General features: G+C 37.4%; 3 protein-coding genes across 5 annotated transcripts in view; all 3 read right to left on the reverse strand.

Moving 5' to 3' along the window:
- Nucleotides 1-40,817: 40,817 nt before the first annotated feature.
- On the reverse strand, nucleotides 40,818-42,071 carry Pgk2 (phosphoglycerate kinase 2). Its single transcript, XM_041656663.1, has one exon. The coding sequence runs from the start codon at nucleotides 42,069-42,071 to the stop codon at nucleotides 40,818-40,820; it is 1,254 nt and encodes a 417-aa protein (XP_041512597.1).
- A 12,004-nt stretch (nucleotides 42,072-54,075) lies between these two features.
- LOC121450883 (cysteine-rich secretory protein 1-like) lies at nucleotides 54,076-99,794 on the reverse strand. Of its 2 annotated transcripts, none has more exons than XM_041656240.1 (8): nucleotides 99,621-99,794; nucleotides 66,919-66,992; nucleotides 63,853-63,963; nucleotides 62,655-62,745; nucleotides 60,907-61,052; nucleotides 59,254-59,348; nucleotides 56,164-56,252; nucleotides 54,076-54,834 (listed from the first exon to the last, which is right to left on the reverse strand). In XM_041656240.1, exons 2-8 carry the CDS (start codon nucleotides 66,988-66,990, stop codon nucleotides 54,707-54,709), a joined length of 732 nt encoding a protein of 243 aa, XP_041512174.1. In that variant the 5' UTR covers nucleotides 66,991-66,992; nucleotides 99,621-99,794; the 3' UTR covers nucleotides 54,076-54,706. The 2 variants fall into 2 exon arrangements, with proteins under 2 accessions (XP_041512174.1, XP_041512173.1); XM_041656239.1 differs by having other exon boundaries at nucleotides 63,769-63,963.
- A 27,238-nt stretch (nucleotides 99,795-127,032) lies between these two features.
- LOC121450862 (cysteine-rich secretory protein 1-like) overlaps nucleotides 127,033-144,179 on the reverse strand; it is a 19,360-nt gene continuing 2,213 nt past the window's right edge. The window contains exons 1-8 of one of the 2 annotated variants that reach the window (XM_041656210.1): nucleotides 142,976-143,005; nucleotides 139,988-140,058; nucleotides 136,852-136,968; nucleotides 135,598-135,688; nucleotides 133,579-133,724; nucleotides 131,912-132,006; nucleotides 128,832-128,920; nucleotides 127,033-127,504 (exon numbers count right to left, since the gene is read on the reverse strand). In XM_041656210.1, coding sequence (XP_041512144.1) covers nucleotides 127,377-127,504; nucleotides 128,832-128,920; nucleotides 131,912-132,006; nucleotides 133,579-133,724; nucleotides 135,598-135,688; nucleotides 136,852-136,968; nucleotides 139,988-140,056 — 735 coding nt within the window. In that variant the 5' untranslated portion in view covers nucleotides 140,057-140,058; nucleotides 142,976-143,005 and the 3' untranslated portion in view covers nucleotides 127,033-127,376. Of the gene's footprint in view, nucleotides 127,505-128,831; nucleotides 128,921-131,911; nucleotides 132,007-133,578; nucleotides 133,725-135,597; nucleotides 135,689-136,851; nucleotides 136,969-139,987; nucleotides 140,059-142,975; nucleotides 143,006-144,179 lie in introns of those variants that run through there. The other variant, XM_041656209.1, reaches the window with a different exon arrangement.

Genomic DNA, 144,179 nt, shown 5'->3' on the forward strand with positions numbered 1-144,179 from the left:
TCAATTGAATCAGACGAGGTGTCTTGGGATTTCTCATGCTTGGAGGAAACACCCAGTTAACAGAAAACAAAAAAAGGACTTGTGGAAGAAAGCTTTTATTTTATATACATTTTCAAATCAGTGTGAATCATCAAAGAATATCAGGAACTGACGCAGTGTCCATGGAGGGTGCTACTTACTGATTTGCTTTCACTGGCTTTCTCAGCATGATTTCATATAGATTTCCAGACCACCATGTTAGGAATGAACTCATCCACAATGGGCTGAGCCTTCGTCAATTAATCAATAATTAAGAAAATGATGTAGAGAAATATTCTTTGGAGGCATTTTCTCAGTTGATGTTCCCTCTTTTCAGATAATAAGAGCTTGTGTGTCATGTAGACATAATACTAGCCAGAACTGGCAAACATAATTTAGTCTGTCTGTCTGTCCCTCTGTATCTCTCTCTTCTTGACATTCTTTACCTGGATCAGACTGGGGAAGTCTGATACCAGATGGTTCATGATAAAATATTTAAAATACAATACAATTTGGGAAAAAGTTTTCAGGCGATAATTACTCCTATTCCAAATTTTTCAGCAACAATTATTCCAATTCTAAGTTTATAATAAAATTTAAGGTGTCACTACTTAGAAATTCCTTTACAATATACACGTGACCATGAGAGTAGGTTTTATGACTAAAAGTCCTAGAATCTAATATGGTCTCTAACATATATTATAAATATATTATATAATATATTATTATAATATAGTATATATTATAGTAGGCAGGCTATCAAATCATGTGATATCTCCCTAAAGAAGGCTTCTACTAACTTTGAGCTAAAGATACAGATCTGTGGAGGGATAGTTTGTGATAAATGTTCTGGAGAATTTGGATGAGGTCTGACTCTTTAGCAAAAGATGGATGAAGTCTGCTTTCACAGATAGCAAAAAAGTCTCCAGGACTTAATAGTATCCATTCTCAGCCCTCTGCATGGGAAATAGGTAATTCCTCCCCAAATGTTGAACATTATTGTTCCCTAATGCTCTGTGGGCACATAAAACTTTCTGCCTCTCACAGAAAGTGAACTAAACAAGGTCCCTTTTAAGGCCTTGTTTGAGCTCTTGCCTCTGTTTCCTTCAATGATGGACTGCAGCTTGTATACTGAAAAAAAAATTATTACATCTCCTCCAAACTTGGAGTTTGTCAGTGTTTTTTCCAAACACTAAAAGGAAAAATAAAACAGAAATCCATACTTAGGAACCTGAGATGTTGCAGTTATTAACATGACAGTTTTGTTTATGGGGAATGTTGTGGAAGGACGTGAGAAACTTGGGTTGGCAAAGGCAATGAGTTCTTAGAACTTAATGGGACTGTCCTTTGGGTTCTTGGAAGATAACAATGCTGAGAATAATTTTATTAAGGACGCATGGCCTGTGAGGATTCAGAAAGAATTTTATAAGAAAGATTCGATCACAGAAGTTTGTTGATATTTTAAATCAAAAACTTAATTCTTGTAAGCAGAATTTGCTTTTTGTTTTCAGCTGCCCAGACAAAAATAGTCACAAAGAAACTCTGTTAATTCCATCATTCCTTGGCCAATGACACAAGTGTATTTTTCACTATCTCTTACATCTTTAACTAACATTTTTTTTTTTTTATCAATCTGTTTCTTGTCACGGGGTTGTGGTTTCTGTTATAGGTTCTGAGTGTCTTTCTCTTTCACAGCTATATGGCATCTCCTTGATATCACCTCCCACCCCATCTATCTTTCTTTCTTTCTATCTATTTGTTTGGTTTTCCCACCTATTCTATTCTGCCCTGCCATAAACCATTGCAGGTACTTAATAACCAATGCTACTAAACCAGCGTTTATTTAACCAACGTTAAGAAAACATATTCATAGCATGCAGAGGGGAATCACACATCAATTTGGACTACTGGGGCTCAAATTTAGGCTATGATTAACAAGATGCCAGCACCACTGAAGTGAAACTTTCCTGAGACAATTGATGTTGTTATCGTGGCCTGAAAAATCAGTGTGATTAATAACAGATCAGTATTAACAAGGTGAAATCTCCTAAGTATTTCTTCAGGACCATCACATAGAAGGTATGGTGAGGCAGCAGACCTTGACAAATATTGTATAAGGGTCTGCATGTGGTGCTGGTCTTGAAAACATGAAGTGTGTCATGTAGACCAATTAAGCCTTGAAGCTATGGACCAGTATTGGAGCTTCCCTGGGGAAAGGATGGAAGAGCCTGTCTGATGATGATGCTTCAGTTGTGCAGTGTCAGGGGCCTGATAGAAGAACAGCAACTCATGGAATATAACTCAGCGGTTATCATAAACACACTGGGTGAACTTTGGAGAGACAGAGCCCTCAAGACTATGTGTTCTGAGGACCTCATACTATTATTAAGCATAGCCATTGTAGTCTCCACCTTCCTTATAATCTATGAAATTCTATGAGTTTTCATATATTATCTAAAGGGGTTTCTAGTTTTCACTGACCAGTGTTATTGGTACTTCCAATAATAGTGATTGACTTTTTCCAAGCTTTGTTGCTGGAGGTGATTGATGATTCAACCGCCACTCTTAGAAATTATTGAGAGAGGCAGGCTATTAGAAAGTTAGATTAAGATACTTTTGTTAATGGTTTTGGTATAGAAATTTAAGAGGGACAATTTAAAGTACAGAAAGGCACACATTTGATGGTTGATCAAGGTTGAAGGAGATCAGGAAACAAGAAAAATGGCAGCCTGGCTACTGCTGGCTTATGTACCTTTCTTCCTAAAGACGGGATGATGATCAAAGGTGATGATTAATTTTTTGTACCCACTTTTGACTTCAGTTTTTTTTTCTATATGGCTTAATTAAAAAGTTGATAATGAGTGGAGCCTTAAAGTAGAAATGACTGTTTTTTTAATACAAACGTGTAGATTTGCTATCCTTTTAAGATCTTTTTATATTACTTTTGAGAGGAATGATAAAATGATATATCCTTTCATTGCCATGTGCAGCCTGCCAGTAAAAGAACTAGCTTAGGAAAACACCTTTCTTGCTTACACCGTTAACAAGCGTCTTATGCATGACTGTATGCGGAACTTTGGAAATAATTGTATTTCATGTATAATTTATAATATAGTAAATTATGTAAGAGTATTGGGAAACATGCTGTTTATTACTGTTTTCATTGCAATAACACACTTGAAAAATAGACTGTACATACACTGTAAATTTTATACTGCTTCAAAGATTCTGCTGGGTTATATAAGGTATAAACAAAAAATAGAAAGAGATGGTGAGATATCTTGGCATGATAAAGTTCTCTCTCTCCCTCTGTCTCTCTCTATCTCTGTGTGTGTGTGTTTGTGTGTGTCTTTCTGTGTGTAGTGTGTGTGTTTTCTTCTTTTATTATGGCCCCAGAGAATTATGTTCTGCTCATAAAAATCAGTTGTGTCATCAGTCACTAACTCGGCGCCACTGCTTCAGTCTCTGACCTGAATAAAGATGGTCTTCTAGCAGCAGAACAGGATTCAAGATTAAAGGTCTTATGTAGAGAAGCTGTTGCTTTGGTAGCTGTATATACGTTATATGCTTTTTCTGTTCTTCTTGTTTTGTTTTTTAACATATTCATTGATTCTTTCAGAATTTCACAATATATACCCCAGTCCATGCATAACCATCCTTGACGCTTGAAGCATCTGCCCCAAAAGAAAACTAAAACTAAAAATATTAATAAAAATAATCACAAAACACTTCACTCCTTGGTCTTTCCAAACTCTCCATCACTTCTTCACTCATCTTACTAAGTTAATGTTTTTCACATAGCAAACCCTTCTATGCAAACAGCCTTACATGCAATTATTCATGGTAGTGAGTTGTTGTTTTTGTCCAGGCCTTTGCTTTTTAATACACCATCAATCCTGGAGCCTCACAGAAACTCCTCTTGGGTATGTTGTTATTCCTCCAAGTCTTGGGCATGCTGTACCTCTGATTTCACTTGTTTCAGTACTTTCAATGATCCAGCCAGTCATAGAAGAGGTGGATGTTGTGGTGAGCCAACTCAAAGCTCTGGATGTGTAAGTGGGTAGTAGCTGATTTAGTAAGTCAGGGCTTCTACTGTCACTGCCCCCCCTTGGGTGAGGGGCAGAGCCAGCTCTCCCAATGTAGCAGCAAGCAAGATATCCATGGGTCAGCAAAGGGCAAATCTAGTTCATCAATATCACCACTGGCAAACAGAAACCTTTTTTTTTCTAAGTTTACTTATGAACCTAGCTTTTATACAAGATATTCCAAATCACACAGAAATTCTTTCTGCCGCATATATATGTGTGTGTGTGTGTGTGTGTGTGTGTGTGTATGTGTGTGTTACATGATGACTACAAAAGGATTAAAGAGTTCAAGAAGTTCAAAGAAGCTGATTCCCTTGAGTTTGATATTTGAAACAGAGGACAAAAGCATATCACTGTGATATTTAGATTAGAAATTATGTAGTTCAGTTGTTCCACTGAAGAGTCAAGTCACAAGGACAAAGTCTGAATCTGGCCCCAGAATTGCATCAGCTTCAGGGGCAAGGCACAAGATCTTGCAGCAAGAGGAAGAGGTGGAGGGTAGTAGCAATAGTAGCGATCCTTAATGGTAAAGATTGGAGTCTGATAATAACATAAAAGAAAGAAGTGAAAAATGCAGAGAATATACATATGCAGATGTGACTCTGTCGAAGGGATATTTTACGACAGGATTCTTAAAGTAGATAAATGCTTTCACCAAGTTTGCAGAACAGAAAATTAACACTCCCAAATCAGAAACTTTTTATAAACAGTAGGCCAATAATCAGGAATACAATCCTATTCACTACAGCCATAAAAAATACCTGTGAATCGACCTAACTGATTACATGAAGTCTGTATAAGGAGAACCTTCACACCCCAAAAATGAAATGAGAGAAATCACTAAAAGGCAGAAATGCTTCTCAAGTTCATGGAAGGTAAATTTTTATTTTTTTTTATATACGGATGGTTTTTCTACCGAATGCAATTCATTGCTTCAATACAAAATACCATAGATAATCTTCAGGTATGTAGCATAATCAGTCTCAAAATTACATGGAATCATAAAAGACAAAGGAGAGCCAAAGGGCACTGCAGAATATCAATGCTACAAGAGTATCATAGTACCTCATTTGAAGGAATACTACAGTAGCATAGCATGGTGCTGTTACAACATAGACTTATATATCAATGGAATAGAAATAAACCAGGACATAAGTCTACATAACTACAGCCACCAGATTTTTTTAACAAAATCACCAAAACTATGTGATCTTTTGGAACCTTCATCTCATACCTACATGATCTGGAAAACTCCATTTCGGACTCTCTCTCCAATCCTGCCCGCTCAGAGTCCCTGAACAAAGCAAAGGCCCAAAAAGTTCAGTTCTGCCCTATTGGTAGCTGTTGCCGTTTCTTCCTTTGAAGTTGCCAGCTATCCAAGTTCCTGCCTAAACCACTCAGCTTTTCTTTATTTATTATTAATTTTTATTTGAATTTATACTTTTTTATTAATTCTATGTATTTTTTACATTATATATCTTGATTCCATTTATTTCCTGGTTCCTTCACATCTACCCTTCAAACCCCTAATAAAACAAAATTCAAGAGATAATAATACTTTCCTCAATAATGTTCCACCCAAATTCTTAGACAATAGCAAAATCATAAGTGACAGGCTTAGGAAACTCACCTTCCCATTGTTAGACAGGGGATTCTAAGAGATTCCTTAAACAACGTAGTCTGTCGTCATCATGCTTTGTTGCCAGCCAGAACTTGAATTAAGACCTTCTTGTTGCAGACACTACAGCCTTTGTGCATTGGACTTGGGGAACTTGAATTGACCTGGTAGCTCACTCTCTGAGGACTACCTCTCATAGTGTGTAAGGTTGTTATGCAAGCTGCCAGAGAACAAAAGAAATCAATAATACCTCTAAGCTATTGCAAACCCTTCCAAATTCCAGCAAAGTTTAGTATAACAAAATATCCCCAAGTGCCAGGAATAGCCAACAGTTATCTTGTTGGACTAAAGGCCCTTCCAATAGGAGGAAATTCATGCACTATAATGTAAAAGATTAATCACCCATGGATTTGGTCACTGACCCTTGAAGATAACCTACTCCTGTCACTTGCCCAAACCAGGACCAGTTCTAACTGGATTTTCAGCACCTCATTTTTACAGTTAGTCCTAGTTCTCACTGTTCAACTAAGAAGCCTCTTTCTTGCAGGAGATGAAGAGCATTATAGAAACCCACAACTGGTCAAATTTCAACCTCATTTGTTGCATCTATAACACACTCACTATACCTAAAATTAATAAAGCATCATCGAGAAGGGGGTCAAAAAAGTGTTAAAGCCAGAAGACTAGGAAATCTGCTTTGACATAATGTATTCTGTATATCATTGATGAGCTATATAGCAATGAAACACCAACAATCAAGTCACTACAACAAGATGTGCACAGCGACAACACCAGCTGGCATGCATATGTGGAGGTCAAAAATCTCATCATGATCAACCTCTAGACAATGAGCTACAGACAATTATTGTTTGCTTAAAAAGGGGAATCAGTTTCTTCAGGAATGAACCTTTTGTTATGTTCTCCAAGCCTTGACACAGATAAAATATTTAAATAACATGTCATCATTTAACCTTTGAGATGGAGAAACAATGGTGGGATTGGATGAGCAAGAGGGAAGAATTGAAATGACATAAATGCATTCCTCATGTATGAAATGGTAAAATATTTTAAATTACAAAATTTTATTTATGTCAAATTATAAAACTAGTATTGACAAAATTAGTCCTTGATTTCTTCCTCATCCAATTTATTATTTATAAATAATTTACATAATTTCCATATACTTCCATAACTTCTAAAACATTGTTCCTGATTTCTAGTTTTAGTAAACTGTGAGTATAAAAATTACTGGATATAGTTTCAGTATTTTGAAATTGTTGTAATCTGAGTGTTAGCTTATCATGTGATCTATTCTTAGGGATTTTCCACATGCTGGAGAAAAGCATGTGAGCTTTGGACTTGTTACAATATTTTATATATTCTATTGAGTCTGTTTGACCTACATCATAAATTAGCTCTAGTGTTTGTTGAGTTTCTTTATGGACAATATATTCATTGCTGAAAGCGGAGTGCCAAAGTCCCCAAGCAATACTTCTCGGAAGCTGACTACTGTTGGGTTACATATTTGGAAGCTTTTGTCATATGTACTTATAATTTTTATGATTTTATCCACTTGCTGTTAATCCTTATATAATGACCTTTGATTTTTATTGATTTTATCTAAAGTTCATCTTATCTGCTATTTACATGGTTACTTTTGCTTTCTTCTAGCTTTATTGAAATGATATATTTTAATGCATCTGTGTGTTTGTTTCTGTGTCCTCAGAGATTTTTTTTGCAAGCAACATATACCTGAGCATTGTTAATTTTTTGTCTATTCATTTACTACATCTTCTATATGAAAATGAAATCAATTTATTTGCGTTCAAAGTCATCAAGTATAAATAAGGTCTCATAGAAGTCATGCTTAAACTTGTATTTTTTTTTTGTTATGAAGTGGCCCTTTTTTCTCCCTTACAGCTCTCGTGTAGTTAGATTCTTAGCATGGTAGGGCATTTTGATTTCTTGCTTATTATGTTTGTTTTGTCGATTACTGCTGTTTTCTTAGAAATAGGTTACCAAGTAAAGATCTCAGTGCCATGTGGGGGATAACCCCCATTTTTTGGTTATATAGTTTAGAGATGATAGAAACTTACTATGGAAACAAAGATAATGGAAACAAAAAGAAAATGCTGATAAAAAAAACCCTATGGTTTCAGTCCTTTTTCTCTGACATTAGTTTCTTTTAAAATTGTTCCACTTCACATCTTCCTATTTATCTCCTACTGAAATGTATCAATGAACCTGCTATTAATTTTAATGGTTTTATTTTAATATTTATACTAGAGAGGAAAACAGTTTATTCCTCACATTTCCAATACTGAAGCATCCTGGATTTGTGTAGACTTACTCTTCAGACTAAATTTTACATTTCCCATGTTTTCCACTATGCATTTTATACTTACATTTGTTCAAAATAAAGAATCATCTTTCGCATTTTTTTTTTGTAGAACAGCCGTGGTAAAATCTGCCTTAAACATATTTTTTGATAGTGTATTTATCTTTTCTTCATTTCTAAAATATAGCATTGTCAAGTACAGAATTCCTGGCTGACAGTTTCTTTCTTACTAGACTAAAAAACAAAACAAAACAAAACAAAAAAAAAAAAACAAATTGCACACATCTCTCTTTACTGATGAGTGCACCGTGAAATGCAGTGGAACACTATTGAGAATCTCCAATCTGACTTTCAGTTTTGAGACCCTGAATGCACAACCTGTGAGGTTCTGGATTGAGTTAAATATGAAGAGTGAATTTGACTTTCCTGTACTTGGATATTATTACTTTATCTAAAGTAAGAGTGAATGGTGTCTTTTTCCACATCAGAGCACTGGAGGAGGAAGGTCATAATGACCAGGTTAACACAGAACTAGAGGCTTAGTTTATGAGCAGTGACATAGTGGGAGGGCCTAGACTCTCTCTGATTCTGGATTTCTCTGTGTTGAGTGTCATAGAATTCCAGGTTTATGACCTGGGCTTAGAGAGGATCTCTTTATGCTGTATTTCTTCACGTTGAGAAAGGAGTTTTTATGGCATTTCTTTTATTTCTTTGAGATTCTTTTCCTATTATGCAATAAACCAGATACTGAGATCTCTCAGCTGATGGATTTTTTGTGAGGACAGTTTTATGGCTGATTTACCACTGTAACTGATCTGTCTTTGGAGAGACTTGGCTGGAAGACATTTTTGTGCCTTTTGATGATTTTTACAGGCATGTGCTATCATCTCCTGTTCATTTTTGTTTCCTCTTAAGACAACCCATATCCTTCAAGGATATACTCCAAATAAATTTTTAAAATGACTTTATTGCTTTATTTTTATGATGGCATTATTGCTCTCAAAATGGCAAAGAAATTGGAAAGATTATTTATCTCCAGTTTGTTGAGATGTAGTGTCACCAGTTTTAACGCTTGAGATTGAATAAAACTGCTTTGTGTCATGAGACAAATTTGTTCATTATTTCAAAAGGATCTGATTCAATCAACTCAATTGTTTTGCATTCACAACTAATCAGATCACTTTAGCTAAGTCAATCTTTTATTATATAGAACCATTGTTTTTGCCTCTTAAAAAGACATGTCTTTCTTCAACTGTTTCAGGTACAATGTTGCGTACTATTCTAATTTTTTCAGCAAACCTCTGCCTTTACTATGATGAATATAACAACTGTGATAAGCAAGCGACACTTATTGGATCCTCACATTCTTCAGTTATACAATTCTACAAGGCTACCTGTCTATGTGAAACTGAAATAAGATAATCTTCTACTATTTACTACTGTGCTGTGAAGACAATAGTTTTTTTCAGGGTCATTGAATTCACATTAATGTACTACAAGAACTTTACTAAATTTCATTTGCTTTTTTTATCGTGATCAAGAGCCTAATGTTTAATTATAATTTGTTGACATCATTGTATATTCTTCAAGACCATGCTCTCCTTTTCCCATTCCATCCTATAGTAACACAGTGTTAAATGATTGTGTTGTTTCTCTGTCTGTTTTGTTTGTTTACTTTTTATGTTTTTGGTTTTTTGAGACATAATTTTTCTGAGCAACAGCTGTAGCTGTCTTGGAGTTAAATCTGGAGATCAGGCTGGCCTCAAACTCATAGAGATCCAACTACCTCTCTCTCCCAAGTATTGGGATTATAGTGTTAGCTCATGGGGCTGTCACCAACAATGGCCCTCCCTTCTTATTTTAATGAAAAGGCAAGTCAAATATTAGCCCCAAATTTAATAATCTGATGTTGGTGTGTGGGTCAATATAATCTAACTAATATATTAATTGAATTATTTGTCTATAACATATAAAGTAAGGTTATTTTTTTAAATTAACTTCTAACTCTCTTGTTTCCTTGCTTTACTTTTCAATTTCTTTTCTCTTTCAAATCAAGTATTAAAAATATTCACCAACCAAACAAGAGTCAGACCTCAACTCAATGTGTAGGTATTACTCAACTAACAATGGTTTATATGCCTCACTACCTCATTCCTTTCTCTGCATGCATGTCTGTGATGAGAGGAAGTTGAGAGCCAGTTTGTCTTTGGGTACCTTGCCCTTCACTTCCACTTCAACAGCATCCCTCTATTTCCTCACCTCACCCTGAGCATCCCATTGTCAGATTTTTGTGTTTTTTTATATCATAACTGAAGGAATAGAAAATCATGCTGTCAAATTATTTAAAATATCATTTTATGTGGACCTATTCTATTACTTCACTAGGAAAAAAAACTGTATCCTATAAATTGTTTTGTTTGCTAACATTTTTAAACAAGGAAAACAGAAATTGAAACACAATAGATGATGGTGTTGTGGTATGTTCTTCATGTATTAACTTATTTATAACCCCAAAACCTTGCTGGTTTCAAGTGGGATGCAAAAGTTTATGAGTCAAATATCAAAGAAACATTACAAGTATTTATAGTTTTTGCTGGAATATTTTTTCTTTCAAAAATTTACTTCTTCCTAAAATGTTTCTAAGCAAAGTTTTTCAATTATTTTTCATGAGTTTTCCATGTTATTTTTCACACACTTTTCCAGTAGAAGTCATAAAAAACCTTGTTTTGCATCAGAGATGGAAATTTATTGTGATCCCAAATGTGCTTTATTGGCCAAATATTTCCAAAAACTGTGAGACAGATGGTAGGGCACTTTTCTACACACTTCCAGGATCGCACTTTATGCTCTGCTTTTGTGAACTCAGAAATACTCTAACTACAGTGTTTACACTGGTCAATGCTATGCTGTATTTCAGAAAAAGATTCCAGCATCTAACACTTGTGTGTATTCATGAATATAAGCAAGGGTATTAAGAAAAACAATGGAATTTAGGCTAAGCAACAAAGTAAGACATTCGTTTGGTCACAGCAAAGAAAGAAAAAGGGGGAGGTGGGAAGACAGAAGACAGAAAGTATGGAAAAAATCCAAAACATACCGTGTGTCACATTCTTGATTTACAGCAGTTCAGTAGTACAATGTCCTCAAAGTTTACGTGGAGACAAAAACAATGAGAACTTTAAAATGTCTGGACTGAATACTGCTTCAGAGTGAAGTTAATTAATTCTATAATTTCATATCATTTTCAACAGAGAAGAACACTACTACATCACTGCAAAGGGATCATTTCTATATCTCATATAACTCTGAAATAATTCATCCTAACCACTATTATAATCAGGATGTACCACACCTGCAAATCTTAAATGAGTCTTTGGTGTTTGCTTATCTTTATGGGAGCATGGAAAACTACAGGGGAGGGTGTGGACTTATAGAAGTACCTGCTGTTCAGGTTTACTTAAACAAAAAGTTCAGGATTCCGAACCACTTATACCACAACAATTTTTCAGGCACGTTCACACACAAGACCACAAGATGGCAAGCTACATATGCTAAGTAGCATATATAGCTCTCTAAGCTTTTACTTACTCTAAGTGCTCTCTGATGGCATTCTTTGGTCATTCTTTTATCCAAAAGCCTCCAAGGTGTATATGGTGTGTGTGTGTGTGTGTGTGTGTGTGTGTGTGTGTGTATTCTTTATTTTTTATAATGTTTTGCAAATATAAAATTTTCTTTAAATAGATAAAATGAATTTATTAAAAAACGAGAAATTATTTAGTAAAAAAATATTTCAAGGCAGTTTGTGTATTCTACAAATAAACAAAGCCCAACAATGTGTGAAAAGGGTTTGGAAGTTATTGTAGGACCCAACCATGAAAAGTTCAATACTGAGTCTCTATAGTTTACCCTAAGGCAATACCTGGTTCCAAGAAAGACCAGAAACTGAGACTACCCAGGCACCACCCAGGAACAGACCATCCAAAAGAAATTTCTAATGTCCCAATCATTGCAGTTAGGATCATCTGCCAGTACATACCCACTGCCTTTCACCAGGATACCCCTGGACAAATGTCAGTCAAACAGTGGTTCTGAAACTTACAAATCTCTTACCCTCAACTTTGCTACTATAAAAACCCAACCCTGCTGGGCGGTGGTGACAGACACCCTTTAATCCCAGCACTTGGGAGGCAGAGGCAGACGGATCTCTGTGAGTTCAAGACCAGCCTGGTCTACAAGAGCTAGTTCCAGGACAGGCTCCAAAACCACAGAGAAACTCTGTCTCGAAAAACCAAATAAATAAATAAATAAAATAAAATAAAAACCCAACCCTAACTGAGCTCAGAGTCTTTGACCACTCCAATACACTGGACTCAGGGAAAGTCCAAGTTTGCAGACTTGTGTAAGAATAAAGGCTCTTTGCTTTTACATATGGAACTCAGTTTTCCAGTTGGATTGGGGGAAACTCTTTAATCTGGCAACAATTTGGGGTCTCTCCAGGATCCCCCAAGCCTACCAGGACCACTGTCTTGTAGACCTTTGAGTCTGCCGGTAAGTTTTCTGTTTTTCATGATTGAGCTTTGTTTTGCATCTTTCTGTTTGTCTCTCCTTCTGTATATGGGTGCAGAACATGTGGGAGCCTGTAGTTGGTCTATGTGGACATGTGGAAAGATCACATGCTAAGTACCTGGGGAGATGTCCCCAGGGTCATTCTGTATTTGGGTCCTAGGACCCTTTTGTATCAGGGTGGATCTCTCTGGTTTCTGTAGATAAATGTGCAGGGCGTTTCCAGCATCTTAGTAGATAGACGGTTGGTTAATACCAACAAAACAATTTGAGACTGTCATCTTCAGTTAAGTTTTGCCTTCACAGCCTTGTTCTGTAGGCTATTTTGTTTTTGCTTTGTTATGTCCTCTTTCTGAGTTGTGAGACTGAAGTGATGGGACAGACTCAAAGTGCAGCTTCTTTGACTTTGATATTGGATCACTTACAGAACTTTAAGAGATAAGGCCATAAGCATAGAGGTATATTTCCTAAAAAGGATGAGACAAACAACCTCTATAGGTCTTAAACATTTCATGGAAAGGAGATAACCTTGGCCTGTAGTTCAGGGGCAAGGTGGGAAGGTTTGCCATACAATCACAAGGCTGCAGGGCAGCACTCTTGTATGGGTGGGTGACTGGGCTATATGGCCTTGTTACAATTAGTAAGGCTGCCAGCCACAGTTGTAAGGGGCAGATAGGACCCAATAAGATTTCTAACACTGAACAGAGAATTACTATGGCTAGAAAAGCTAGCAATCTTTTTTTCCCCATGCTGTATGCCACCAGCCCACTCCCAAGCTGCTAGGTGGGTTCCCTTGGCCTGCCTTGGGGGTTGCAGAACTTTGAACCTCTGAAGGTTGAAACCTGCTAATCCTAGACTATGAAACATGTTAAAGAGCAGTCACCTTGATATGTCAAATGCTTTTAGACAGATCTGGAAGGAATAGTTGAGCAAAAACAAGACAGCGTTTGGCCAGCAGGCAATCCCAAATCCTCTCCTAGTCCTTGGAGAACATCAAGCTTAGAAGTAGTTTTTGCCATTATCTGTTGAGTGTGAGAGGCCCAAAGATTTTTTTTTTTTTTTTTTTTTTTGCTGTGAAGGGAAGAAGCTATTACCTGGCTTGACAGATAAACTGATGGATTCCCTGAGAAAGAAGGCCTTTTTTTTTGCTTTTGTGTGGGTGCTTTGTAAACCAGAGGAAGCCTGGAAACATAGGTCTTTGTCTTCTAAGAGAACACACACAGGATGCTGCAGAGGCTGGCTTGTCTCTATATTTGAAGCTCTGTATTTTTTAAAATGCCATTATTTCAGGTCTGTAGATACACTTGAGAACAAAAATCATTGTCTGGTATTTTAAACTGAACATATGAGCTATTTTTTTTATACTGTGAACCTGAGTAGATCTTAGGGATTTTTTTTCTAAGATAGATTTTATTTTTTTTTATTAAAAATTTCCACCTCTTCCCCTCCTCCGATTTCCCTCCTACTCCCCCCACTCCCTCTCTTTCTCTAGTCCTAAGAGCAGTCAGGGTTCCCTGCCCTGTGGGAAGTCCAAGGTCCTCCCCCTCTCCATCCAGGTCTAGGAAGGTGAGCATCCAAACAGACTAGGCTCCCATAAGGCTAGTCCATGCAGTAGAATCAAAACTCCATGCCATTGTCCTTGCCTTCTCAGTCAGCCCTCATTGTCAGCCACATTCAGAGAATCTGGTTTGATCACGTGTTCCATCAGTCCCAGTCCAGCTGGCTTTGGTGAGCTCCCATTAGATCAGTCCCGCCTTCTCAGTGAGTAGACGCACCCCTCATGGTCCTGACTTCCTTGCTCATGTTCTCCCTCCTTCTGCTCCTCATTTGGACCTTGGGAGCTCAGTCCAGCGCTCCAATGTGGGTCTCTGTCTCCATCCATCGCCAGATGAAGGTTCTGTGGTGATATGCAAGATATTCATCAATGTGGCTGTAGGATAAGGCCAATTCAGACACCCTCTCCTCTGCTGCCCAAGGAACAAGCTGGGGACATCTCCTTGAACACCTGGGCACCCTTCTAGAGTCAAGTCTCTTGACAACCATAAAATGGCTCCCTTAATTATCTACCTCCCTACTCCCATATCCAGCCTTCCTCCATCCCAACCATCCCATTCCCCCAAGCTCTCCCCATCTTCCCTTACCCCCATCCCACCTCCACCTCTGTGCTCCCAACTTTTGCCCAGCAATCTTGTCTACTTCCAATATCCAGCAGGATAACTATAAGTTTTTCTTTGGGTTCACCTTCTTATTTATCTTCTCTAGGATCACGAATTATAGGCTCAATGTCCTTTATTTATGGCTAGAATCCACTTATGAGTACGTACTTTTTTTTAACTTTTTTTTATTGAGAAAAGGAAAAAAAAAAACAAATTTCCTCCTCCTCCCAGCCTCCCATTTCCCTCCCCCTCCTCCCAACCTTCTCCCCCTCCTTCCACCCTTCTCCCCCTCCCCCCACTCCTCTCCCCCTCCCTCTCCAGCCCAAAGAGCAGTCAGGGTTCCCTGCCCTGTGGTAAGTCCTAGGTCCTCCCCCCTCCGTCCATTTCTAGGAAGGTGAACATCCAAACTGGCTAGGCTCCCACAAAGCCAGCACATTAAGTAGGTTCAAAACCCCGTGCCATTGTCCTTGGGTTCTCATCAGCCCTCATTGTTCGCCATGCTCAGAGAGTCCAGTTTTATCCCATGCTTTTTCAGTCACAGTCCAGCTGGCCTTGGTGAGCTCCCAATAGATCAGCACCACTGTCTCAGTGGGTGGGTGCTCCCCTCGTGGTCCCGACTTCTTTGCTCATGTTCTCCCTCCTTCGGCTCCTCATTGGGACCTTGGGAGCTCAGTCCAGTGCTCCAGTGTGGGTCTTTGTCTCTGTCTCCATCCATCACCAGATGAAGGTTCTATGATGATATGCAAGATATTCGTCAGTATTGCTCTAGGATAGGGTCATTTCAGGTTCCCTATCCTCAGCTGCCCAAGGAACTAACTGGGACCTCGGCTTGGGCATCTGGGAGCCACTCGAGGTTCAAGTCTCTTGCCAACCCTAAGGTGGCTCCCTTAACTAAGAATTGTGCTTCCGTGCTCCCCTATCCAAAAAGCTGTTGTAATCTGGAAGCATATACATACATAACATTTAAATTTACAACACAAAAACACAGTTACACATATTGTGGCCACATTATTTTAACGGAGAAACAGAACAGACTTGGAATTGTGTCAGCTTACTAGGCAAGACAGAGAGGAAGGATGGGGGAAAAAGCAGATTTATTGTCAATAGGAAAAGCGCCGGACCAGGGGAAACAGCTGGAGAAAGGCCCAGAAGCTGATGGTTAAATGTGCTCCAGGAAATGGCACTGCATCTATTACTCTGCAAAGCACCACTTTGGGGCCAAGTGCCACTCTGCAAACTGGCCACACCGCATTTGGGCTTTAAAAACCCGTGGCCCTGCATCTTTGTTGAGACTTTGTTGCTTTTATGGACATAGTGCGGCACATAGCTTCAGGCATGGCAGGTGCACAGTGGCAGAGTGCCCGGAGGCCACAAAGGGGTGGAAGTCCAGATGGGACAAAGAGCTGGAGCACCAATGAACGCATAGAAAGAAATGGAAGTAGAGGCGGAACCAAGTGTGTGGTAGCCAATGAAAAGAGAGAAAACAGCGAAAGAGGAGGGACAAGAGCACCATACTTGGGGGGAAAAAATGCAGGCTTGGAGTGTAATTTGCCTTAAGTTAGATAGTTACAATTTAAAAAGTGTTAAGTGCCCTCTTAAGGCATTTGAAATTGGCTAGGAAATGTAAGAAACTCACTCTAAAAGCATGCCTGACACAGGCCTGTCACAATGCGTCCACTGGAGAGGCGGCACCGAGTCAGTGGAAATCTATGTCTCATCTATATGGGGTATATGAGAAATTGGGAAGGAACGTCTTCTGGCACCCAAATCCCATCTCAGCAGAGAACCCTGTCTCTGCCGCTGCAGAACAGACCTTTTGCATGGCCGGGACTTCAAAAAAACCTGAAAAAAAAATGAATGGGTCACCCCAAAACCTACCTGCATGCAGTTAAAAATGGAAGCTCAGCAAGTGAAGCCGGACTTGCTTGGCAGAGTGCATGTGCAAGAAGGCCCGTTTTCCAGGGTGGCTTCGGACCAGCAGGAAAAAAGGCCCCTCGGTGGGACACTCCATATGTTAAGAATAAGAGCAGCTTCGCCAGTGCAAGAAATCTAGTTAGGTCAAATCAAACCAACTCAAAATGCCCATCATTTTATTAAGTAAGACACTCTCGAGTGGACCCGAAAACCATGTGTTCCTCCTCTAGGAGGCCCCTTAAATACCCTGTGGGACTGATCCTGACCTCTTACCCCCTCCCCCCCCCCCCCCCCCCCCCCAGGAAGGGGTCAGGACCTTGCAAGCTGGGATTTGGAGTCCAGAGCAAAGCAACTTCTAGACCAGGGCCTGGGGCTAGGCTCCCAACATAACAAATAGAAATTTTAAATTTTTTTAAAGAACAGTTAAGACTATGAGACATTTTTGGACTTAAAATGAAAAGCTAAAATTAAGGTCAAAGCTATAAGCACAAAATGCTAACCAGTAACTGGATGTTCTTTTTTGTATGAGGCTGCTTGTTTGTTCCCAGGTGATCAGACCACAAAATAACCACCGAGAAACTATATTATATACAATAATGTTTGGGCAATATCTTAAGCATATTTCTGGCTAACTCATATTTTAAATTAACCCATCTCCATTAATCTGTGAATAGCCACATGGCTGTGGCTTTCCAGGTAAAATTCTGGCATCTGTCTCTGGCGGAGCTACATGCCTGCTCACTACTTCACCTTCTTTCTCCCAGCATTCATTTTAGTTTTTCCTGTCTACCTAAGTTCTGCCAAAGCAGTTTCTTTATTAACCAATGGTATTCACAACATACAGAGGGGAATCCCACATCAGTTTACATCAGTTGTCTTTTGTGATAGAGGACTCGGAACAGTGTCCAAATCTATGAGCCTCAAGCCTTTGAGATTTGTACACAGTAGCCTAGGACCACTTACTTGCATGTCAGATATTTAAACTGAAATTCATAATATTTTTTTAAAAGTTCAGTTATAAAATAACAATGGAAAAAATTTATAATGGGGTGATCACCGCATGAAAAACTATGTTAAAAGTTTAAAATATTAAAAATATTAACTAATAGTTTTCAAAATGTATTTCCTTGCTCAAGGTCTATTCAGGCTTAAAAATGAATGTTTAGCTTCCTTGTCTTTTGGTAACTTTGTTGGGTTTAAGCTATTTGAATAAACTGATTTATACATTTTTTGTATTAATACTGAGAGATACTTCAATTGAGAAATTGTTGTCTTCTAAAGCTCATACTTTACAGATAAAACTTCAACGTCCTTTTCCCAAGGTCAAGAATTAAGTTAAAGCTCCCAGTCCTTAAGGTTGCTTGAAAAACCCTTTTGTTCTCTAAAAGGAATGCTACCCTTCTTATCTAAGGCAAAAGGAACTTTGGCTCTTCCCTAACAAATGTCTTTAGTGCTTTAGAACTTGTCAAAGGCACTGTTATCCCTTGGCATCCTCCTGTTCCCATTTTGCCCTGGGACCTTTCCCCTGCCTTCCCAGAAGATAGCATTAACATCTGGATACAAACTTGTTCTTTTTTTACCCTTGGGATGACTAATTCAGGTTTTTTTATTAGTTTTAATTCAAAATCATTGTTTTTAAGGCTCAACCTGACACAATATAAAGTTTCAGTCGTATAAAAGCTGCTAAATATTATAGACTGTTAGAAACACATGTTAGTCAGTCATTCTTAAAGTATTGATATAGTTAATTACAGAGATAAGCCTTATTTAGTTCCCTATATATGTTTTCAAAGTCAAAGAGTTACTTAAAACAAGTAACTTGAAACAAAGTTTGCCTAATCAGATGTACCAAGGCAGCCCTCATATTTCAGAGATATGCAAAATATGACATTTAAAATAATGATTTAAAAGCTTATTATATTAGACAGAGACTCATAGATACTAGCAGTGACCCAAGGTCTCAAAAAATGATTAAGGGACACCATGATGTCTCCACTTAGATTATGATGTTGCTGACCACTGGGCCAGATTCCCCAATATGACACCTACTGCCAGGACCTGTTCCAAACTGTGGTCAAACTGCAAGACATTGGAGAACTGATTGCATCACTTTTGCCTAGACAAAATAAGGTCAGTCTTCTTCATGTCCTTCTTCCACAGGAAAAAAAAAATACCTTATGGGCCTGGCTAAGGCTATAAGACTGCTGTTCTGATTCTTCTGCCTTCAATGCCATGGAGACCTGGGTATGGCTAACTGTATATGGACTCCAGTCCCTGTCATTTTAATAGATTCAGAAGCTGTTGGTCTGGACTCAGGTATAATTTATTTATTTTGGGGGATCTCTGATACTATTAATTGTTAGCATAGCTATAACTTTGTCAACTTAGCAGCAACAGGTATCCAGATCCAGATCCTTCCACAAAACTATAACCAGTTTGTTAGCTGATTATATATATATATATATATATATATATATATATATATATGTCAAGCCTTGCCTATTCTAAAGCTACTAGGTCTCTTAATGTAAAAAATAATTTTAAAATGTTTTTAAACATCTAAATTTCTGAGGATATAAATGTTTATAAGCTAAGAGGGTCTAAATAAATGATTTAGATGTAAATACAGATTAAGATATTAAAAAATGTTTCTGATTTACTTCCCCTTCCATGGTATAGTTCTGATAAGCTGATAGAGCAATGACTACTTATTGTTTGAGTTATTTATTTTGATTGCCATCTATGTAAAGATGTTAAGGTGTTTCTCATCAGGACAAAGACATCTCTGTTCAATCCAAACCTGGCTCTATGAACAGCAGAAAAACATACATACTTCTAACCAAAATCTGTATTTTTAGCTAGGACTCAAAGGTATGAGTCTATTTCTGCAGTTTTCCAGATACTTGTTATCTGTTTTTTTCTACTATATGGATTTCAATAGGAGCCTAAAAATTTTAAATTATTATTTCCATTTAAGTACATAACTTCTGTTTCTCATTTAATCTTCTGACAATGGGTTCCCTCTTGGCTGGAAGACATATATAAGCATCAGTTGCTAACTACAACCTGCTCTAAATGACTGTGAGTCCTAGATTTTCTGAAAGCTAATGTAGACCATTCCAGTTGATGTGAATGTTCCCTGTCTCTTTGACAAAGTCTGTGAACCAGATGATTCAGATGAGTGTCCCATTGCCTGAATTCCCTCTCTACCTTTGGCTAGCCTTTCAGCCTTCTTGGGACCTGACAACAATGCCCCAATGTCAGCTCTAAGTAGTTACAAAAAAGAATTCATGATGTGGGAGTCTTCTGTTTTGTGTTGATTTCATTGGTTAAATAAAGAAACTGCTTGGCCTTTAATAGGACAGAAAATTAGGTAGGCAGAGTAGACAGAACAGAATGCTAGGAGAAAGAAGCCGAGTCAGGCAGTCGCCATGATTCTCCCACTCCAGACAGATGCAGGTTAAGATCTTTCCTGGTAAACCAGCTCGTGCTGTTACACAAAATATTAGAAATGGGTTAGATCAATATGTAAGTGCTAGCCAATAAGGGGCTGGAACTAATGGGCCAGGCAGTGTTTAAAAGAATACAGTTTCCATGTAATTATTTTGGGTGTAAAGCTAGCCGAGTGGCAGGATGCAGCTTCGCTGCTCCTTCAACAAATTCATTGTCTCATGCTCCTTGCCCAGAACAGGTTGAAAGGCAGAAACAAGGAACAATTCCCTGGCATGAAGAACAAAATGATTACCTATAGTGCCCATTAAAATACCATAAAAATCAGCCCGGAGTTGTCAATCAATGTATTTATTAACTAAAATGGTCCTGTAATTAAAAAGACACTTTGGTTCTTTATGCACAAACACAGAATCAAAGATGAAATTCAGGATTATAATTACAATTTGATTGTACCTAAAGATAAGAACCCACAGGGCGTGATAGCAAAGCATATCCACTGGCCTACAGAACATCTAGCCCTAACCCTAGCCATAGACAAATGGCAGTTAATCAGGAGTCCTGATATTTAGAAATTCCTCACCCCCAACTTTGCTGCTACAAAAACTCAAACATAACTGAGCTCGGGGCTCTCGGACTACTCCAATACATCAGACACACAGACAGTCCAAATTTGCAAACTTAGGTAAGAATAGAGGCTCTTAGTTTTAATATACAGGACTCAGTCGCTAGTTGGTTTTGACGGGACTCTGTGATCTGGGCATAACAGTTATTTTGATTCTGAAGTCAATTGCGTTTGCATTCCAAGCTTGGGATTTTACATCTGAGAGTCACTCTTCCACAGTAGCATTTGATTTCTTCCAATGTACTTGGAGTATTAAAGGCAACATATTATTTCTAGTATATAAAAGATTGGAGATGGGGTTTATCTTCATATTACTGTGAAGACAGTGACCTTTGATTTTAAACAACTTTCTTTCCACTACTATCTTAAACCAAAATCATCCACTTTGGAAGTTTGTATGCCTTGATGTAATATACCAGCAGAGGGCTCTGTTGCATTTCTTAAGAGGGTGTTTAACAAAGCAGAAACCTGAACTTTTGTTCCCAGGCTTAATTTTGTTTTCATTTCTTCTTAACCCTTTATAGATAGGACTAATATGGGTCTTTTCCATCTGGGAAACACATTGACCTACCAACTTACTGCCTGTGGTTTTGAAAGAATAACTGAAACCTTTGCCTGCTCCCTTTGAAGCTTCCCCTTCAGTTTCCTAACCCACTAATCTAGTTTTTTACTAGCATACCAAGTCCATTGGTCAGAAACTTTCTCTGGTGCTTGTTTCAATGTAATGTATGTGGTTATGTTGTCTTAGCAGAGCTCACAGTCTAGCTCAGTGCAATCCCAGGTTGAACTAGGTCACTCTGTCCTCCTTACACCTCAAATTATTAGTGCTTATGTCTCTTACATTAATTGTGGTGTGTATGTGTTCATGTGTGTGTTTTTCAGTGGTTTGTATATATGTATGTATGTTGTACATATGTGTGCATATGTGAGAGTGCATGCATTTGTGCATGTATGTGTATATGTGTATGTATGTGTATTTGTGTGTGTTGCCATGTGATTCCTTCCTGTTTTCATTCCTTGACTGTATCTAAGTCATAGAATATTTTAATGGATTCCATTTTAAGTTTATTTGTAATGTTTTTTGTTATGCCCTGAAGAAGGATGTTTAAAAGAAATGCCAGACTAGCTCAGAATTGAGAAATGCTCAGATCCCCAAAACCAACAATGAGACCGAGACCCATATGTAAAAGCAAACAGCCTTAATTGCATGCAAGTTTGCAAACTCAGTCTTTCTGTGTGTCCAATGTATTGGAATAAATGGAGAGCCCAGAGATCAGTTAGAGTTGAGTTCTTTTGTTGTTGGGGATGGGGAGAGGGTTTGAGATAGGGATTATCTGAAGCTTAAGAGTCTGTTATAGACCAAGTTGGCCTTGAACTCACAGAGATCTGCCTTCTTCTGCCTCCCAAATTCTGGAATTAAAGGCCTGTGCCTCCACATTCTTATAGGAGTATAAGTGGGGGTGAGGAATTTCTAAGGCTCCGTACCCCTGATTGGCTGACATTTGTCTAGGGGTGTCCTGTGAATGTGCATTGGCATGTAATCCTATCTACAATGCTTGGAACATTAGAAATTTCCTTTGGATGGTCTGTTCTTGGGTGGCGTCTGCATAATCTCAGTTTGTAATTTCTCCTGCAACCAGGTATCACCTCAGGGTAAACTAATGAGACTCAGGCCTTTATTAAACTTATCATGATTTGGTCCTACACTGGCAGATGATAATGGTTGGAAGTCGAGAACTTCCTTTGCGTGGCCACTTCCTATTAAACTTCTCATGGCTGTGTTCTAAGTTTTTTAGTAGGTATCCTCTTATAATTTTCTTAATTCTCCTTTTACATAATGTGCTGCATTGTTTTGTATAAACTTTACAGAAGCTAAAGTCATCTGAGAGAAGGGAACTTCAATTATAAAAATGTCTCCATAAGATCAGGCTGTAGACAAGTCTGCAGGATGTTTTCTCAATTTGTTAACTGATGGATAATGCTTCCCCTAAATTGATGATCCTGGGTACTAAAAAGGAACAGGCTAAGCAAGTCAGAGGAGCCAAGCCAGTAAGCAGCACAACTCTATGCCTCTGCATCATCCCTACCTTGGTGTTCCTACCATATTAGAGTTCCTGTCCTGACTTCCTTCGATGACAAACAGTGATAAGATAGTAAGAGACTAACAAACCCTTCCCTCCTCAAGTTACTTTGGATATAGTGTTTCATCAGATTCATCACTGCAATAGTAATGCTAAATAGTATATATACATGTCCAAGTGTGTGTGTGTGTGTGTGTTATATGTGTATGTGTGTGTTATATATGTGTGTGTGTGTTTATATATGTGTGTGTGTGTGTGTGTGTGTGTGTGTGTGTGTGTGTGTGTATGCATTCATGCAGGGGATTCCTGCTGTTAGAGGCTGACTCTACCATTTCTGCTTTTACTATTGATTTCGATATGGGTTAAATAATTTGCTTCATCTGAAGGAAAAAAAAAGAAGACTGCATTCCTCTTGTAAAAATTTTTTTTCAACCGACAAGCCTCTCTGCCAATGTAATAATCGAAATCAAACAAGATCACACCAAATTAGAAAAGGTCCAGGTTTAATGGACAACCAGCTATCTATCACAGGTGGCCCCTGAGAAAACATGGAGATGGGGAAAGGAGATCCAAAAACAATCGCCGTAGAGGGGAAAAAAAGAAACTGTGTGTTTACTCTCCTGGGGGGGGCAGTTTAAATAGCCTGTGGGGAGTGGTCTTGACCCTCTCTAGGGAGGGGGGTTACCATTTGGTGGGCTTTCTTGGAGGTAAAGTCTGCACTGCAGCCACTTCCAGGGGAGGGGGCTAGGAACTTTTCGCCAAACATTTTGTTTTCTTCCTCTTCTTCTTCTTCTTCTTCTTCTTCTTCTTCTTCTTCTTCTTCTTCTTCTTCTTCTTCTTCTCATTATTATTATTATTTATTATTATTATTATTACAAATTTTCACCTCCTCCCCTCCTCATTCTATATAATTGGGTTATTTAGAATTTTAATGTCTAGCTTCTTGAGTTCTTTATATATTTATATATTTTGGAGATCAGACCTTTGTCTGATGTGGGGTTGGTGAAGATCTTCTCCCATTCAGTAGGTTGCATTTTTGTCTTAATGACTGTGTCCTTTGCTTTACAGAAGCTTTTCAGTTTCAGGAGGTCCCATTTATTCATTGTTGCTCTTATTGTCTGTGATATTGGGTTATATGTAGCAAGTGGTCTCCTGTGCCCATATGTTGTAGAGTACTTCCCACTTTCTCTTCTATCAGGTTTAGTGTAGTCAAATTAATATTGAGGTCTTCAATCCATTTGGACTTGAGTTTTGTGCATGGTGATATATATGGATCTATTTTCATTTTTATACAGGTTGACATCCAGTTCTTCCAGCACCATTTGTTGAAGATGCTTTCTTTCTTCCATTGTATACTTTTAGCTTCTTTGTCCACTATCAGGTGTTCATAGGTTTGTGGATTAATATCTGGGTCTTCAGTTCTATTCCATTTGTCAACGTCCCTGTTTTTATGCCAATACAAAGCTGTTTTCATTACTGTAGCTCTGTAATAGAGTTTGATGTCAGAGATGGTAATGCCCCCAGAAGTTCCTTTACTGTATAGGATTGTTTTGGCTATCCTGAGTTTTTAGTATTTCCGTATAAAGTTGATTATTGTCCTCTCAAGGTCTGTGAAAAATTTTGTTGGGATTGTATTGAATCTATAAATTGCCTTTGGTAGAATTGTCATCTTACTATGTTGATCCCAAGAGTGTGGGAGATCCTTCCATTTTCTGGTATCTTCTTTGTTTATTTCTTCAAAGACTTAAAGTTCTAGCCAAATAGATCTTTCACTTCATTGGTAAGTGTTGCACCAAGACACTTTATGTTATTTGTGGCTATCGTGAAAGGTGATGTTTCTCTGATTTCCCTCTCTGCTTCCTTATCCTTTGTGTATAGGAGGGACACTGATTTTTTTTAAGTTGATCTTATATCGTGCCACATCACTGAAGGTATTTATCAGCTATAGGCATTCTCTGGTAGAGTTTTTGGGATCACTTATGTACACTATCATATCATCTGCACATAACAAAAATTTGACTTCTTTCTTTCCAATTTGAATCCCCTTGATCTCTTTATGTTGTCTATTGCTATTGCTAGAACTTCAGGCACTATATTGAAGAGATATGGTGAGAGCAAGCAGCCTTGTCTTGTTCCTTATTTTAGTGGAATGGCTTTCAGTTTCTCTCCACTTAATTTGATGTTAGCTGTCGGTTTTCTGTATATTGCTTTTGTTATATTTAGATATGATCCTTATATTCCTAATCTCTCCAAGATCTTTATCATAAAGGGGTATTGAATTTTGTCAAATACTTTTTCGGCATCTAATGAAAGATTATATGGTTTTTTTTCTTTCAATTTATTTATGTGATGGATTACATTGATAGATTTTTGTATGTTGAACCAGTCCTGCATTTCTGGGATGAAGCTTACTTGATCATAATAGATGATTTTTTTGATGTGTTCTTCGTTTCGGTTTGCCTGTATTTTATTGAGAATTTTTGCATTGATGTTCATGAGTGAGATTGGTTTGTAATTCTCTTTCTTGGTTGAGTCTTTGTGTAGTTTTGGTATCAGGATAACTGTAGCTTCATAAAGAGAATGTGGCAATAACTCTTCTGTTTCTATTATGTGGAACACATTAAGGAGTATAGGTATTAGCTCTTCTTGGAAGTTCTGGTAGAATTCTGCATTAAAACCCATCTGGTCCTGGGCCTTTATGGTTGAGAGGTTTTTTTTTTTAAATATTTATTTATTTATTATGCATACAATATTCTGTCCAGACCTCATTACAGATGGTTGTCAGCCACCATGTGGTTGCTAGGAATTGAACTCAGGACCTTTGGAAGAGCAGGCAATGCTCTTAACCGCTGAGCCATCTCTCCAGCCCCCTGGTTGAGAGGTTTTTGACAACAGCTTCTATTTCCTTGCGACTTATCGGTCTATTTAAATTGTTCATCTGGTCTTTATTTAATTTTGGTATATGGTATTTATCTAAAAACATGTCCATTTCTTTTACGTTTTCCGATTTTGTGGCATACAGGCTTTTGTAGTAAGACCTAACAATTCTCTCAATTTCCTCTGTGTCTGTTGTTATGTCTCCCTTTGCATTTCTGATCTTGTTAATTTGAGTGCACTCTCTCCACCTTTTGATTAGTTTGGAGAGTGGTTTGTCAATATTGTTGATTTTCTCAATGAACCAGCTCTTTGTTTCACTGATTCTTTGGATTGTTTTCTGTCTTTCTATTTTGTTGATTAGCCCTCATTTGGATTATTTCCAGTCTTCTACCCCTCCTGGGTGAGTCTGCTTCTTTTTTTTTTCTAGATCTTTCAGCTGTGCTGTTAAGTCTCTAATGTGAGCTTTCTCTGTTTTCTGTATGTGGACACTTATGAACTTTCCTCTTAGAATTGCTTTCATAGTGTCCCATAGGTTTGGGTATGCTTTATCTTCATTTTCGTTTAATTGAAGAAACACTGTAATTTTTTTCTTATTTATTCCTTGACCCGGGGATGGTTCAGTATTTGCCTGTTCACTTTCCATGAATTTGTAGGCTTTTGGGGGTGGAATTGTTATTAAATTCTAACTTTACTCCATGGTGATCCAATAAGACACAGTTGGTTATTCCAAATTTTTTGTATCTGTGGAGGTTTACTTTGTTACCAAGTATGTGATCAATTTTTGAAAAGGTTCCATGAGATGCTAAGAGGAAGGTATATTCTTTCCTGTTTGGGTAGAATGTTCTATAGATGTCTGTTAAATCCATTTGTTCCATTACATGTTAATTCTCTTGTTTCTGTGTTAAGATTCTTTCTGGTTGACCTGTTACCTGTTCATTGGTGAGAGAGGAGTGTTGAAATCTCCTACTATTAGTGTGTGGGGTTTTATGTGTGATTTAAGTTCTAGTAATGTTTCTTTTACATATGTGGGTGTTTTTCTATTAGGGGCATAGATATTCAGGATTGAGAATTCATCTTGATGGATTGTTCCTGTTATGAGTATAAAGTGTCCATCTCTTTTGATTTATTTTAGCTTGAAATCAATTTTTTTAGATATTAGGGTAGCCACACCCACATGTAGAGCATGTGTCCTCTTTCTGTCCAGTTGCTGGATTTGGTTTCTTTTCTCTGGTCAAGTAGAGGATTCTGATTTGTGAGTTTAACCCTAAATAAATAACCATCTATTTCTCAATTCTGAGCTAGTCTGGGATTTCTTTTAAGCGTCCTTTTTCAGAAAGAGCATGAAGGAGGCTTTTTCTCAGTTGATGTTCTCTCTTTTCAGACAATTCTAGTTTGTGCGACAAGGTGGTATAAGACTAGACTGCACAGGAGGCTACTGACATATACTAGGCTGTCTGTCTGTCTCTCTTTCTCCACCTCTCTTCTTGACATGTTTGACTGGGATTAGACTGGACAAATCTGATACCAGGTGGTCCACTGTCAACATATTTAAAACACAGTACAATCTGGAAAAAGTTCCGGGTAATAATAATCTCATGTTTTCAGGAAACAATTATTCCAATTCTATTTTCACAATAAAGATAAGGTGTGACTACTTAGAAACTCCTTTTAAAATTACATGTAACTGTGAGGGTGGGTTTTACAGCTAAAGGTCCTAGAATCTAGTATGATCTCTAACCAATAGCATGGAGTTAGGCAAGCTATAAAATACAAATGATACCTCCCCTACAGATGGGTTCTATTAACTTGATGCTAAAAATAAAGACCTAGGGAGGGATAGTTTGTTATAAATGTTTGGGAGAATTTGGATAGGTCTTCCTCTATAGCAAAAGGGGGATAAAGTCTCTTTCTATAGAAAAAGAAGTTACCAGGTCTTAATATTATTCATTCCCACTCTCATGGGTGAGAAATTGGTAATTCCTCCCTTGAAAAGAGGCACCTAAATGTTTGGCATTCTTGTTCTCTAATGCTCTGTGGGCACAAGGACTTGTGAATCTCTAACAGAAACTGAAACACAAAATGTGCTGCCTTTTCTGGCCCTGTTTGAGTCCCATCCTTGGTTTCCCTCAATGATGCACTATAGCATATACGATGAAAATAATTACACCTACTCCAAAGTTGGAGTTCGTCAGTGTGTTTTTTTTTTAACTCCAAAAAGCAAAATAAGACAGAAATTCATACCTAAAATGCGGGGTGTTGCTGTGATGTACATAAATATGTTGGTTTGGGGGAGGACTGTGGAAGAACATAAAGAATTTGAGCTGCCAAAGCCATTGAGTCCTTAAAATTTAATGGGGCTATCCTTTAGGATCTTGGAAGATAAGAATGCTGAAAAACTGTTATTAGGGATCCCTGACTTGTGAGGTTTCAGAAAGAAATTTCTAAAAGGCGCTATGGCAGATGTTTGTTGATATTTTAAACTAAAAACTTGTAGTTTCTGGTCTACTGGGGCTGAAGATTTAGCTCTGATTAAGAAGATGCCAGCACCACTGAAGTGAAACTGCCCTGAGACAATTGATATAATTATCAGGGGCTGAATGATGAGTGTGATTAATAAAAGGTCAGTATCAACAAGGTGAAATCTCCTAAGTATTTTTTAAGAGCATCACATAGAAGCAGAGCTTGACAAATAATGTATAAATGTCTGCTTGTAGTGCTGGTTTTGAAAGCATGAAGGAGGTCATGGAAAGCAGTTAAGCCTTGAAGCTGTGTGTCAGAGCTGGAGTTTCCCTGAAGGACAGAAGAGCCCATTGGCTGTCAATCTTGCTTCAGTTCTGTGGTGTTGGGGCCATGCTACAGGAATGCAAGCAACTTTGAAACTCCTGGAATTTAAGTCAGTGCTCAGCATAAACGCACCGAGTGAGCCTTGGAGAGGCAGAGCCCTGAAGACTACATGTCCTGAGCACTTCATGTTATTATTAAGTATAGCCCTTGAGGTCTGTACCTTCCTCATAATCTATGAGTTGCATGAATACTCTAAGGGGGTTTCTAGCCACTCACTGGACAGTGCCACCGGTACTTACAATAACAGTGATCACCTGTCTCCAATCACTGTTGTTGGAGCTGATTCATGATTCAACCACCTCTCTTAGAAAAAGTTTGGTTATGCAGATTATTAATAAAGTTAGGTTAAGTTGTTTTTGTTAATGACTTTGATATAGAAGTTTTGGGGAAACAATTTAAAGTATAGAAAGGCATAATTTTGATAGTTGAGCAAGGGACTCATTGAGATCAGTGAACAAGAACAATGGCAGCCTGGCTATTTTTGGCTGATGCACCTCTCTTGCTAAAGACAGGTTGGTGATCAAAGGTGATCATCAATTCTTTGTACCCATTTTTTACCTCAGCTTTTTTATATAACTTAATAAAAGGTTGCTCATGAGTGGGTTTGCACCCTGAGGAGTTAAATAGAAATGGCTTTGTTAATATAGACTTGTGAGTTTTTAAGATTTCTTGGGATGAATAATAAAATGATATATCTTTTCATTGTAAACACAAAGTGCAGCCTGCCAGTAAAAGAACTCTGTTTATCCATAACAAGTTTCTTAGACATGAATATATGTGTATCTTAGGGTTTAATTTGTATTTCACCTGCAATTTGTAAAATATAAAATATATAAGTGTATTCGGTATGGTGCTGCTTATTACTTGTATCTATTATAATTATTTACTTAAAAATAGAATGTAAACATGTTGCAATTTTTATACTGCTTGAAAGACTCTGCTACGTTATACAAGCTTTAAGAGAAATGTTAAGAGGTAGATCCTGAGAGACACAGTCATGTTAAAGATGTGTGTATGTGTATGTGTTTTCCCCTTTTGATGGCTCCAGAGAATTAAATTTTGCTCCCTCTGAGAAAAAAATCTATGATATGTTCAGTCATCAACTTGGTGCCTCCTCTTCAGTCCGTGTCCTGATGAAAGATGGCCTTCCAGAAGGAGGATAGGACCCAAGATTAAAGGTGTCATTCAGATAAGCTGAATGTTTAGTATCTTTATGTATGTTATATGTTTTTTCTGTTTTTTTTTGTTGTTGTTTAAAACATATTTTTTAATTCCTCTTTGGGAATTTTATATCATGCACTCCAGTCCCATTCATTTCCCAGTTCATCCACATCCATCCGTTACCTTTGCAATGATCTACTCTAAAAGAAAATAAAAAATAAAAATATTAATAAAAGTCACAAACGCTCCACTCCTCTGTCTTTTCCACCTCTCCATCACTTCTTCACTCATCTGAAGCACAAGAAAAAGTATTTAAAACAACCTTTATCAATGTTAAAGGTTTTTAAAGAGGAAATGAATGAATCCCTTTTAAAAAATCCATCATAACCCCAACAGTGGAATATTTTGTGGTGGTTTTATAGGAATATTCCCCATAGGCTCAGATGTTTGAATGCTTGGTCATTAGGAAGTGGTGCTACTTGTCAGAGAATAGGAGATGTGGCCTTGTCGGAAGAAAGGAGTCACTGGGTGTGGGCTTTGGGGTTTCAAATGCACAAGCCAGGCTCAATATCTCCCTTTTTTCCTGCTGTCTTCAGATCCAGAAGTAGAACTCTTAGCTACCACGTCGGTCTGCATGCTGCCATTCTACTCCTATGTGGATAATGGACTAAACCTCTGAAACTGTAATCAAGCCCATTACATGTTTTCCTTTATAGGAGCGACATTGGTCATGGCGCCCCTTCACAGGAGTAGAACACTGTCTCAGACAGAAGTAGGATACACCAGGGAATGGGATAATGCTGAGGCAGGCCTGACCTTGTTGCTTGTTAACAGCCCATGGCCTTTGGTACTTTGGGTTTGGAAAACTGTGTTTAAAAGGCCATACTGACGACCATGGAAAGCAGTTGTTCTGAGTGCAACATTGGCTCAAGACATTCGAGATAGAGAAGTGTTAATAAGTGGCCTAGTGAACTTTATGTGGTATTTTGGTAAAAAAAAAATGTCACCATTTTTGCCTTTGTCCAAAAAATGTACTTGAGGCAAAATAGAAGAGTATTGGGTTAATGGCATGGTAGAGAAGATTGCACGGCATCCACGTACTGGCTGTGTCTTGTGCCTATTAATGGTTTCCCTTATGCCTATCTATAATGAAAGGAGTAAGTTGAACAAGGAAAAAAGTATAAAATGTGCAGACTGAGGTCAAAAAGGATCACCATGGTGTGTAATGGAGTCATGTCCAATTCTCAAAGATATAGAAAGTTTAAAGAAAATCCTGGTGCAATTTGAAAAAAAGGAAGTGCTGATCTCACCCAGCTAAACTTTGAGCTTCTAAAAGGAATTAACGAAAAACTTAAATAGTAAAGGAAATTTTCCTCAGTAGAGTGCTGATGCAGATGTAATTGAGCAATGCTGCCAAGTTCCAGCCCTAGAAAACAGAACTTGGCTTTTTCAGCCATATAGCCCTGTCTTTTGAGTCAAAAATGGTAGGAAGGAGTTTATGGAATCTTCCTCCATATATAAGGAAATCAACTGAGGTCAGGTGTGTGTCAATGGAGTACTTGCTTGGAAGGCTGGTGCATTGCCACCTACAGATTATAAAATATCTGTGTAAATTGTCTGACTATATAAAACTTACAGAATAAGTTAAATTCAACCTTCATTTAAATGGAAATACTACTTACTTTCACTGGATATTTGGATGTTCTCAATTGGCTTTTCAAGAATGTGTTACCTAATAGATTATAAATGTACTGAAATGCTAAGATGTTTACCTTACTGAGAGCGTTCTCTTGGTTCTAAGAACTGGACTTTTATTTTCTGTTGGATGAAGACAATATAGGACAAAGGTCAGAAAGCTATTTAAACATTCTGCCTGTTTCCAGATTTATTAAAATCTAGTGTGCATCAATCTCATTCAAGAAACGCTGACAACATTTTTCACACAAATAATCTCAAATTTTATTCTTGGTTTTGTTGCAAAGATTTCTTTTTTACTTTATTTGTGATTTTTTCATATAAATGACATCAAAGTTTTGTTCAGTTTCTTTTTATATTTATTAATATATAAAGGTAAAATGTAATGGACAATTGCCAATCACCATACACTTTATAATTAACTGTAAACAAACCGTTGTATTCTATGCCAGAGGTTCTTTGCAAGAGGAAATAGATATTGTAGGGGATTCTGCATAAAAACAAACACTATATTGTTTCCCTACACTATTCCAAGTATTGGAGAAGTAGGAGCTCTCAACAAGCTGAACAAAATCACACAGACTATCTAGTGCTGTCTAGTATAGAGTTTTAGAATCTAGAGACTGATTTCTGTACCAATGTGTATAAGATGGCTATTTGGCACTGACTGAAGGAAAACAGAACCAGAAGAGAAACATAATTATACACTTATTAAAGATTGAAAATGTCCTTAATAAGAATGAAGTAGACTGTCTTAGTTTCTCCAGTGAGGGTCATGAAGGGTTAAAAGTTGTTACGCTGTGTATCAATTCCGAAAAGAAAACTGCTGTCATCAAAATTACAAAAACAGTGTCTAGAAAAAGCCATTTGTAAAGATTAAAGTAAATGTATCACTTTATATTGATATTTTGTGACCAAAATAGAATGACATATATTTAGCTAGATTATTAATAAAGGTGATAATGTCTGAGAAATAATCCCTTAATTTTTGCAGAGAAAAGGTGTATAAAATATTTATTGCTTAATTATATATATAAATGATAATTTTTCAAAACAAAGATAAAAACAAGCAAAAATCTCTAGGTTGAAATACTATGTTACACATATAAGCATAAAATCTGTAATAGTAAGCGAAGGGGACATTTACAGTGGTGTATTGTTTTACAATGAGTTAAAAACAAAGATTTTAGAATTTTAATTAAAAATTTATGATTCTAGCAAGCTATTATCTCATGTCTAACTTCATGTAAATATCAGAAATCTTAAATACTTAAAAATTGATCAAACAGGAAAGTGAAGTTGCAGGGACAAAAGAGAAACTTCAAGATAACAGAACGAAGTGGAATTGACCCTCATTGTGCTGTCTGAAAGGAGGAAATTATCAAAGTGTCCCTAAATGGTACTTGACAATTGTGCTGTTAGAAATGAAGAAATTATCAAGGTGTTCCCAAATGGTGCTTGACACAAATGGTGCTCTGATTACTTACAAATATAATATTGAGACTCAGTGCCATATACTCACAAACTAGTATGCAGACACGGAAAATGAAATCTCTGAAAGGTCTACATAATGCTCATATTATAAATTCAAAGGCTTACAGAACATCAATGGATAAAAGAAAACCAAAGTAAGAAGTGTAATTTTTGCTTCCTATCTAAAGGTTTGAAATTAGGACATAATAAGAAGATAAAAAAGTATATAATTTATAAGCCCTTTTTTTTTCGCAAGAAGCAAAACTATTTTCTTGATCTAAAATGCATATAAGTTTCTTCCCTTTGAAATTCCAGTTTTAACTGTAACTTAGGTTTCTTTGAGGGGAGAAAAGGTCTCGTCACATAATTTGCTGCTGTGTTTCACTAAGATGCTCACATTTCTAATGCTGAAATCCCTAGTATTGCATGGAATCCCTTAATTGTAACAACACAATTACTGATCATGAAGTTCAGATAATGAAAGCTGGAAGTATGGATTGCAATACAGTTTACTTTCCGTATTTACTCTTACTTACTTCTCATGGGAGCTATAGGACTAGCTTCGGTAAGCTGAACTATTTCACGTGAAACTAGAGTGAAGTCCCATAAGCCCAAATGATATAGACTGGCCAGCCGGAAGATGAAGAAAAGAAGCCAAAGAGTATGAAAGCACTAACACCTGAAAAATCCTTTTTTTTTTTTCCTTTTTGGTTTTTCAAGACAGGGTTTCTCTGTGTCGATTTTGGAGCCTGTCCTGCAACTTGTTGGAGAGACAGCTCAGTCATTAAATCTATGCTCACAACCCAAATTCTTAATACACCACATCCATTTTTTCTCCCCTCCCCCAATTCCTTTAATAAAAGCAGGCCTCTCAGGGATATCAAGCAAACATGGCAAATCATGTTACAATAAGACTAGGCATATGTACTTATCTTAAGGCTGGACAAGGCAACAAAGTCAGGGGAAAAGGATCCCAAAAGCAGGCAAAAGAGTCAGAGACTGCCCCGCTTCCACTGTTATGAGTCCCACAAAAAGACCAAACTACACAATTGTAACGTATGTGTAGAGGGTGTAGATCCATCCTGTGCAAGCTCTCTGGTTCTCTCTGTTAAGTCTCTGTGAGCCCCCATGAGCCCAGGTTATTTGATTCTGTGAGTTTTCTTGAAGTGTCCTTGACCCCTCTGGCTACTGCCATACTTCCTCTCTGTCTTCTGAAGGGTTTCTCTGAATTCTTGACTGTTATTTGACCGTGGGTCTCTGCATCTGCTTCCATCAGTTGCTGGATGAGGCTTCTCTGATGATGATGATTATGTGAGACTCCAGTCTACAAGCATAGCAGAGTATCATTAAGGATCATATCATGGACTGTCTTGGTTCTGTCCTAGGTGCCTAGAACAACCAGCCTATGGTTGCTGACCCTCCAGGCAGTGTCAGGAATGGACGCTCTCTGGTAGCAAGGGTCTCAAGGTGGACCAGTCATTGGTTGGTTATTCCCACAAGTTCTGTGCTACCTACCTTTACCCAGCACATCTCGCAGGAATAAGAAAATGTAGGTCCAAGATTTTGTGACTGGATTGCTGTCTCAATCTCTCCACTAGAAGCCTTGAATAGTTACAGAAGATGTCCAGTTTGGACTATATGTCTCCAATTGCTGGGAGCTTCTTGATAGCCTCACCTTCATAATTTCCTGGGAGTTCCCACTGGTTTCTACCCCAGCAAGTGCCCTCTATTTCCACTCATCTCTCCTAGTACTCTCTCCTTCTCATCCCCCAACCTGTTCCCTCTCATTTCTATCCCCACCTCCCCCAAGTTCACCTTTGAAGCCTACTCTATTTTCCCTTCCCAGAAAGATCCATATATTATGCCTTGAACCCTCCTTGTTATTAAGGCTCTTTGGGTCTGTTGATTGTAGCATGGTTATCCATTACTTTAGTGATTATATCCACTTATAAGTGAGTATATACCATGTGTGTCTTTCTGGGTCTGTGTTACCTCACTCAGACATCTGTTATTAAATATAGAATCAGTTAGTTGTGATGGGGTAAGAACCTCCTTAGAAAGGCAGACCCCATTGTCCCATTGGTTAATGATAATGTTGTCGGAGAGGAAGTGTGGGCACTGGGAAGACACATCCACAGTACCCAAATGGTCAGATTCCCTGATCTCAGAATGTACTCTCTCTGTAATAAGTACCTAACTTCTGATTTACTAAGCTCATGTGCCTAAGAAAATATTTCATGTGCATGGGTGCTTTGCCGGCATCTATGTCCGTGTAATGTGCCCATAGTTGTTGTCCATGGAGGCCAGATAGGGTGTCAGATCTCCTGGGACTGGAGTACAGGTGATTGTGAACTGCCATGTGGGTGTTGGGAAATGACCCTTGAAGTATACAATAGCAGTCAGTGCTCTTAACTACTGAGCTAGCTTTCCATCTCCAAGCACGTTCATTTTAGGTTACTGGGATCAGAAGATTAATGTTTAGAGATGCTAAAGAATACACAACCCCTTTCTTCTCTTCTGTAAAATGTGAGTCTCAATGTTGCATTTATTGGCTAACTAACTTACTATTGCTAGTCTGAGTTTTCATGCAATTTCAATTTAAAATAGGGATAAGTGGAATATTTAATATAGGAAAGATCAAATAAATCTAATGTGTGATTTAGTAGTAAATTTTCCTATGGCTAGTTACAAATACTGACAGTTACAAATATGTGAAACCTGGTAATTTAGATGATGAACAAATATTTATTTTAAATATTTTTATGAAAAACAATTGGCTAAAGAGAATCAATGTAGTTTCTTAGTGTGAAAATTTTTCAGATGCATTTTTATGAAATGATAAGTAGCCTAAATTATAGAAGGTAATTTTTTTTCATGTTCCAAATGAGAACAGCAATAAAAACAGGAATAGCTGGAGGATGACTATATATCTTCAATTACTGGCAGGGACAAATATTAAAATTTTGTTCTTCTGCTCTTATAATTTGATTGGAGCTCAGTGCAGCCATCAAATCTCAGGCTTTATTGACATAAAAATTTGATTTATGGTCACTCTGTTCTATTCTGGGTAACAGTCATTTCAGTGGAAGGAGGATAAGTTCAGTGGAGAAAGCCATGAACCTGAAGTTGTTTGCTGGTTCAATTTGACTGTGATTAGAGTTTTATTTGGGCACTGAAGGCAATGAAGTCACCATTTAAATAGGTATCAGATTTGTTCATCAATTCCAACAAATTCTTATTTTGGGAGAGGCCACTGAGTATCTTCTCCAGGGCTTATAGTCTCATTAGATACTTGGGTGATGAACCTTGTCTCACATTTATCTAAAAGGACCAAGGCTGGTCTAGGTTTTAAAAACAAACTTCAGTGGACAGAATCCTTTTATTTTTGTCACCATATATACATGTTCTCTAGGCATCCTGATAAGTCATGTTCTTTTTTTTTTAAATGAAAAATAAAAAAAAAATTCCGCCTCCTCCCAGCCTCTCACTTTCCTCCCCTTCCTCCCACACCACTCCCCACTCCCCCCACTCCTTTCCCCATCTCTCTCCAGTCCTAAGAGCAGTCAGGGTTTCCTGCACTGTGGAAAGTCCAAGGTCCTCCCCCATCCATCTAGGTCTAGGAAGGTGAGCATCCAAACTGGCTAGGCTCCCACAAAGCCAGAACATGAAGTAGGATCAAACCCCAGTGCCGCTGTCTTTGGCTTCTCATCAGTCCTCATTGTTCAGAGAGTCCGGTTTTATCCCATACTTTTTCAGTTCCAGTCCAGCTGGCCTTGGTGAGCTCCCAATAGATCAGTCCCTCTGTCTCAGTGGGTGAGTGCACCCCTCATGGTCCCGACTTCCTTGCTCATGTTCTCCCTCCTTCTGCTCCTCATTGGGACCCTAGGAGCTTATTCCATTGCTCCAATGTGGGTCTCTGTCTCTATTTCCATCCGTCGCCCGATGAAGGTTCTATGGTGATATGCAAGATATTCATCAGTGTGGTTAAAGGATAAGGCCATTTCAGGTTCCTTATCCTCAGCTGCCAAAGGCACTAACTGGGGACATCCCCCTGGGCACCTGGGAGCCCCTCTAGGTTCAGGTCTCTTGCCTACCCTAAGCTGGATCCCTTAATTAAGATATATGCTTCCCTGCTCCCATAACCATCCTTCCTTTATCCCAACCATCCCAGTTCCCCAAGTTCCCGCCATCCTCCCCTTCTCACATTTTTCTCCCCATCTCCCCTTATCGCTATCCCACCCCTCCCCCAAGATCCCAATTTTTGCTCGGCAATCTTGTCTACTTCCCATATCCAGGAGGATAACTATATGTATTTCTTTGGGTTCACCTTCTTATTTAGCTTCTTTAGGATCACCAATTATAGACTCAATGTCGTTTATTTATGGCTAGAAACCAATTATGAGTGAGTACATACCATGTTCATCATTTTGGGTCTGGGACACCTCACTCAGGATAGTGTTTTCTATTTCCATCCATTTGCATGCAAAATTCGAGAAGTCATGTTCTTTTGTGTAAGCAAATTCATTCCACACCTCACCTGCTTGAATTGCTTAGAAGAGCAGACCAAAGTCTTGTTTTATATCTATGCTGTAAGAAAAAACATTGAAATGCTGGCAAAATCCTCTCCTTGGGTGATCTGCTACAACATAGTCATTTTAATACACTAGATGTGTAGATTGTGTTACTATGAAGGATATGCAATGGGATGTGACGTAGAAGTGGAAAATGTAAAATCTTTGAACAGGAATTCAATACACTAGTAAGGCATGTTAACTGTGTTTCTTTTTTCTTCAGTTGCAGTATTAAGGCTACATGGCACTTGCATTTTAAACATTTTTTCTGCTCCATAATAATAGATCTCTTAATTTTACTTATGTGTGAGGACATAGCAACGATAGCTTAATGTTGTGAACATTAAGTCCATACTTACCTGATTGACTCGCATTATATTAAAGGTGGAAAACATGACATTGAAAATTTATAAAATAGTAGGTAGTTTATCTAACAAGGTGCTTTGGCTCCCTCTTCTGATCCCAACTACCTATCATTTTGCTGTGGGACTACAAAGTAAATGGAATGAATATTTGTATATCCAAGTCATAACATACGCTACATAATATAATGGGTGACGCTGTCCTTGTCTGTTATGCTAGAGGTCTATAGGCTTTCTTCCACAGCATGGGATGCCTTGGTTGTAATATTTCTCTTGGACTTGAGGCTATTAGAGATAACCCTAGTCCCGAATACACTCCCGCCATTATCACTGCATACTTCCATGAATATTGGCACTGTAAAGCTGCAAGGCCATGGGGTTAAAACTGGCCTCATCCTTGAGTTGTAATGAGGAGTCTAGCTATAAAATTGTGTCTGCAGGGACAGACATGTGAATGAACAATCCAAGGAGGTCGTGTCAATCATATAGGCTGAGCTGAAGCCCGTAGCAGAGTCCCACCACCTGTTCCTCCACTACAGTGGGGGTGGCTCTTACCCTATATGTGCATCAAGGAACTCAGAGACAGACAATTCCTGACTCTGATAAGTTCTTGAACTTTGTTCTCCTGATATGTTATTTTAAAAAAACATGTATTTTGACAACCTCATAAGATAATACTTTTTCTTATTTTAGGAAAAGGTTACTGAAGTCTTAGCTCCGTGGGTAGCGTTGGACAGGAATGCTTGTTAATTGATTGTCACCAAGGGTAAGGAACAAACTGAAAAGCAATTTTACAAAATATTAATAGCTTTGTGAAGAGTCTGCCCTCAGCATCTGCCATGGCTGTGGGCAACACAGACATCAGGCTGAAGGAGAAGTGGAAGGGGGAAACTACCAAAACAGGCCTTCTTTGTTTTCCTATTTCTTTCCAAATAGATATTCATTAATTTTTAATTGATTGTATTTAATTTTTTGTTTTAAAGATCCCCCCCCCCTTTGGTTGAAAACCAATTTTCTTCCCTCACATAGATACCAGCATTAAGGTTTTTCTTCCCTCTACTTCTACCTGTTCCCCACTATCTCCCCTCACGTCTGAATTCACTCCCTTTTTGTCCCTCCTGAGAAAACAAACAGGCTTCTAAAAGATAATAAAACAAAACAGAAGCTAACACAGCAAAAGTAAACAACAACAACAACAAAACACGGAAGGAAAAGTGCCCACCCCATCAACAAGGTGAACCACTTTTGCTCATCCATTACAAGCTAACTAGATTGAAGCCTCCAAAACCCTGTGCCTGCATAGACTGCTCCTCTTTTGGGAGGATTGTTTCTGATCTGTGTCATTGTAAAGGGAAGACTGACTAGCATAATTTGTCTGTCAAATTAAAACAACTTAAACGGGTGAACATAAAAACAACAGAAAAAAAATGACCCAATTATAATAACAAAGCCAAATGGTTTAGATTACTACTGAAAAAAATAAAAGCAGGGAAGAAGGAGTTTAGAGGTGTTAAGCAAGAAAAAAAAGGATGTAGACATCTGACTGTATCATGATATGTTCCCGATGGGAAAACTGACTTAGCCCATGCCGTAAGGACCGTAATAGGAAACATGATTTAATAGAAAATGTGGAAATACAATGTTCTAACAGTGAGGCTATATTTTGTGCTAATATGATGCTTACCCCTTATGTGAAATAATCCCACTCATGAAAATATTGTGAGCAACATTTGAAGGAGAAATTCTGATAATATACTGTAAGTATCCCATCCCCCATAATATAGTATGTGGCTCTATTAATATTATGAATATATTAAATTAAAAATGTGTTAAGAATGTAACATTTAAAATAGAAAATAAGCAAAAAAAAGACTTTGATATTTTCTACAGGATGTAAGAACATGGAAGTTGATATCTGCTTTACAAAGAGGTACAATGCAAACACACTGAGGATCAACACATCTGCTTAAATGTGAGAGACAATTGAGATAGTGGGGAAACCGTGGCCTTGGAATTGAGGAAAGCAAAAAGACAATAACACATTCTAAAAAACAACAACACCTTGAGAAACAGTGCCAGAGTAGCGGTTCTGCAGCCTAGAGAGAATGAATTCTCGTGAATAAACCCTGAGAAACATGGAAACAGTATTAGGCCTTGACATTTCTCAGGTCTTCCTCCAAGAGCTTTACCAGATGTTCACAGTTAAAATCGGAAAAGTCCTCCTTTGCATACAGATTTAGAAGCAGAAGAAAAAAAACCTAAACAGAAAATATTTTTGGTTTTTACATGTTTTGTTGCTTTTAAAATGAGTTTTTATAGATTTGTTTTCTCAATACTAAAATATATTTTTTATTAATTTCATAAACCTATTTTAAGAATTCAAGTGTTGTAGCTTACTAAACATTGTCTGCTTTCTCAAATAATGTTTTATTCCTGCCCTGAATTTGATTTTTAGTTTTCTCATTAATGGAGATACCAGTGGATTTTACTTTTTTAAAAGAAAGCTATTTGGCTTACTAAGTACTTCTTTTTCTTATTTAGAGAAGAAAACTTTAGTAGAGATCTAATTATAAATGAGCTACATTTGCATAATGATATTAATTTGTGTCATTTAGCCCATAGACAACCTTTAGCCCATCCTTCCCCTGTAACAGACTGGGTGTTATTTCCCACATTCAAAGAAAAACAATCAAGTTGAACTAAAGTAAAGACAACATATCCAACTTATTCACCTCACTTCTTTAATAGGTGTCATGAGACAGTTTCCTCCCTTTTAAGCACAGCAGAAGTCCTGATGAGATCTTTAAGAGTGTAACAAACACATGACAGAGTTACCAAGATGTGTTCCGGTTGTACTGATGGCTCACTGTTTGCTCATTACCTGGGGCTTGATACAGAGGAGACGTGAATTTAAGTTCAGATGTGAAAGCACTAAGTTGAATTCAGCGCTCCATACTGGAAACAGGAAGCAAGACTATTTTGACCATTACATGTTGCTGAGGGCCTCGACCCCAGGAAGGACTTTACCTTCCAGAAGCTCGAGACTTGCCCCACCTCCGGTGCTCACATGGCTGACCTTGTTTTCAGTGTCCCATTTGGCACAGCAAGTAGCAGTATCTCCACCCCCTATAATGGTGACACAGCCCTTGGAGGTGGCCTGTACGACGTCATCCATGAGGGCTTTGGTTCCCTTAGCAAAGGCATCCCATTCAAACACCCCCATGGGTCCATTCCAAACGATAAGCTTTGCCTGGGCCACAATCTGAGCGTTGTTTTTAATGCTCTCAGGACCACAGTCCAAACCCATCCAGCCAGATGGGATGCCGGATTCTAGAGTGGCTTGTCCAACTTTTGCATGCTCGTCAAACTTGTCCGCAGTTACAAAGTCAACAGGAAAGATTATCTTTACACCATTCTTTTCTGCTTTGGCCATGATCTCTTTGACAATCTTGGCTCCCTCTTCATCAAACAAGGAAGCACCAATTTGCATGTTCTTGAGTTCCTTCAGGAAGGTGTAAGCCATGCCCCCTCCAATAATCATGAAATTGACTTTGTCTAACATGTTTTTGATGAGTTGGATCTTGTCTGTCACTTTGGCTCCACCAAGGATAGCCAGAAAGGGTCTCTCTGGGTGTTCTAATACCTTGGCAAAGTATTCTAGTTCTTTCTTCATGAGGAACCCAGATGCCTTCTGGGGCAAATTGACACCCACCATGGAACTGTGAGCCCGGTGTGCGGTGCCGAAAGCGTCATTGACATAGACATCGCCGAGCTTGGACAGTGATGTTCGGAAGGCTTCTACTTTTGCTGGGTCAGCAGTAATCTTCTTTCCAGAAGAATCCTGACCCTTGCCTTCTTCCTCCACATGGAAGCGCAGGTTCTCCAGTAGGATTACAGATCCGTTATTTGGGTTTTCACAGGCTTTCTCTACTTCAGAACCCACACAGTCCTTCAGAAACAAAACATCTTTGCCCAGCAGCGATTTGAGCTCAGCAGCAACAGGTTCTAAGGAATACTTATCTGGCATTGGGACACCGTCAGGTCGGCCAAGGTGGCTCATGAGAACTACAGACTTGGCTCCTTCATCCAGACAATGCTTGATGCTTGGGATGGCAGCCTTGATTCTCTGGTTGTTAGTGATTTGGTTGTTCTTCATCGGAACGTTGAAGTCTACTCTCATAATGACTCGTTTCCCCTTCACATCCAGTTTGTCCAAAGTCAACTTACTAGAAAGAGCCATCTTAATGGTCTTTTGAAACAACCTCTTTACTGCTGCGAGGAGGCTGGCTTGGTGGTGAAAAGTTTTAACGCTTGAGTCTTGGCCCCGCCTCTTCCCTCTGAGTTCTAAGTCTCCTGCACAACAGCCAATGGTACTTTTTTTGAAAGGAAATTCAGCTCTGTGATTGGTTCACGATCCTGTCTATCTTGATTTGGAAAATTTTGCCCAGTACAGACTCAAACTGCCATCCTAGAATACTAAACAGTGAAACAGAGAGCTGGGCACTAGATGGGTAATTAAAAAAACTTTCAAAGAAGTCCCAGATGGCCAGAATTTTTTTCCTCCTGGTTCTTGTTTTCACACTCCTTTCAAACCTATTTTATTCTTAAAAAAATAAAAAGCATAAACAAGCATATAACCCTTCCCCAGATCCAATCTCCAGTTATACTATTAAATAAAATCCTCAGTAATGCAAATGATGAAGATTTGAAAGCAAGGTACTTTTCTCTTTTAATCCAAGGTAGCATAAGATAGGTCTGTCTTTGGTAAATATTTCTGCTGCGGTCATAGCTTGGTGTTAGGCATGGTGAAATATTCTTGTTTAGTGTGGGAATCATACATTTTTCTTACCAGAGACTTTTAAAATTATTTATATTTAGACTCCTCTGAAAGAATGTTTGCTGCCTTCTGCAGAAAGCATAGGATCCTAGCAAAGAGAACATCACATTTCTTGAAGAATTCAGGAGTGATGATATTGTCCCTTTTCTTCTCTCTCTCTCTCTCTCTCTCTCTATCTGTTTCTCTCTCTCTCTCTCTCTCTCTCTCTCTCTCTCTCTCTCTCTCTCTCTGTTTCTCTCTCCTTCTCCTGGTTTTCTTTCTTAGGCTTACACCTTGTATGGTTTAGAAATCAAGGGAAAATATGTGTTTCTTGAGTTCCCTCTTCACCTGTCTAGGACTTTTATCATGAAGGGATGTTGTGTAGATGGACTTTTCTGTCATACCAGCCAGTTCCCAAATAAACAGAGGCATATTGCTTACTGTGAACGCTTGGCCAGTAGCTTAGGCTTGTTTTTGGCTAGTGCTTATAACTTAAATTAACCCATTTCTATTTATCTCTGTGCTGCCCTGAGGCTTATTTACCACATGTATGTACTTCCCGTCCTGCTCACTCTGTGTCTCAGGTGTCTCCTAGCAACCCATCACACTAGGTTTTCTTCTCCCAGCATTCTCTCTGACCCAGAAATCCTTCCTAATCATAGGTCAATCAGCTTTTTATTAACAAAAAGAGCAACACATCTTTACAGTGTACAGAACAATTATTCCACAGCACTTTCTCCTTTTTGTCTAATTAAAAAGGAAGGTTTTAAATTCAATATAGTAAAATCATATACAACAAAAACAGTTATCAAGTAAGAATTATAGTTATAATAGCTGGTCCACTTGTACTTGACAAAATAGAGAAAATACTCCATCAGTAGTCCTCTCCTGAATAGTCCAGAGTTTCATACCTTATTCTATTTTTACCACATTTAGGGAGAGCTGTAATTGGAACTATATAGTTTTTTTACACCATCAAAGACCACAGAAGGTTATAATATAACATTAATAAACAGGAAGTACAGATCAAGTGACTTTCAAAATTGAGAGATGACAGTAAAACAGCTGAATTCCTGGACAGTCACCCTAGGTTCTTTTGTAACATTGAGGCATCCAACTTTGGCCTATAGACCAGTATATTTGACAAATATTTTTGAGAAGCAGGGAATTTTCATGGACTGTTCTGCCTTGTCTTAGCAAAGCGTGGCAGTCACCCATTTTTGCATTCTGCTTGTCCAGTTTTGACAGTATACTGTCAGCAACTGAGGCAAAGGCAGTTTCTTTGTCAAAATGGCTAGGTTTTGCCACTAAGAAAGTATACTCCATATGACTGTTCCTTGATACCCATCATTCTCTTTTCAAATAAATGGTACTGTCAAGAACAGATGTGACTTATTGTCATGAAAAGACTTAGGTTATTAAACACCTTAAATGCCATATTTTATAGATCTTTTAAGTGTTAGAAGACCATCTATGTATCTAAATATAAATGTTTAACCTTAAAATAATATCTAATATGACTACATAGTCATATTATAATATGATTATTATAGGTGACTACTAAACTGTATCTTTAATTATACATTACTTTTTAAAATGAGTTTCATATGCAAAGTACCCCAAACAAGAGTATACACCTATACATAGTATAGGAAAAAATAACTTGACATTTATATTAATAAACCAAAATCCAAACCAATGTAAAATGTTTTGAGGTTAATAGTTGGGTTTTTTTTTTTGGATTAAAGTAGATTCAATAATCTACCATCTCCCTATCATTCCTCTGTTATACCAGCCTTTTGTTCTTTAGAAAGAGATCTTTGAATTTAGAATTTTTATTTAGCCATTTCTTTATAGCCAATAAAAACTTGCTACCTACCTCCCTAAACAATGACAAACATCCATATTCCATTGATTAACTAAAACACACCTCTTCCACATCTCTTTGGAATTTTGACATCAGTTTTTAGACTACTTTCTATTGTTGTTTGGTGCTGGTATCTTTGGGGGAAATTTTAAAAAATCAGGATAATTGTTGAGTCTTGACTAGAGTAGTTTGTGAGATTGGACCATCTCAGTCAACAGTCTTGAAGCTATTTTGGGTGCAGCACTTTGAGGAGACCATAACAGAGGCAGTCTATAATGCTGGATCAATGGGCCCATTGATTTTTGTTGGTGTCTGGTTCCCATATTGTGAAAATACATGAACTTTTAAAGGTGGAATGCATGCCTGCATTGATGCAAATATAGACTCTCTGTTGTACACAAGTTATCCAAAGATGATTTGCTGTTTTATGTTTGAGCAAGTAAAATATATGTTATGAGTTCCATAGTTTTTCTAAGTTAATTTCGCTATGTCTGTAACCAGGATTTTCAGGGGGTCTTCCCCTATCAAACCTGGTCCATATCAACCTGGAATATGGCCACACTCTCTCATTTGCTGTGGAAGTAAAAGCCTAACTCCGCTCCCCCCGCAAATAATACATTTTTCACTTTCATTTTGAAGTCAAGATATTTTAAAAATATATAGGTTGGTTTAATCTAGCAGCTTTCATCATCAAATGTCTTTTTTATTTTGGCAAACATTTTATTTTATTTTGCTTTATAAATAATACCATTTAAAATTTCTACCTCCTCTCCTCCCATTTCCCTCCCCCTCCCCCACTTCCACTCCCTCTTCCCACTCTAGTCCTAAGAGAGGGCAGGGTACCCTGCCCTTTGGGAAGTCCAAGGCTCTTCCCCCTCCATCCAGGCCTAGGAAGGTGTGCATCCAAACAGAATAGGATTCCAAAAAGCCAGTACATACAGTAGAAACAAATCCCAGTGCCATTATCATTGGCTTCTCAGTCAGCCCCCACTGTCAGCCACATTCAGAGAGTCCAGTTTCATCACATGCTTGTTCAGTCTCTTCAAATGTCTCTTAGCAGCTATCACATCTTTATTAGTAGCCAAACATTTTAAAGACAACACAATTACATATAGAATCCAGACTCTCTGTGTGTTTTCTATTTTTGTGTGACTTTTTCCTTTATATTACTTTACTCTTTCTTTAAAGATTTTATTACTTTTGAATTGTTTTATGACTGTCTATGCCATTTCACTTTTCTCTCCCAAGCATCCGTTCATTTTTAAACACACTGTAACCTGTTCAGAATATTTTTTGTCTTGATCTATCTTTACCAAGTATCTGTAAACTTTTCTGTTTACATGGCCAAAACTAAAATGTGCCACGCAGCTTAGTTCACGGTGTGTTGTTTGGGTTCTCTCTGGAGGCACTCACCCTGGCTGCTCAAGCCCACAAGTACCAGACACATCCAGGTGAGAGACATGAGACTGCATTTGGCTCAATTTTTGTGTGTTTAGAATCTCTTAGAAAGTTTTTTTAGATCTTATATGGATGTAGGTGTCCCATATTAGGTGTTATTTGTAGGCAGACTTTTCTGTCATACCAGCAAGTTCCCAAATAACTACACAGAAAATTTATTATTAATTATAATTTCACAGCTGATAGCTTAGGATCATTTTTAGCTAGCTCTGATAACTTAAATTAAGCCATTTTATTAATCTTTGTGCTGCCCCAAACTCGTTTGGTTTACTTCATGTCTGTACTTTTCATCCTGTTTTCTTTATGTCTCACAGAATCTGCTATGACTCCTCAGGCTCCTCCTTTCTTTTCCCCAACATCCTCTTTGTCCCCAAAATCTTGCCTAGCTATCAGTCAGTCAGCTTTTTATTAGCAATGAGAAAAACACTTCTTCATAGTGTACAAAAGGATTATTCTACAACAATGTTGGATTTTGTCAAAGGAGTTTTCTACATCTCTTGAGAAGATCATATGATTTTTCTTTCTTTAAGTCATTTATATGATATATTACATTTGTTGGCTTATGTTTGGTGAACCACCCCTGAATCTCCTAAATAGAACTAACATGATATAAGTGGATGACTTTTTTTTTAAATATATGCCCATGTTCAGTTTACAAGTATTTTATTAAGGCTATTGCCCTCCATGTTCATTAGGGATGTTGGTCAGAATTATCATAATCATCAATATATTTTTTTAGTATTGTCCTTTACTTTCACCTTCTTCCTCCCCCTCTCTTCTCCTACTTCTCTTCTGCCTCTTCTTTCTCCTACTCCCCCTTCTCACCCTTCTTCATCTTGCTATTGTTTCTTCACCTGGTTTCTGTTTTAGGTAATACCAGTTTTGTAGATGAAGTTTGGTAGTGATTCTTCTTTTCCTATTTTTTTAGTTGGAATGGCGCCTCATTTCTCTCGTGCCTGGAAGCCCGGGGCTTCTAGTTCTCCTTTCTGTTCTTTCCTGTTCTCTCGGTATACCTCACTACGGTGTGAGCACAGCTCGCTACAGTGCAGGCAGGCCAGTTGTTTTCCCCCTGCCCGGGAATTTGCCTCCCATCGGAGGCGGGGCCGATTGAGTTAGGCCATACCACTGTCCCCTGTAAACTCGGATGCCTGCTTATAGGGCCTACGGTGGTCGATTCCAACTGCACCTTGCCTTCACGGCCTCAGGTGCCTTTTTGCAAGTGTTTTTCCATGGTTTTGGCCATGGGTACCAAGCCGTCCAGACCTATCACTCCAGCCTCATGCTTTAATGCCTTACACTTATCTGTCTCTGTTCAACCCAATATAACTTAGAGAAAAACAGTAAATGGCCTTTTTTTTTTCCGATTCCAGCCTTTTGCCCCTCCCTACTGTGGCTTCTGTTATGTCATGGAGGCTCTACAACAAAACAAAAACTTTTTCTCCACAACACGTGGTGGTTGCCATCTTGGCTGAGGGCCAGGTGGATCAGGTGACACTTTTCGCCATCTTGGCTGAGAGCCAGGCCACGTGACCACACTCTACTGGTTTTACTCACAGTTTTATGGTTTTACTCCCAGTTTTACCTTGCCTCTTCACCCCATTTTCACTGAACTCCTCATGTTAACTCTGTTACATGTGTTTTGAGCAATGGTATGCCTTTGATAGGGCCCATCAGAGGCGTCCATGTTGCCCAATTCTTGTTCACTCTTTCTATGTATAATAATTGTTTATTACATCTCATTTCAGACTACAGAACATGAGTCTCATATTTTAAACTGGTATGTACTTTTAAGTCCCTTAAGTTGTTCGCTACCATTGTCAGTTCTGACATCAGCCTTCCATTGCCAGCAGTTTCTTCTTTCTGCCCTTTTACGAGTGTAAATCTTACCTGCTAAGAACCAGTATACTACAACTATATGTAATCCAGCCCTGAACTGCTCAGAGATCTGGGGAATGTGATGTTTAAGTATTTAATTATTAAAAACTTTTCACAACAAGAACAACAAAAAAAGAGACAGGTTGGCTCCTAGCAGCAGCTCTCTGCTCCCTCCAAAGAAGACAAAAGACAGACAGGTGCAGAACGTCCTTCTGCATTTCGCTTTGACTGCAGAGCGCTGACCATTGGGTATTCCTGCCTTTCAAATAAAGTAAAGATTTCTAGACGTGGACAGAATTGCTGGAATCGACAGCCTAGCTGCTCAGGTCAAGGTAGGCCTGTCTTCCTACAGATTACTTAGGCCACAGAGTGTTTTGCAGTCTTGCAGGCCCTGCGCTAAACAGCAAAGGTCAAGTGCAACCTTCAGCAACCACGGAGGACCCAAAAAAGAGTAGCTCTGGGTGCCAACAAAGTAAGTTCTCTGTCACTTTTTAATCAGTAACTTCTTATACTTTTAATAAGTAAAATCTTATCCTTCTCAAAGATCTCTGACAGTTTGACAGCTGAGAGGTTTTGCCAGGTTGAGGTTTTGCCAGGTGACCTCACCAAATAAATTTCAAATCAAATTTATCTCTTATTCCACAGTCATTATATGTCTAAAACTTCTGTTTTCACAAACCCAAGGAGTTCTTGCGAGTTCTAGGGAGCCAAATTAAGAAATCCATCTTAAATAGGTCAGATACCCCCTCAATTCCCTGGTCCAAAAAAAAAAAAAATTTCCCCTTAATTTAACTTTGCTGTTTGTTCTGCCAATACCTTAGGGACATGAGACATTCCCATGCCATAGAAACCAGTCAAAAGCAAAGAAACCAGCCATGCCAGGATGTGACTAGCACGAAGCCTTCTCTCGGGTTCCCCTTCTACAAAAGACAACACCCACAATCAGCCGGAAGCAGTCTTGAGAATTTGCCTCCCCAATTCCTTCAAACTGGGGTGTCTAATTTGCTTTTTTACTAAAATCAAGATGTGGAAATGTTATTCTTTTGGTCCCTGCCCTAGCCACGCCCACTCCTTTTTTACCTCTGACCTCCACCTCCATCTTTCACTCTCTCCTTCTGTTCTCTTCCGGTGTACACACAGGGCTTTCTCTCTCTCTCTCTCTCTCTTTTTTTTCCCTTTCTCTCTCTTTCTCTCCCTTAATAAATGTTTATGGCTGTTTTCTTTGTCTATATGTTTGTTACTCCCCGCCACCGCCCTAGCGGTGTGTGCCCTCGCGCTGTTGGGAAACTGTAGCCACTTGTCGCATGGCAGGCTCTGCCAGCCCACCTGGGGACCGACAACCATCTCTGCCAGGCTAGCAGCTGCGCTGCAAACATCTTAGAAACATCTTAGGAATAAAACTAGTAGTACTTTTTTAAATGACTATATATATCCTTTTATTACTGTTATTATTAACCAATTGTTATTGTTTATGCTTTAATAAAAGACTTATTTAAAATATAGACACAATGGGGGCTTTGATCATTTGAAAATTGAAAGCATTTTTAAAACACTGACTCAAATTACAAAAAATTGAGGGATTTAAGCATTCATCAGAGTGACCTAAACATACACTGAGTGTGAAGTTTTCTAGATCTTAAGTACAGAGCAATCTATTCTAAAAGGAGCCTGATCTGAAGGGATTTATTTTATTTATTTTATTTTTTGAGAGAAAGCAAGTGGACAGCACATGGAATGGACTTGGCAGGGGGTTGGGTGAGGAAAAGAAAAATAATTCCAGTTCAATGGTGTAGATCATATTTTCGACATGATCATGGAAAAATTTCCCAAAGTTGAGAACAGACACATTCAAACAGATAGAAGAAGCACACAAAACTCGGAATAGACAAGACCAAAAAAGAGACAATCACAAAATAGTATATGTAAAATACTAAATATATAAAACAAAGTGAGGAGCCTGATAACTGCAAAATTAAAACCACAGGTCAAATACAAAAGAAAGCCTGTAACATTAATAGGTAATTTCTCAATGGAAACTATAAAAGTCGAAAGAGCCTGCTGCAATGTATGTCATATTCTAAAAGACAATGAATGCCAACCTAGAGGATTGTTTCCAGAAAACCTATCTGAATAACTGAAAGTGAAAACAACTATCCTCCTTCTTATGTGTCTGTAAGTCCAAGATCAGGTGCCTCAATGGTACACCACAGTTTTGCATGTTCCTTTCCTGTATGTACCTATTTAATTTTTTATATTATTTGCTTGAATAGCCCAATTCGTCAGTCTTTACTTTAAGTAATGATATTCTATCATCTTCTCCATACATTCTGCTTATTCTTCCCCTGAGTTTTGGCTAGTTTTTCAATTCTATCTTTTTTTCCCCTGGAATTTCCTAAAGGAAATTAAAATGTTTCTTTTTCTTCCTGAACATAGCTTTCAAATTCTGAATTGTCTTCATAATTTTATTTTCAATGTGTATGTATATATGTGTATATATATATTAGACATTGTAGTAATAAGGGTGGTGGGGCTGTGTTCGCAGCACCCCGGCCGCCTGCTCGGCTAGCTTATGCCCCGAAATAATTACACGGACCTTGTATCCTTTTAATCACTGCTTGGCCCATTCTCTTCTAGGCTAATTCTCACATATTAATTTAGCCCATTTCTAATCATCTGTGTGTAGCACCCCAAGGTGCGCTTACCGGGAAGATTCTAGCCTATGTCCATCCTGGGTCGGAGCTTCATCCTGGGAGCGGGGCATGGTGTCTCTCTCAGGCGTCTGCTCCTGAGAGGAGAGCTGTCGAGACTGACCTCACTTCCTCTTCCTCCCAGAGTCCTGTTCTGCCTACTCCTCCCACCTATCTTTCAAACAATAAAATGGGCCAAGGCAGTTCCTTTATTGGCCAATGACCTTCCTCCATCATTTCCCCTTTTTCGGTTTAAACAAAAAAAAAAGGCTTTAACATAGCAAAATTACATATAACAAAACAGTTACCAAGTAAAAGTTACAATAATCTTTATCATAACTAAGGAAAACTATAACTAACTATTCTTAACTCCATCAAAGACTCCAGAAAGATATAATATTACCTAAGTAAACAAGAACTAAGAAACTTCAAACTCTAGAAATGACAAAGACATCTCGCTGCCTGGACAGTCACCCAAAGTTCTTTTGTACCGTTGGGGCATCCATCTTCAGCCTTCAGGCCCATGGTATCCAGCAGACATTTCCATAAAGCAGGAAAATTCAAAGTCAGTTCAGTCACTATCTGTTGTGTCCTGCAGAATGTCTCGCAGACTCTTTCAAAATGAATCAGGAACCCCAAAAGATCATCTCACCTTAGGTAAGTTCAGTAGTCCTCTCTCTGCGGGTTCTCTGTGTCCAGTTTATGCAATAGTCCAGGCAAGAGCAGTTTCTTGCCCAAATGGCTATCAAACTCCATAAGGTACCTCTTCGATGCCCATCTTCCTCTTGAAGTACATTGGTACTGCCAGGAGCAGAGTGTCTCATTGTCATGAAAAGTCCTCAGTTATTAAAACATTTAAAATGCCATATTCTACAATCTTTGAAAGATATGAAGAATGCCTATCTAAAATATATCTACACACATCTAGAAAATCTTAACTAACATGACTACAAACTTGACTATTATGATTATCTATTAATTACCTATATACATTACATTTTTAAATGAACTACACAATCACAATACCTTAATCGAGATCAGAAATACATATACATATAACAAAATTGACCTTAAATTTCTATCAATAAAGCAAAATCTATACTAATGCAAATTATTCATATCTATATCATATCCCCCTTTAAATGTAAAAGAACATTTATAAACAATATTTGGGAACATGGGTGCAGTTTTTTCTCTCCAAACTGCTTCCTGCTGAATGGGGGCATCGTTAATTAGGTCTTTCATGGTATAACCTGTGTGCTAGTTTCATCTCAGTTGGCAGTTGAGCAAAGCAATTTTCTGAAGATGTTCACAACCCTTCAGGAGGGCGTGGTCCATCATACCAAATCGGAATAGAAGAAATGAACGGCATCTCATCCTCTGTGAAAACAAAATAAAAAACTCCTTTCCAAAGCATCATGTCCTTAGATCCAAATTTCAAAGTCAAGGCATCAAAATATCTATGTTGGATTAGTTCAGCAGCATTTATAAATAAATATCTTTTAGCAGCTGTTGCTCCTTCCTCAGCATTCAAACAATTTAAAGAGAGCATAATACCATACAGTATCAAAATTCTCTGTGTATTTTCCATCTTTGTTCGTTTTATTTTAACCTCTATTTTGTTTATATTTACTTTTAACTTTTTGCTTTTTGAGATAGGTTCTCTGTATCTTTGACCTGAAGTAACTCTGTAGACCAGGCTGTCCTTGAACTCTCAGAGATCTGCCTGTCTCTGCCTCCCAGGCATTGGGATTAAAGGCCTGTGCTACCACACCTTGAAGTCACAGAGGTCTATCTCCCTCTGTCTACCAAGTGTTGGGATTAAAGGTGTGTACCACACACAACAACTATCTTCCATTTTTTTTTGTTACTTAAGAACTTTAAATTTTAGTCTGCGTATATTTTTAACACACTTCAAACCATTTAGAAATTTTCTTTGTCTTTGAATCTCTCTTTACTGTATATCTCTCTTTTTCTGACCACACGAGCCTTTAATTTACCAAGCAATCTCAGTAGGACTAAAGGCATGGCTTTGCCAGCTAGATCCAGTCCATTCCTTAGCTTTCCATCCTCATGGCGGATATACAGGCTGTAGCCATGTTTACTGCAACAATTGTATGACATTTCAAGGTCCCTGCCAGCAAGCGAGCTTCAGCAGCCTGTGCTTGCAAACCGCACGAACTGCCTGCATAAAAGAGTCAGAGTTTGCCCTGGCAGGACAGCCCAGAAAGCCGGCATTTTTAAACTGTGCAGCTTTTTTCCTGCTAAGGCTGATAACCAAAAAGCATGCGTTCAGCTTTTCGTCAACACCGTTTAAGTGTTTCGTGGCAGGACCTCTTAATGAGCTGCAGGCTTTGCAGCTAAAGCTGAGTCAGGAAGCCTCTCTTAGATGAAAGCGCATGCTTGCCTCTAACAAGCAAAGCAGACCCGAGAACACAGCGAGTCTAGTTGCCATCAAACAAATCATAGCACTTTACTCCAAATGCTCTATTCAAAAGCTCTGTCTCCCGCAGGAGCCAGACAGAGATCGCAATGGTGGCACAGCCCCAGGAAGTCGCGCTTTAAAATGACACAGCGTTTTTTCTGCTACTGTTGCTGAATCAGGAAATCTCTCTACAGCACGCCACCAACAAACAGCATAAATCTGTGTTTAACTCTCTCTCCCTTATTTTTAAGCCTTCTCAGGTTTTTTTAAGTGGGTTTAGTCCATCACGTGGGGCGCCATTGGGTGCCAAAATGTAGCGGCGTAAACGAATGCAGACAGATTGTAAAAATATATATAGTTTTAATGTAGAAATAGACTTACAGAACCACCATTCCCTTGGAGACCAGGAAAGCAGAAGAGACAGCTGGGAGCACTCTCGCCAAATTTATAGGCAGACAATAGCCCGAGGCGAACACGCCCCTTAAGGGGCGGGACTTATCCCTACAAGACATAACTCAGGCACTATTTTCTTCATGCTACTTGAGATATTTCTTAATCTCTTCTTTAAGCTAATCAAATTCCTTGATAAAATTTTATGTTTTAAAAGATTTTTTTCAGACCTGACATTCATTCTGATTGCAAAACATTTCTGCAAAACTAGTGGATTTGGCATGGCAGGGCCATACTGTTGGAACTGTATAATTATGATTTTGCAGTGAGACCAGGGAATGTAGATTTTTTTCAATGGATTTATGTCTAATGTTAGATTCTAGGGTATCTTAGAGTTGTCCCAGTGCACAGGATGTCTTAAGGTTGCGATTATGCAGGTCATCTAGGGTCCATGGGACTCATCAGTCTGTGTGGGCATAGAGGATGTATGATCTGAGCTAAGTCTGAAGGTTGGACATGGTATGTCAGGGTGGGGTCAGATGTATTTGTCGAGTGAGCTCCATTATTGATTATCACCTGAGGTGTGTACTTATTAGTCAACACTTGGGAAGGCTAAAAACCTTAATGTAAATAAAAATTAAGTAAGCGGTATCATGAATATTGTAGAACCATGCTGAAATAAATAAATCCCAAATCACCAATTCAAACAACTGAGAGGGATTAATATGCAAATATTGAGATTTATTTAATTTTTAAAAAGAAACCAAGGTCAATGGAGTCATTTGAAAAAGCAAATTCTGTTCATGAACTTACATTTTGAAAGGGTACATGAAATACCTAACAATTAAAGGCAAATTTAAGTTCAGAATTTGAAATTCTAGTTCTGGGGAATGTGAAGAGGAGTAAATACTGAGAAGAAATCAAAGAGAGCTAATTCACATTTGTTTTTGGAGATAGTTAGCTAGGTAGTGCTAGGAAAGAGGACTAAAAGCTACAGTGGAAGTATATGCTGTTTCTTTACTTCATTGTGTTCTGGGAACGTGATTATTGCTCCCAAGACAGAGTTTTAGTGACCTTAGTCATACAGACAAACTACATATGATCTTGGGTTTGAGTGAATTGCTTAAATTCATCACAGAATTCAGAGGTCAAGTCCCAAAGGTGTTACTGATTTTGTTATTTTAAAATATTTGGTTATGGATTATTTCTGCTAAATGAGATGATATAGAAAAAATGAATCTTTACTGTTTGGAATCATTTGAGTGTATTATACCTAGAATTTCCTGGTGAACTGTGAGAAGACTAAGGTGGGGAGGAGGTTTTCCTGCACATGGCCCTGGTCTCGTGCACTAGAAATTTAATGAATTTTGCCTTCACAGAAGCATGTAGCTTTGCAGTTTTCAACAGTCAGCGGATGGTGACAGGTTACCGATGCTTTCAAAGATGGACAGTTAGAATAGTTATCTTCATAGTAACACCTGTTTGCTGAAAAAAAAGAATAGAGATATTCATTACTTTGTTATTATTTTCCTCTACCAACAGTGACAAAATAAAACATGAATGTGGAGAAAGGAATTGAGTAAATGGATGAATTTCCATTAAACTGAGGCTTTGTGAGATGCCTTTTAGTAGAGTTGATCTATTTCTTCACTCAAGAAAGGCTTAAGAAAACTAACTTGAGTGATTCTTTGAGGAGCTGAGCTATTGAGAGTTGAGAAAGATGGCTCAGCAACTAGAAGTCTTTGTTCTTTTTGCAGAGAAACTGGTTTTGATTTTCAGCATCTACATGGTAGCTTACGGCCACCTGTAATTTCAGCTCCATGGAACCAAGTGTCCTCTTCTGTCCTTCATAATCATGGGGCCCAAATGTAGTATACATAAATATATTCACACATGTACACACAAATATTTATAAATATGAAATAAAGAGAAATATTTTAAAAAGAAACTCATTATTTAAAATGTCAGTCATTATGCAAGTAATTTTTAAACTTAAATACAGCTAATATTTAAACTCTATATTCTCAGCAAAACAAGTTTAATTAATATGATTTAAGCCACTGTGTCTATTAACCTCTTTATGTGAAAATACGGAAATGTATTATTAATATACCTACTTCCTCTCTCTGTAACCCATTCTCATAATATTTGCACTAGTAACACAAAACTGACTTGTTCTGAATCTATATCATTGAAGAACAAAAGCAATTTACATAATCGGTCCTTTGACTCAGCACACAATCACACACAGATGCCATGGCATACATGCATATTCCTATACATATACAGAGAGAAATAAGTATACATTCACAAATAAATAAAAATGTAACACAAAATTCAAAGGATGATCTGGAGGACCTTAGGAATTTTTTGTGTTAAGTTTCTTGGTAGGCAAAGAATTGTAGTATCTGTCTTCTTTCTCTGGCCTGACCTGTGTTCTATTACCTCAACTACTTAGATCTGTATTGCTTTCTCTTCTTAAAATGCTAAACTTAAGATCTTATTAACCTAGAGAATAAGAAAATTCACTTTAAATTTTATTGAATTACATCCACAGAAATATTTCTCTAGACTCCAATAGCAATAATATCAATACTGATACAAGTATGCAATGGTTTTAGGTCTCTCTGTAGACTACATAATGTAACATGTTTTTCAATGGCAAAAGTACACACACCTTAAACAAAGGAAAATTTGTAATTCAAGTGAATGATGTTAAGTACATTTTTGCCTCTTGAACATAAGGCCATGCTATGAAATCTTAAAACAGATTGTCATTTTATGTTGTTATATTTGTATATTAATAACACTTACTGCACATTCCTTCGTCACAGTCATTAGGACAACTGCCACATCGGTCTCCTACTGTGTATGGGGTGTATAGCCTGTTCAGCAAATTACCACTGAAATTGAAAAGTAAATATGAAATATTTTTATTTTTTCTCTGTATACTCTAATGCTTGCATATCACACACACACACACACACACACATATATATATATATACACAAACATATATATGGATTGCTATTAAAAGCTTTAGCTACGCCATATAAAAATCTAACATTTTCTAAGAGTATTCAGATATAGATGTGAAATAAGGGGATAATTAACACCTTCACTCTTCAACCATATTCTATTAATGTGAGCAATTGCAATACGATAAATAAGAATCTAAAAGTTTAGAAACACTTTAATGTAGAAACATTCTCTTCATTTCCTCATGAACCTGGAAAATTCCTAAGGCAGTGGAGCACAGGATGCTGCTCAGGTATAAAAGATGCTTCCTATAGAGACAATTAGAAAAAGGCTATGATTCCTGATTCCTAGAGTATGGGAGAGGTCCCCATGATGATGTGGTGAGGTTCAAGAATTTAAGCACAGTAATGTTTGGGATTTTCTGGGGGTAGCATGTGGGTATGAGACTTTTATGCTTATAAAAACTGAGAATGTTAATTAGAAAAACACTTTATAATAACCGTCTAAAAAGTGCAATACTCTGATAGTGACAGCCTGTGCCTCGGGAGGATCGTCACTTCACTGACTGGCATATGAAAATAGAGGAGTGAGATTCTCCATTGCGCTAAGGGTGGCAGGGGTGTGCACACATTCTCCAAGGACTTGCAGCAGGCCCTTTCTTCTGTATATTGCTCTATGTGTTTGAGCAATCTTAAAATGAAAAGTCATAAAGTGTTGTACAAGTTCTGCCACGTGCTTCTCTTCATTATTCATCTGATCCTTCTAGGTGCCAGACTCCAGGTGCCTCTCATTTGGACCAGACAGCTGGTAGAGTGCAATGGCTTCTTTCTTTGTATTTTTCATTAGGCCAAAAAAAAAAAACATTCTTGAAAATTCTTAGACGACTTTCCTTTTCAACTGAGATGCCACACCATCTGTGTCACCCACAGACAGAGTAGAAATGAATCACTTAAAAGGCTTGATTTGAAAAGATTCTCAGACACGTGTTACATAAGTTTCTTGTATTGAGAAGATACAAATAGACGCAGAGAGATGTCTCAGCAGTTAAGAGAGCACATGCCTCTTTTAGAAGACTTGGGTTTGGTACCCAGCACACACTTCAGGTGATGTACAACTGTTTGTAATGCACTCCCAGGGGATTTGATGCCTCTGGTCTCCATAAGCATCTGCACCTATGGGCACATACTACACAAGGACAAACATACATGCAGATGTAATTTAAAAAAAATACTTTTGGTTTGTCGAGACAGTTTTTTCTGTAGCTTTAGAGCCTTTCCTGGAACTAGCTCTTGTAGACCAGGCTGGCCTCGAATTCACAGAGATCCGCCTGCTTCTGCCTCCCGAGCGCTGGGATTAAAGGCGTGAGCCACCACCACCCAGCTAATTAAGAAAAATTAGGTTAACATACAGATTATGAACATATATTTGTTTTTTCATGGGATTTTTTTTAAAGAACTCAAACATCCATTACAGAAGGGAAGTGAATTTCTGTCTTTAAAATTAAGTTCTACTAAACATGATTTTCAGAATTTTTAGTAAATTCTGAGGAGAAAAGAATTAAGATTTTAGATTTCTTAACTGTTGGAAATATATTAAAGACTTCTGAAAGAGCCTTTGAAGTCTAAGATTTAATAAATTCTTACAGGTAGAAGCAAGAAGCATGGGGCTAGAAAGAAGGTTCAGTGGTTAAGAAATTATGCTGTTCCTTTGGAGGATACACGTTTGATCCCAAACAACCATATCAATTAGGTCATAATCACTTTTAACTTCAGGTCTATCGGATTTAATACACTTTTCTGGTCTTTGTGGGGTACTGTGCATATGCATAAACAAAGCAACAAAAATTAAGTTTGGAAAAATAAGAACTAGGCCAGTCATTACTACGATTTTGCAAAAAGATAACACTCTTGGTAATTTTTTTCGATGGCAGCTTACATAGCACCATTTAATACTATGAAAGCTAGTCTGCAGGAAGGAAACTTCCAGGTGAATTCCAGCTGGATGCTTCCAACTCCTGTGTCTGAAGTTGATGTGTTTTTAACAATAGACTTATTTTCAAGTTCAGGGAGGCAACCAAGGGTGACAGCCAAAGGCTATATAGAAAGGAAGATCTAGTTTTCTTCAGGGAAAGACTCTTGATCGGGTATCCAGTCCCAAGTTGTCAACCCTAAACACTATCACATAAGAACAACTGTAAATAGACTTGGTGATATTGTGTGTGCACATGTTTTGATGTGTGTGTATGTGTGTGTGTGTACAGATGAAATCATGACTTTTAGAGAAGGTGTGGAGGAGAGGAGAGGAAGATTTGAAGGATGATAGGGAAGTGTGGAAATGATGGAAACATGGCACTCCTATATGAAATTCTCAGAAACAAAGGCAATAAATTATTTATTTTTCCTTTTTTGGATTTTTCAGAAAAGGGTTCTCCGTGGGGCCCTGACTGGTGTTGGATTCACAGAGATCGGACTGCCTTTTCTAAAGGTGTGAAACACTACTGCTGCTCAGCCACTGAATTTTAAAAATTATGACAACTTATATAATCAGGGGTAGGGTCAGCTTAATTAGAAGGATCACATCACTAATCTGCATCATTCACTCATGCTCACCTCTTGTCTAATATTAAAATTTTGCTTTGTAGCCTCCAAACACAGCACAAACTGAAAATTTGAGCTTCATAATCCCTGTATTATGTGTTTAGGAAGCAGCCATCAAGGAGGGAAGAGAAATCATTTCGAAAGGAAAGGAAAAGCTTCTGAGTGTGATTCGTGAAGCTGCTGAGTTGTACATTTCAAAGATTCAGTTAAATAAGTTTCAACTCTAAAGAATATTTAAGGTTTATTTCCCTCTCATGTGTAAAATATGTTTTTAATTTGTTTTGAAACTATGATCATTAAAAAATGTCAAATTGAAGTGGATACTTACGGAGGACAATAGTGACAAACATAGAAGTATTTCAATGGGTTGTCAGGGCACTCCGCGACTCCACATCCAAGTTGGTGAGAAGAATTCCAAACTAGCTATACACCCAGAGACGAAGACAAGGCACATGTCAGAGAGAAAAATAATGTTGAAAAACAAATAGAAAATATAAAATTCAAGCACTGATATTCTACTTGTTTCTAGAATCCTTATAGGCATATTTAAATTATTGAATCAATCTACAGATGTTAAAACAGCCTTAAGGGGATGATGTTGGTCAGCTCGTGTGGCAAAATTATAAGGAAGCACCCAGAGTAATTTATGGAGGCTGACAGTAGCTTCAGCTCCTTCTCAGAGAAGCTGTTCTTTAACATTTTTGACAGTTTCCAAGATGACGAGGATAAAGATGGCTGGCCTGAGGCCAGGAGGCTTCATGGCACAATGAAAAGAATAAAAGAATCTACAGACACCAGAGGACCTTGGTATGATGGGGAATTTCTCTGACGCTGCTTCCAACCCTTCAGGTTTATGAACATAAACAGCCAAAGGGTAACCTGGATATCAAGTCAATTCCTGGTCAGACATCAAACTGACCATGACGCTGTTGCTGACTACCTTGAAGGTACGTACACTGAAGTGTTTTCCAAAAACTAGTGTCCTGTGCCTATAGAGCATTGACCTTGAGAGATGAACCAGAACTTCCTCCCAGCATCACAGAAGAGGTTGTCTAGTTCGGTGCTAAGCTGTGGCCATGAGTATCTTCCTCTCTGTGTGGGCAGGAATAGTGGTTGGCTTGCAAGCCTTGCTGGTCCAAGCCTGGTGGAAGCCTGCTATGCAGTAACAATAAATATGTCCAAGATGTGTATGGTTGGTGCTCCTATGTAGAGATGTGTTCTTGAATTTCCTGGCTCCTATTTGAAACTGTGTTTCAATTCAAGTCTACAGGATCTGATTAGGCCACGAATTTGGAGTTTCCCCTGCTTATACCACATCTGGATATTTTCTCCATGCAGCCAAGCAGGATCAGCACATCACCTTCTCCCCTAGGTTTGACAGACTTTTTTTGAGAGTGGACAGGATAGAGGCATAATCCCGTAATTCTTGCTTAAAGAGCCACTTTGTGATGGGAAAGGGACCAGGGCCTGAGCCTGTAAATCCAGCAGGAAGCCACCTGGCAGGGTTTCTGGTAACAAAACTCCAGGATATACATTTCCCCTTTTAACTCGGGAGCCATACAAAGCTGATGCGCAGCCTTGCCAAAGTCTGTGTAAGTGCCTGAGAACACAAGGCATTACCTTTGTTTGGGGGCTGGAGTCAAGAAATGAGGTTTAAAAAATCAAGTATATTCCCTTACAAAGGTTAGATAAGCCATTGAAAGATGGCAGCTCCAATAGCCAATGACTGTCAAGGCCAATTTATAACCGACCACACAAGATCTTTCCCAAGGGTATGTGGCTGGTGTGCACTCTCCCTATACCCCCTGAAAGTGGGAGACCAGTAGGAAGATAGAAAGTTCAAAGTCAGTCAGAGCTACATAGTGAGACCCTCTCTCAAAGAGAAAATAAAAATTCTCTGCACTGAAATTCTGCTTGCAATCAATCAAGTCATTAAATTTTTTTCCCCTGCCTAGCACTAATAGAAAGTACCTTTTCTTACCTGAGTATAATGTCCAACTGCCGCACCCGGTGTTGTTGGCCCTGAACCAAACTTAAAATTTTTGGATTCATCATACCAGCTTTGGATAGCCTCAGACCATGATGCTGGGTAAGATGCCATGAAGATATTTTCACCACATCTTAAGTCTATGGGGAAAAAATAGGCCACTCATGAAGACAGCAATAGTGAAAAAAGTGGAACACACACACACACACACACACACACACATGAATGGGATCCCTGTTCTTTAAAGTCATCCTTAGCAATTCCTTTTGAATAACATAACAAGCATGATTCAGACCTAATGAACCTTTGGCTGAACAGTAGCCAGAGGTATCAACATGTTTATGCTGAACACCATAAGCACTAAGTAGGAAAGTTTTTTCCTCAGTAGCTTCTCTCTTTGATCTCATTTATTCACATCTTAAATTCTCTATACGTGTGTGTATCCGCACACAAGTGTGTGCACACGCATGTGAGAGAGCCTCATGTAAAATAAATGTAAATTTGTAGTCATAGAGAAGACAAATACTAGCTCCTTCCATTTCTCTACTGTAATCTCCTAGAGATTTTTATATAAACATTTTACATATTTAGGATATTTGTTTTGTGTGAGCATTCTTTGCAATCATTCTTTCAAAACTACAAGTACAAAGCAAACAAAAAGAGAAGGGACTATATTTCTACAGTTTATAGTTAATGTCTTAACTAGGAAATTAAAATTTCTGAACCATATTTTCTTCAGAAAATGGGAGAAAATATCTTTAACCCTAAAAAATAGTTTAGTGGTTTTTCCAAGCTTTGTAAATAAACATTTACTTTAAACTTTAACTGAATATTGTAGTCTTTTAAATAAAATTTTAATCATTGTGTTATTAAATTAAGAATATCTAAGAGGTAAAACCTTGAAAAGAGGTGATTAATTTACTAGATTCAATTTGGAGAAAAAGGTGATCAATTTTAATGGTTCAAGAAATATTTGATCTTATTACCCATTTATTTATTTTGTCATCATTTTACCCTTCCTTATGTGAAGATTATTTAACATAATATATCTTTCAGCTATTCAGAGTGTACAGATAAGATTCTTGATTAAAATATGGAAATTATGATTTCAGAGGCCAGGGAAAATGACTGAGCATGTACGAGCATACCTTACTATTTCGGGAGACTTGAACCCAACACATAGCATCCACACTGGATAACTTACAACTGCCTGTGACAGCAACACTGTATCCACCTGTGACCTGTGAGCATCAGAGGATCTGACACCTTCTTATGGCCTCTAGAAGCACTTTTACATACTTACACACGGGCATAAATACACAGAGACACACTTGCATATAATTTAAAAAAGAGTGAAATAAAAGATTCCAGTTTTAAATTTCCTTTATAAGATCTTAATTAGTAATTATTTTCATCCAGACTTCAGTTTCAGTCTTCAAAACAGAGAAAGCAATGATCCAGACCTTGTTTCACTTGTGATCTGGTCACAAGGAGCAAAGCTGGCATCATGAAAGACAGTTTGTGTAAAATATAAACCATCCAACAAGCACAGAATGGAGCCTTTCAGAGATACTTAACAATTTTTAAAAAGGCAGAGATACTTAACTTTATTAAAAAGAAGAGATACTTAACTTTTTGAAAGGCAGTGTCAGAATAGGCATTTATTTACAATGTTTTTTAAGCATGATATAAAATGGGCTTTTATTCTCTATTTAATTATAAGTAATTTTGAGTAGGCATACTTTCGATTTTTCTGGATTCCTGAGAACTATGTTGATAAGAGCACTTGTTTGCATAGGCCTGTGCATTTACTTGGGCCTCATCGTTCCACATCTAAATAGAAAAAGGAAAGAAATAAGCCATGTGAAAACTCAGACCTCAAAGTCACATGATCTTTGCAGACAGGCTGATATGAGTGCTTTTATCATTGCAAAAAGGTAGGCACCTTCTGACTGTCATCATAATCAATGTATTATATAGGATATATCTAAATTTTTATGTAGCATATATATTACCAACTCTCATTACAACATTAATAAATAAGTTTATTTTTGCATATTTTCCTCCCCCATCTTCCTGATCCTGCTTATCCTCTCATTCATGCCCTCCCACCTTTAACCTTCCTTTGATGTCACACATATTCTATTTAGTTCTTACTGTATCTGCTATAGTCCATGTCTACCCTCTCTTGATCTTCTTGGTAGTTTCATAATCTATGTCCAAAGTTACTTCGAACTTCTATGTGACCCTTTCTGTACCAAATAAATACAAATAGTCTGTCTTCCTAAGGTCATCAAAAATACTAAAATATTTAATGGTCTGATGACTTGCTGAAATCACAACAGGACTTTGAGTGCTTATTGTACTATGAGTAGCACTAACCACGTGGAAGTGCTAGGACTATTTTTACAACCGTAAGAAGGTGCCTCATAAATCCTAGTTTCATTCTTTTCCCTCATTGAATGAATTGAAGAGACACGTGGACTTTGGTTGTTAATCCAGTAAAGTAGACTATTTAGATAAAAGGTCATTGAACCTTAAAGGAGAGGTGTTCTGTCTGAAGATTAAGAGAGAGAAGAACATCTACCAAAATAACATACTGGATTTTCACTACAGACCAAAGTCAAAAGATTTGATTTTTAACTCTGTCACTATAATTGTTGTAGCTCCATAATATCAATGAAATACTGGATGAAAGAAACTTAGTCAATTCTACTCTGATCAAGCACAGCTAAAGACAAAAACTAAGTCCAATCTCTACGTGGATCCTCACATACAGGTAAACATGCTCATAAACTAAGCAATGAATACTTTTGTTTTTGTTAAAAAGAGATGCTAGGATAGAGGCAGACCCTCCTGAATCACACAGGAGAAGCCAAGTGTTATCTGCAGGCTCCAAACATAGCTCTCCAGATGCAGTGTCCAGCTGTGAGTCCTCACCATCTTCAGTATGTCACTACCAGGTAAGTGAAATCTCATTTCAAGGTGTGACAATACAATATCATCTCTAACTGACGGTTTAGTGGTTGACAAATCCTCAAAGACTAGTTTCTAAAGAGAAATAAACAAAAAGTCACGTTAGTGTCTGTTAAAGTTGCACAAAAAGGTGACTAAGTTGGATAAGATAAATGAAGGACTTTGTTAAAAGACTCGTGAAAATGTTAGCCGTTAAACCTTCATAATTAATGTTAAGAAAATCTATGAGATTTTCATAAGAAATACTTTAAACATAATTTTGAGACAATAAATGAATTCATGACATGTCAAAGTAAAAACTTTTCTGACGATACCTACAAATGTCAATATTGACTTAGGAGAGAGCTGTAATGATAGCCATACACAGTAGAGAAACTTAACTCATTCAGACTCAATTATATTGTAGCAAGTAAGTGTTAAGGAAGAAGACACATAATAGATCTTACTAAGCATTAGCCAGGAGTTTGGACGCTTGTGAGATAATGTGTAGGCCCAGACCTAGTACATGTATGCATTCAAAATTATTACAATAAGAGAATTTTATATGTGACAGGTTTTTGTAGTCACTCTCAAGACAGGTTTATCTCATATCCATGTCAATTTGGAGGCAATGAGTTCCTGAAAACAGTTGAATATTTCTGACTTTATGCTTCAGTGAACAGAAATAAGCCAGCTAAGTTAACTCAGATGCTAATATTTAAATTTACATTTTTGTGTCTGTGTGGGACAGGAGAATGTAATGATACTATGTGAGTTGACAGAGATGTAAGAGTCATTTTTTGGTAGAAACATACTCCAAAATGTACTGTCTTATAGGGAAGAGCATGATGTTACAGCATAATTATTGATGGACACACCCTCACATATATTTTATCTTCCTGCTGGGAGAAGTTGTTTCTCCTTCCTACAGTACTTACTCCCACAAAACTCTGCAGACATGGCACCATGGATCTAGCCACACTGCAATGCCAGTGTCTGCTACATGTCCATCTCTCCCTAATATTTTATGTTCTGAAGACACTGATGAGAGCCTCGTGCCAAGAGATCTTTCACAGCCAACGCTCTGTAAGGCAGAAAGGATGTTCATGTTAAAGTTGTTGCTTGAAAATTCTCATGTTTTATTTTAATGTAAAGAAACAACATCGCCAGATGTTTATTGATTAAGGGATTGGCATAATTTTCTAATACATGTATTCGAATTAAGCATACATGTTTGTGTTTGAGTTTATGTAGATGACTGCAATGCAAATGAACGTCTGAAGAGAATACTAGACTTCCTGGAATTGAAGTTAAGGTGGGTGTAAGGAACCTCAGGTGGATGCTGGAAACCAAATGGTCCTCTGCAAGAGTAGTAAATGCTTTTGTCCCCCAAGCTACCTCTCCAGGCCCTCCCCCCAAACATTCCATTTTAACCTGAAAATATACTTAAAGTTGTTTTATTTCTAAAGACAAAATATATAGCTTCTGAGAAAGTCATTATTATTTTCTGCTTGTTATCCTACCTTTCATGGAAGATAAAAATTCCACCAGACAATAAGTGTGCTTATATTTCTTAACAGGCAGTGGTACAGATTAAAAATAAAAACATACTAGAAACACTGAAATGTGAGAAAAATTGTTAGAGGGTTTATACTGGATAGGTGAGAGGACCTAATAATTACAACACCAAAAAGCAAAGCCAAGAGGAACAATAGTAAGTTGACAGCTGGAGAGGAATCAGTTCTTCATGGCAGCTCTCAAAGAAGCCTTCATTCCTAAAAGAGGACTCTGAATATCTCTGCTATTTGGATCTTGACAATTTATAAAGAAGTACCAGTAGACCAAAGAGAGAGGGAGAGAGAAGGGAAAGAGAATAGATGATTCAAAAGTGCCATAAAACACTAATATTTTTTAAGAAGAAACTGGGAATGCAAATAGCTTGAAAGAACACCTAGAAAACAAGTGGTTTCCAGATTGCTAATTTGATTATTGTAACAAAAGACATATAACTTATATTCAAAAAAGAGGTTTAACCAGTTACTGGCACTCCCTACTCTTGAGGAATTCTAATGGTCTCCAGTGCAGAGGCCTAAGAAGTGTATGAAGGCTACAGCAATGCCCAATCCTCCTAATTTTATTAGGTTTCTAACCAAAAGGAGAGTAACTTTTCTGGCACTACACACTCGATCATGAAAGAAGATGACTGAACCACATCTGGGATTACCTAAACATGAGAACAGATTATAAATAATTGCTATTTGCCTCATGTACAAATTTATTGTTTCCATAGTAGAAGTACTTAATATCTCTGGTGTGTTAAGTGTATGTGTGTGCATTGCGATGATCAAACCCAGGGATTTGTGAATTCTGAGCAAGTGTTACTAAGCATCATCGTCTCAATTCTAGCAAACTTTTAAAATTGTAAATGTAGTTATAATTTTCTCAAATACTATCTATGAAAGTTACATACAGAAATGAATAAGTTGAAGCCATGTTAAATTTGAATATAATATCAGTTGTCTATAAGGACCACATTGAAATGGATTAAAGAAAATAATAACAGCTCATGGAACAGAAAATTTAAGAAATCAATCTACAGACATGAAAATTCCAATACAAATATAACCGAAATATCATGTTTAATTATAATTTCTTGAACTCATTAAAATGAAAAAAGTATTTTAAATTAATATCAATATTTCTACTTAAAAACTATAACAAAAATACAATTTAAGTGACATTGATTCAAATTTTATTATATTTGCATCCAGCCCTATCTTTGATAACTACTCTGTGTGATAAATGTATGTATGCCTGTTTCATTCATGTGTACCATGACCTAAACCTCTGTTTACTATTAACTTGTACTTGGGGCTAAAAGGTCATTCGACATAATTTTAAAAATAGTGTCAACTGCTCTAAACTATCAATGAGTACTTTGAGACTTACTCCACAGTCTGGCTTTTAATAGTTTTAAAGAGTGGTCTGACAGCTTCCTAGCTTTCATAGTTGCCTAAAATGTTCTGAGAGGATATTAAACCTTACCCATACCTCATAGGTATATTGAAGAAGGGATAGGGGCAACAGAGCAGCCAGGAACAACAACAATGGGAATGATGTCATGTCTAGAAAACAAAGAGGAGAAAAAGACCAACATTACTATGTTTAGTACAGTGGGTTCTGAGTGATGCAGAATATATGGAGAAAGTAATGGGCTCCATACCCCAGATTTACTACCACTATAGCAAGGAGGACCTACTATTTATATCATCCAAATGTTAATAAAATCAGCTCAAGAGGCCTGAAGCCCCCCACCCCATGCAATAAGGAACAAATCAAAGAGCCTAAACGAAGCAGGCACCTATGATGGCTCTGAGTAATCAGCTTCTCCTCCCTCTGTCACACTCTAATTTATGTAGGTCCTCTCGTGGGATTCTAGGAATTTAGGAATTCTTCTTCTGTTTTTCAGGAGTAGCAAATATCACCTTGACAGAACACTACTATGACATGATTAACCCTTGTTGGATATTTTAAGATATGCCTACTCCATTATATGATGTTTGTTTGTTATTCATTCATTCAAAGTTTTTATTTTGTTGTCTTTTTGAGAAAAGATGTCACTATCTGGCCCAGTGTAGCTTCAAACTAACAAGTTTGCCTGACAGTCTCAAATGCTGAGACATATCTGTACATTACCAAACACAACTCTATCATTTTGGTTAAGTCAAGGGCCTTAGTGTCTTAATACATTTTACATTTGCTATCAAAGTCTGATCAATAATGCCAAGACTGAACCTGCATACCCTAAAGTCTCATCATCATATTTTATATATAATGGTAAATGTATGATAATTTAAAGCCATGTTCAAAAATAGGGAAAACAATTTAAATAATTTGGAATGCATTCTCTTATTAAATGTATTAAGTAAAAACCCACACACACTTGAATGTGTGCCAATTGAAAATATTTGTATAAGCATGCAATTTCAGACATTGGGAGTCCTTAAATGCTCTCTATCTTCTAAGTTGACAAGGGATCTCTCAGGGGTCCCAAAGCTCACTAGTTCAGTTAGGATGGCTAAACAGCTTGCTCTGGGTATTCTCCATCTATGCCTTCTGCCTGCACTGAAACTTTTAGCATGTGGTCACACCATCTGGTTTTAAAATGGATTCTCGTGATTTAACTCCACACCCATGTTTGCATAGCAAGTGCACACTCTACTGAGGTAAATTGCCAGCACCTTTACCTTGCTTTTAATGATTTCTCCTAATGAGTGAGAAAAGTTTTTCTTTCTCTACAATAAATAAAAGTCTATGTAGATAAGATACAGTGCATGAATAGATAATTTTCACGGAATTTTCCAAAGCAGTCTTTACCCTAATCCAGGCACACAAAACAACATAGACTATGTTTGATATCACTTGTTACATGACTCTCTATAAGCTTCCTTTAAAACTCATAAAAACCTAGTAGGTATATACTGTGACTCAATATCCCACTTACACATGAGCAATCTCAGTATTAGAGATTTAATACTGAGGTGTCATGAGAATTCAGGGAACACAGCTGAAACGTAAGCACCATCTCTGTGGCTTCAAAGCCCTAAGCTCTGAGAGACAGAGACTGAGGTGCTTTACAAGATTATGCACACCAGGAAACACGTCAATCAAACCCCACAGAGGTATGTGGGGGTGAATGCATTACAGGAAGAATCACATGATAAATAGTCATATTCTCCTGAGTATTGCCTACAATATTTTCTAAATTCCAAAGAAATGTGTAGTATTCACTTAGCTTTCATTGTCATGTTTCTGTGATGTATGAAGCAGTCAATGCAGAATATAAATTCTACAAGACTGCTAAATGTCCTTATGGACACAATCTGGACAAATGTCATATAAGGACAACAGTCTTGTCAATTCTTGAAAAGTATTCTTTTTATTTCTTTTCATTTTCCAAAAAATAACACCCCTGTGTCCTAAAATCTTCTGGGCAATGGCACTGGATTTCAGAACTGTACCTGATCTACAATACTTGAAATTTCTGACACACATTTCTGCAATTTGCCAGTGCCTCAAGGGTTGCCACAGTACACTCTATTATCCAACAGATCTCAGAATTGACAATAATCATAGCCTTGACTGCTTTTGATACAATGTCAGGAGTTTTGCCAGATTGGAAGGCACTGTAGGTTCAGATGTCAACTTGCTGAGTACATAGTTTAAGCATTTGGGGAAAGGCATCAATATATGCCCTTGGGGATTACAATCTTCTCCAGTGTCATATAATTCCATTTTTATTGACATTAAGTAGTATCATAATATCTTATTATTCTCCAGAAACATTTCTTGTCTGCACTAAACACAAATATCTATGAGGGAAACTGCTTTGTCATATAAGATATACACATATTTTATGCATGTAAAAAACCTACAAGCTACTTGAGTCTATTTACCTATGATCAGAAAAATGAAATGTTTTATTTTTTGCTTGTCTTGAATGTATTTATGAACCAGTTATATATTCTTCTGATGATCACCAATAACACATTTATTTCAAGTTCAGTGCTATAAGGTTGATTTTGCAAATGTAAATTTGTGAGGAAGCTAACTTCTTATCTAAGATCTAATAATACTTGTATCAGTGCACAGAAAATTCATTGCACGTATAAATCATAGTGCATTTTGTTGTCGATATACTTTTTCCTCATTTCTCCCTATTTTGTTACCATTTCTTCACTGACAATATTACAGCAAATGTTAATTCTTCATGACTCATTTTTCCTAATTGTATACCCCAAGAATCTACAGTTTACTTTTTGGCTGTAAAGTAAAATTGGCAAACTGATTCTTTGACTGTACTATATTTATTTTCATTAGTTTTCTAATAAAACTTGTAACTCAGTACACATGATATGCTGAGGAAGCATAATTCAGCAAAAAAAAGCTGTATGGAAGGGAATGAATCTAGATAGGGGATGCTCAAAATCTAGACAGCAATATGCCTTTAGGTGAAATCTAGTTTATTTCAACCAAAATGACTAATGTTTTAGACAATGCCTTCAAAACATACATGCTAGATTTACAGCTCTATGGGATAATGTTTGATAACTCAATTCATATGTACAATATGAAATGATAAATTTCAAGGTAGTTAACTATGATCTATGACTTCATGTTTTTACCTTGTAGTTTGCATCTCCTAGTTATTTATAATATGTCTATCAAGTCTATGTATGCCATAAGACATCGTAGATTATTTTTTTTTCTGTGTTTTGAGACATGTTCTCTTTTCTCTCTCTTCTACTATACACCATTGCCTTTGAGAGTTGTTGGTCTAAAATTAAAATTGTTTTTTCCTTTAATCAATATTTTACACACTTAATACATTTAAAAAGATTCTGTGACTTTGCAATGAATAGTTGGTATACTAAGACATGGTTACAACAACAGACATTTGTTACTAAACTAAATAAATAGATGATAGGTAAGTAGGTAGATAGATAGATAGATAGATAGATAGATAGATAGACAGACAGACAGATAGAAGATCCAGAAATTATTTTCTAGTTCTGTCGCGCATCATCTAGGAAGTGTACTTCAGGGCAATCTAACATGTATAAACTGGGAGTGATAGCACATTTCTTAATATATATAATATATATTATAATTATATATATATATATAGTATATATTCAGTGGATTTTCTGCCACACTTTTACCACTCATTTTGTTCATCATGTATCAGTGAGTCAGAGCCATTTCATGTATTGATTAAATATGTAATCTAAATGATGAAGTAATTTTTATATTTACAAGTTTTGAAATACATAAAATTATGTTCATTAAACAGACCCAGCAGTAAGTCCTTTCTTTTGGTGATTGATAACTGCTTCAAGATACAAGATAGGCTTAAGAGTCGATCCCACTAAATCACCTTCTTCCTTTTTCCCTAGTAAGTTTGCAAAACTGTAGAGATAAGCACGGTGTGAATGATACTTTTTTCTCTATTTTTCAGTACATAGATTATTGCTCTTAACTATTTCATGAAAAAAAGACCCATAGTTTTACCCATTTTGTAATTTGTTGTTAATCTTTGATCTTAATTTTGATAGCTTTATGTTCTTTTTTGTGCTAGTTCTAGAACAGTCAGGAAGAAAGTTAGGGACTCTGAAGGAAACAAATGCTACTTTCTGGAGAGATAAGCTCAAAACAGCTGTCTATTTAATAAAAACATATAAGCATAGCCAACATATTCATTTATAAAGACATACCTGAATGATTAAACCATGTTATATTGATTTTTTTCTTGTCTGCATATTTTAAATTACAATAAATCATCATAAATCCCAGTGAGTAGATACATCTTTCCCAGGATGATGAGACTTCCTGGGAAGGAGGCACTTGTTGACCTATGGATATCTCTTGATCAGGACCAGAAATAAACACTGTTGGCCAACACATACAATATCTGAGTACAAAATATCTCAGAATCCTTCTTTGTGCTGTGTTACCTCTTTGGTATAGACAAAGAGAATCAGGCATACTATGACATTTGCAGTGTTGTAAAAGAACATACCATAAAGGTAATGTTGAATAGTTAAGACATTTATCATATATGTAACTCACCCATTATCATATCCAAAGTTGAGCACAAAAATGTTTTAGGAATAGATATTGAATTATTGAATAAGTAAATCAAGAAAAAATGAAAAAAAGAGTAGAGAAAAGTAGGCTAATTTATTACAGTAGGACAAGGAGGGAGGAGGGACGAAGAACAGTAAGACTTCTTTCTGGAAAAGCTCTAAAGAACCATGTTATTTCATATATTTCTAAAATTACATATAATACATATAAGTATATATAAATACTCCCATATATACATACATACACACACAACTTTGTTATGTCAGTGAGGCTGATAATATTCTCTATAAGAACCATCTAAAAAAAATAACTCCAGTACCTGATTAGAAAGTTCAGTTGAATTTTTGATCAGTGGAAACCAAGTAACTCTCAGAACAATACAGGTTATTTTGCTGTTGCCCTCCATTGCTGCCTAGATGTTAAAGGTAAGTTCCTCTTTCTGAAGACACCATATACTTCTGATACAGGACTCTGTCTGAGCTGGCTCTGATCTGAAAACTTCCTTCCAGAAGTTGCTTTGCAAGATGCCAATAGAGAATAGCAATCAGTAGTCCTCATCAGCTGCTATGCCTATGAACCATAATGATGACAAGATTGGTAAGATATCTGTAAAGATGCAATAACAGCACTCTTTTGTTGGCTGTCACCAACAACTGTCGAGTTGGACTTAAAGATCCCTCACAAAGGGGTAAATGATGCTTGGTACTATAAGCCTAGCCAACTACCCAGGGCTACTTACGTCATGGATCTTAGAGAATTTACCATCACTTTACTACACCAAAATAATTCCTACTTTGAAAAAACACCATCTTCTCGAATTGTTCAGAACTGGTGTGGTATGAATAGGGCTTACCACCACCCAATATACTAAGACTTGATGTGTGTAACTGTACCAGAGTTATAGGGGACAATTAAATAAGAACAATACTTTTCTGGTGGGAACAATATCTATCTGTCTCAACACTGGATCATTAAATGTCAATGCAGTAACAAAGCAAACGTTTGGTCTCGTTTTCTATGTAATCTCTCTTCCACATTTATAGGCTTTCCACAGTAATATGCCAGCAGACTGCAGGATATTGACTTCTCTGCTTCTCCAACAATGGGCCAAAACAATTCTCTTTCCTTTATAGTTCACCAGTTCTCCAGTTTATTGTTGCCTTAACAACACCAATGGATTAAGACAAAAATACATTATAAAGGTACATAAAGTCACTGATGTGGTTTACTGCACTATAAATAACTTCATCCCAATGTGCTTGTTGTCCTAACTTCATGGGAAGGTGAACAAAAGAGGCGGTGGCAGAAGTAAAAAAGGGGAAAATATCTCATCTATCTATCTATCTATCTATCTATCTATCTATCTATCTATCTATCTATGTCTCTTTCTCTCTCTTTCTTTCTTTTTTCTTTCTGCACACACAGACATGCACATATCACTTAGAAATCACCAAATAAGATTTTGGGGGAGGGTTGAACGGGGGAAGGGAGAGGCAGGTAGGAAAGCAGAGAAAAATCTAGAACACAATAAAAATCTTTTTAAAAAAGAAACTGCAGAGAGAGAGAGAGAGAAAGAGAGAGAGAGAGAGAGAGAGAGAGAGAGAGAGAGAGAGAAATCTCTCACGTTGTCAGCCTAAGAATTTCATTGGCTTGGCACATGTTTATATATAATGATTTCTAGTAAAGCTCCTCTGATCAATAAAACCAAGGTGCGGTCAATATTCTATCATATAGAATCAGTGACAAAGTAAATCTCTTATTCAAAAATGGTTTGTAAATTATGCTTTACAGAAAGTACTAACATAAAATTATGAATGATGTGAAAAGCATGTCTCCAAAGTGTTAAAAAGATGGAATATGTGTAAAAGCTCTTTTATGCCTGGATAATAGTTTAAGTGCTCTTTTCTTTAAAAAAAATAATTAAAGAATATTATCTGTATAAATAGAACATTTTCACATATGAAAAATTGAAGATCAGGTGGGATCAAAAAGTGATTAGATTTTGAGCCTTAAAAAAGTGAATTAATAAAACTTCTATTTTTTATTTTAGCTTCCCTGGGAAAGGTGTATATTTATTTCTATTAGAACTACTACCATTACCAGTCATATATATATAATTTTTTCATTTTACACACAAAAACCTGTTTACCCTCCATACCCTTCCCCCTCACCTCCTGTTTTCCCACCACCCCATTGACTCCTCAGAGGTGTTAAGTCCTCCTTTGGGGCGTCAACAATATCTGGTATACCAAGTTGAGGTAGGACCAAGTCCCTCCCCCTGTATAAACCTTCACTTAAAAGAAAGCTATTTTCATGGTTAGTTAGTTTTTGCTACGTATTTCTTTTTATTTATCTGTTTTGTTAGTTGAGATTTATTTTGTATGCTTGTTTGTTTTCAGAAAATGATTCTATAGCTAAGAGCATATGCATATATATATACACATATATTACATATATGTATATATATAATCTCTTCTTTATTGAATGTTTCAGAGATTCATATCATGAACCCCAATTCTTCTCACCTCCTGGTTCCCCCATATCCTCCCTGATCCCTGCCACTCTCCCCCACATTAGGAAACAAATCAATGTAAGCAAACAAACAAAAGCAAAAACAAAAACAAACTCCAACAAAAAAAAAAACAAAGAGCACAACAACAGAAAAATCTCTTTGCTTCTTCTTTCCTGCTTCTTCAACTCCTTTTCATACACTCTAATGGCAATGGGGGTTTCAGTGCCATATAGTAAACCTCTTTGTCCCATCAGTTTTACTGGCAAATGTTCATTACAATGAGTCATGGGTCTGGTTCAAGGCCTCTGGTTTCTGGTACACCACCATCACTGAATCCTCACTAGATCTTTGGTATATCCTGTGATTGCCACAAGTCTTAGAGATCTTGCAGGTATTATTTCACAGGACCAGTCCCACCAACTCCAGCAGGTCCTAGATTGGATAGTGCTAGAGTGAGTCAAATCACCAAATCTCACTGTAGGAATGGATAGTAGCCAAATTGATCAGTCCTGGCCCTGAGGCCACCTGCCTAGGGCAAGTGGGTAGAGTCAGCTCCCCTACATGCATGCCCTCAGGAGTTGGTACACCCTGCTCTGTGGTGATAGCATCAAGCCATCTCTACAGCTTTCAGGGGCCAGCTTTCTTGCTATAATGATCAACAAGAAACAAAACCAGCTTTCCCAGGGCCAGTGAACGGCAGACTGGCTCAGTGAGGCCTTCTGATTTCATCTCACATGGTTCCTAGGGCCTCATGGTTCACAGGGCACCGGCATCATCACAGATTCTAGCTATAGCTCGATCACAGACCCAGCAATGGCCATAGTGCTAGAGTGAGTCAAACCACCAAATCTCACTGTAGGACTGGATAGTCGCCCAATTGAGCCTAGGGCAAGTGGGTAGAGTCAGCTCCCCTACAGGCAAGCCCTCAGGGTTGGTACACCCTGGCCTGTGGTGATAGCATCAAGCCTTCTCTACAGCTTTCAGGGGCCAGCTTTCTTGCTATAATGGTCAATGAGAAACAAATCCAGCTTTCCCAGGGCCAGTAAAGAGCAGGCCGGCTCAGTAAGGCCTTCTGGTTTTATCTCACAAGGTACCTAGGGCCTCATGAGATGACACAGGGCACAGACATTAAGGGCAACATTGAATAAATGGGACCTACTAAAACTGAGAAGCTTCTGTAAAGCAAAGGACACGGTCACTAAGACAAAAAGGCAACCTACTGACTGGGAGAAGATCTTCACCAATCCCACAACAGACAAAGGTCTGATCTCCAAAATATATAGAGAACTCAGAAAACTAGACTTTAAAATGCTAATTAACCCAATTAAAAAGTGGGGCACTGATCTGAACAGAGAATTCTCAACAGAAGAAGTTCAAATGGCCAAAAGACACTTAAGGTCATGCTTAACCTCCTTAGCGATCAGGGAAATGCAAATCAAAACAACTTTGAGATATCATCTTACACCTGTCAGAATGGCTAAAATAAAAAAACTCCAATGATAGCCTTTGCTGGAGAGGCTGTGGAGGAAGGGGTACCCTCATCCATTGCTGGTGAGAATGCAATCTTGTGCAACCACTTTGGAAATCAGTGTTTCGGTTTCTCAGGAAATTCAGGATCAACCTTCCCCTGGACTCAGCAATACTACTCCTGGGAATATACCCAAGAGATGCCCTATCATATGACAAGAGCATTTGTTCATCTATGTTCATAGCAATATTATTTGTAATAGCCAGAACCTGGAAACAACCTAGATGCCCTTCAATGGGAGAATGGATGAAGAAAGTGTGGAATATATACACAGTAGAGTACTACGCTGCGGTAAAAAACAATGACTTCTCGAATTTTGCATGCAAATTGATGGAAATAGAAAACACTATTCTGAGTGAGGTAACCCAGAACCAAAAAGATGAACATGGGATACACTCACTCATAATTGGTTTCTAGCCATAAATAAGGGTCACGGAGTCTACAATTGGTGAACCTAAAGAAGCTAAGTAAGAAGGTGAATCCAATGAAAAACATATAGTTATCCTCTTGGCTATGGGAAGTAGACAAAATTGCCGGGGAGAAAATTGGGATCTTGGGGGTGGGGTGGGATGGGGGTAAGGGGAGATGGGGAGAGAAAAGGGAGAAGGGGAGGATGAGGGGAACTTGGGGGAAAAGGATGATAGGGATAAAGGAAGGTTGGATAAGGGAGCACGGAAGCACAATTCTTAGTTAAGGGAGCCACCTTAGGGTTGGCAAGAGACTTGAACCTAGAGTGGCTCCCAGGAGCCCAGGGTGATGTCCCCAGTTAGTTCCTTGGGGAGTTGAGGATAGGGATACTGAAATGACCCTATCCTATAGCAATACTGATGAATATCTTACATATCACCATAGAACCCTCATCTGGCGATGGATGGAGATAGAGACAGAGACCCACACTGGAGCACTGGACTGAGCTCCCAAGGTCCCAATGAGGAGCAGAAGGAGGGAGAACATGAGCAAAGAAGTCGGGACCACGAGGGGTGCACCCACCCACTGAGACAGTGGAGCTCAACTATTGGGAGCTCACCAAGGCCAGCTGGACTGGGACTGAAAAAGCATGGGATAAAACTGGACTCTCTGAACATGGCAAACAATGAGGGCTGATGAGAAGCCAAGGACAATGGCACAGGGTTTTGATCCTACTTAATGTGCTGGCTTTGTGGGAGCCTAGCCAGTTTGGATGTTCACCTTCCTAGATATGGACGGAGGGGAGATGACCTTGAACTTACCAGAGGTCAGGGAACCCTGACTGCTCTTTGGACTGGAGAGGGAGGGGGAGAGGAGTGGCGGGAGGGGGAGAAGGGTGGGAGGAGGGGGAAGGAAATGGGAGGCTGGGAGGAGGCAGAAACTTGTTTTTTTTTCCCGTTTCTCAATAAATAAAAAAGAAAAAAACAAGGAAAAACTACAAAAAAAGAAAAAAAAATTAATAAATAAAATAAAATAAAGAGATAGCAAAATAATCTCCAAAATGTTAATATTCCAGATATACAATGTTGCTTTGTATATTTCATACAGATATAAGATTGCATACAGTATACAGTTATAGTCTTTTCATTATATAAAATTAAAATGTATGCTTATTAAATTATAAATCAGATAAATGAATCCGTTATACACTGAAGAAATTGAAGTATCTATGTTCAAGAAAGGAAATGTGTATATATAACTCTCCTTGGAAACAGAAATATACAATTGCTATCAGAAAAAGACTGGCTAAATTGTGCCATGTGAATTTCATAGGTATCCAATTTCTTATATGAAGATAGTATTAAACTACCCTCTATGTACATTTTTGCACATGTGACAAGTGAACTATGTGATCTATATGAATTATAAGGATTTAAAAGTATCTTTAAATATGAAGATACAAGGCAAATGATCTTGTGTGAAATGGTGATCATCAACAGCAAACCAGATTGCAACTCTTCAATGTTTTGATATAATGATAGGGACATACAAAAAATAGCCTGATGGAAGAAAGGTATTCCATTTGAAGCATTTACAAAAGTTCTTCCATTTAAAACTGCAGACTCACTTTATCTCACACTTCCCACAATTGCAGATAAAAACCAAGGATTTAGAAGACATTGTAAATAATCTAGAAAATATAATTAAAGGGCTAATTTAAGTATCTAAGTAAAGTGCTGTAATATACTTCATGGTTCCAATTTTAAATAAAATATGAGAAAAATAAAAAAAATACTGAGAATTGACCTATCTTAACTCCTGGGCATATACTCGATGGACTCACTACCACACCACAAGGACACTTACCCAACTATGCTCATAGCTGCCTTCCTTGTAATAGCCAGAAACTGGAAACAACCTACATGCCCCTCAGCCAAAGATGAAATAAGAAAATGTGGTACATTTACACAAAAGTTACTCAGCTGTTAAAAACAATGACTTCTTGAAATATGTAGATGAATGGATGAGAACTAGATAAAATCACCCTGAGTGAGGTAACCCAGACCCAGAAAGACCAACATGTCTTGTATTCACTAGGAGAGAGGGGGTTAAGGACATCTCAAGAAATCTCATAGAATCAACTAAGCTGAACTCATAGGAGTTCATAGAAACTGAACTGATAATCTCATAGACTGTATAAGACTGTTCTAGAATCTCTGCATTTCTGTTATGGTTTGTGTAGCTTGATCTTCTTTTGGGACTCCAGACAGAAGAAGCAGAGGCTGTCTCCTACTCTTTTGCCTGCTTTGGGGACCCTTTTTCTCCAACTGGGATGTCTCATCCAGCCTTAGTAAGAGGGATTGTGCTTAGTCTTACTGCTACTTGATAGTAATGTTTGACTGACAGCCCTGGGGAGGGATACTTTTTTCTGAAGGAAAAAGAGGGAGGGGTGGATCTGGGGAAAGGGTAGATGTGAGGGGAAGGATTGGGTGAAGAGGATGGAAAGGAAACTGCGATCAGAATGTAATACATGAGAGAAGAATAAAAATAAAATAATCTTGTTAGAGATCAACCAATACAGTGTGAATGGTAGAGATCTACTGAGAAGGGAGCATTTGATACTTAAAACAATTATAATATTAATTAAATTCATAACGTTTTTAATTCCACAAGGTATTGTAAGGCAAAGAAAAGTGTTTGAAAGCAGTGTCTTTTAAAATAATATGACATCAAAAAAGATAATGCTGATATGAGGGTTTCTGCCAATCTTATTACATCTTGTTATGCTTGCTGTGTTTGATTCTTATCCCTGACAGTCCTATTTTTTTTTTCTGAAGGGAGATTGAGGAGCACTGAATCTAAGGGAGAGGGGATGTGGTGATGGGGTGGGGCTACTGAGAATAGTGGAAGGAAGGAAGGCGGGTGTCAGAAAGTATTGTATGGGGAAATAATAAACAAAAAGCAAAAAGGAACTTCTTAAAATAATAATGTTAAAGTAGCTAAGGAAGGTTACATAGGAAGAAACTTTTCCACCATGAACAAATCTCATATTCAAGTTTTTACTAAAATGTGGGGTATCTAAAGCATATTTTACCAAGTATTACTTATCAAAGTATTTTTCCCTTATTGCTAATACTAAAATATAAAATCATGATTGAGATCTTTTCTCATTCTGTCTATTATGCATGAAAAGTTTCACTGTTTATTGTCACTTCAACCTTTTTAAATTCTATGAACTCCAAGTGATATAGGCTCGAATCCTGGGTTGGGATCCAATGTCAGGCTGTAGCAAGAAAGTTGGTTATGGCCATAAAGTTGTCCTACTTTGCAGGACTCTGGGCCCTGTTTTCAATACCTTCATGGGTTTTCCCTCTGCTAGCCACAATTACATCTATGTTTGACTTAGTCTTCTTTTATAGAGCTTAATTAAAGTAAATCAAAATGTTCTTATCGCTAGTGTTTATGTTATGATAGGTATAGAATATTTGGGATATATTCACTAAGTACAAATATTCTTATGATATTATTTTTGACTTAAAAATTTAAACTAAGTAGTTTTGACAATTATAAACATGAATACTGTATTTACTTCACTTACACATCTTTTCCTCATTTCAGATTCTCCCGTGTACCTCTTTCACAACTCTCTCTCAAATTTATAACTTCTTTTTAATTATTATTGTTTTACAGACACCCAGCTGACTTTATTGAATGTTACCTATGTACATGTATTTAGAGCTGATCCCTTGAGACTGGATCATATAGCCCTAGATGAAGCTAATTTACCCTCTCTCATCAGCCTCAGATTGCCTATAGCTCTTCATCTATGGTACAACCTTGAATTTCTCCCATCCAGTTTGGCATGTTGAACTGGTGATGTCATCATGCTGGTATTGCTTTGTCAATGATTGTTTTAAGATTCATTTATACGTATATGAATGTTTTGCATACATGTATGTCTGTGAGTCACTTGTGTGAAGTATCCTCAGAGGCTGGAAGAGGGTTTCAGATCCCCAGCAACTTTAGTTATAAATGGTTTGGAGCCAGCATGTCTGTGCTGTTATACAAACCCAGGTCTTCTGTAAAAATATTATTAAGATGTCATGGATTCATCTTTACTTCTGGTTAGAAACGGAATCTTAAAGTAATCATGCCAGTCATCTAGCTTTTAAAGTCTGCCTGTCTCTTCTCTGAGATGTCCACTGTGCCAGTGGGGTAGGATTTCCATTGTAGATGATCATTTAGGCTCAGGAACCTCACAGTCACTGGTGTAGTGAGGCACTAACTCTCTCTTTAGAGTAAGAAACGTCTCCATGGTCTGACTCCCTATAAATTTATTCATGCTGTATTTCATACCTTTTATTCTCCTCTATCAAACCTTATTTTTATAAGGAGGAACCACTCTCTCACCCCATTTTCCTTTCCCTTAAATTCTCATTCCTTCTCTCTCATTCAAACTAACTGATAGCTCGTGAGAGACTTGTCCAGCTCCCATAGGAAGCTTTGAATATTTAACCTAGGTTTACATTTTATTTTACAGGTATCTCTAACTCATTACTTTTTGAAAGAAGATTTTATTAATATGAATGTTCAAATGAATTTTTGTGCAGCGTGAGCATGATGAAGCTCACAGGGGCCAGAAGAAGGCATCAGATCTCCTGGACTGAAATTACAGGGAATGTGAGCAATCAGATGGGTGCTGGAACTAAACTTAGGTTCCTTGTAAGTACAGTAAACACTTGAAACTCTTGAGCCACAACTCTGGCTCCAAATTTAGTAACTTTTAAACATGACTTCTTGTCATAAATCTCTCTCTCTTCTAAACTATGTTCATATTCTTTATTTGTGGGCACACATTTTTTCATGTGTTTTCCTATTTAGTGTTTGTACTGGCTGGTTTTATGTGTCAACTTGATACAAGCTAGAGTCATCAGAGAGGAAGAGCCCTCAGTTGAGGAAATGCCTCTTTGAGATCCATCTATAAGTCATTTTCTCAATTAGTGATTAAAACGGGAGGGCACAGCCCATGGAAGATGGTGTCATCTGGGAGCTCATGGTCCTGGGTCCTATAAGACAGCAGATGAGCAAACCATGAGAAGCAAGCCAGAAAACAACACCCCTTTATGGTCTCTGCATCAGCGCCTGCATTCAGGATCCTGCCCTGTTTGATTTTGTGTCCTGACTTCCTTCAGTAATGAACAGCAATGTTGAAGTGTAAGCTGACTAAAAACTTTCCTGCCCAACTTGCTGTTTTGTAATGATGTTTTGTAGCAGCAACAGAAACCCTAACTGAGACAGTGTTCTATTTAAAATGTATCAATTAGCTTAATCAAAAATATTTATTTGGAAAGGTATATCAATGAAAGATAATGCTTGGTTAAGAATTTTTAATTGAGCAAGTATGCTTGTATGATTGAGCATCCTATTGCAACCTATTCACTGTGGTTCGTTGCCTTGCCCAGACTAAAAGCAAAAGGGATGAGCTTAGTCCTGCCTCAGCTCAATATGCAATGCTTTGTTGACTCCCATGGGATGCCTTAACCCTCTGAATGCAGACAGAGGAGCAGTGAATGGGACAACAGGAGGAGAGGAAGGATGGCAAACTGTGGTTTGGTATGTAAAATTAATTAATTAATTAATTAATTAAAAAGAGCAACAAAAATGTTTAGATAGAGTTAATGAATACAATATGTTCCATGTTGAATACGATGGTTTATAAGACAGAATGGATAAGCGTGATTCTCATTCTCAAGATTTTAAGGATAATTCAACCACAGGACAGTAATAACCTCACTGGCCTTTAGGGAATAATAATATTTGGTTAGTAAGAAGATGAAAAAGAAGGAAAAGAATTATTTTTATACTGTTTATTATTTTATCCCTGTATGAGGAACTTAGAGCAATGTTCCAGGAACCACTAAATCCCTGTCATTCCATGCCCAGAAGAAAACCTGAGTTTGTCACAGTTGGCAGTGTGTATTTCTCTGGGCTTGGTTCCAAGTCACACAAAGCTGCAGTATTATAAAAGATATAAATCCCTGCTGAGTTCTCACTAATCTTGTGCTGGTATCTTCCTGTTGTCCTGAAGGTCAACCAATGACTACTTAGCATTCAGTTATATTCCCTTCTACAGCTTCTTCCTGCAATTGTTATCTTTCATTAAATAAAGATTCAAGCAATAAAGATACATTTGACAGATTTACCTGTCTCTCGTACCTGGTTGACTTGTGACTGTGTTTCCTTAATAACTCACAAATGTTTAAAGGTCACCTATGACTCACTTGAAGCCAATCCTTGTAGCTGTGAAACTATTGCTTAATCACCATTCAAGAAGAAATCTCCTTGGTCTTTAACACAAAGCTTATAGATTAACTATAGTTGCTTACTTTCAAATTTTAACATTAAAAATTTTGTCTGAAATACTTGTAGTCATGGTGAGAAAAAAATGTATCACTCACCTGATTCTCAATTTACCTTTGAATTTTGTTATTTACTCCAATGTTCATAAAAATGAAAGTAAACCATGGATTGCAATTGTAGTTATAACTGTAATCTCAAATGCATTGTAGTCCTAAGAAAATGCTGGTCTCCCTGTATTAGATGACAGATGTGATTACAGATTTTGACATGTTAATTTTTCACATGAAGTCAAATAATGTTATACAGTCAAGTGATGTGTTTTGCCACTGTCTCTTCTGATGAAAGGGAACTTCTTTTGATTATAGGACCTTCTGTGCTGTAATGGCCACTTCTCTACCTAAACTCAATATCGTGTCTTCAGCTAGGTGCTTAATACTCCTGACTATTTTGTCACATGCTTCTATGGTTTTAAGAATGATTCTCAGCCTAAGGAATCTCATGAAAAGTAATACTCCTACATAGAATGCTCTTAAAATAAGTTCTAACTCAGTTTTCAAGTATTACACTGATTCTTTCCATTTTATGTCTCAACCTGGCTTTCAGATTTTGTTCTAGGTTTTTTTTTTTTTTTTAGCATATCTACTCCTCAGAAATGTTCCTTCCACTAATATCATCTTCTATTGCCCAGGCAAATAACAATCCTAGTTCCTAAAGAAGCTGCTTCAGTCACAACACTTCACAAATGGTTGAAAACCATCTTGGCACAAGTTGTTCATTTTATGGTATCCAAGAAAAGAGGAACATGCAAATACTGCACTGGCTTCTTCCTTCTCTATCTTTTATTTTCGACTATCGAATGATGCTGTCTGCATTTATTTTAATCATTTGTGTATCTCTAGACACATTCTTATAGCAAGCGAGAGTTCTATGGTTTACTTATTTCCTAGATATCCATAAACTCAATCAAATTGGAATTTAAGAGTAAGCCTCACAGTTCTTTGTAAGAAAGAATCTTAGTGCAAATGACGGATGAGTCTGACGTTAAGCATTTTGCATGTGAGGAAGTGGAGTAATGCTCCAGCACTGATATAAATGAAAAGACAATGCTAGAAATAGACACCATTTATACTATCCACATTTTCTGAGTACCTAATGGCTTGCAAACTAAATTTACATATGTTGTATACTTGAATTTTACACATTTCTAAGAGAAACTTGTGACTATATTTAGTGTCAGGGCTTATAATATTTTTCAATCTCATATAGGAAAAATTAGAACTAAATTATATTACTTCAAAATTGGATGGTTTATTCTCCTCTGATATCTTGCAAAAAAAATGTAAAACTTAGATTACTCTGTGTAGCGGGGGCAAATCCAAGTGGGTAGCCTCTTGGAGGAGGGAGTGAGATGGCACGAAATCAAACAGGAACAACAGAACACCAAGTACAGATGATTTCAGAGAAAAGAGAAGACTGGAATCTAAATGAAGGGAGCAACAATGAAAGGTAGCAATGTTACACTTCAAAGGTTTCATAGTATCAACATGATTGTAATTCATATGTATTACAATCATTACACACACGTGAACACATATATAAAAGTGCAGACATTGGCGGTGACTAAGCAATTGTGCAATAAATTCACAGCCTGAATCACAACACTAATAAGTTAATTTATATCTTAACTGCTCATTTATGCCTGGGTTCATCTTAATTAGCCGTACCAGTAATTTTCATGTGATGTAATGAGACTCTGGTTGCAGTATTTCATTCTTTTGCTGTATTCCATTTGAGAAAAGGCAGCTGTCTGCTTCACCGACTTTAGAGGTATTGCATTCTGGATCATATTATACAAATGCATGCTTAGAAACTTAAGCAAGCAGCAGCTTCCAATGGGGAGACATTGTTAATATATATCATTTTAGGTATATTTATTTGCAAGACATTTGAATATTGAGACTATCAGAAATATATTGATTTTTAGTAAGGACTGATTTTCTAAAGATTTATTATTTTTACTTTAACATGTACTGTTCTTTTGCCTGCATGTATACTTGTTTACCATTTGTGTGCCTGGTGCCTGCAGAAGTCAGAGGTGGATGCCTTGTCTCCTGAAACTGGAGTTACAAATGTTTGAGAGCTACAATGTGGGTCTCACAAACCCAATCTGTATCCACTGCAAGAACAGCTGATGGAAATTAACATTGTAAGTACCTTCATGATCATAGGCATGAAAGTGTTCAGCAGAGCAATGATGTCATTACTCGATACATCCATCTGTTCTGCAGATGGCACTCCAGAAACCAAAGCAGAGAGAGTATCCATGCATCCCCGTCAGCCCACACCACTAAGCCTTTGTCATTGTCATTTTTATTCTGCAGAAATCTAATGAAAAAAATATGAATTTAATGGATTATAAGTATATGTGCATTGGGCAAAAGTATGTCTTCCAGGCATTGCATGGCCATTGAATACATAAACTTGTGGTAGTTGTGGTTAAAGTAAAAGCCTCCACAAGACTGGAACCCCATGACATGCACTTTGATGGGAAAAAGGCTCATGAAGCCTTCCCCTCTGTGGGGTACTAGTATTATTATTATTATTATTAAAGAGTGCTGGAGGAAGGAATGTCAGTTTCTTCAGAGGTTTAGCCACTAAAACATAGGCCATGCTTGTAAAATCACCTCCTGCTCATGATCTTGTAAGCAATCATAATTTGACTCAGTCTCTCTCTGTCTCTCTGTCTGTCTCTCTCTCTCTCTCTCTCACACACACACATACACACACACACACAAAGGAGAGATAACGAGAGAGAGAAGAAGAAGAAGAAGAAGAGGAGGAGGAGGAGGAGGTGGAGGAGGAGGAGGAGGAGGAGGAGGAGGAGGAAGAAGAAGAAGAAGAAGAAGAAGAAGAAGAAGAAGAAGAAGAAGAAGAAGAAGAAGAAAGGACTTCTGGGAAAGAAGAAGAGTTTCTTAAGGAGAACAATTGGGATGAGAAAAAGAAACAGGTGTGGAAAAAACTTAAAACCACTATACACATGTAGGGTAATCAAAGTATAATATATGCAGATATTTTATGTGTACTTTATTCATTTTGAGATTTTTCATGATAAATTTCACTTATGTAGCATTTTTTTTTTTATTCTGTACCTTCGTTTGGTTGTGCTGACCTTCAGCACTTTTCCTCTGAGGTTTCTACTAGCCTTAGGTAAGAATTGGTAGAAAGCACAATGACTTTACCTACATCTAGAAATAACAAAAGATGAAGGTCTTACTGTAAGATGCATTTTCACTTCAGCTGAATCCACGTGTCCAAGCTTCAAAGAAGTATTAAATATCATCATATGTTTGATGCAAACTCAATCCTTCTTGCCCTCTTATGATAATCAACAAACTAGAAATTCATTGCAATTGGACTTACTTGATAAATTTTTTTACATATTTATGATTTATTTGAATGAGAATTGTTAACTTTTCTTTCTGCACATTGCTGAAAGGTAGATCTTACTACTGAATTTTCTTATATACAAGTTGAATCTGGCATATAGACTTCCCACATAAAGTACCAGTACCTGTATCTAGTATGTAACTAATACTTGTATAGTACCCAGTATGGCATACTTAGTCAACTTCCAATACACATTCCATTGGGAAGAAAGCAATAGGACTCCTGACACAGGAAAGAGAGTGATGACATGCCCCACAGAGACGTTACACTGTAACTTCTTCACCATTCTCTGATCAATCCTGAAGTCTCTACTAAGACTTAAAATTAAGGGAAATAACATTGGTGCCAATTCTGGTGTTGGTCAGTCCTACCTGAATAAAAGTGTATTCTTTGAATCATAGTTTTGACAAACTCTTTATCAGTGTGGAAAGGATTTCAGGGATAACATCTTTTTGATTTTTTTCTAGAACTATGAAATCCTGAGGAATATTTTCTGTGGAGATTTTATGTAAGGGGTTTAACTGTTTAAAACCAACAGAAAGTTCCTGGTGTCACTGGGTGTTTTACACCCAGAAATAACCATACACCCACCCCAGTGGGAATCAACCATTCACCATCCACCCCACCTGTTACCAAGGCTGTCCCAGAGCAAGAGGCAGCTTACAGTCACAGCCATGACGGTTTCCTAGATGTCTGGATCCAAAGTAAACATCAGGGAATTGAAGAGCCCTGATTTTCCCAGATATCATTTCAAATCACAGTTCAATTGAATAGAAGAGTGGAATGGTGTGTTAAGAGGCAAGTGATGTCTCTTGGTTTTCTTTGTAAAAGTTTGGGTCTGTGACAGGGAGCTATCTTGAAAATGGATGTGACTGTAGGAGATAAAACTTTATTTTCCATTTCCCTGAAATTCAAACACACGCACACAAATCTTGTTATGTAATCCAAGTTACCATTTTCCTGGGACTCAGGATAGTTAAATACGGATGAAGCAAACTAAAAAAAAAAAAAAAAAAAAAAAAAAAAAACTGTATGCAGTGGGATTTGTGCCAGAAGTGGTGAATGAGGCTCTCTCTTTAAGAAACCACTGAAGAGGAACTACATGCAGGGACTGGTCCTGGGAAACCACAGGCAGTATTGCAGGGAAGAGCACAGAATCAGCTCAGCCTCTTGGACTCAATTTAATTTGTTGCCCCAACCATCATACAGGCTGGACAGAAGTTTGCATCAACCCAGCCCGGAAAACACACTGAGCTCACCTCTCTGGAGTAAACACTGCCTCAGCAAATTTAGATCGGTGCTACCTTGTTCTCCTGAGCCAACAAACAAATATCTGGCCAGCTCCTCCCTCGGACAGGCACATTGATTGAGCTGACTGGCAAGCAACACTACAGTAGGAAGTGAGGCATCCATTCATCCATTCCCAGGTTGTTTTTCTCATTGGGATGGACACAGACATGAGGGAATGTTGGGAGAGCTGGGGAGTGCCTTCGCTCACCATAATGATCATAGCAATGAAGGCAGTGCGTTCCAAATCATTCAAAACCAAATGGAAAAGGCCATCCATATTTTATTAAAAACTATTTTGAAATTGGATGACTGGTTGATTGTTTTGTGGTGTGTGTTTTCCTTTTAATATAATTTTGTTATAATTTCTTTATTATTTTTTGTTGTTTTTTCCTCTTCTAAAAGATACGTTCCCTCTTTCTCTCCCATAATAATTGCCTTCATTTTCTCTCTTTTACCTTTTCAATACTGTAACCTTTCCTCTCTACTTGTAATTTTAACCTCGTAGATTTTTTTTTCTGGTCTCTAACTCCTTTTAATTGTTTCTGGTTTGCATCACCTGTGTTCTCAGCACTCCTATTGTAGCTGCTGCTGGAGGTGTGGCTGCCATAGTCACTGTGTAGGTTCCTTTGTTTCCCTGTCTGGCTCACTGCTGTTTGTTTTGCTGATCTTCGTTTCTTCCTTTTGAAATGATGCTGTGGATCACAGCAAGTTACCTTGTTGTGGAGATGCTCTACTACCAATCTACTCCGAGACCAGTTAGAGTCATGATACTTTAGTCTATATACAACTCAGCCCACCTAAATTTTAGTGGATCCTGTAAATAAGAGAATAAGAGAAAAAAACCTCAATTCCTGAAACTCATCTACAATATATCTGTCAAGTATGCTAAAAATAATTCTTTCTTGTAATTATAACACAAAAAGTAGGACTGCATGGTCCCAACAAAGCTTAAATTTTATTATAATATACGCTCCTCTTTCAAAGAGAACATAATTCGAAATAATGTTAAAATAATTCTAAAACCATCTATTGGAGACATATTCAACAGTTCATAATAACTGGATACTCCAAGGCACATTACTAAAAGAAGTCTATTACCTACAATGAGTTTCCCATAAAAGTAGAATAAGCCACAACAATATATGCATATATATAAAAATAGAAACATATAAATTATGACATGACTCCCTTAAAAGTTGACAAATATCCAGAGATGTTGAAGTAAAAAGCCGGAAAAAAGAAATATAAAAATGATTTTCAAGAAGATGATGATTTTTTATTTAAAATTTTTATACAGTATATTTTGATCATGTGATGATGAACTTTAAGAAAATACAAAAACAACTATATGAATTAAGTAAGAAAATCTGGATAGTTGTAAGAAGTTTGATAAACAGAGATTTTGGAAGAAATGTAAATTCAAAGTTCTGCATTTCAAAAAATGTTCATTGGAAAGCCTCATCAATAAATTAGATCAAACCAAAGGTAAGTTTTGATGTTTAAAAATATGGTTAATTAATTCTAGCATTCAAACAGCAGGAAAGGAAAATCAAAATAATTACAAATAGAAAATATAAGTATTCTTGAAAGGGTTCAGAGACGAAGGTTACATAAAATTGGTGTAGGTGATGCTCTGCAAGTATAATATATTCAATGTAGAAACTAAATATACTTGTGTAAAAATAAATATAAAAATAAACTGGAGACTTATTCAGTGGAAAAATATAAAAATTTCCTCTTCTTTCAAAAGCTTTAGACATCCAAGTAAAAGAGGCATTTGGAACCCCAAGCAAATATAATCAATAAATTACCTACCCAAGCTGCAGTACAGTTAAGATGCTCTGAGGACTGGAGGAACACAGACTATTGAAGGGTTCAAGACATGTCCCTACCTTACAATGCAAACAATGTACTAATAATAGCAGATATCTTAATAGAAACTCTGTCAGAAGGTCACTGAATGAAAAAACTACTTATCAAAATTACCATAACCAGTAAACCTAGCTTTCTTAATTAAAGGAAAAATAAAGAATTATCACGTTCAAAATCAATTTGATGAAGTCAGGATAACTATACAGTATTTAAATACAAATAAATGAATTCTTTGCAGAAAAAAAAGAAGTTAACAAACCCTGGGGTATACAAGCAAATGAGAATTGAGAAAGACCTTGATTAGAGAACATCAAAATACATACAGGAACGGTGCAACACACACATTATCCCAATGTTTGGCAGATAGAAGCAGGAAGATGAGAAATTCAAGGACTTCCTTAGCCCAAAAGTGGTCAGGAGGCTGTGCTGACCAACAGGAGACCCTGCTTTAAAAGAAGCACCATTCACGGAAACATACAGAAAAAGTGAAGCATTGTCTTCTAAGCAACAGAAAAGCAGGAGCAAACAGGAGCAGCTTTACTCATACCCTGCAGAGCAAAGTCAGGTGGCATTATATACCAAAAGAAATGACAAGATATTAAGAAGAAAATGAGAGCACATAGATATGCCAATAGCTGTTGGTGCAACGAATTCCACAGAACAAATAGCACTAGATGTGACCACCACCACACAAGTACAATTAATCATATAAATTTCTTGCTGTTGACACCAAAAAAAATGACAAGGATATTTCAGAGTAAAACTACATTATGAAACAAATGGCCTTACAAAGTAAGTATAGAGAAAATATAACAACCAACAATAGTAAAATACATGTATCAGAAATTCAGAGATTTTTCTAAAGTGGAACATATTTTAGACAGTAAGAAAAACACCAAACTAATGAAGTTAGAAATTAAGAAGAGAAATTATAGAAAACATATAAACATATAGAGATAAAACATTGCATTTTGAAATGAGCAATGTGTTACTGAAGGCACCAAAGGGGCATCAAATATGGTTTGTACAAGCTATGGAATTAATACAAGTAAAGAGAGATGACATCATGAAGTTGGAAAGTAAATGGAGGAACTGGAAATATTATATTGAGTGAGGCAATCCAGACTCAGAAAGACAAATGCCAACATAGTCTCTCTTATTTGTAGATAGTAGTTTTTTAATCTTTAGATTTCAGTATATAACTTGAAGTCTCAGAAGAACAGCAGAAAAAGGGACATTGGGGAGAAGACAGGAGAAGAAGCTCAGGAGAGGATAGGCAATAGGATAATACAGGTGCTAAGCAAAGGATCATGGGAAAATTGGGGAACTTTAACTGGGAGGAGAGAAAAGAGAAATGGGGAGAGGAAGGGAGGAAAGATAAATAACACTAAGAATATGAATCCTTTACATTGCTATCTGAGTAATGAAATACCCTAATCAAAGCCACTAACAGAAAATAGGGTTTTTAGGGTTTGTAATTCCACGCCACAACAGTTGATGAGGCCAGAGCAGAGGCTAGAGTCATAGAGGATGGAACTCAGCATGAAGCAAAGAAAACTTGAAACCTCAAATTGTGACCCCAGATATTATCAATCCCACATCTCCTACACCTACATAATCATAATAACCAACTTAAAACTTAGTGTTCAGAAGCCAGAGCCTGTTGAAGAACTTCTCATTCAAACAACCACTGGGTTTAGACAAATAATACATATAATATGTGTTGATACATGTGTGACTGTGTGTATGTGTGTGAGCATATATACTTAATAGAATTACAGTACATGAGTCATGGTACAGCCACCAAGAACCATGAACTAGCTTATGAAAATGCCAGTATCAGTTATGGAAACCCTTCATTTAAGTTCTTGGTTGAAGGATACAGTTGTCTCCCTAACAATGTGGGTTATTGTCATCGCATGGATGACTTTCAGATATTGAAAAAGATTGGCATTTCTAAAGACATCATGTTCTTTGTACATGGAACATAGACGAATTGATCTGGAACTATAGCTGGTAGCGTTCCCTCTGAGGACTATCTGTCACAGTACAGGAAGGTATTATTGCAAGCTTCCAAGAGAGGAAAGCATATCAGTTGTTCTAAACAACTGGATAGCTCATGAATCACAATAACAATTGGTTCATCAAGATATATGCACAATCCAAAAGTGATATTTTCTTCTTGGGATTAGCCAGTAGCTGTCTAATTGGACATAAAGAACTCATATCTGGCAGTGAAACCTAGCCACACCCTCATGATTCTTGAGGTCATAAACCAGAGAGGATAACATAGAAGTATACTAAATATGTTGTGTATCCATCGTGTAAAGGAGAGGCTATAAATTTGAGGGAAAAAGAAAAGGAGGGAAGTTGAAGGAACAGAAATGATATAGATCCAGTGGTCATGTGTGAAATTCTCAAAATATAGTTTAAAGTAACAACAAAAATAGCAGCTCTATGAACTTGAAGATCATAATAGGGTTAAAATGAACAAAATGTGAGCAAACCAAATTCAACAACATGTTTAAAAAATTATACTCTATGATACGTTTGGTTTCATTCTAAAGAAACATGGGTGTTTCAACATGTCAAAACTAATAGATGTAATAAAGCTGTGGTAGTTAGTGTTCCTTTTCAACTTGACAGTTTCTCCTCCCTTCTCTCCTCCTGTTCCCTCCCCTCACCTCCACTCTGCCCACCCCCCCCCCCATATTCCTCCTCCATTCAGAAAGGGGCAGGATTCCCATGGAAGTCAGCAAACCAAGGCATATCAAGTTTAAGCAGGGCCAAGCTCCTCCCCATTGCATCAAGGCTGGGTGAGGCATCTGGGCGTGGAAAGTAGGTTCTCAAAACCCAGTTCAAATGCCAGGGACAAGTCCTGATCCCACTGCTAGGAGCCTGTAGATTTTTGTTTTTTGTTTCTTTTTCTTGTGCAAATATTCTAATCCAGATTGCTGCCTGTGTTTTGATTGTTTTGTTTTAAATGGAGACTTTCTATATATCTCAGGCTGACCATGGACTCAAACAATTCTATTCCTCTTCTTGAGTGACAGAACTCATGTATATGTTATTATCACACCTGGTCAAAGCCCTGCTTCTTTTATAGGGTAATTAACAATTTTATTTACTCCTTCTTACAATATTTACCATTTGTAGTGGAAACCCTGATGTTTATTCTTTTCATGTTTTGTGTCAGTTTATTTTACATATTGTATTGCTATTACTTTACTTTAGTTTGGCCTCTTTCATACTCTCCCCCATGTGATATTTACTTTTTATCTACTTTTTTCCTTTACTATCATTAAAAATTAAATACAAAAATGTGGTTTCCATCCAAATTCCAGGTTATTTTAAGTTTTTATAGGTTCTTATTTTGTATATTATTTTGTTTTTATGTGTTTTGTTGCAATTATTTTATTTTTCATTTTTAATCTCTTTCAATCTCTTTCTCTCTGTGTGTGTTTATGTGTGTATCCAAACCGACTGTGAGCCACTAAACATAATGCTGTGAACCTTTGCAAGAGCAGCAAGGTCTTAATCATTTAGACATCTCAAATTTTCAAAATTTACAAAAGACTTAACAATGTTGTCATTTTGCCCGTGTGGTTTCTTGAGTCAAAAAAAAAAATCCTGTAATAAGCAAATTCTTCATTCTATTTTCTTCTTCAGGATTCAGCAAATTCCTGGGTTGCTATGAATCATGTAATTCACAAAGCCATTCTATGTCTTGACTCTTAGTATAAACCACAATACGTTCTTTTACCAGGTAAATGGTAGGCATGTTCATGAACCAGTCACTACAACAATGACACACCGTGGAAATTTAGGAGTGATGGAAAATAATTCTCTCATACAGTATATGCAAGCAATGTTTCACCTCCCTCCACTCCTCCCAGTCTCCCCCACCTTCATATGTCCCAAGATTCCCTTCCCCTAGTTTTGTCTTTCAGTAAAGGGCAAACCTCTAAGAGAGCACTGTTTTTACCACTGCACTTCCTTTCAGCTGCTTGAGTCCATCTTTCGTCTGTCTCTACAGCACACTAAGTGTTTTCAACAGACTTGGAGCCCATATAGAAGATAGTATAGAAAGCTACATCAATAAGTGTTTTGTACAGCTTACTTAGGTTATAATTACAAGGACTTCTGTGTGCCTCTTTCACAAGCTTTCTTCTGATGTAATTTCAGAGGTTCAGAAGTTTTCAATTTCCTTTAATTGTCTTCTAAAATGTTCATCCTTTTTAATTTAAATGTAAAGGTTTTTTTGGCCCAATAAGCCTCTCCACCAACACAATAATCAAAATCAGACCAAATTAAATTGAATTAGAAAAAGCCCAGGTTTAATAGATGCCATTGCTCCTGGGAGGTTCTCTGGGAAAACACAGAGAGGGGGAGGAAAAACTGGAGAGACCATGTGTTTGTTATCTGGTGGATTTAATTACCCTGTGGGAGTGGTCTTGACCCTCTCTGGGGAGAGGTCACCATTTGGGGGGCTTCTCAGAGGTGGAGTTTGGACTGAGACAACTCCCAGGAGACGGGGCTTGAAATGGAACTTTCTACTCAAACATTCCAAAATGAATGTCAGGGGCTGGGGTGATGTTTCCAACCAAACACTAAAGCCATAGCCTTTTGCTATGATACCAAGATGTTAATTTGTTCCAGCTGTCTTCCAGATACCTGCAGATTTATTCCAGTATTAGAAAAATTGATATAACTTTCAATTGCTTTTCACAAACACCACTTCTAAGGGGTTTGTGCATTTATGTCTGAATAAACAACCATGTCACCCAGACTCATTTCCAGCAAAAATGAAAGCTATAAACAGGGAATAGCAAAATAAGAGATGGTACACATTAAAAAAAAATGGAACTGGGTCTGCTTTTTTTCCAGTTCCTTCTTGATGAAACTTCAGAGAAAATGTGTAATGACACTGCGTTTATGTACATGTGCTTAAGGCATTACCCTTACCCACAGGTCACCTATTGTTGAAGCAACCTTAGATCTTGTTCCGACAACACACAAGCATCTTTCTACCCCTGCACTTGATCCCCACATATACACATCTCCAAGATAAATTGTCAATTTGAACAAGTGTTTATAGCTCAGCAGTTGCATTTCTACAAATATTAAAAATAAGAACCTGAGAAATGACCACTTCACTAGATTGATTTGGGAATATATGCTCCTAATTTGTGAAATGCCCATGGCCGAGTACTGAGTGGGATGCATGCTCTTGCACTGAGCAAAGATCTTCTCTAACTGCAGATGTCAAGGAGTCAGTGTTCCCTTTGTTCTCTAGAATGAGTCATGAGCTCACAGTTTCTCCCCATTTTACTACATGAAATGGGTAGACTTTATGTTTCTTATTATAAAACTTGCTATAATAAATTATAATAAAATATAATAAAAATATTATCTCTACCTCAGGCTCTGACTCAGAAAGAACACACCATATCTACTGATCACAAGATAAATGTCAGGACGGGCTTGTACAAAATTAACTGCCAAGGTGAAGGAAATACCATAGAGGCTTTGGAAAGGACACTTTGTGCCTCTCATCAAGAACAAATATTGTTTGAAGTTCTGGCCAATGCAAATCATGACATGATATACCTGACTACAGTCTTGATGACCTTGAGAAAATATTGTGCTCACAAGCATCAATTAGAGCCAGTATATTTCAGTAGCAGTACGCATAGGCTTAAGAGACCAGAGTTAGTCAACCCAATAAGACTATATCTCATTTTATCCTTTATAAGAATTCTTGAACTTAGTAATGAGTGATTTGGTTTCCCATTAAAGTTAACTAGGAATCTCATGGTGTACTACCTGCTGTGCTTTTTCTTAGGATATCTTTCAAGTCTTAAATCCACTTTAGATAACCACCCAAAACCAGAAGAATGGAGACTGCAAATAAGCACAACAAACTAGTTTTTCCTCCTTCCAGTCAAATGATATAAATGGCCAGAGTCAGCAAAGAATCTTTGAGCTATCATTGCCTCAGTACATCTGGCAAGCAGGGAAGGTCATAGCTGGAAGGTCTTGTGACTGTGTCCCAGTTCTACCACCGGAAGTCTTGCCTAGTTGAGCAGGTTGGATTGTTCAGGCTCTGCTCCATATCTCCATTAATAGAAGTTCTTACTAGGGTCACCTTCACATGTTCCAGGAAGTTTCTACTGCCCTAGTTTTCCACATTGCCTCCCAAATACCCCAAACTTCCAGTCTATCTCTTTTTATACAGTCTTCTTTCTTCCCTTGCTCTCCTACCTGATTTATCTCACTTGCTCATTTAGGGTTTCCCCAAGAGATTATGTATTGTTTGTTGCTACTGTGAAGGGTGTTAATTCCCTGAATTCATTCACAACTCACCTGTCATTTGTATATAAAATATTGATATTGATTTTGATATTGATCTTTTAAAAGTTAATTTTGTGTCCAGGCACTTTGTTGAAGGTGTTTATCAGATGTTGGAGTTCCCTGTCTGAATTTTTGGAGTTAATTATTTATACTGCCATGTCATCTATAAATAATGGTACTTTGACTTCACCATTTTCAATCTGTATCTGCTTTATCATCTTTAGTAGTCCTATTGCTCTAGCTAGTACTTCTAGTATTGAAGATATGGAGAACATGGACAGTCTTTTCTTGCTGTTGATATTAATGGAACTGCTTTATGTTTCTCTCCATTTCATGTGATGTAGACTATAGACTTGCTCTTAATTGCCTTTATATCTGAGATGAAGATCATGGTAGTTGACCTTTTTTTATATGTTCTTGGATATAGTTTGTTACTATGTTATTGAGTACTTTTATATCTATATTCTTAAGGGAAATTGGTTGATAATTCTCTTTCTTTGCTGAATCTTTGTATGGTTTAGGTATCAGGTGACAATGTCCTTATGAAATAAAATTTTCAGTGTTCCTTCTGCTTCTATTATTCTATTGTAGAATAATTTGAAGATTGTTGGTATTAACTCTTCTTTGGAAATTTAGTGGAACTCTTTACTAAAATCATCTGATTCTGTGCTTCTCTTTCTTTGGTTGGGAGACTTAAAATGATTGCCTCTTTATCCTTAGGAATGATAGGTTTATTTAAGTTGTTTATCTGATTTGATTTAGCTTTGGTTGGTGATATCAATAAATGATATTATTCCTTCTTTTAGACTTCTCCAACTCTTTGGAATACAGGTTATAAGCATGGCATGATGATTCCTTGGATTTCTTTAGTGTGTATTGTTATGCCCCACTATGTTTTCCTGATTTTGTTAATTCCAATGTTCATTCCCAATCTTTTAGTTGGTTTGGATAAGACTTAATTAATCTTGTTGAACTGCTAAAAAAAAAAAAAACAACTCCTTGTTTTATTCTTTGTGTTCTCTTTGTTTCTTTTGTGTTGATTTTAGTCCTCAGTTTGCTTATTTTCTGCTGCCTCCTCCTCTTGGATGTTGGATGTGCTTGCATCTTTATTCTTTTCTCTAGAGCTTTCATGTATGCAGTTGTTAGTTTAATATTCCCCCAAAGTTTTGTAGGCGCTAGTGATATAAATTTTCCTCTTAGTACTGCCATCATTCTGATCTATCAGTTTGGATACATTTACATTCATTTTCTTTAAATTCTAGGAATCATTTTTCTTTCTTATATTTATCCTGACCTAATAGTAATTTAGTAGAGAGTTCTTCAGTTTACTTTGCTCTGTAGCCTTTCTGCTGTTTCTGCTGTTCTTGAAATCAAGCTTTAATTCATTGTGTTCTAATAGCATACTGGAGGTTATTTCAGTTTTCTTATTTCTGTTGAGACTAGGATTTTGACTGACCCTGTTTGAGAAAGTTCCTTAAGATGCTCAGAAGAAGGTGTATTTCCTTTGTACTTGGATGGAATGATATGCAGATATCTATTAGGTCCATTTGGTGTGTAATATCTGTTACGTCCATTATTTCTCTATGTGGTTTTTGTCTGGATGCCTGTCCATTGATTGGAGTGGGTTGCTGAGGTCTCCTTCCATATGTGTGAGTTCATTGCATTATCTAAGTTTTAGTAAATGGGTTTCTTTGTGTTTTGGTACAGGTATTAAGAATTGAAAAGTCGGACTGAAGAGATCACTCAGCCATTAAAAACTAGGCTCACAACCAAAAACATAAGAATTGAAAAGTCTACTGGGTGGAATTTTCCATTGATGACTATGAAGTGTCCATACATTTTCCCTTGGATTAGTTTGTGTTTGAAGTCTATTTTGTTTATATTAAAATGGCTAGACCAGTTTGCCTTTTAGGTCCATTTCCTTGGAAAATCTTTTTTCAAAACATTTACTCTGAGGTAACTTCTATTTTTGATTTAGAAGTGTATTTCTTTTGTGCAAAAGTGTGATGGGGTCTGCTTTTGTATACATCCTGTTAGTCTTTATAGTGCTTTTTAGAATTAAGAGAATGTATACTGAAAGATATTAGTGAAAGAAATTGATAATTCCTCTTATTTTATTGTTATTATTTTTTGTTGGTGGTAGTGGTGCTGGTTTGTGTATCCCTTTCTTTTGATTTTCATGCTCTTAGATTATTTATTTCCAGTGTTTTGTGGGCCTAGTTAACCTCCCTGTATTAGATAGTTCCTTCTAGTATTCTCTGTAGGAACAGATTTGTCTAGAGATATGGTTTAAATTTGACATTGTCATAAAATACCATGTTTTCTACATCAATGGTGATTGAAAGTTTTCCTGGATGTTATAGTCTAGGCTGGTACCTGTGGTCTCTTAGAGTTTTAAGACAGTTATCCAGGCTGTTCTGTCTTTAGAGTGTTCATTATGAAATCCTGTGTAATGATATGTTTGATTTTATTAGTGTGACCTGTAGTTGAGCAGAGGTTTTCTAGCAGAAGTTGGGGACTGGACTTCTGATGGTTGGTGTGGTCCCTGGTCAAGCAGGGCATCTCCTCTGGAGTTAGGGGTTGGGAAATGGTGAGAAGGAAAAATGGGGGGTGGGGTGGGGACTGGTGATAGATTGGGAGGCCTGAACTGAGAGAGTAAGGGTTATCCCCTGATAGGAGGCATTCCTGGAGTTCTAGAAGTCAGAATGTGTTGCTCTCTTTTCTGGACTACCAGCCCCCAAATCATGACATGCAGACTTACTAAGAATTATAAATGCTTGGCCTTAGTTTAGGCTTATTTCTAGATAGCTTTTTAAACTTATTTTATCCTGTTTCACTCCAATTAAGTTTTGCCTCGAGACTTTTTACCTATCTTCCATTCTGTATATCTGACTTTATAGGTTCTTCGGTGCCTGGTTGACTGGACCCCAGCTGGCTAGCCCTAGCATGCTGGCCCCCTTTCCTTTCTGGCTGCCAGTGCTGCCTATCCCTCCTCTGTCTAACTCTTAGCAGTTCCACTTATTATTAGACCAACCAGGTACCTTAGGCAGGAAAGAAGAAATAAAAACACAACTTTGCATACTAAAACAAATGCAACACAAACAAAATCATCTCACATTTGCTCAACTATTCAAATGAAGCATAAACAAAAGCAACACATTTTTACATAGCTAAGTAATATTCTGCAACACAAATGAATGTGAGACATCTTGACATAGTTAACAAATATTCTATTCCAAAACAAGTGTGGCCTATATCTTAGAGAAGGGTCTCTAACTGAATGTGGGCTGGGACAAGGCAATGAAGAAGGTAAGAAAGAATAGTAGTAGGGTAGGCAAACACTGAGAGTCTGGGAGTGGTCCCTGAGGCTGGGCGACCTACCTGGAGTTCTGGTGGCCTGTTTGACCTCTGGTGCAGCCAAGTTCTTCCACATGAGTTGAGGGTCAGTGTGTGGCAAAAAGAAAGTAAGGAGAAACTAAGGTAGAACATCAGGGTAGCTTGATTGGAGGTGTTATGGAAGTATAAACTAAAACCATAGGAGACCTATTCAGTGGAAAAAATACAAAATTTCCCTCTTCTTGCAAAAAATGTATATGCCCAAGTAAAGGAGACATTTGGAACACCAACCAAATATAATCAGTTATGATGTGGGATTCCCTTTTGTGTGCTATGAATATACTTATTACCATTGGTTATTAAAGAAGCTGTCAGTCAGTGGCCTAGTAGAGTAAACCTAGGTGGAAAATCTGAACAGAGATATAGAGAGAAAGTAGGTGGAGTTAGGGAGATGCCATATAGCTGCCAAAGGAGAGCCACTGGGAAAATTTCTTGTAAACCACAGTCCCGTGATGATACACAGATTAACAGAAATGGGTTAATTTAAGATATAAGAGTTATCCAGGAATATTCCCAAGCTATTGGTCAAGCAGTGTTATAATTAATATAGTTTCTGTGTGGTTATTCAGATTTGAGCAGCTGGGAAACAAAAGAGCAATCTCTGCCAACACAGTAACATACCGATTCAAGGTGCATTACAGTTAAAATCCTAAAAGAACTGAAGGAACAAAGACTATTGACCAGTTCAAGTCACCTTTACTTATAAAGCAAACCAATCAGAATGCCAGCAGATATCTGAATAGAAACTCAGAGTCAGAAGACCATTGAATGAAGCAATATTAATCAATATTACCATAACCTGGGAAGTGATCTTTCTGAATTAAAGGAGAAATGGAAGAGTTATCAAGCTAAACATATATTCAATGATTTCAGGATCAGTTACACAGCATCTAAAAACAATTTAAGAATCCTTAGAAGGAAAAAGAAACATAACAAAACCTGTGGTATATTGCCAAGGAACAGCCTCAGCAGAGAAGTGCGCCTGTCCTGAATCTGGGATGTCTGGAAGGCGATGTCAGTACACGAACACAGGATTCTGATGCAAGTTGACAGGTTATCAGCTGCAGGGCAGGTTCTTCTCTCTCTCTCTTTCTCTTTATCCCTTCCTTTCTGACCTGAGCTTCAAACCTCGGGCTTTTATTGTGAATTTTCAACAAGGAAAATGATTCTTTCTTCTTGCCACAGGTTAATCATTACATGGGCAAAGCAGTTCACAAAAAGTACAAGGACTCTTTGAAATCAGAACATCATCATTTATCATCACATTTCCCCAGTTCCCAAGCCCCATGCCAGCCACTATATTCTTAATTCTTGCCTGAGTTAATCATAAAACAACTTCTGAGGCTTTCGCCACAGAAGCTAACTACTTGGGGTTTCAAGAAGCATAGTTCAATGGATTTTACTCCATTGTTGTACCTTTTCCATTGTTGGTCCTCACAATTCCAATACATATCATTTTGATTTACAAAGTTGTAGGCAGTCAGCCCTAAAGCCCTAGGTTCTTCAGAAACTTTATTCATCATAGCCACGTTTCTTTATTTTTCAGTATAATTCTTTTTGCCAAGTTTCATAATCAGGCAAAAAACAATTTCTGAGTTTTTCCCAAATTTCTTCAATTCTTTCATTAGTCAGCTTTTTCCCATGACCTGCTGTCCAGCTTTAATGCCTGCCCACTCTATCAGATTAGGAAGACTCATATTATTCTACAGCACACCCATATTTTCAGAAGCCACTGGTGTGGAAGGAGAAAAGAACATGAAGAACAAGTACACTAGGAGAATTGATATAACCACAATCATTGCCAAATGCGTATGCAGCTGCCAGAGAAGCGGCCCTCCGGGCATGTACGTGTTTTCTCCTTTGCCCTCAAGTAACACACTCATTTAGCTGCCACTGGGTCGCCTGGAAGGAGCTGCTTCCTGCATTTTAGGAACCATGTTTGGAGGGGCCTATGTTTTGCCATCTTTGGTAGAATATAAATATGAAAGTCTGGAAAAAAACTCATTTTGATATCAAGATGGAATCTTGATATCATGACATCATGGAGTACCTATCATCCCAATACTGGGGAGATGGAATTCAGACGATGAGAAATTCAAGGGATGAATTAGCTACAACATGAGTTGAAAACTGTGCTGACCAACAAGAGACCCTGCTTTAATTCCTGATTATAAGAAGTGCCATTCACTGGAACACAAAAAGAAAGGAGAAGCAAGAAAAAACAGCTGTACTGAAAACTAGTAGAGCAATGTCAAAGGTCTTTATATATTAAAAGAAAGAACAATACATTAAGAGAAAGGATGAGAGCAGAGGTGTGCAATCAATGTTGGTGCAAAGAATTCCACAGAACAACAATATTAGATGTGAACACCACCACACATATACAATTCATCATAGGTGTTTCAAACTTAAACTGCGTTATATATCAAATGTCCTCACCAGGTAAGTACAGAGAGAATATTCCACCCAGAAACAGCAGGTTAAATCTATCAGAAACTCAGAAATTATCCAAAATGAAATATGTTTCAGATGGAAAAAATTTTAAAAAGACAGGGGCTGAAGCTAGAAATTAACAAGTGAAAGGTTTTAGAACATATAAGAACATGTAGGGATAAAACACTGTACTTGGAAATGATCAGCAAGTCCCTGAAGACATCAACGAGGCAGTGAGTATGACACACACGTGCAGTGGAATTATACTCCGCTACAATGAGTATTTAAATGGTGATATTTACTAGTAAGTAGAAGGAACTGGAAAACATACTGAGTGGGGGTAATCCAGACCCAGGAATAGCAATATCAGCATATTCATTCCTATTTGTAGATACTAATTTCAAATCTTTAGATTTCCGTATACAAGTTGATGTGAATGAAGAAAGTAGGAAAGAAGAAAGGGAGCGTGAGGACAAGCAGGGAGAAAGAGCTCTAGGGAATATAAGGTGATGGAATGATTTGGGTGCTACAAAAATAATAAGAGAAAATGGGGTCTTTAGCTGGGAGGGATAAAAGTGTAAAAATGTGAGGAGGAAGGGAAGATAGATAAATGACAGTAAGGATATGTACCCTTTACTCTTTCACCTTTTGATAAAGGGCCACAATCAAAGCAACTTAGAGGAAAGGGGTTTATTAGGGTTTGTAATTCCAAAACCACAAGAGGCAAAAGACCTGGAGGATAAACTCAAACAGTAAGCAGGAAAAAAAAAATGACTGGGAATGATGCAAATCTATGGAACCTCAATTCTTGATCCAGTAACTTATTTATTCCATCAATGGTTCATCTTCCTAGACTTCCCCAATCAGTACCATAAACTGGGAACCAGAACCTTTGGAAGAAATTATCAATAGAACCACCACATGGTGTAAATAAATAATATACATAATACATGTATGGATACATACGTGATTATATATATTTATTTGAGTTACATTATGTGATTCCATGGTACTCTTACCAAGGATCATGAACTATCTAATGCCAGTGTCAGCCGTGGGAATCCTTCACTCCAGTTCTTGAATGAAGGAATGCAGTTGTCCTCAAAAACAATATGGGCTCTTGTCATTGCACGGGTTACTTTCAGATGTTGGAAAAAGACTGGTATTTCTGAAGACATTATGTGATCTGTACATGGATTTGAAAGAATTTATTTAGAACTCAAGCTGGTAGCCTCCTCTCTGAGGAATATCTCTCATTGTGTAGGAAGGTTTTATATAAGCTGCCGAGTGGGGAAAACTAAGCTGCCGAGTGGGGAAAACAGAGCCTACACAGCTGGGTAACTCATAAACCACAGGAACAATTGGTTTAGCAAGAAATACTCAACAATCCAATAGTGACGTTTTTATCTTGGGATAAAACAACAGCTGTCTAATTGAGAGAAATAACAGTTTCTGGAATGAAATTCACACCCGTTAGTTATGACATAGCCAACTTTTCATGGTTATAGAGGTCATAGACCCTAAAAGAGAACATAGAATTCCCAATTTGCTAACTTTATAGTATTCTAAAGCTCTCTAAACTCAGTGATGAGCTTAGTATCAAAGAAGCATCTTAGTGCAACAGATGGAAACTTTTCCAGAAGATCTACAACATACTTGAATGCAGAAAATTAACCATGAGGTGCCTACTCCAACTGATATATCTTTAACATGTCACCAAACTAAGTCAAAGCTTCAGGGGATATCCGAGAAAGGGACCAGAAACACTGTGAGAGTTGGAGATTAGAATGCCTTGAGCTTCTAGACACAACAGAACTTCAGCACAAAGCTCAACAAAAAGATTTCCTGAAGAAGACTTACATAATGACACCATTAATTGACATGCTGACACAGATTGGAGAATTCCCACAAGGTCCAACCTTGTGGAATAGATTGAAAACAAATGAAATGAAAAGCTGCAGGATGTCAGTGGTTGCTGGAAGAGTATCAGTGTCCTCCAGAGAGGAGCTTCTGCATGAGTATTTCACTTTTGACTGGTCAATCCTGGACATATATCCATGGAACCAATGCTAAATGGACTCAGTAAGTAGTATATCCATTGAGGATGGGAGGGGTATGAATTTGGAAAGGGGAGGAGGAAAACAAGGGAAGTTATGTAAAAATACATTCCTAATGTGTGAAGTTCTCAAAATGTATTTTAGAGCAACAAGAGAAAAAAATGTGTAATACAGTTGACTAACATAGCAAAGTTGTAGAATATTATTTTAATGTGTGTTACTTTTGTTTATGCTGTGGAACATTTGTTTAGTGATGTAAAAATATATTATTTTGTTTATGTTGTATTTGTTTATCAGTGAAGCTGTGATTCTTTTTTTTACCTGTCTAAAACACTTAATGGTTTAATAAAGAGCTGAATAGCCAACAAGGAGGCAGGAGAAAGGATAGGGAAGACTAGCAGACAGAGAGTTTAAATAGAAGGAGAAGTCTAGGAGGAGGAGAAGGAACAAGAAAAGGAGAGAGGACATTAGTGGCCAACCACCCAGCCACACAACCAGCGACAGAATAAGAATCAATGTAAGATATGAAGAAGTAAGAAAAGGAAAATGTCCAGAGGCAAAAGTAAATGGGATTATTTAAATTAAAAGCTTATTAGAAGCAAGTAAGAATAAGCCTCCGAGTGAGTGATTTATTTGGAAGCTGAGTGACAGTCTCCCAAAAGACTAAAAGAGTAAAGAGTAAGCAGAAAAAAAAATAATAACTAACTACATTTTGGCGTACCAATGTGAGACTCTAATTTTCATGTAGAGCCTGAGAAAGCTAAGAGAGAGAGAGAGAGAGAGAGAGAGAGAGAGAGAGAGAGAGAGATGGCTCCTTTAAGAAAGCCTGCTGTACTGCAGAGCATTTAAAGAGCATTTTTCATGCTAAATAGAAACAAAAAACTAAGTAAAAAGCTTCTGCCATATTCAAGCATAGCATCAGCTTTATAGAGTTATGGGGTTTGAATGCAGTTCCTAGTCACACACCTCCAACAGAGCTACAAGCTTTGGGCTTTGCTTTTAGGATCCTAGAGTGGGTAGAGCCAGTCTACAGAGCTGGATCCAGGTGTAGCTTAACAGTCTAAAGTTTGCTCCTGTGGTCAAAAAAGACTAAAATGTGGGCAGTAAATTTGTACCCAGACACAGAAACATGCATACTACACACACACACACACATAATTTCACATAATACACACATAAATAAACAAAACTGAATTGTAATAAAAAGTTGAAAACAAAATACAAAATAACAAACAATCAAAAAGGCATCCAAGGACAAGAAAGTAAAATCAGTAACAACAATCTATAAACATCAGTTCTAAAGAAATGAGCAGACTTCACCATTCATCAGGAAATCTTCTCTTTGCACAGAGTCCACTATAGAAAACCAGAGCCTGCCAAACAACAGATTGTGAAAGCCAGTCCCACACCTAAGGCTTAGAAAATAGTGCTCAGATAAAATGCCATAGGGAACTGAAAATTTTAAAAATAAAATTGCATGCTTTTTTTTTAAAAAAAATACAAACTCCAAAGTATCGCCCCACTGTGTTTGAAGGACTTAATACAATAGGAAAGCTAATTTGTTTATAATGTTCTTGCAAAATATAAGTTATTTAGGAATACATTTTGGCAATCTCTAATAAAATCTATCAATGTAGTCTTAACATATGATCCAGTAGACATAACTTTTGGAATACATCCAAGGAATTTTAATATCTTCTACACTCTGAATGATCTGTATGGATAATAGTAATATATTGACTCATAACTGACAAGACTTGAAAGTTGTCTGGATGTCTTTTAATGACATCTGTCTGGATGTCTTTTAATGAACTGTTGTTAGTATAAACAACAGAATATTGTTCAATGCTAAACCAAATTGAATGCTCAAGCTTTGAAAATACAAAGGACAAATACATTCATATTATTAGATGGAAGATTCTAGTCTGCAGAGGTGACACTGCATGATATTCTGCATAGGAGAAAGCTGTGTAAATGGACAAAAGAATCAGGGTGGTGGGAAGTGGGGAAAGTAAAGATAAAAAGACAGAACTTGCAGGACCTCAAATGTAATAAAAATATATTTCATACTGCTTGTGTAGTGGATGCAATTAACACACATGCCAAAAACCATAGACTGGAATCTAATACATATTTCAAGGATTTCACGTGACAATAGGGAGTATAGGCTGATTGATCACACCGATTTTAAAATTTTGTGATGGATATTGATGAAGAAATGGGAGAATATATTGGTCGGCAGAAGCATACAGAAGGCTTATATTATATATTTTCACATGCACCTAAAATACTCTAATAATAAAATCTGTTTAAACTGCAATTTTAAAGAAGAAGACAGGGAGAAATGCTTGGACATGCAAAGGCTCTCCTCTGATTCCCATACATGTGCTAGAGATCATGGTATCACACCCAAACACAAGAACCTGTTCACACATAATAGCACCTCTTATCTCCCATTGTACAGGGACCCTTTAGAAAGTATTGTTCTTCACAAACATTTGAAAAAAATGACAAATTAAACGTTAAATGAAAATATTAATTAATTATGTGTCACATAAGGAATTTTAATGTCACAAACATAAAAACCTTTGGAATTTTCATTGGAGATTAGAAAGGAAGTGCAGGGATTTGTAGAATTTGTCCAAAAACAACAGAAAATTTGACTGACATTTGAGAAACATGGTCAGACAGAGAAGTACAGATGAATCCACACTTGCTCTTTTGGCTCCCTAGAGAAATGTTTCACAAGGAAGAAAGGACCACTTCAGTGGACGTCCCGGCCTCTGTGGAAGAACTTGCCAGTCCAAACATATTTTGCTCATATCAAAGCAATGATCCCTCCCAGCTTGTCACCTACTAAGCAGGTGGTTCTCACACTCTGTCTTATATTTCAGTGTCCCTGCATCCCTAGTTTTAACATGAACACGTGTAGGTTTGAAGATTTCCATTTGATTCACCACATTATCTGGAATATTCTTTAAAAAATAGGAAATTATGCAAAAGTAAAAATAATGGAAAGAAATGGTCTGTATTTTTTATTTAATAACACTTCATTTTTTCACGTTGTATAAATAATTACTTTAATATGGGTAATTTTGTTACATATGCATAGAAAATAAATTATCATATTCTAGTAGAAGCCAAAATTGAGTTAAATGGTAACAGAACAAAACCACCCCTCACACTGAAAGTAATGTTGCCTTCTTGTGGCTACATGTTAATTTCCACTTTTAAATTCTTTCCTTTGACTGGCAAAAAATTAAATATTTTAAATGTGCCTATAATTTAAAAATTAATACAATTATGCAAGCCATTATACATAAATCTACATATAAGCATATCAGACAATATTAATGTCTTCACAAATATCTCTTCTAAATAAACACTGAATTATGATTGTTATTTTTTAATCATATATAGTTGTGATGTAATGCCTTGGCAAGTTAACTTTAAATCTAATAAAAATCTTAAGTGATAATGAAATTTTGAAATGAACCAGTAATAAGAAAATCTTAGTTAGAGGAGAATGTTGCATTTATTTTCTTCAAAACATTTTTAATTATGTTTCAGAAATTTTCCATAATTGAATTGCTGTCTTATTTTATTATATTTTCCCATGGACCTTTCATATTATGAAAATGAACTGTCAAATATGAATCATGTTTCTGTGAAGTATCTGGATCTCTAATAATGTGAAGAATGAATAATTATTTCTTTCAAAAAATTTGTTGGTAAAGATGGTAGACTAGAAACAAGCAATTTACTAAAACATCACAAATATGAAAAAACATAAAAACCATGTAATCAAAAATGTGAAAAGCATTGAAGGCAAGGTAGCATTGCACTAAATAGCAGAATAAGAAAGAAGTCAAGGAAAAATATTATTGGTTAATACAATTACAGTAGGAAAAGCAACCTCTGACTCAAAGTAATATATAAAAAGAGTGGAGAAGAGAGAGAAAATCCTCTCCGTATGCCTTGTTTTAAAAAGGAATAATAGAAAATCCTCTGGAGCAAAGACAGCAAAAATAAGAGTGGATAACAGACCCACCAAGCAGATGCTGGGAAATTACTCAGGGCTATTGTTTGAAATATTCTGATAAGTGAGGAAAAGAAGCCAGGCAAAACTCTGCAATCAAACCAATCTGCTGGAAAGAACAGACGATGCAGCACAGCCATGTCTGGCCTCAGAATTCTGTAGACCTGCCCTCTACCCAGTGAAAAGACAAGATGCAGAGAACCACAGATGCACAGGAGCCTGCAAGAGGAGCTGACCTGAACTGAACATCTCTGGAACAAAGAATCTGAGCTAAGACTGTAGAGGGTGAAAGCAAATCAAGCTTAAGACTGCAGGGGCCAGCGATAGATCACATCCCACGTCTTTGAGTTATATGGGGAAATAGAGGGACTGCCCAGCAATCTTGGAAAATGAAACCGGTGAGAGGAGAAGTAATAAAGAGTAACATGCCAAGCTGATGACTTGAAAACTCAGTTCTAATACATTTCCTCACCTCACCATGATTAGAAGAGTATGGACACAGTTTGCTTAAAATGTAGGGCCTAAAGAAAGCAACACAGGGAGCAAAGCATTGCTTGCAATCCATACATTAGTGATATACCTCGAACAAGAATAAAGGCTGATACTCTGGAAGATATGGGTACTGAGTATATGAAAAACATTTTGGCCTAGAATTTTTTCTAGCTCTTTGGTAGTTCTTACTACCAACAAGGGAAGACCATGAAAAAAGAGATTACAGATCTCTGGGGAGGTTGTTTTGACTCAAACATTAGTCAGTGCTAAAAACATGCAATGAATTTGACAAAGTATGGAATAAATGGGATGGTTTTAAGGGAGGAAAGGGAATAAGAAATGGTTAAATATATGTAAAATGTGCTAGATCTTTACTGATAATGGTTCTCCACTGACAGTAGATCAGATAATGATTCTCCACTAACAGTAGGTCAGAGAAGTATTTGAAGGAAATTACATACTTAAAACATGATTTTGAGGATTTTGGATGTGCACAGAGTGTTCAAAATGAAATACCACACCTTTAACATACAAGGTAAACCATTTATGAGTTCAGAAGAAAGTTGAGTACATCTCCATTAAGTGGTCTTTAACAACATATAGTGGATGTAGGACTTGGTGACTCATTGAGAAGGTACATTTTGTGCAAAGAGTGGAGTGTGTTTCAAACTGAATAAAGATATGAAATAATCCATCTAAAATGATGGATTGAGTGAGTTTAAATAGCCTTGATGTGCAATTCATTAATTGTTTGTATTTTCTTATTGAAGGAAGAAGGCAAACAACTAAGTATATTTAAAAGTATAAAATTTGAAATGGCTTTTCATAAAATGCCACTTCTAAGGTAATTTTATACTTGCATCTGCATAATCACAACCCTGATTCATGTCCAGTGTTGATGAAAGTTATAATCAGGGATTATAAAAATAAGAGAAAACAATGAAAAGAAACTTTCATAAAAAATGAAATGGGATCTGATTTTTCCATATTTCCATTTTGAAGACAGAGGTATAGAACTCTGTTGAAAGAAACTAGAAATTCTCTAAACTTTGTAAGAACACATCAGGGACATCAGTCACTCTCTTTCGTTTATATATCATCCATATTAGAAGAAATGTATGCACAATAAAAGTACAGCAACCCCACATAGCAATGCTTCCCGTATATTGTTAATGAATTTGTCAGCTATGGTTGCTTTGGCATAACATCTATCAATGTGTCAGTTACCCTCTGTGTCCTGTGGACTGCTTAATTTAACCAGGACTTTTCCTTTGCCTAGTTTCAGCCATGGCTTCTTTTCCCAGTGATGTTTCTCACAGCTCTGCTGCTGCCATCTATGCCCACTGGGGGAAGGGTAAGTTTGAAATGATAATCATCTCAGATCTAAGAACTTGGTGAGATGCTACAGTCCTTGAGAGTACAGGAATCCAAAGGGTCTGATAGGTGATTCCTATTCTCATGAGGCCAGGATCACTTAACAGGGTTTTGGAGATGAGAGAGTGAGTTTTCAGTCTCCACCACTGACTGTTAGAGTACACGCCAGTGACAAGTGGATACTGGACATCACAAATGCAAGATACTTACCAGGCATCAAAGATGCACATTCTGGTGCTTTAGACACATGTCTGTCAGTAAAGCATTAAAAGTTGTTTAAACATATAGTCTTTTTTCCCATTGCTGTGCTACCACTGTGAAAGGTTAGGCAGGAAGAGAAGAATCCAGGAGCCAATAAAGGACCTCCTCTCAAATAAATTTTATGCTGAGGACCAAGAGAAAACATGATCTACTGACCTCTTCTTTTCCTATTTGTATCCCCCTAATCTCCTTTTGTTGTCCTATTGCTCTCCTAGAATTCCAAATACTATATTGAATAGATATTGAGAAAATGGACAACCTTATTCCTGATTTCAGTGGGATCACTCTGCATTTCTCTCTATTTAGTTTGATGTTGGCTGTTGACTTTCTGTGTATTGCCTTTATAATGTTTAGGTATGCTCCTTGTATCCCTGCTTTAAGACTTTTATCATAAAGGGCTGTTGGATTTTATTGAAGGTTTTTTCAGCATCTAATGAGATGATAGTGTTTTTTTTTTCTTTCAGTTTGTTTATATGGTAGATTAAATTGACAGATTTTCATATGTTGAACCATCCCTGCATCTGGGATGAAGCCTGCTTGCCGTTCATGCTGTCTTCCTGCACCTGCCTACTACTCCTCTCCTGGCCCTGACTCATCCACTCCTCCTCCACTGTTTCTTTCCATATATAGGTAGGTATCCGGTTGATATCAGACAGCCATAGCCATATATCAAGCTACAGTGAGACCAGACATTCCCTCCTCTACCAAGGTTGAATGAGGCAATCCAGCAGGAGAAAAGGATCCCAAAATCATGCAACAGAATCACGAAAATACCCTGCTGTCACTGCTAGGAGTTCCACAAGAAGACCAAGTTATACAACTGTAACATATATGCAGAGTGCCTAGGTCAGTCCCGTGTAGGCTCCCTGGTTGTTGGTTCAATCTCTGTGAGCCCCCGTAATCCCACTTTAGTTGGTTCTGTGGGTTTTGTGGTGCCCTTGAAACCACTGAGTCCTACAGCATTTCCTCCCACTCTATGCAGAATTTCCTGGGCTTCACCTAATGCAGCCTCCACTTCTGTTTCCAGCAGATGCTGGGTGAAACCTTTCTGATGACAACTGGGTTAAGCACCAGTCTCAGAATTTCATCAGGAGTCATTCCATTGATTCTCTTTTTCCCACTTGTATTTGGTTCTCTCCTATGTCTAGGGTATCTTACTTCTGGGTCCTGGTCCTCAATGGGGAACACCCTCTCAGGATAGGGAGCATTTTCTATTTATTTATTTATTTACATTTCAAACTTTTTAAAATTTTACATACTAGCTCAGTTTCTCCACCTTCCCCTTTCCCGCTCCCACTACCTCTCCCTATCCTACCCACTTTCCACTTCCCAGAGGAGGTAAGGTCTCCCTTGGAGTGTCAACAAAGTCTGTCATACCAAGTTGAAGCAGGATCAAGACACACCCCCCCCTGTATCAATGCTGAGCAAGGCATCGCACTACAGGGAATGGACTCCAAAAAGTCAGTTCATGTATCCAGGATATCACCTGCCGGCCCACACACCTGACAGATCATAACTGTCAACCACATTCAATGGGCTTAGTTCAGTCCTATGCAGGATCCTCAGCTGTCAGTCCAGAGTCCATAAGCTCCCAGTAGCTCCAGTCAGCTGTCTCTGTGGTTTTACCAGTCATGACCTTTACTCCCCCTTGCTCATATGATCAATCCCTCCTCCCTCTCTTCAACTAATCTCTAGGAGCTCAGTCCAGTGCTTGGCTGTGGATCACTGCATCTGCTTCTATCAGTTACTAGATGTAGGCTCTATGATGACAATTAGGGTAGTGACTAATCTGATTAAAGGGAAAGACCAGTTCAGGCAACCGCTCCACGATTGCGAAGAGTCTTAGCTGGGATCATCCTTATGAATTAATGGGAATTTCCCTAGCACCTGTTTTCCTCCCAATCCCTTATTGTCTCCTTTTATCAAGATAGCTCTTTCAGTGCTCACCCTCTCCATCCCTCCCCAAACTCAGCCATCTCAAGCCCTCAAGTTCCCATACCACATCGTTTTCCTTCTACTTCACTTCCCAATTCACCCAGATCATAAATATTTATCTTTCCTGGAGGTCTTAATGCATGTCTCTCTTATGTTCCTCCTTTTTAGCTAGCTTCTCTGGGGTTGTGGATTGTAGCCTGGTTATTCTTTATTTAACGTCTAATATCCACTTATGAGTGAGTACATTCTGTGTTACCTTTCTAGGTCTGGGTTACCTCACTCAAAATAGTTTTTTTTTCTAGTTACATCTATTTGCCTGCAAATTTCAAGATGTCATTAATTTTTACCACTGAATAGTACTCCATTGTGTAAATGTACCATTATTTTTATCCATTCTTCAGTTGAGGAGCATCTAGGTTGGTTCCAGGTTCTGGGTATTACAAATCATGCTACTATGAACATAGTTGAGAAAATGTCTTTGTGCTTTGACTGCACAGCCTTCTGGTATATGCCTAGGAGTAGTATTGCTGGATTTTGACATAGATTGATTCCCAGTTTTCAGAGAAACTGCCATACAGATTTCCAAAGCGGCTGTACATGTTTACACTCCCACCAGCAGTAAAGGAGTGTTCCCCTTACCTTACTGTATATCCTCTCAGCTATCTTCAGTGTTTACCATCTTAGCCATTCTGAAAGGTGTAAGATGGTATCTCAGAGTCATTTTGATTTGCATTTCCCTGATAACTAAAGATATTGAGCAATTCCTTTAATATCTTTTGGCCATTTGAGAATCTTGTGTTGAGAAGTCTTTGTTTAGATCTATACCCCATTTTTTGATTGGGTTATTTGGTACTTTGATGAATTCTTGAATTCTTTGCACATTTTTAGAGATCAGCCCTCTGTCCAATGTGGGGTTGGTGAAGATCTTTTCCCATTCTGTAGGTTGATGTTTTGTCTTATTGACCTTATTCTTTGCCTGATAGAAGTTTTCAGTTTCAGGAGGTTCCATTTATTAATTGCTGCTCTCAGTGTCTGTGCTATTAGTGTAATATTTAGGAAGTGATATTCTTAGCCCATGCCTTTAAGGCTACTTCCCATTTTCTCTTCAATCAGGTTCAGTGTAACCAGAGTTATGTTGAGGTCTTTGAGTCACTTGGACTTGAGTTGTGTGCATACGGATAGATATGGATCTTCTTACATTCTTCTTAAAATAACAAAGAAAATATATAATGACACTATGAATGTTCACATATGTTAAAATAGTTCAATTACCCCTGGGTTCCCACACTGTGATGAAAAGTCATCTTTAGACCTAGTTCAGACAATTCACAAGCATTGTTTTATACCTGATCCTTACATACACATATCCACAAGATAATGTGTCAATTAGAACCAGTGTTAATAGTTTGTCAATTGCATTTCTATTACTAACTTGAAATAACTGAGAAACAGTCACTTCCCTAGATAAACTTATTCTCCCCAAATAAACTTAAAGAAGTGTGTGTGTGTGTGTGTGTGTGTGTGTGTGTGTGTGTGTGTTAATATCTGGAAGCTGGTTGTTGAGCAGCCCTATAGAATTTGCTCTAAATCTTTGTAAGACTACTGATGGAGTATTGAATGGGGAACCTGCTCTTGCATTGAGTCAAATCCTCTCCAACTACAAATGACAAGGAGTCAGTGTTCCCTGTGTCATCTAGGATGAGTCCAGACCCCATAGCCTCTTCCCATCTTACTGTATCTTGCACAGACACAAGTGGATACGCCTTATATTTCTTACTTTAATCCTTGTTGTAATAAATTTCCTTCACATCAGGTTCTGACACAACCACAGAAAATAAAAACCCTCCTATATTCTGATCACAAGATCATGTCCAGGTTGATTTGGTCATGATTGACTGCCAAGATAAAGGAAAAAACATTGAGGGTTTGGAGAGGATGTTTTGTGCCTTCTATCAAGATGAAAGATCATCTGATGACCTGGCCAATGCTGATCCAAACATGTTAGACCTGTCCACAGTCTTGACTCCCCTGAGGATATTATGTGCTCACAAGCATCAAATGGACCCAGTAAACTTCAGGAGCATGGCCCAGAGACCTTAAGTTAACAGAGGTGTGTTGAAATAGGAGCAGCAGGGCTGCGTCCCCAGCAACCCGGCCACCTGGCTAGCTTATACCCTGAAATAATTACACGGACACTGTATTCTTTTAAACACTGCTTGGCCCATTTCTATCTAGCCCCTTCTCGGCTAACTCTCAGACCTGGACTAGCCCATTTCTTATAATCTGTGTAGCCCACGAGGTGGCTTACCACGGAGATTCTAGCCTACATCCATCCTGGGACGGAGCTTCATTGCCTGCGTCTGGCCGGGCAAGGGGAGCATGGCATCTCTGAGCACACTTCCTCATCCTCACAGCATTCTAGTCTATTTACTCCTCCCACATATGTTTTAACCTATCAGGACCAAGCAGTTTCTTTATTGCTTAACCAATGAAATCAACAGATTGATATATGACACTCCCAAATCAGAGAAGGACATCAACAAGAAAAATATCACATGCAAATTCACCTACAAATTGATCACATTCTTGAACTTAGTGAATAATCTGTCGGTTTCCTAATAGATTTAACTTAGAGTCTCCTGGTGTCCTACCTGCTGTGCCTCTTCTTTAGGTTCTCTTTCAAGTTCTGCATCATATTTAGTTAACCACAGAAACACAAGGAGAGTGGACTCTCTAAATAAACCCAATAAACTTGTAAATCAGTCTCTCCTCCTTCCTGTAAAATGCTAAAAATAGGCAGAGGCAGCAAAGATATTGTTCTGAATAAGATATGGAAGGAGCAGGCATCTAGTACTTGGCATTACTCAAGAACTAATAACCTAACCTTTCTTTCTTTAAGTGCAAAAGCTATTTCATGGAGGATTCCCAGTAAAATCATCATGGGCCACTCAATATTACTCACTCTAGTCTAATCAAATATGAATGGAAATGTTTTAAGCTTCAGACCTTGAATCTCGGGGGTTATAAATTTTTACTGTTTAATTTTTTTTGATAATTTTATACAAGTATCTGACACATTTGGATCACACTCACATCTTAGACTCTCTTATTTCCCGTCAACACCCATGAACTTTAAGCTTTCTTCCCAATAACTCACTCTCTTGCTGCATGTGTTTTTTTTAGTTGTTAGTGACCCACTGAGTTTGCCCTGGCTATGTGTACAGGGAACCTGGAAGCAAAGGCAATGATCAGTGGCTAACCCACTGAAGGTAGTGGTATCCCTTTTTCAACAGATGTCTACAGCCAATGCTCTCCTATAGAGGATCTACATCTTGTGAGACCCTCCTTCATCTATGACTGAATTTTGACAAGTCCAGTCTTGTCCAGGCTCTGTTCAGGTATACCTATGTCTGAAAATAAAAGTAAGTCTAAACTTAATGTCATATTCACTTAAGTCAGTTTCTTACAAACCTCAGATAAGGGGCTGGTAAAGTACTTGTTCTTGAAGACTGGCCTTTGTAAATAAAATAGCCCTCAATATTACAATATAAATGGCTACTCCTGTACCACCACAATTTTCCCTGTGGCCTTGTAGGGTTATATTTTCCTAAATCTTCACTGTGCACACCTGTTAGAGCACTGGAAGTAGTGCTTTGGAAGTGTTGGGCTCTTCCTTATAAAATGGACGTCCCTGACACCCTTATAACAGATTATCATTGTTTTTACTCCCATCAGCTCTGGATTATGTCTATTTGATGACAGTTGGGCAAGGCACCAATTGATAAGTACATCCAATTGATTACGGATGGTAAAAGAGTACTTTACCATTTATTACCAAGTGAAATCTGTGCACAAATATCACAAGATAAATAGGGAATCTGAATTGAATATCCAACCACTGCTTATAATTCATCACAGCTGGTTCCTTCCTCTAAAGTTCCCTGGTACTTCTCCACTCTGTCTTTATTTTGGTGTTGTCCACCTGATGTGGGAAATCCTTCTATATATGTATTGCTTTTTAACAGTTAATAAAAAAGCTGCTTTCAGTCAATGGCTTAACAGAATATAGCCCAGATGGAATATATATATATATATATATATATATATATATATATATAGAGAGAGAGAGAGAGAGAGAGAGAGAGAGAGAGAGAGAGTAAGCAGAGTCAAAGACAAGCCATGGAGCCACCATAGGAGAAAGACATGAGCCACCAGCCTGAACATTGCTGGTAGGCCACAACCCTTGTGGTAAAATATAAATTAATAAAAATGGGTTAACCAAAGGTGTAAGAGCTATCCAATAAGAAGCTAGAACTAATAGGCTAATCAATTAATTTAATAATATAATCTCTTTGTGATTATTTTGAGAGTATGGTTGACCGGGAAATGAATGAACAGCCTCCTACAAATTCCACCTGTCCATTTCCAATTAAAACCCTGCCTCTGGACCAATAGAAAACAAAAAACTCCTCTCAATTGGTCAGGGGGACAGTGACAGAATTCCCATAACAAAGTACAAATCATTTAATTTCCTTTTTTTTTTTTTGTCTAGTTGTGTTTGGTTCTATGTCAGTGTCCAGCCTTGAAGTGGTTCCCATGTTCCGAGGTAGGAGTGTGAGAATTATAAATATTTGGCAGGAAGAACAGAGATATCAAAGGAAAAGGAACAGAGTCACAGAATAGATCCAGGAGGGCATTCCACTGGATACTGAATTTGCCCATGTTTATTTTCCATATACTTATATACCCCAATCCAAAAGCAGGGAGGCAAAAGACTGATTTAACATGATACAAAGGACAAAAAGAACAATTATCTGCTTCAATACCTGAAACCACAGGTAACTTTATCCTGACTTAAGCATTCTGTTGTTTAGGCAGGACATGTAATGACCACACTTTAGACAAGCATACTATAGGCAGCCACTCCCTGGATCAAAACTCCAAAAGGAGCAGGGATAGGCTTGAATTCTCTGGCCTTTGGTCAAGTTAGAATGGAACCACTTTTGTGGACTCCCACAGTTCTACCTTAAGTCTCCGAGCTCTCTTTCTTAGAGGAATTTATAGGTTTTCCTCCAATTTTTGGTTTACCTTTCCCATAAGCTCCTTAAGGGATTTATTTATGTCTTCTTTAAGGACCCCTATCATCTTCATAAATTTGATTTAAAGTCATTTTCTTGTATTTTATCTGTTTTGGAATACTCAGGACTTGCTGTCATAGGACACCTGGGATCTGGCATTGACATATTCCATTGACTTTTGTTGACTGTATTCTTACGCTGGTATCTAGGCACCTGTGGCAGGGTTATTATAGGTCTAGGTGCTGATTTCTTAGTTTGTTTTTGTTGGATGGATGTTTAGTCTCTTGTTTCTGTTTCCTCCCTGGTCTTATGGTTAGAGTGGCCTTGATTGAATAAAGGGTCTATACTGGAGTTGAGAACTGGCCAGGGTAGCCTCTGGTCTTATGGGAGGGGCAACTCCATGCAAGTTGAAGGTTAGTGCATGGTGATACGAAGGAATGGTAGGATTGGGAACAAGATGATGGGCTTTAACCAAGAGACTGAGGGTTATACCCAGGCAGGCAGAGGTACTTCCTGGAGTTTTTGAAGCCAAGGAGACCTGTGATTTAGCTGGGAGGGAGGCTCTGTCTAAGTTGTGGACTGGAACAAGGCAAAGAGGAAGAGATGGAATACAGGTGATAATGCAAGAAAGCAGAGATAGTGGGGGTATTCTCAGAATGTGGGAAACCTACATGTAGTTCTAGTAGCCTGCTTAGCCTCTGTTCCAGCAGGGTGTTGCCATTGGAGTTGGAGGCCAGAATATGGTGAAGAGGAGGGGAGAGTCAATGGGGATAGAGTGAGTAGAAGAGATGCTGTGGAAGTATAAGCTAAAGAAACAGAAGACTTAGTGGAAAAAAATACTTTCCTTTTTCTTGCTAAAGATTTAGATGTCCAAGTGAAAGGGACATTTGAAATGTAAAGCAAATATCATCATTAAAGTACCTACCCATGCTGCAATAGAAATAAATCCTAAAATGAATATAAAAACAAAGAATATTGAAAGTTTCCCAAGGTCCAATTGAAGAGCAGAAGGAGGGAGAAGATGAGCTGAGCAAGGACATCAGGACCAGGAGGGGTTGGTCCACCCACTGAGACAGTATGCCTGATCTAATGGGAGCTCACCAAAGCCAGCTGAACTGAGACTGAATGAGCATGGGATCAAACCAGACTCTCTGAATGTGGCTGACAATGGAGGCTAACTGAGAAGCTAATGATAATGGCACTGGGATTTGTTTCTTCTGCATGCACTGGCCTTTTGGGTTCCAAGTCTCTTTGGATGCGTACCTTCCTAGGCCTGAATGGAGAGGGGAAGGGCCTTGGACTTCCCTGTCCTCTCTTAGGACTGGAAAGGGATGGAGGAAGGTAGGAGGGGAAGTGGGAGGGAAATGGGAGGAGGGGAGCAAGTGGAAATTTTGAATGGTATATATATTTATATATATAGATATATAGATATAGATATCAATAAAAAAGAATACAAAGGAAAAAATAAAAAGCACTACTGAGTAGAAAACACAGAGAAAGTAAGGACATTATATCCTAAGCAATAAAACGACACAGGCAAGCAATAGATCATAATCAGCAGATCAAAGTCAAAGATCATCCATTATATAGTATTAGAAAGAAGAACACATTCAAAAGAAAAATGGGAGCAAATAAGCATGCGATGAATATTGGTGCAACCAGTGACAAAGAACAACCAATATTAGAAGTAAAACCAACCACACAAGCATAATTAATCACATAAATACCTTAACATTGACACTAAAAAAGTTATTAAGATATTTCATATTTAAACTACATTATAATCAAATGATCTTAACGTTTATGTATAGAGAGATTACGCCACCCATAGCAGCAGAATACATATTTCAGAAACTCAAAATTTTCTTCAAATTGGAACATGTTTTAGACAGAAAGCAAATTTAAATAAATAAATAAATAAAAATGAATGGACTGAAAAATTCACAGGAGAATTTGTAAAACAAAAAATATGGAGATAAAAGAATGCATTTTGAAAAGATCAGAGACTCACTGAAGCTATCAAAGGGCCATTGGGTATGGTACCTCTATGCAATGGAATTGTACTCAGTTTTAAGGAGCATTAAAATGTTTCATACATGCACTGGAGTTATACTCAATAATAGCATATGAAATCTATATGTAAATGAATGGAACTGGAAGACCTTATACTAAGTGAGGGTGATCCAGACTCAGAGACAAATGCCAACATGCTCTCTCTTATTTGTAGATACTATCTGGCATCTGGATACTAATTCCAAATCCTTAGATAAAAATATATAACTTGAAAAAACAAAAGACTAGGAAAATAGAACAGGACCATAGGGACAAGAAGGCAAAAGGACTCTAGAGAAAATAGTGGATAGGATGGTGCATTTGCTATGAAGATCATAATGGGAAAATGGAAGGACGTTAACTGGGAGAGGAGAGATAAATAATACAGAGGAAGAAGAAGAAAGAGAGATAAATAACAGTAAGAATGTGTATCCTCTAGTGTTGTATCTTAGGACTAAAAGCCACAATCAGCACAACTTTATAAAAAAGAGGGGCGTTATTAGGGCTTCTAATTCAAAAGACACAAGAGTTCATGATGGCAGAACAGAAGCAGGAAGGATGAAGGATGGAACTCAAGCAGGAAGCAGAGAAAACTTGCTCAGCATGATGCCAGGATTTCGAAACTCAAATCCTGACCCAGTGAGTTATTTTTTCATTGATGCCACATCTTCTCGACCTCCTCAATCAGTACCACCAACTGGAAACTGAGAATTCAGATGACAGAGCCTGTGGAGGATATTATCATTCAAAACACCACAGAGTGCAGACAAATAATAGTGATAATATATGTACAGATAAACATGTGCGTATATATATATGTATATATATATATATATATATATATATATATATATGAAGATGTTATGCAATCAGCCAAGTGAGGAAAACAAAACAATTGTCTTACCCAGCTGGATAGCTAATAAACCACAATAACATTTGGTTTAGAAAGATATGTTCAACAAACCAATAGTGACATTTTTATCTTATACTTAACAAATTGCTCTCTAATTAGACATAAGATACAGTCAATAAGATATAATTCACACCTAATAGTGTTACACAGCCAACTCCTTATGGATCTTAAAGTCATAGACCCTAGAACTACAATTTATTTTCTTAACATAATTATATTCTAAATGTTCATAATGACACTCACTAATAAGTATAGCATTACCCATGATCAAAGACACATCTTATGACCACAAATGGAGATTATTACAGAGATCCACAGCTAGTCAGAATACAGAGAACTCACCATGATGTGCCTAACACCAATTGAAACATCTTTAATATGACCTCAAAGTAAATCTAAAGGGAAATCACAAAAATAGAACATAAGAACTGTAAGAGCAAGAGGACCAGAACATTTCTAGCTTCTAGACATGACAGAAAATAAAATTTTCCACAATATGATTACATTAATACATGCAACATAAAGATACTACCAATTGACATGCTGACAAGGACCGGGGAATTTCCACAAGGTCCATCCTTGAGGAAAGGGTGAAAAGAAATTAAAATAAAATACGACTGGTCGTCAGTGGCTGCTGAGAGAGAATCAGTGTCCTCCAGAAAAAGAGATTCTGCATAGATTAAGCACTTTGAAGCGCTCAGGCCTGGACACATGTTCATAGAATCAATGCTAAATAAACACAGTAAGCTGTATATTTGTTGAAGAAAGGAGAAATTATAAAACCGAGAGGGAGAGAAGAGAAACAAGTGAAGTTGAAGGGGCAGAAATTTTGTAGATGCAATGTTCATGTGTAAAGTTCTCAAAATGTTTCAAAGCAACAAGAGATGAAACAGCACAATGCATTTGGCAAACATAGTAGGGTTATCCCAAACAAAATATTTGCAAAATAAATTCAACAATACATTAGAAAAATGATCCACTACTGGTTTGACTCCACAGAAGAAAGGTTGTTTCAACATGTCAAAAGTAATGTGTGCAATAAAGCTGTGATAATTATTGTTAACTGCCAGTTTGACAGGCTCTAAAATCTCCAGGTGATGGCCTCTGGGCCTGCCTTTGGGAGGTAGTTTAGCTGTGCTAAATGGTGGGAGAAGACCCATTTTTAACTATGGGCAGGAAAGTTCCATGGTCATGGGATTCTGAATTACACAGAGTGTAGAAATCAAGCTGAACACAATCTCACATTTGTTCTTCATGGTTTCCTCTTAGTGAAAGAGTTGAGTCCAGGATTCTGAAGGCTTTTTTCTTCCAACTTCAGAAAGTTTCTTTATTAAAAAAAATGATTAAAAACAGAACTGTGCATATTAGTGTTTGTAAAAAAATAATCTTTTTAGTTCTTTACATTCAGAAGGAAAGCACAAGACATCAAAAGGCTGTCCTCTAATTAACACATACATGCTATGACTCATATCCATTTTTATATAAAAGTAGGAATACACAGAGTTTCACATAGCACACACACATACTACACACATGAATGAACCAAATAAGAAATGTGATAAAAAGTTGAAAATAAAATACAGAGATGACAAGCAACCATGGAAAGCATCCAAGAGCAGTACAGCATAATCCTTCATGACAGTCTACAAACATCAGTTCTTATATCCACAGATAAGAGAAGTCTACAGTCTTCCTCAAGGAATCTTCTCTTTGCATAGGGTCCACTACAAAACACCACAACAAATCAAAATGCAGAGTTGTGGATCCCAGTCCCACACCTAAGGCTCAGAGAATACTGCTCAGAGAAGATGCCATAAGGAATTGAAAATTAAAAGAGTGAAATGATACTGCATACTTTTGGAAAACTAAACTCTAAATACCGCCTACTAAGCACCATGAAAGATGTAGTACAGCAGGAAAGGTAATTCACTTACAACGGTATTGCAATATATAAGCCATTTCGGGATACATTTGGTCAATCTCCACTAAAACCTATGAAAGTAGTCTTAAGATATGATCAAGTAAACAGGCCCATTGAAATACACCCAAAGAATTTTAATATCATCTCCATACTAAAGTCTTTGTATGGATAATAAGAATATCTTGGCTCATAACTGACAAAATTTAGAAGCTGTCCAAATACCGATCAATAGCCTAATGGTTTAATGAACTGTAGTTAGTATAAACAACAGAATGTTATTCAGTGCTAAATCAAATTGAGTACTCAGGCTATGAAAATACAAGTGACTAATATATACATAATAATAAATGGAAGACTGCAGTCAACTGAAGTGACATACTACATGTTATTCCTAATAAGGAAAGACTGTGGAAATTGTGAAGACAATCAGGGAAATGGGAGGTGTGGGAAAAAAAGAGATAAAAAGGTAGATCTTATGGGACTTTAAAGGCAATGAAAATACATATCATAACACTTAGTTGGTAATTATAATTAGCACACATGTTAAAATTATAGACTGTATTACACTAGGATTGAATGTTAATACATAAGATAAGGGCTTTAGATGACAATACGGTATAAGATCATTGATTACAACAGTTTTAGAATTTGATGAATTATATTGATGATAAAGTGGGGGCATGTATTGGTAAACAGGAACTTATGAGAATGCTTATATTATGAATTATCATATTCATATAATATTCCAAAAAAACCATTTAATTGCAATTTTAATAGAGAAGAAAGGCAGATGTTCTAAGATGGACAAGCAAATGCTACCCTCTGGTTTCCATATATGTGCTATGTAACATGGGCATTCCAACTAGACACAGGAACATGTACACACACATACAGACACGCACGACCGTTTAAAAATATTTTACTGTATTAGTATTTGAAAAAAAATGGCAAATTAAAAACCAAATCAATATGAAGTTGAGTACAGTTCTTTCAAGGTCTGTGAAGAATTTTTCTGGGATTTTGATGGGCATTACATTGAATCTTTAGATTGCTTTTGGTAAGATTGCCATTCTACCTGTCCAAGAGCATGGCAGATCTTTCCATTTTCAGGTGTCTTCTTCAATTTCTTTCTTCAAAGATTTAAAGTTTTTGTCATACAAGTCTTCCACTTGTTTGGTTAGAGTTCCTCCCAGATATTTTATGCTATTTGTGGCTATTGTGAACGGTGATGTTTCTCTGATTTCTTTTTCAGCCCATATATCATCTGTGTACAGGAGGGCTACTGATTTTTTTTGAGTTAATCTTGTATCCTGCTACATTACTGACAGTGTTTATGAGCTGTAGAAATTCCTTGGTAGAATTGTTGGGGTCATTTATGTAAATTATTGTATCATCAGCAAATAGTGAGAATTTGACTTCTTTTTTAGATTCATATCCCCTTGAACTCTTGATCCAGTGTTAACCTATGTCTTTATTTCCAGTAGTACATTTTAAAAAGACTATATATAAATATATCTTTTTATTATTGTTATTATTAACCAATTGTTATTGTTCATGCTTTAATAAAAGACATATTCAAAATATAGACACAATGGGGGCTTTAATCATTTGAAAATTGAAAGCATTTTATTGACTCAAATTACAAAAAAAAATGAGGTACTTAAGCATTCATCAGAGTGACCTAAATATACACTGAGTGTGAAGTTTTCTAGATCTTAAGTACAGAGCAATCTATTCTAAAAGGAGCCTGATCTGAAGGGATTTATTTTATTTATTTTATTTTTTGAGAGAAAGCAAGTGGACAGCACATGGAATGGACTTGGCAGGGGGTTGGGTGAGGAAAAGAAAAATAATTCCAGTTCAATGGTGTAGATCATATTTCCAACAAGATCATGTAAAAATTTCCCAAAGTTGAGAACAGACACATTCAAACAGACAGAAGAAGCACACAAAACTCGGAATAGACAAGACCAAAAAAGAGACAATCACAAAATATTACATTTAAAATACTAAATATATAGAACAGAGTGAGGAGCCTGATAACTGCAAAATTAAAACCACAGGTCAAATACAAAAGAAAGCTTATAACATTAAAAGATAATTTCTCTAAGATCACGAATTATAGGCTCAATGTCCTTTATTTATGGCTAGAAAACAATTATGAGTGAGTACATCCCATGTTCCTCTTTTTGGGTCAAATTCGTGATCCTAGAGAAGCTAAATAAGAAGGTGAACCCAAAGAAAAACATATAGTCATCCTCCTGGATATAAACCTTCATCAGGCAATGAAAGGAGACAGAGACAGAGTCCTACATTGGAGCACCAGACTGAAACCTCAAGGTCCAAATCAGGAGCAGAAGGAGAGAGAACACGAGCCAGGAAGTTAGGACCGCGAGGGGTGCACCCACACACTGAGACAATGGGGATGTTCTATCGGGAACTAACCAAGGCCTGCTGGCCTGGGTCTGAATAAGCATGGGATAAAACCGGACTCGCTGAACATAGCGGACAATGAGGACTGCTGAGAAGTCAAGAACAATGAAACTGGGTTTGGTTTTTTTTTTGTTTTTTTTGTTTTTTGTTTGTTTGTTTGTTTGTTTTTACTTTGAATGGTCAGTTGTCTTTTTTATTTAGAAATTGAGATTATTAGCCTAGGATAACAAAACATCAGAAACCATTGACCAATACAAATAAACAAAAACAAACCACAAAAACCAATCAAAAAAACCAAACAACCAAAAACAAACAAATAAATAAACAAAATCAGCTGGGGGAGAGGCTCCCAGCCTAAATTCTGCTATTAAGTGACTGTGTAACTTGGTGAGATTTATTGCATGACTTAAATCTCTTTCAATATCAATTACATTTTTTTAATTGAGAAAAGGAGAAAAAAAACAAGTTCCACCTCGTCCCAGGCTCCCGTATCCCTCCCCCTCCTCCCACCCTTCTCCCCATCCCCCCACTCCTCTCCCCCTCCCTCTCCAGTCTAAAGAGCAGTCTGGGTTCCCTGCCCTGTGGTAGGTCCTAGGTCCTCCCCCCTCCGTATATATCTAGGAAGGTGAACATCCAAACTGGCTAGGCTCCCACAAAGCCAGCACATTACGTAGGATCAAAACCCTGTGCCATTGTCCTTGGCGTCTCATCAGCCCTCATTGTTCGCCATGTTCAGAGAGTCCAGTTTTATCCCATGCTTTTTCAGTCACAGTCCAGCTGGCCTTGGTGAGCTCCCAATAGATCAGCTCCACTGTCTCAGTGGGTGGGTGCACCCCTCGTGGTCCCGACTTCTTTGCTCATGTTCTCCCTCCTTCTGCTCCTCATTGGGACCTTGGGAGCTCAGTCCAGTGCTGCAGTGTGGGTCTCTGTCTCTATCTCCATCCATCACCAGATGAAGGTTCTATGATGATATGCAAGATATTCGTCAGTATTGCTCTAGGATAGGGTCATTTCAGGTTCCCTATCCTCAGCTGCCCAAGGAACTAACTGGGAACCTCAGCTTGGGCACTAGGGAGCCCCTCTAGGGTCAAGTCTCTTGCCCATCCTAAAGTGGCTCCCTTAACTAAGAATTGTGGTTCCATGCTCCCCTATCCACCCTTCCTTTATCCCAATCCTCCTGTTACCCCAAGTCCCCCCCTCCTTCACTTCTACCTTTTCTCTTCCCATCTCCCCTTACCCCCAACCCACCCCACCCCCAAGATCCCAATTTTCTCCCCAGCAATTTGGTCTACTTCCCTTAGCCAAGAGGATAACTATATGTTTTTCCTTGGGTTCACCTTCTTACTTAGCTTCTTTAGGTTCACCAATTGTAGACTCCGTGACCCTTATTTATGGCTAGAAACCAATTATGAGTGAGTACATCCCATATTCATCTTTTTGGGTCTGGGATACCTCACTCAGGATAGTGTTTTCTATTTCCATCCATTTGCATGCAAAATTTGAGAAATTGTTTTTTACCGCAGCGTAGTACTCTAGTGTGTATATATTCCATACTTTCTTCATCCATTCTTCCATTGAAGGGCATCTAGGTTGTTTCCAGGTTCTGGCTATTACAAATAATACTGCTATGAACATAGTTGAACAAATGCTTTTGTCATAAGATAGAGCATCTCTTAGGTATATTCCCAGGAGTAGTATTGCTGGGTCCAGGGGTAGGTTGATCCCGAAATTCCTGAGAAACGGAAACACTGACTTCCACAGTGGTTGCACAAGATTGCATTCCCACCAGCAATGGGTGAGTGTACCCCTTTCTCCACAACCTCTCCAACAAAGGCTATCATTGGTGTTTTTTATTTTAGCCATTCTGACAGGTGTAAGATGATATCTCAAAGTTGTTTTGATTTGACCCTAGAGGGGCTCCCAGGTGCCCAAGCTGAGGTTCCCAGTTAGTTCCTTGGGCAGCTGAGGATTGGGAACCTGAAATGACCCTATCCTAGAGCAATACTGACGAATATCTTGCATATCATCATAGAACCTTCATCTGGTGATGGATGGAGATAGAGACAGAGACCCACACTGGAGCACTGGACTGAGCTCCCAAGGTCCCAATGAGGAGCAGAAGGAGGGAGAACATGAGCAAAGAAGTCGGGACCACGAGGGGTGCACCCACCCACTGAGACAGTGGAGCTGATCTATTGGGAGCTCACCAAGGCCAGCTGGACTGTGACTGAAAAAGCATGGGATAAAACTGGACTCTCTGAACATGGCGAACAATGAGGGCTGATGAGACGCCAAGGACAATGGCACAGGGTTTTGATCCTACGTAATGTGCTGACTTTGTGGGAGCCTAGCCAGTTTGGATGTTCACCTTCCTAGATATGGACGGAGGGGGCAGGACCTAGGACTTACCACAGGGCAGGGAACCCTGACTGCTCTTTGGACTGGAGAGGGAGGAGGAGAGGAGTGGGGGGATGGGGAGAAGGGTGGGAGGAGGAGGAGAGAAATGGGAGGCTGGGAGGAGGTGGAAACTTGTTTTGTTTTGTTTTGTTTTCTCCTTTTCTCAATTAAAAAAAAAGATTTTTTTGATCATTCTCATTGCAAAACATTTCTGCAAAACTAGTCTATTTGGCATGACAGGACCATACTGTTGGAAATGTATATATTGTGATTTTGCAGTGAGACCAGGAAATGTAGACTTTTTCATTGGATTTATGTCTAACGTCAGATTCTAGCATATCTTAGAGTTCTCCCAATGCACAGGATGTCTTAAGGTTGCGATTATGCAGGTCATCTAGGGTCCATGAGACTCATCAGTCTGTGTGGGCATAGAGGATGTATGATCTGAGCTAAGTCTGAAGGTTGGACATGGTATGCCAGAGTAGGGTCAGAAGTATTTGTCGAGTGAGCTCCATTATTGATTATCAACTGAGGTGTGTACTTATTAGTCAACTCTTGGGAAGGCTAAGAACCTTAATGTAAATAAAAATTAAGAAAGCAGTATCATGAATATTGTAGTACCATACTGAAATAAATAAACCACAAATCACCAATTCAAACTACTGACAGGGATTAATAGGCAAATATTAAGATTTATTTAATTTTGAAAAAGAAAACAAGGTCAATGGAGTCATTTGAAAAAGCAAATTCTGTTCATGAAGTTACATTTTAAAAGGGTACGTGAAATACCTAACAATTAAAATGCAAATTAAAGTTTAGAATTTGAAACACTAGTTCTGAGGAATGTGAAGAGGAGTAAATGCTGAGAAGAAATCAAAGAGAGCTAATGCGCATTTGTTTTTGGAGCTAGTCAGCTAGGTAGAGCTAGGGAAAGTGAGTAAAAGCTACAGTGGAAGTACATGCTGTTTCTTTACTTCATTGTGTTCTGGGAACCTGATTATTGTTCCCAAGACAGAGTTTTAGTGACCTTAGTCATACAGACAAACTACATATGATCTTGGGTTTGAGTGAACTGCTTCAATTCGTCACAGAATTCAGCGGTCAAGACCCAAAGGTATTACTGATTTTGTTATTTTAAAATATTTGGTTATAACTTATTTCTGCTAAATGAGATGATATAGAAAAAATGAATCTTTACTGTTTGGAATCATTTGAGTGTATTATACCTAGAATTTCCTGGTGGACTGTGAAAAGACTAAGGTGGGGAGGAGGTTATCCTGCACATGGCCCTGGTCTCGTGCACTAGAAATTTAATGAATTTTGCCTTCACAGAGGCATGTAGCTTTGCAGCCTTCTTTAGTCAGTTCATGTTCACAGGTTACCGATGCTTTCAAAGATGGACAGTTAGAATAGTTATCTTCATAGTAACACCTGTTTGCTGAAAAAAAGAATAGAGATATTCATTACTTTGTTATTATTTTCCTCTACCAACAGTGACAAAATAAAACATGAATGTGGAGAAAGGAATTGAGTAAATGGATGAATTTCCATTAAACTGAGGCTTTGTGAGATGCCTTTTAGTAGAGTTGATATATTTCTTCACTCAAGAAAGGCTTAAGAAAACTAACTTGAGTGATTCTTTGAGGAGCTGAGCTATTGAGAGTTGAGAAAGATGGCTCAGCAACTAGAAGTCTTTGTTCTTTTTGCAGAGAAACTGGTTTTGATTTTCAGCATCTACATGGTAGCTTACGGCCACCTGTAATTTCAGCTCCATGGAACCAAGTGTCCTCTTCTGTCCTTCATAATCATGGGGCCCAAATGTAGTATACATAAATATATTCACACATGTACACACAAATATTTATAAACATAAAATAAAGAGAAATATTTTAAAAAGAAACTCATTATTTAAAATGTCAGTCATTATGCAAGTAATTTTTAAACTTAAGTACAGCTAATATTTAAACTCTATATTCTCAGCAAAACAAGTTTAATTAATATGTTCTAAAGCTACTGTGTCTAGTAATCTCTTTATGTGAAAATACGGAAATGTATTATTATTATACCTACTTCCTCTCTCTGTAACTTATTTTCATAACATTTGCACTAATAACACAAAAATGACTTGTTCTGAATCTATATCATTGAAAGAGAGAAGCAATTTATATAAGCGGTCCTTTGACTCAGCACACAATCACACACAGATGCCATGGCATACATGCATGTTCCTATTCATATACAGAGAGAAATAAGTACACATTCACAAATAAATAAAAATGTAACACAAAATTCAAAGGATGATCTGGAGGACCTTAGGAATTTTTTGTTTTAAGTTTCTTGGTAGGCAAAGAATTGTAGTATCTGTCTTCTTTCTCTGGCCTGACCTGTGTTCTATTACCTCAACTACTTAGATCTGTATTGCTTTCTCTTCTTAAAATGCTAAACTTAAGATTTTATTAACCTAGAGAATAAGAAAATTCACTTTAAATTTTACTGAATTACATCCACAGAAATATTTCTCTAGACTCCAATAGCAATAATACCAATACTGATACAAGTATGCACTGGTTTTAGATGTTTCATTAGACTACATAAAGTATCATGTTTTTCAATGGCAAAAGTACACACACCATAAACAAAGGATTTTGTAATTCAAATAAATGATGTGAACTACATTTTTGCCTCTTGAACATAAGGCCATGCTATGAAATCTTAAAACAGATTGTCATTTTATGTTGTTATATTTGTATATTAATAACACTTACTGCACAGTCCATCGTCACAGTGATTAGGACAACTGCCACATGGTTTTCCTACTGTGTACGGGGTGTATAGCCTGTTCACAAAATTGCCACTGAAATTGAAAAGCAAAATATAAAATATTTTTAATTTTTCTCTGTATACTCTAATGCTTGCATATATCACACACATATACATATATATATATACACAAACAGATATATGGATTGCTATTAAAATCTTTAGCTACGTCACATAAAAATCTAACATTGTCTAAGAGTATTCAGATAGAGATGTGAAATAAGGGGATAATTAATGCCTTCACTCTTCAACCATGTTCTATTAATGTGAGCAACTGAAATACAATAAATAAGACTCTAAAAGTTTAGAAACACTTTAATGTAGAAACATTCTCTTCATTTCCTCATGAACCTGGAAAATTTCTAAGACAATGAAGCACAGGATGCTGCTTAGGTATAAAAGATGCTTTCTATAGACACAGAAAAATGCTATTATTTCTGCCTGATTCCTACAGTATGGGAGAGGTCCCCATGATGATGTGGTGAGGTTCAAGAATTTAAGCACAGTAAAGTTTGGGATTTTACGGAGGTAGCATGTGGGTATGAGACTTTTATGATTATAAAAACTGAGAATGTTAATTAGAAAAACACTTTATAAAACCCATCTTAAAAGTGCAGTACTCTGATAGTGACAGCCTGTGCCTCGGGAGGATCGTCACTTCACTGACTGGCATATGAAAATAGAGGAGTGAGATTCTCCATTGCGCTAAGGGTGGCAGGGGTGTGCACACATTCTCCAAGGACTTGCAGCAGGCCCTTTCTTCTGTATATTGCTCTATGTGTTTGAGTAATCTTAAAATGAAAAGTCATAAAGTGTTGTACAAGTTCTGCCACGTGCTTCTCTTCATTATTCATCTGATCCTTCTTGGTGCCAGACTCCAGGTGCCTCTCATTTGGACCAGACAGCTGGTAGAGTGCAATGGCTTCTTTCTTTGTATTTTTCATAAGGCCAAAAAAAAACATTCTTGAAAATTCTTAGAAGACTTTCCTTTTCAACTGAGATGCCACACCATCTGTGTCACCCACAGACAGAGTAGAAATGAATCACTTAAAAGGCTTGATTTGAAAAGATTCTCAGACACGTGTTACATAAGTTTCTTGTATTGAGAAGATACAAATAGACGCAGAGAGATGTCTCAGCAGTTAAGAGAGCACATGCCTCTTTTAGAAGACTTGGGTTTGGTACCCAGCACACACTTCAGGTGATGTACAACTGTTTGTAATGCAGTCCCAGGGGATTTGATGCCTCTGGTCTCCATAAGCATCTGCACCTATGGGCACACACTACACAAGGACAAACATACATGCAGATGTAATTTAAAAAAAATATTTTTGGTTTGTCGAGACAGGTTTTTCTGTAGCTTTAGAGCCTTTCCTGGAACTAGCTCTTGTAGACCAGGCTGGCCTCGAATTCACAGAGATCCGCCTGCTTCTGCCTCCCGAGCGCTGGGATTAAAGGCGTGAGCCACCACCACCCAGATAATTAAGAAAAATTAGGTTAACATACAGATTATGAACATATATTTGTTTTTTCATGGGAAAGTTTTAAAGAGCTTCCATCACAGAAGGGAAGTGAATTTCTGTCTTTAAAATTAAGTTCCACTGAACATGATTTTTAGAATTTTTAGTAAATTTTGAGGAGAAAAGAATTAAGATTTTAGCTTTCTTAACTGTTGGAAATATATTAAAGACTTCTAAAAGAGCCTTTGAAGTTTAAGATTTAATAAATTCTTACAGGTATAAGGTAGCAACATGGGGCTGGAAAGAAGGTTCAGTGGTTAAGAAATTTTGCTGTTCCTTTGGAGAATCCATGTTTGATCCCCAATAACCATATCAAGTAGGTCATAATCACCTTTAACTTCAGGTCTATGGGATTCAATGCACTTTTCTGGTTTTGTGAGGTACTGTGCATATGCATAAACAAAGCAACAAAAATAAGATTGAAAAATAACTATTAGGCTACTCATTATTATGATTTTGCAAAAATATAACACTCTTGGTAATTTTTACCCTCGGCAGCTTACATAACACCATCTAATACTATGAAAGCTAGTCTGCAGGAAGGAAACTTCTAGCTGGATGCTTCCAACTCCTGTGTCTGATGTTGATGATGTTTATAGCAATAGACTCTTATTTTCAAGTTCAGGGAGGCAACCAGGGGTGACAGCCAAATTCTATATAGAAAAGAAGATCAAGTTTTCTTTAGGGAAGAGACTCTTGATAGGGTATCCAGTCCCAAGTTGTCAACCCTAAACACTTGCACATAAGAGCAACTGTAAATGGACTTGGTGATATTGTGTGTGTTCATGTTTTGATGTGTGTGTGTGTGTGTGTGTGTGTGTATGTACAGATGAAATTATGACTTTTAGAGAAGGTGTGGAGGAGAGGAAGATTTGAAGGAGGATAGGGAAGAGTGAAAGTGACTGAAATATAGTACTTCTATATGAAATTCTCAAAAACAAAAGCAATAAATTAATTTTTTTTCTTTTTGGATTTTTCAGAAAAGGGTTCTCCGTGTTGCCCTGTCTGGTCATGGATTCACAGAGATCGGACTGTCTCGGCCCCCAAGTGCTGGAACTAAGGTGTGAAACACGACTGCTGCTCAGCCGCTAAATTTTAACAAGGTTCTATGACAACTTATATAATCAGGGGGAGGGACAGCTTAATTAGAAGGACCACATCACGAATCTGCGTCACTCACACATGCTCACCCCTAGTCTAATATTAAGTTTGCTTTGTAGCCTCCAAACACAGCGCAAACTGAAAATATGAGCTTCATAATCCCTGTATTATGTGATTAGGAAGCAGCCATCGAGTAGGGAAGAGAAATCATTTTGAAAGGAAAGGAAAAGCTTCTGAGTGTGATTCGTGAAGCTGCTGAGTTGTACATTTCAAAGATTCAGTTATATAAGTTTCAACTCTAAATAATATTTAAGGTTTATTTCCCTCTCGTGTGTAAAATATATTCTTAATTTGTTTTGAAACTATGATCATTAAAAAAATGACAAATTGAAGTGGATACTTACGGAGGACAATATTGACAAACGTAGTAATATTTCAATGACTGGTTAGGGCACACAGCGAATCCACATCCCACTTGGTGAGTGGTATTCCAAACTAGCTACACACCCAGAGACGAAGACAAGGCACATGTCATAGATAAAAATAATGTAGAAAAAAAAGAGAAAATATAAATTTAAAGCATTGATGTTCTACTTTGTTTCTAGAATCCTTATGGCCATATTTAAATTATTGAATCAATTTACAGATGTTAAAACAGCCTTAATGGGCTCATGTTGGTCACCTCGTCTGGCAAAATTATAAGGAAGTACCCAGTGGAATTTATGGAGGCTGACAGTAGCTTCAGCTCCTTCTCAGAGAAGCTGTTCTTTACTGTCTTTTGCAGTTTCCAAGATGATGAGGATGCAGATGGCTGGGCTGAGGCCAGAAAGCTTCATGGCACAATGAAAAGAATAAAAGAATCTACAGACACCAGAGGACCTTGGTATGATGGGGAATTTCTCTGACACTGCTTCCAACCCTTCAGGTTTATGAAAATAGACAGCAATGGTAACCTGGATATCAGGTCAATTCCTGGTCAGACATCAAATTGACCATGACGCTGTTGCTGACTACCTTGAAGGTACGTACACTGAAGTGTTTTCCAAAAACAAGTGTCCTGTGCCCATAGAGCATTGACCTTGAGAGATGAACCAGAACCTCCTCTCAGCTTCAAAAAGAGGCTGTCTAGTTTGGTACTAAGCTGTGGCCATAAGTATCTTCCTCTCTGTGTGGGCAGGAATAGTGGATGGCTTGCAAGCCTTGCTGGTCCAAGCCTGATGGAAGCCTGCTATGCAGTAACAATAAATATATCCAAGATGTGTATGGTGGGTGCTCCTATGTAGAGATGTGTTCTTGAATTTCCTGGCTCCTATTTGAAACTGTGTTTCAACTCAAGTCTCTCAGTCTACAGGATCTGATTATGCCATGAATTTTGAGTTGCCCCTGCCTATACCACATCTGGATATTTGGATATTTTCTCCATGCAGCCAAGCAGGATTACCACATCACCTTCTCCCCTAGGTTTGACAGACCTTTTTTGAGAGTGGACAGGATAGAGGCATAATCCCGTAATTCTTGCTTAAAGAGCCACTTTGTGATGGGAAAGGGACCAGGGCCTCAGCCTGTATGTCCAGCAGGAAGCCACCTGGCAGAGTTTCTGGTAACAAAACTCCAGGATATACATTTCCCCTTTTAAGTCGGGAGCCATACAGAGCTGATGCGCAACCTTGCCAAAGTCTGTATAAGTGCCTTAGAACACAAGGCATTACCTTTGTTTGGGGGCTGGAGTCAAGAAATGAGGTTTAAAAAATCAAGTATATTCCCTTACAAGGGTTAGATAAGCCATTGAAAGATGGCAGCTCCAATAGCCAATGACTGTCAAGGCCAATTTATAACCGACCACAGAAGATCTTTTCCCAAGGGTGTGTGGCCGGTGTGCACTCTCCCTATACCCCCTGAAAGTGGGAGACCAGTAGGAAGATAGAAAGTTCAAAGTCAGTCAGAGCTACATAGTGAGACCCTCTCTCAAAGAGAAAATAAAAACTCTCTGCACTGAAATTCTGCCTTGAAATCAATCAAGTCATTAAATTTTTTCCCTTGCCCAGCACTAATAGAAAGTACCTTTTCTTACCTGAGTATAATGTCCAACTACTGCACCCGGTGTTGTTGGCCCTTCACCAAACTTAAAATCTTTGTATTCATCATACCAGCTTTGGATAGCCTCAGACCATGGTGCTTGGTAAGATGCCATGAAGAGATTTTCACCACATTTTAAGTCTATGGGAAAAAAATAGACCACTCATGAAGACAGCAATAGAGAAAAAAGAGGAACACACACACACACACACACACGTGCACACACACACACATGAATGGAATCCCTGTTCTTTAAAGACATTGTTTGCAGTTTCTTTGAATAACATAAAAATCATGATTCAGAACTAATGAACCTTCAGCTGAACAGTAGCCAGAGGTATCAACATGTTTGTGCTGAACACCATAAGCACTAATTATAAACGTTTTTTCTTCAGTAGCTTCTGTCTTTGATCTCATTTATTCACACCTTAAATTTTCCATACGTGTGTGTATACGCACACGTATGTGTGCACGCACCCATGAGTGAGCCTCATGTAAAATAAATGTAAATTTGCAGTCATAGAGAAGACAAAGACTAATTCCTTCCATTTCTCTCCTGTACTAGCTAGAGATTTTTAAATAAACATTTTACATATTTAGGATTTTTGTTCTGTGTGAGCATTCTTTGCAGTCATTCTTTCAAAACTACAAGTCCAAAGCAAACAAAAAGAGAAGGAACTATATTTTTACAGTTTATACGTTATGTCTTAACTAGAAAATTAAAATTTTGGGCCATATTTTCTTCAGAGAATGGGAGAAAATATCTTTAACCCTAAAAAATAGTTTAATGTTTTTACCAAGCTCTTTACTTAACATTTACTTTAAACTTTAACTGAATATTGTGGTCTTTTAAATAAAATTTTAATCATTGTGTTATTAAATTAAGAATATCTAAGAGGTAAAATCTTGAAAAGAGGTGATTAATTTACTAGATTCAATTTGGAGAAAAAGATGATCATTTTTAATGTTATTAATTTATTTATTTATTTACTAAAGATTTCTGCCTCCTTCCCCAATCAAGTCCCCCTCCCTCGTCAGCCAGAAGAGCAATCAGGCTTCCCTGCCCTGTGGGAAGTCCAAGGACCACCCACCTCCATCCCCTATCATACAACAAATGTATATGCTCAACTATGTTCATAGCAGCATTGTTGGTAATAGCCAGAACCTGGAAACAACCTAGATGCCCTTCATTTTTAATGTCTTAAGAAATATTTTATCTCATTACCCATTTGTTTATTTTGTAATCATTTTACACTTCCTTATGTGAACATTATGTTTCATAGTTTATTTTTAATTTAACATAATATATCTTTTAGGTACTCAGAGTGTACAGATAAGATACTGAGTTAAAATATGGAAATTATGATTTCATAGGCCAGGGTAAATGACTTAGCATGTACGAGCATGCCTTACTAATTCAGGAGACTTGAACCCAACTCATAGCATCCACACTGGATAACTTACAACCGCCTGTGACAGCAATACTGTATCCACCTGTGACCTGTAAGCATCAGACGATCTGACACCTTCTTCTGGCCTCTAGAAGCACTTTTACATACGTACACACAGGCATAAATACACATAGACACACTTGCACATAATTTAACAAAGAGTGAAATAAGAGATTCCAGTTTTAAATTTCCTTTATAAGATCTTAATTAGTAATTATTTTCATCCAGACTTTGGTTCAAGTCTGCAAAACAGAGAAAGCAATGATCCAGACCTTGTTACACTTGTGATCTGGTCACAAAAAGCAAAGCTGCCATCATGAAACACAGTTTCTGTAAAATATAAAGCATCCAAAAAGCACAGAATGGAGCCTTTCAGAAATACTTAACATTTCTTTATAAGGCAGAGATACTTAACTTTTTTAAAAGGCAGAGATACTTAGATTTTTTTGAAAGGCAGTGTCAGAATAGGCATTTATTCACAACTTGTTTTAGCATGATATCATAAAATGGGCTTTCCTGTGTTTATTCTCTATTTATTTATAAGTGATTTTGAATATACATACTTTTGATAGTCCTGTATTCTTGAGGACTATGTTGATGAGTGCACTTGTCTGCCCAGGCCTGTGCATTTTTTTGGGCCTCACTGTTCCACTCCTAAAGATTAAAAGGAAAGAAAAAAGCCATGTGAAAACTCAGACCTCAGAGTCACATGATCTTTGCAGACAGGCTGATATGAGTGCTTTAATCATTGCAAAAAGGTAGGCACCTTCAGACTGTCATCGGAATCAATATATAATGTAGGATATATCTGAGTTTTTATGTAGCATATATATTACCAACTCTCATTACAACATTTATAAATAAGTTTATTTTTGCATATTTTCCTCCCCCATCTTCCTGATCCTGCTTATCCTCTCATTCATGCCCTCCCACCTTTAACCTTCCTTTGATGTCACACATGTTCTATTTAGTTCTTACTGTATCTGCTATAGTCCATGTCTACCCTCTCTTGATCTTCTTGGTAGTTTCATAATCTATGTCCAAAGTTACTTTGAACTTCTATGTGACCCTTTCTGTACCAAATAAATACAAGTAGTCTGTCTTCCTAAGGTCATCAAAATACTAAAATATTTAATGGTCTGATGACTTCCTGAAATCACAACAGGATCCCTTAAAGACTTTGAGTGCTTATTGTACTATGAGTAGCACTAACCACGTGGAAGTGCTAGGACTATTTTTACAGCCGTAAGAAGGAGCCTCATAAATCCTAGTTTCATTCTTTTCCCTCATTGAATGAATTGAAGAGACACGTGGACTTTGGTTTTTAATCCAGTAAAGGAGACTAGTTAGATAAAAGGTCATTGAACCTTAAAGGAGAGATGTTCTGTCTGAAGATTAAGAGAGAGAAGAACATCCACCAAAATAACATACTGGATTTTCACTACAGACCAAAGTCAAAAGATTTGATTTTGAACTCTGTCACTATAATTGTTGTAGCTCCACAATATCAATGAGTTACTGTGATGAAAGAAACTTAGTAAATTCTACTCTGATCAAGCACAGCTAAAGACACAAACTAAGTCCAATCTCTACGTGGATGCTCACACACAAACACACACACACACACACACACACACACACACACACACACTCAGACAAGTAAACATGCTCATAAGCAAAGCACTGAATACTTTTTCGGTTAAAAAGAGATGCTAGAATAGAGGCAAACCCTCCTGAAGCACACAGGAGAAGCCAAGTGCTATCTGCAGGCTCCAAACATAGCTCTCCAAATGCAGTGTTTTGTTGTGAGCCCTCACCATCTTCAGTAAGTCACTACCAGGTGGATCAACCTTTCGTCTCAGGTCATTGTGTTTGTTTACAATCTCTTCTTGGGTTGACTCATTATCAGTTGACAAATCCTCAAGGACTTGATTCTAAAGAGAAATAAAAATAAAGTCACGTTAGTGTCTGTTAAAGTTGTACAAAAAGGTGACTAAGTTGGATAAGATAAATGAAGGTCTTTGTTAAAGGACTCATGAAAATGTTAGCCGTTAAAACTTCATAATTAATGTTAAGAAAATCTATGACATTTTCATAAGAAATACTTTAAACAGAAATTTTGAGGCTATAAAAGAATTCATGACATGTCAAAGTAAAAACTTTTCTGAGGATACCTACAAATGTCAATATTGACTTAAGAGAGAGCTGTAATGATAGCCATACATAGTAGAGAAACTTAACACATTCAGACTCATTTATATTGTAGCAAGAAAGTGTTAAGGAAGAAGACACATAATAGATTCTAGATCTTAGTAAGCAATAGCCATCTTATCAGGTGTTTGGACGTTTGTGAGATAATGTGTAGGCCCCAGACCTAGTACAATGTGTGCATTCAACATTTTATTACAATAAGAGAATTTTATGTGTGACGGATTTTTGTGGTCAGTCTCAAGACAGGTTTACCTAATATTCACGTAAATTTGGAGACAATGAGTTCCTGAAAACAGTTGAATATTTCTGACTTTATGCTTCAGTGAACAGAAATAAGCCAGCTAAGTTAACTCAGATGCTAATATTTAAATTTACATTTTTTTTTCTGTGTGGGACAGGAGGATGTAATGATATTATGTGAGTTGACAGAGATGTAAGAGCCACTTTTTTTTGGTAGAAACATACTCCAAAACGTACTGTTTTATAGGGAAGAACAAGATGTTACAGCATAATTATTGATGGACACACCCTCACATATATTTTATCTTCCTGCTTGGAGAAGTTGTTTCTCCTTCCTACAGTACTTACTCCCACAAAACTCTGCAGACATGGCACCATGGATCTAGCCACACTGCAATGCCAGTGTCTGCTACATGTCCATCTCTCCCTAATATTTTATGTTCTGAAGACACTGATGAGAGCCTCGTGCCAAGAGATCTCTCACAGCCAACGCTCTGTAAGGCAGAAAGGATGTTCATGTTAAAGTTGTTGCTTGAAAATTCTCATGTTTTATTTTAATGTAAAGAAACAACATCGCCAGATGTTTATTGATTAAGGGATTGGCATCATTTTCTAATACATGTATTTGAATTAAGCATACATGTTTGTGTTTGAATTTATGTAGATGACTGCAATGCAAATGAACGTCTGAAGAGAATACTAGATTCCCTGGAATTGAAGTTAAGGTGGGTGTAAGGAACCTCAGGTGGATGCTGGAAACCAAATGGTCCTCTGCAAGAGTAGTAAATGCTTTTGTCCCCCAAGCTACCTCTCCAGGCCCTCCCCCCAAACATTCCATTTTAACCTGAAAACATACTTAAAGTTGTTTTATTTCTAAAGACAAAATATATAGCTTCTGAGAAAGTCATTATTATTTTCTGCTTGTTATCCTACCTTCCATGGAAGATAAAAATTCCACCAGACAATAAGTGTGCTTATACAGGCAGTGGTACAGATTAAAAATAAAAACATACTAGAAACACTGAAATGTGAGAACAAATTGTGAGAGGGCTTATATTGGATGGGTGATAGGACCTAATAATTACAACACCAAAAAGCAAAGCCAAGAGGAACAATAGTAAGTTGACAGCTGGAGAGGAATCAGTTCTTCATGGCAGCTCTCAAAGAAGCCTTCATTCCTAAAAGAGGACTCTGAATATCTCTGCTATTTGGATCTTGACAATTTATAAAGAAGTACCAGTAGACCAAAGAGAGAGGGAGAAAGAAGGGAAAGAGAATAGATGATTCAAAAGTGCCATAAAACACTAATATTTTTTTAAAAAAGAAACTGGGAATGCCAACAGATTGAAAGAACACCTAGATAACAAATGGTTTCAAGATTGCTAATTTGTTTATTGTAACAAGATATATAACGTATATTTAAAAACAGGTTTAACCAGTTACTGGCACTCCCTACTCTTGAGGAATTCTAATAGTCTCCAGTGCAGAGGCCGAAGAAGTGTATGAAGGCTACAGCAATGCCCAATCCTCCTAATTTTATTAGATTTCTAAACAAAAGGAGAGTAACTTTGCTGGCCCTACACACTCGATCATGAAAGAAGATAACTGAACCGTATCTAGGATTACCTAAACATAAGAACAGATTATAAGTAATTGCTATTTGCCTCATGTACAAATTTATTGTTTCCATAGTAGACGTACTTAACATCTCCGGTGTGTTAAGTGTGTGTGTGTGTGTGTGTGTGTGTGTGTGTGTGTGTGTGTGCGTGAGTGCTCATAATCGCGCACACATTACAAGGATCAAACCCAGGGACTTGTGCTTTCTAAGCAAGTGTTGCTAAGCATCATCATCATCTCAATCCTAGCAAACTTTTAAAATTGTAAATATAGTTATAATTTTCTCAAACACTACCTATGAAAGTTACATACAGAAATGAGTAAGTTGAAGCCATGCTAAATTTGAATATAATATCAGTTGTCTATGAGGACCACATTGAAATGGATTAAAGAAAATAATAACAGCTCATGGAACAGAAAATTTAAGAAATCAATCAACAGATATGAAAATTCCAATACAAATATAACTCAAATATCATGTGTAATTTTAATTTCTTGAACTCATTAAAAAGAAAAAAATTTAAATTAATATCAATATTTCTACTTAAAAACTATAACAAAAATACAATTTAAGTGACATTAAATCAAAATGTATTATATTTGCATCCAGCCCAATCTTCGATATCTACTTTGTGTGATAAATGTATGCCTGTTTCATTCATGTGTACCATGACCTTAACCTCTGTTTAATATTAACTTGTACTTGGGGCTACAAGGTCATTCGACATAGTTTAAAAATAGTGTCAACTGCTCTAAACTATCAATGAGTACTTTGAGACTTACTCCACAGTCTGGCTTTTAATAGTTCTAAAGAGTGGTCTGACAGCTTCCTAGCCTTCATCGTTGCCTAAAATGTTCTGAGAGGATATTAAACCTTACCCATACCTCATAGTTATCTTGAAGGGATAGGGGCAGCATAGCAGCCAGGAACAACAACAATGGGAATGATGTCATGTCTAGAAAACAAAGAGGAGAAAAAGACCAACATTACTATGTTTAGTACAGTGGGTTCTGAGTGATGGAGAATATATGGAGAAAGTAATGGGCTCCATACCCCAGATTTACTACCACTATAGCAAGGAGGACATACTGTTTATATCATCCAAATGTTAATAAAATCAGCTCAAGAGGACTGAAGCCCTCCACCCCCATGCAATAAGGAACAAATCAAAGAGCCTACACGAAGCAGGCACCTATGATGGCTCTGAGTAATCAGCTTCTCCTCCCTCTGTCACACTCTAATTTATGGGAATCTCGTGGGATTCTAGGAATTTAGGAATTCTTCTTGTGTTTTTCAAGAGTAGCAAAAGCTCTCATCTATCACCTTGACAGGACACTACTATGACATGATTAACTTTTGTTGGATATTTTAAGATATGCCTACTCCATTATATGGTGTTTGTTTGTTATTCATTCATTCAAAGTTTTTATTTTGTTGTCTTTTTGAGAAAAGATGTCACTATCTGGCCCAGTGTAGCTTCAAACTAACAAGTTTGCCTGACAGTCTCAAATGCTGAGACATATCTGTACATTATCAAACACAACTCTATCATTTTGGTTAAGTCAAGGGCCTTAGTGTCTTAATACATTTTACATTTGCTATCAAAGTCTCATCAATAATGCCAAGTCTGAACCTGAAAACCTTAAACTCTCCTCACCGTATTTTATATATAATGGTAAATGTATGATAAGTTAATGCCATGTACAAAAATAGGGAAAACAATTTAAATAATTTGGAATGCATTCTCTTATTAAAGGTATTAAGTAAAACACACACACACACACACACACACACACACACACACACACACACTTGAATGTGTGCCAGTATGAAAGTATTTGTATAAGAATGCATGTTTAGACATTGGGAGTCCTTAAATGCTCTCTATCTTCTAAGTTGACAAGGGATCTCTCAGGGGTCCCAGAGCTCACTAGTTCAGTTAGTCTGGCTACACAGCTTGCTCTGGGTATTCTCCATCTAAGCCTTCTGCCTGCACTGAAACTTTTAGCATGTGGTCACACCATCTGGCTTTAAAATGGATTCTGGTGATTTAACTCCACACCCATGTTTGCATAGCAAGTGCACACTCTATTGAGACAAAGTGCCAGCACCTACAGCTTGCTTTTAACGATTTTTCCTAAGGAGTGAGAAAAGTTTTCCTTACTCTACAACGAATAAAGGTCTATGTAGATAAGATACAGTACATAAATAGATAATTTTCACGGAATTTTCCAAAGCACTCTTTACCTTAATCCAGGCACACAAAACAACATAGACTATGTTTGATGTCACTTGTTACATGACTCTCTATGAGCTTCCTTTAAAACTCATAAAAACCTACTAGGCAGATACTGTGACTCAATATCCCACTTACACATGAGCAATCTCAGTATTAGAGATTTAATACTGAGGTGTCATGAGAATTCAGGGAACACAGCTGAAACGCAAGCACCGTCTCTTTGGCTTCAAAGCCCTAAGCTCCGAGAGACAGAGACTGAGATGCTTTACAAGATTATGCACACCAGGAAACACGTCAATCAAACCCCACAGAGGTATGTGGGGGTGAACGCTTTACAGGAAGAATCACATGATAACCAGTCATATTCTCCTGAGTATTGCCTATAATATTTTCTAAATTCCAATGAAATGTGTAATCTTCACTTAGCTTGCTTTGCTAAGTGAATCTATGACACAGTCAATGCAGAATATAAGTTCTACAAGACTGTTAAATGTCACTATAGACACAATCTGGACAAATGTCATATAAGGACAACAGTCTTGTCAGTTCTTGAAAAGTATTCTTTTTTTTTTTCTTTTCATTTTCCAAGAAAAAAAACCCCTGCATCCTTAAATCTTCTGGGCAGTGCCACTGGAATTCAGAACTGTGCCTGATCTACAATACTTGAAATTTCTGGCACTCCTTTGTGCAATTTGCCAGTGTCTTTTATAAAATGAGCTATCGCACCTCAAGGGTTGCCACAGTACACTCTATAATCAATAGATCTCAGGATTGACAATTATCATAACCTTGACTGCTTTTGATACAACATCAGGAATTTGGCCAGATTGGAACGCACTATAGGTTCAGATGTCAACTTGCTGAGTACATAGTTTAAGCATTTGGGGAAAGACATCAATATATGCCCTTGGGGATTGTAATCTTCTCCAGTGTCATATAATTCCATTTTTATTGCCATTAAGTAGTATCATAATATCTTAATATTCTCCAGAAAAATTTCTTGTCTGCACCAAACACAAATACCTATGAGGGAAACTGCTTTGTCATATAAGATATACACATATTTTATGCATGTAAAAAAACTACAAGCTACTTGAGTCTATTTACCTATGATGAGAAAAATAAAGTGTTTCAGTTTTTGCTTGTCTTGAATGTATTTATGAACCAGTTATATATTCTTCTGATGACCACCAATAACACATTTATTTCAAGTTCAGTGCTATAAGGTTGATTTTGCGAATGTAAACTTGTGAGGAAACCTACCTTCTCATCTAAAATCTAATAATATTTGCATCAGTGCACAGAAAATTCACTGCATTCATAAATCATAGTTTTAGTAAAGATACCTCTAACACAACTACTTTGAAAAGCCATAGGCATTATTTATGATTGTAGAATAAAAAAATCATTCCCACATCTTTGTTAAAAGTCTATTCCAGGATAACAAATAAGGTACTTAAATCATGTATACTTAGTTTTACAAGATTAAATAAAAACAATTGTTCTTAATAAGATTATCAGTACAGTTCAACAACATACAGATGCAAATTATTAACTATGAAATTTTGCTGCTGATGTGTTGTAAAGGCGTTGGCATAAAGAGATTCATCTAAAATAAAGGAGTGTTACTTACTGCTGGTGTCCAAGCAGAATGAGGTGTTTGTCCCACTGGAAGAAAACACTGATGACAGACAAGAGTGGAAACTGTCTATATGTACTCTACCTATTTCCTGTTTTGGCACAATGTGGTTGGACAAGCACACCTTGGTTAACAAGGTATGACACAGGATCTGTCATGCTAGATTTGATAGTTGGTCATCTAACTGAAATTTTGACATCATACGGTGACTCTGCATATGGTTATCAGAAACAAATCAATAGAGAATTTTACTAGCACTTTAGTGCTCATCTAGTGTTATAATGTATCTATATATTTTCAATAGATGCTTTGAAAGCTCTTAACCAATTCATTTTCATCTTATCAGAGCTGTATTTATTTTAAGGGGGCTGTAGAGGTGACTGAGTGGTTAAGAGTAACTTATGTTCTTACAGAGAATAATGAGTTCTCTTTCTTCCACCCACCTCAGGTGTCTCACTACTGCTTGTAACTCCAGCTAAGAGGACTTGACAGCTTCTGGTCTTCCTGAACAATTTATTCAATTATGTCTCTACAAGGAACATATAGATATAATTAAAAAAAAAATCATTCCCTTAAGATGATCATGATCTTATACATCTCATGATCCCTGGAGAGTTCAAGATTCTTTCACAGAAATACAGAACCTGCATGACTAATTGTTGGGTAGTATTGCTTTGGAAAACAATTGTGTCTTTTTCCTTTGCAAATTCAATGTGATAGTGCCTTTCAGAGTATATTGGCAAAGAACCCCAGAGCCCTCTGATATTTTTAAGATCCCTTGCATTAGCATTATTTTCCGGTTGAATGAAGTTGAACACAACATTGAGCAATATATCAATTTTGTATCCTTTGATTGTGTAGATTCACACAATGTTTTCTTGTTTTTAAGAATGTTCCCGCATAACAAAATTGAAGCAAGACAGACGAATGACAGAAAATTTCTTAAGCAATGATGTTAAGAATCTTTTTTGATAAATAAGTGAGAATAAATTAACCAAAATAATACATACATAGCACTGAGACGCAGCTTGCGATTTGTTGTCAATATACTCTTTCCTCATTTCTCCCAACTTTGTTACCCTTTCTTCACTGACAATATTACAGCAAATGTTAATTCTTCCTGACTCATGTTTCCTAATTGTATGCCCCAGAGAATGTTCAGTTTTCTTTTTGGCTGGAATGTTAAATTGGTAAACTG

The sequence above is a fragment of the Microtus oregoni genome, unplaced genomic scaffold, assembly GCF_018167655.1.
Source record: "Microtus oregoni isolate MIOR12 unplaced genomic scaffold, Mior012 000007F_ref0000211, whole genome shotgun sequence".
NCBI lineage: Eukaryota > Metazoa > Chordata > Mammalia > Rodentia > Cricetidae > Microtus > Microtus oregoni.

Excerpts from the sequence above, each read along its gene's own strand:
- Pgk2 (XM_041656663.1), bottom strand. The coding sequence starts at position 42,071 with ATGGCTCTTTCTAGTAAGTTGACTTTGGACAAACTGGATGTGAAGGGG.
- LOC121450883 (XM_041656239.1), bottom strand. The coding sequence starts at position 66,990 with ATGACATCATTCCCATTGTTGTTGTTCCTGGCTGCTCTGTTGCCCCTA. Across the intron at positions 62,746-63,768 it reads GCTTCTCCTGTGTGATTCAG|ATGTGGAACGATGAGGCCCA; the intron begins GAGGGTCTGCCT and ends TTTTCTATTTAG. Across the intron at positions 59,349-60,906 it reads CAGTTGGACATTATACTCAG|CTAGTTTGGAATTCTTCTCA; the intron begins GTAAGAAAAGGT and ends CTGGGTGTATAG.